Source organism: Peromyscus leucopus, chromosome 3 (genome assembly GCF_004664715.2).
Source record: "Peromyscus leucopus breed LL Stock chromosome 3, UCI_PerLeu_2.1, whole genome shotgun sequence".
In the NCBI taxonomy this organism is placed as follows: domain Eukaryota; kingdom Metazoa; phylum Chordata; class Mammalia; order Rodentia; family Cricetidae; genus Peromyscus; species Peromyscus leucopus.
This window is the reverse complement of record NC_051065.1, coordinates 99,862,566-100,006,744: the sequence shown is the minus strand read 5'-3', so window position 1 is coordinate 100,006,744 and position 144,179 is coordinate 99,862,566. Positions and strand designations below refer to the sequence as shown.

The 144,179-nt window shown below is 39.2% G+C and overlaps 1 protein-coding gene and 1 pseudogene across 1 annotated transcript; one reads left to right on the top strand and one right to left on the bottom strand.

Annotated features, from left to right (window-relative positions):
• Window positions 1–24,123: 24,123 nt before the first annotated feature.
• Znf638 (zinc finger protein 638) lies at window positions 24,124–140,880 on the bottom strand. Its single transcript, XM_028860329.2, has 24 exons — window positions 140,781–140,880; window positions 92,422–93,934; window positions 87,223–87,284; window positions 78,707–78,745; window positions 76,695–76,996; window positions 74,878–75,152; window positions 73,347–73,499; window positions 71,598–71,720; window positions 67,761–67,819; window positions 67,508–67,560; window positions 66,114–66,211; window positions 52,923–53,063; window positions 49,471–49,599; window positions 48,382–48,423; window positions 47,661–47,795; window positions 46,576–46,698; window positions 44,649–44,686; window positions 33,584–34,808; window positions 32,919–32,984; window positions 31,104–32,025; window positions 29,336–29,443; window positions 26,919–27,017; window positions 26,185–26,303; window positions 24,124–24,435 (listed from the first exon to the last, which is right to left on the bottom strand). Exons 1-24 carry the CDS (start codon window positions 140,864–140,866, stop codon window positions 24,370–24,372), a joined length of 5,976 nt encoding a protein of 1,991 aa, XP_028716162.1. The 5' UTR covers window positions 140,867–140,880; the 3' UTR covers window positions 24,124–24,369.
• LOC119087627 lies at window positions 82,622–83,486 on the top strand (annotated as a pseudogene).
• Window positions 140,881–144,179: the final 3,299 nt, after the last annotated feature.

Sequence of the window (144,179 nt, the reverse complement as noted above, 5' to 3'; positions counted from 1 at the left end):
GAGAGAGCTAACTGGGAATGGTGTGAGCATTTGAAACAGCAAAGCCTACCCACAATGGCACACCTCCTCCACAAGGCCACCTCTCCTAGTCTTGCCCTAACAGTTCCACCAACTGAGGAAGCAAGCATTCAAATATATGGTCCTATGGGGGCCATTTTCATTCAAACCATCACAGCATGGCTAAAGCAATTTGAAAAGAATTATTAAACATCCTTGACTCCTCTACTTTATTTATACAGCATGCATTATTCAAACTTTCTGCTCAGTCCAACTTTTATTCCTCAGTGTATTGGGCATGCTTAATGTTTTCTCTCTTAAAACCTGCTTTCTCCAAAACCACTCAAGCTGAACAAAGAATACTGTCTGTTTCATGAATACGGAATTGGGACAAGAGATGGGTATATGGCCCATAGGAGTCACCTGTAAAACAAAGTGGACAAAGTTCCTCAGTTATTGAAAAAGTAAGTTAGTAGGCTGTGAGATGAGGGCAATCAGTTGCTGTAAGACCTTTATGGGGTTGGAGTGATAACTCAATATTGCTTTTCAAGCTTGACAGTAAAAATCTTGCATCCCACAGCCCAGAAACAATAAAACAAGACAAACTGTATCATTGACTGTGAGCATCTCCCCTGCCCCCAGGAACCCACATTAAAAAAGCCAGATGTGGTGGCACTACCTTATAATTCCAGTGCTGGGACGGTAGAAATAGTTGGATCCCCAGGCTCGCTGACTAGTCAGCCTAGCCAATTAGGCAAGTTTCCAGGCAATGAGAGACCTGGTCTCAGAAAACAAGGCAGAAACCACCTAAGAAACAACCCAGGTTGTTCTCCGGCCTTTATACTTACACACACTTAAGACTTTTCTAGTCACTACCCCTGGGTTCCCCTTTTTACTCCCCCTTGCCCATGGGGGAAGCGGTGGTCCTTGGGGTAGTTATTTGCCATTTCCAGCTCTCACTTTCACACTGACCTTTATCAACACCCTTTCCAAAATCCTCATGAATGGAAACTTCTGCTTCACGTCTAGAAGCTTCAGATCCAGGCCTTCCCTATCACTGTGTTGGGGTAGCCACGAGCTGCCAACGAGATGTTCTGTCCTAAGATTTGAATTCAATTCCTTGAGGAACTTTAGGAAGTCAGTAGTGGAAGCTACGTGACAGCAAATGGTTAGCCTTTTCCTGATGGGGTTGGAGATCACAGCTGTGATCCTGTTGTCTGAGGCCCATCCATTTCCTAAGTTGAGGCCTTTCAACCTCTTGCTTTCAATTCCCAAGCTTGGTTGCCATAGCTACAACCAGCAATCTCAACAACAGTGTGTTTTTGTGGTGAGTCCTTGCACATTTTGCTTAGTATAAAAACAGGGCTCTAGGGGCTGGAGAGATGGCTCAGCGGGTAAGAGGACTGGCAACTGTTCCAGAATCCTGAGTTCAATTCCCAGCACCCACACAGTAACTCACAGTCATCTATAATAGGCTCTGAAACCCTCTTCCATCATGCAGGCATATATGAAAATAGAGTACTCATATACATAAATAAATCTTAAAAAAACACGGCTCTATTTTTTAATGCCCTTTGGCTATGGAAGTCAATATGTTCTAAGCACATTGGTGTTCAGTATTTCTATTTTCTTTCCTTCAGAGTCATTAGAATAAGGCAAAAGTGGAGGGAGTGGAGAGTATGGAGCTAAGAATGCTGATGGAGCCCACAAAACTCCCCAGAGAAAGAGGTGTGTGTCTGTATGATCAGGCTTTTTGTGGGTTGAGGTTTATTCTTTATCCAGGACATGGAAGACTATCAATCAGGTTTCCACATATGACTACAGAGAGTGCACTGAATAATTTTACCTCCTACCCCATAACCTGGTGTAGAGGCAAGAAGTGGAGGTGGTCTCCTTCTTACCCATCATAAAGGGTCATAGCAGACACCCCGACTCCAAGGGATAGGTTAACAAGAGAAGAGCATAACTAATATATTTGATCATAGCTGGATGACATGGGAGACTTCAGAGTGAAGACCAACATCTAGGAAGTGAACTCAGGTTCGATCCCAGGTTACTTTAATGTTCAATGATGCAATGACTGTGGTGTAGAGATGTGACTAGACAGTGTAGATGTCTCACTGCTCTGATGAAATACCCGATACAAGAAATTTAGGCAAAGGTGGATCAGGCTGGGGAGATGGCTCAGCAGTTAAGAACATTTGTTCTTATAGAGGACCTGGGTTTGATTTCCAGCACTCACAAGGCAGCTCACAACTGTCCAAAACTCCGGTTCCAGGGAATCCAATACTCTCTTAACCTCTGCAGGCATCAAACAGATGTGATACACAGACATGCACGTAATTTTAAAAAATTGTAAGAGTAGATTTATTTTTAACCAAACAAACATCTATTTGTTGTGGGTATTCGGGTATGAATGCCATGGCACTCATGCGGAAGTCAGAGGACAACTCATGAGTCAATTCTTTCAGAAGGGTTTAGCTCACACTTTCAGAGGTTAGTTCATCATGAAGTCCTGAGAGGGTGCACCACAACAGAGCAACTCACATCTGGTCCTCTGTCTGTGAGATGGTGCTGTCCACTTACAGGGCAGGTCTTGGGCTCTTCAGTTAATCTTCCCTGGACTTCAATCACCCACACATATGATTTTTTTTTCTAGGTACATGCCAATCCAATCAAGTTGGCCAGATTAACCACTACAGACAGCAAGAAGATAATCTAGTTCTGAGAGACTGTGTGGCAACACCCTGCAAGGCCTACCCACTCAGATTCCTCTCATCTGTTCTGTACAACATTCAATTCCTTCCTGTAGCCCTTTCTGAAATGAAAGTCTTACAACCTTCTAGAAAAGTAGACCAGAGAATATTGTAAAATTTTATTTAAAATTTAATCTCAGTGTATGTGGGGCGGGGGAGCAGGTAGGTTGCATACCATAGTACACATGTGGGGGGTAGAGACTGGAGGACAAATCTGTGGAGTCGTTTCTCCCCTTTCACCTTTACTTGGGTTCTGGGGATTGAACTCAGGTCACCAGGCTTGTACGATATATGCCTTTACCTGCTCAGCCATCTCTTTAGCCCCAAAGAATTTCTTTATGGTTAGGTCTATGATAGTTTCCTCATTATGTAACAAAATACCCAACAAAAGTAACTGAAGAGTCACGTGTTTGAATGAGAATGCCCAGAATAGCATCATCTATTTGGATGCTTGGTCCCCTGTTGGTGGAACCGTTTGGGAAGGACTAGAAGGTGTGGCCTTATTGGAGGTGTGTCACTGGGGGTAGGCTTTGAAGTTTCAAAAGATTCATAGGATTCCTAGTGCACTCTCTCTGCCTCATGGTTGTGGATCAAGATAAGAGTTCTCAGCTATTCCTTCACTCCATCACCATGAACTCTAGCTTCCTGAAATCATATGCTTTCTTTTATAAGTTGTCTTGTCCATGGTGTTTTATCATAGCAATAGAATAGTCACTAAGACAACTTATTTTGGATGGTAGCGACATGAGACACCTGGACACATTGCACTTGCAGATGGGAATCTGCAGGAGGTGAATACTAGTGCTCACTAGCTTTCTCCCTCTTCAGTCCTGGACACGAGCCCATGGAATGCTTCAGCTGACATTCAGGGTGAGTCTTTCTTCCTCAGTTATACTTCTTTAGAAATGCCTCATAGACAGGTCTAGAGGTGTGCCTCCTAGATGATTTAAAATCCAGATAAGTTGACAATGAAGACTAACCACCACAAGTTCCAAACCAAAAAAGGAGAGGAAGATCAAAGTGATCTTTTGGGGCCTCATGACTGGCTTTGTGGAGGAGGGGCTCTTGTTTCTTTGACCTACACTGGAGAAGAGGAATTCAAGTTTATATGGCTTGCATTAGAGAACAATGAGAGGTGAGATACAGGAAGACAGAAGGTGCACACTTGTGCACCATTAAAATTTCAGAGTCAGCAAGGTGGTGGTTCAACAGGTAAAGTACAAACCTGGTGCTCTAGGTTCAATCCCCAGAATCCATGGTGGAGGTAAAGAATCACTTCCAAAAGCTGTCCTCTGACATCCATACACACACCAAAATGCATGCTCATACATACATAGCACACATACACACACACACACACACACACACACAACACACCACACACACGGGGGGGGGGCAGAGTATACGTGAGTAAGAAGTCTCTATCTTTATTATTTTAATATGATCTAGCAGCCAGGTGGTAATGGCACACACCTTTAATCCCAGCACTTGGGAGGCAAAGGCAGGAAAACCTCTATGAGTTCAAGGCCAGCCTGGACTACAGAGAGTTTTAGAACCACCAGGGCTACACAGAGAAAACCTGTTTTTTGTTTTTTGTTTTTTTTTTTTTAAGATTTATTTATTTATTATGTATACAGCATGTATGACCAGAAGAGGGCACCAGACCTTATTACAGATGGTTGTGAGCCACCATGTGGTTGCTGGGAATTGAACTCAGGACCTCTGGAAGAGCAGTCGGTGCTCTTAACCTCTAAGCCATTTCTCCAGCCCCTGAGAAAACCTGTTTTGGAAAAAAAAATGATCTTTACCTAAAATTTTGCAATATTTACACCAATTTACTTAGATAAACCAGCTAAGTTTGTTCAGTTCTTTCAACTGTGTGATTTTTAAAGTTAGCATGCAAGTACTATTTCCTTATGGCAATATGGTTTCCTTATGGCATTTTCATATCTAAGTCATTCTTATTTGTTCCTCTCCCCTCTGTCCTCTCTTATGCCTATCCTCTTTTATGCCTACTCTGTTTTTTCCCCCTTTGGGAAAGAAAATTAACAGAGCTCCCAAGTTGAGCAATTTAAGAAAAAACCCAATCGTCGAGGCTAATTCATTTTCACTCCTGGAATAAGAATCTTGTAGTCCAGACTTACTGGGGGAAGAGAGAAGGATATTCATCGTCATCACACCAGACCTGTCAACAAGGGATCACTGCTAAGATCTTGTTTCTCTGAGTTTCAATGGAGCCATCTGTAAGGCAATTGCAGCTGTGTGAAGTTAGCGAGAACAGATTGTAAAGAACCGCTCTAGGCTCATCCAAAAGGAGTGATAGTTCTCTTCTCCTGCCTAGACGAGCTTTTTGTTTGTTTCCTTCCAGCTTTGTTTTTGTTTTTGTTTGTCTTGTTTATTGACCACAGCAGGTACAGTGGAAATGAATGCGTTCAGAATTGAGGATGGAGCCTCTCTGTTCTGAAATTTCCTGAAAGGCCTCATGACTCCTTACCAAGTAGAGAGCAGGTTCTCTGTTGAGCTGTGAGAGCATGTGTTAATATTCTGATCCGCCCTTGAAATCCCACCTTCTCGGTGCTGACCTGCGTCCTGATGCAAAAGCCTCATTCTAAGGAAAAACTCCTCCCCTTCTCTCTCTCCTCTTCTGCTTTTTCTCCCACGAGATGCGCACCCTTGACCTCTCTCCTTCTCCTCCTTCTTCTCTCTCTCTTTCCTGTATTTCTCTATTATAATAAACTCTCCACGTGGATGCAGCATCTGGGTTGTGGATTACTGGCCGTCACTGTCACTGCCGCCATGGCGTGCACCTGCCCAGCCCACCGCCGCATCTGCCCAGCTTGTTTCCCTTCACGTGTGGGATACCTTCAGGAGTCCCCACCCCCTTCACAATAATTCATAATATTGGTGCCCAACGTCAATCCCACTGCTTTCTCTTGCCCACCAGCAATCTGAGGAGCTCTGGGATCCTGTACCACCTGCCATTTTTCAGGCTGGGGCACCGCCAGGGACTCTTCATCCTACCAGATGGGTAAGATTCCTCCCTTCCCTTCTGGCCATTTTCCCACAGGTGAGGATTCATCTTGTTTCACTGGCTGGTACCACATGTCTTTAGGGCTCTAAGCGCCTCAGCCCCCATCCCTATGCAACAGCATATGGAGACGGCTTGTGCCCACTCAATTCCACAACCCATAGCCTTTGTTACGATGGTCCATTGGCTATCTTGTGCCATTCATTAGTCCTTGCTGACTCTCTGGGACGCTGGAGGTCAGATGCGTCTCATTTTGCTCACTGGTACCACATGTCTTTTGGGCTCATAGCCCTTCAGCTGCCCCCCTCCTCCCTATGTGATATCCTGGGCCCTCTCGATTCCATGGCCCACAGCCGTTGTGATGACGATCCATGGACTATCTTGCGCCGTTATCGTTGGCCCTCACTGACCCTCTAGGACACTGAAGGTCAGTCCACCTCATTGTGGAAAAATGCACCTATGGCCCCATACCCCACCACTGCAACCGACCCATGGCTTGGGTTCATTCCTTTTCAATTGCCTGTACCATGCTACAGCCTGGGAGGTCCCTCTCTCCTGCCCAGCTGTACTGCTACTCCATTTCCCTGAGCTCCAATTCATTAACCATAAAGCCTTCCAGAAAAACTTTTCTCCATCTTTTTTCCACAAAGTCTATTTCCTATGTGCAAATTGAAATGTATGATTGATATGGCCGTCTATATTTCTTTCTGACTGACTTTAAATGCTTCAATTTATCTGTTCCTTATCTGCTCAGTTTATTTTAGGGGGAAAAAAAAACCACATGAACACATGGTCAGGTGTCATACTTAATAGGGACAATCATGTGGTCAGGCAGTGCCATCTTAAATAAGAGCAATCACATGATCAAGGTGCCATCTTAAATAAGGTCAAAACAGGCAGGTCAGATGACCTTACCACCATCTTTACTCAGGGCAGCATGCTCCTATGCTGGGATAACGTGGCAACAGTAATGCTTAAGACACTTTAAATCTTTTTAAAATGTCATGTACTAGGTCTCTTGATAAATGATTCAGGATATAAATACCAGTTATACATACTTTTTAACACAAATCTGTAATTCTGCTAGAACTCAAGGGTATGGGTCTATTTCTGCTGTTTTGTCTTCTCTTCTATGATATGATTTCAGAACTGATTGATGATACTAATTTATCCAAAACTTTTATTTTTCCTCACTTGCCTATTCCTGAGGATTGGTATTTCTCTCCTTCCTGGTCTTTCTTTTCCAATCACTAAGACCATGGGCCAAAAGGTTCCAAATAAATTCATAAATTTTAACTCTTATCTCTAGTCTATATTTTATCAGACTGGTAGAAACATTGAAGCAACAGTTGTGGACCACAACCTGAAATGCTTTCCCTGCTACAGATGTCAGCAGAGATTCTTTTCTGTGTGATGTGGACCAGTCCAGCCAAACATAATTATTCCCTGTCTCTACAGCCAGGTCAGATGACGATATGCCTGGGTTCCCTCCTCACCTTTGACTAGCCAGAGTTCTGACTACCTGTTGCTTGTTCCAGCTTGAAGCAGCTCTGGAGAACATGTCATCCTGTGCTCCCTGTTCCCAGGACAGGCTAGAGGGCTAGGTTAAGGACGGAAACCCTGACACAGGGGACAAATTGGCTATCTAATGCCCATTGACATACCAGGAAACTAGACCCAATATTGTCAATTGATACTTTTTAATTAAAATGGTTCTGCAATAAGACAAGACACTTGACCTTCTTTATGCAGAACAGAAGAGGTATTATATAATCTTAATAAATTATTTCTACCGGGGGTCCTTTCCTTTTCTCAGAGGGTCCTTTTCTCAGAGTTGGGCTGCACCCTGACTCACAAGCCCCTTTTCTCCTGTTCCCATTCAGCCTTGGGATCTTTCCCCTGTCACTCTTTTTTGCCTTCACAGGAGACAGCTTAAGAAATAATTATTTCTATATAAGTCATTCAGGATTATAATCTGGCTGTATTAAAAGATTAGCCCCTGTCCTTGCTAACTTCATTAAGTAACTAACTGGAAAACCTGCATATTCAGATTTAAGTCATATATACCCTCAAAGTTATAAATACACCTAACAGATTTTGTTCCCCTAGTCCTCAAACACCTGTAGAGATCTGAGAATATGGCATTTAATACAAAAGCTTTTTATGATAAAGAGACATGTCAGCTCCTGGCAGCATCCTGTATCTCCTCCAAGAAGATGGCCGCAGAAGAACTTCCACCCAGAAGCTCATGGCAAGGCTGGCCCTGAGCGAAAAGCTGAGATGCTATCTAGACTGTAAATAAGTGGAACAACAGAGGACTGGTTGCCCCATACTGCAAAGTCAAGGTGGGTCAGTCTCCTCAAATTTCTACTCCACAGAAAAAAATCTGTCAGATCTTCTGGGCCTATCAGCTGAACAAGTGCTTCTGCACACACACCCTCAATGGCCATGGAGAGACTTGGGATTGCTGCCTAGGTAGCTGGAAAGCTTTCTCATTTCTTAAATTTATCCTTCTCAGTTCTGACGATGTTTGATAACTAGGGTATCAGTTTAACATCCCCAGACTTCATGGTATAGGGTAGATTGGTTTCAGATATAACTCCAGACGTTCAAAGTTTTAACAAACAGTTCTTAAGATTTTTTAACCTTTTGCCATGATGTAAATCCATTCCAGTTGTCTTACAGATACCTACAGGCTCCTGGGAAAAGTTCTGCTACTGCATCAAGAAATCTGGTCTGATGAAAACTAACAATTCCAAGCCCATTTCTGACCCCACCTATTTTGCAAGCATATTTTGCAGGTTCACTTTTCCCACCTGACTTCCAGAGAAATAGCAGATGCCATGGCCTCTATACTCCTGATTTGGCATCCCATTTCCCACCAAGTTCCTGGAACACCACTGCTGCAGCCTGCCTCCTCAGCTCCCTCAAGGAACGTTCCTGAGATCTTCTGCCATGCATGACTCCTGGTTCCCCTCTCCTCACTTAATCCTTTGTCAGCTTGAAGCAGTCTCAGGAATTCAGTGCCCTTGTTCCCTCACTTGCTTCCATAACTCACCTTTTTTATAGTAATCAAGATGGAGGAATGTTAATATTCTGACCTTGAAATCCTGCTCCTTGGGGCTGCCCTGCATCCTGACATAAAGGAAAAACCCTTCCCCTTCCTCTTCCCCTTCCCCTTCCCCCCTCTCTCTTGCTCTCTTCCTTCCTGCCATGAGCATGAGGTGCACACACCTCTCTTTCTCTCTCCTTTCTGTCTCTTTATCTTTTATTATAATAAACAATTTCCACACGGATTCAGCGCTCTGAGTTGTGAATATCCACCCATGCCCAGCTGTCATGCCCACATGGCATGGGTCACCCACCAGCGCACACTGCATCTGTCGAGCATGTCAGCATGTTTCCCTGCACATATGGGATACCCTCAGGGTCCCCTATGCATAATTAATAACAGCACAGCTCTGGGACTAAGGCACTAAGTGGGTCAGTATGCATGTACCGATCTCCTTTTGAGCTGATTCCAGAGGATATGTCTCTAGATAGGATGAAGGATCTACACACACACACACACACACACACAATCACCTACATTCATACATACACTGTAATGGTTATATGTATCAATTGCACAGACACATGCACACAAATGGTTACGTGTGTGAGATTAGGCTAAAGGATGCCTAGCTAGCTTGTAAGCATTATTTAGTGTCTATGAGGTTAGTTCTAGGAAAGGTAAGTACTTGGATAAATAGACAAAGATCTACCTTTTTCAGGGTGGGCAGGCCTCATCCTGTTAAGGGCCTACATAGAACAAAAAGGGGAAAGGCCAGTGTACTCTCTTCAGGAGCTTACATACCCACCCTCTCCTTCAGCCTTCAGCAGCCTTTTCTCCAGGCATTTTGATGTTAGCTTTCTTGCTTCTCCAGTTTGGAGGTAGCATATTGTAGGACATCTTGGTTCCATAATAGTGCAAACCAACTTCTATAATAACTCTTCAGTATCTTAGCCTCTCTTCCCATAAGGAATCCCAAGTATTATACAGGGAAGGCTTCTAAGGAAGAGAGGGAGAGCCAAAGTTGACAATGAAGGTACAAACATAAACTTTTCCCCAGAGTAGTATTATCCCACAGGATGGAAGATAGTACAACATCCCCATAATGTACCAATCATAGCAAGTATAAAGCAATCTGTTTCAGATCCCAGTCATAAACAGGTGCTGACCAGTCCCCTGCTAAGATGCAGAATAAGGGCACAGAAAGAAGTGATGTAGTTGAAGGGAGAAGGTTGAGTGTCATGCTGTTCCTCTGGGCACAGAGGGACCAGAGAGCTTCCTAAAATCCATATACCAAAGACTCTGGTTGACTTAGGAAAATACACTACCAGAAGGGCCTAGCAAGCATCTCAAATTAGGAGGGGACAAACTGAGAACACTTTTCCCCCTCTTGGCTAACAGTCAGGAGTTTGGAAAATAAAAGGTACTAAAGACTATAAATAACTGGGCAGTGTGATGTGCACACCCACAGTCACTAAGCCTCAGGAAGTTGAGCTAGTGAACGAGGCAGAAGGATTTAAAGGGAAAAAGGCCGAGTACTTTAAATCAAGACAGCAGGAAAAATGTCAGTGTCGGGAGTCACTGAGCCCCAACTCATTTCAATCTCAAGAATGTAGAAGCTGAAACACAAGTTACTTTACCTTATTAATCTACCCAGGCAATTCAGAGGCCACTGTAGCCACTACCTGAGGAGGCCCAGCTACATTGGTGAGACCTTGGTATTGCTCATGAAGCTGGCTTGACAGGCATGCAGAATGCCAAGAATTTACAGGATCATAAAGGCTTCCACCCAGATTTCAAAGGATAGCCTAACAAAGCAGGCAACAGTTAGCAGAGCTGTTTAATCCCTGTAGAGTTTCCTTAAGCAAGGTGCAAGAAAATGTCACACCTGAGAAACAATGGGGACTGCAGGAAGGTGGAAATGCCGTGCATAAGAGAGCTTCTATGGCCACAGGGAGCAAGCAAGCCACCTCCAGCACACAGGCTATGTGGATTGTGACCAGCAAGGACATGGGGGTGGGACTGGCGAAGTTCTTTGGTACTCACATCATGCCACCATGCTTCCAAATTCCTGACATGTGGCTACAAGAATTAATGTTTGCTTGCTGAGTTTTGGTCTCGTTTGGGACTTAGCCTTCTTTGATACTCATCTACTTGTCTCTCTTGGACTGGGAATGTTTTCCCTGTGCCACTGTGTAAAGAAGAATGTAACTACTTGATTTTCATAGGAGCTCACCAGTAAGCATTTGCCATCTGTCAGAGACAACATTGGACATGAACTTTTAAGTCATATTGGAATAGATGAGATCTTGGAGGACTCTTGAAAGTGGACTAAATGCATATTGAATTAGGATGAACATAATCCTTCAGGTACCAGGAGTGGAGTATTATGCTTGAGTATGAAATGTCCTTGCAGGATCATATTTTGAAAATGTAGTCCCCAGATAGTTAGTTTTTTGGCAGAAACTCCAGGAAGTGAGACCTAGTTGTAGGAAAGCACTGTGGAGAGTATTTGAACTGTGTGTCTTCTCCCTGTCACCTTCCTCCCATCTGCTTCCTGCCACCAGTCGTGAGCAGCTTTCCTTGGGCCCCAGGTACCCCCCTGATGTTCACCCTCATCTCAGATCCAAAGCCCTGGAGTCAACAGATCATGAACTGAAAGTCAATTCTCAGTACTATCCCAGGGGTAATGGTTAACAGAAAACAAATAGCAAAATATGTATAGTCTGTGTCCATCACAATACACCAAAAAAAGTATCTTCTTTTAAAAAAAAAATTAGGTGATAAGTCCATAAATGGTGGTGCTACTGGAAGGACTAAGTTCAGGAAAGGCAAATCTATACCCAAGAAGTGTTAAGTTCCTATTAGCACAGAGCACTGTACCTTCCACGATGTATGACCAAGGCCAAATGGGGTCAACTTGCTAATGAGTGACTGGCAAGTCCCCTAGGAGAATGTATTTTGCCAGGGACTCCTTATCTTTACCTGGCCTGGAACGCTAGATGAGGGACTCTTTCAAGGTTGCCACAGGCCTTCTTGGTTTCAATGCCTGTTTTTAATTGTATGCTCACATTTGTTTCCAATTTTACCTTCAGTCAGCTAAAATAAACAGCTGACTTTAGAGTCTTTGTATACAGTTACTTTTGCTCTAGTGACTTAGACAATCCATATATCCACATACTTGGGTTTCTCCGGCCATATTGTCTACTTGAATTTCACTTGTTGATGAGACTACTGCTATTCTTTTTTTTTTTTTTTTTTTTTTTTTTTTTTTTTTTTTTTTTTTTTTTTTTTTTTTGTTTTGCTTTCCTGACTTGTAGCCAGCTGCTGAATCAAGAGATCTGCTCTGCTCCGATCTGGATAAAGGCTGCCACCCCCCGACTACTGCTATTCTTAATAACTACGATGACAGTACATATGACAGATTACTGTTAGTCACTCCTGGCAGAAGTTACCACTTCTTATAATGTGATCAAATCAACCCTTGAAACTAAGTTTTTAAATTATGAAATGGTTAAAAAATTTAGAGTTTTTAAATTATAAAATCTGGTCTCCACTGTGATAGGAACCTGGCATGATAGAACACACCTGTGACCTCAGCACTTGGGAAGGGGAGGCAGGATTGCAGATTTCAGGCTAGGCTGGGCTATACAGTGAGACCATTTCTAATGAGTAAAAAATTAATATTAGACTACAATGAATTATTTAAGCCATGAACATGCTTTTTCTACCCTTCTCAATGCTAACATCTCAAACTACTATACAGATGTCAAAATCAAGAAAATGTACTGCACGAGCCTTATTAAATTCTATTATACAGGCAGTCATTGTGTATATATAACACTATGCCATTTTGTTGTATGACTGAGCAAACACAGCCATGACTAAAACAACTTCCTATTATCATTCTATAGCTACATCCATTTCCTCTCCCATTTTGTTTGTTGGCAATAATGAACCTGCTCTTGAGCTTCACTTCATGAATGCTACAGAAGTGAAATCCCAAGGTATGCATCCTGCTGAGATTTTTTTTTTCACTTAACACTTTTTTTAAACCTAATTGTTACATATATCAAGTTTCACTTAAAAACTGGACTTGAGACAGAGTCTAGCCAGATGGGGTTCTGAAAGCCCAAACTGGCAGGAAGACAGCCATGGGCATGTGAGCCTTATTATAAGGAAGTATGTGGTGGAGAAATGGGAGAGATAGAGAAGCAGCATGGTTCTTGTGCTATAGAAAGATGCAGAAAGGAAAAAATGAAGACAATGAGGAGTGGGCAGGTGTTGGAGACCTGCTTGACACCTGGGGACACAGTGAAGGTGGTGAGGAGTAGACTGAGTAGGGAGGTCTGTTTGCCACCAGGGCAGGGGGAGGGGCATGGTGATGTCCCAGCTGGGCTGCTGCCGAGGGCCAGGTCTGGGTCCCTGGTTCTACAGTAGCCAGGGTCTGTGTTGATACCTATGACTCTGGTTGCTGAGTGCCATGCTGATTCCAGTGGGCTGGGCTACTTCTTGGGGTTGGGTTGAGGTCCACGAGCCATGCCACCACTGGGGCCATACTGATTTGGGTGACCTTTGCTGCCACCTGGGGCCACAGTGACAACCAGGCCTAGGCTGCTGTTGATGACCACGTCTGGGTCCGTGGTCCTACCACAGCTGCTGAGGTCTATGTTGATGACCATGTCTCATGGTGCCACGAAAAACCATATGAAGCCTGGGGACTGGGCTGCCACCTGTGGCCTTGTTGGTGTCCAGGAGCCATGCTGCTGCCAGAGTCATACTGAATAAATGGCCAGGGCTACCACTTGGAGCTAGGATGTCGACCAGGCCAAGCTGCTGCCTAAGGCCATGTCTGGGCCTGTGGCCCAGCTGCAACTGGGGTCTGTGTTGAAGTCTGTGGCCCAGGTTCCCACTAGGGCCCACACAGAGGCCTGGGATCTGGGTCAGAGCCTGCAGCTTGGTTGGAGTCTGGGGACCATGACTCAGCAAGGACCATAAAAATAAGGGTGGCCTCTGCTGTCACTTAGGAAAATGGTGTCATCCAGGCACAGGCTGCTGCCAAGGGTCATGTCTGAGTCTGTGGCCATACAGTGGCAGGGTCCAGATTGACCTATGTGGCACCTGTTGCCATCAAGCACCATGAGGATGGATGCCAGGGTAAGGTCAGCCACCTGAGTCCAGGTTGGTGTCCGAGGGCCAGGATGCATCCAGATCTGAGTGGCTTGAGCTACTATACAATGTAATGGTGACATCCAGGCCAGAGCTGCAGCTGAGGACCATGTCAGGGTCTGTGGCCCTACTGCAGCCAGGGTCTGTGCTGATGTCTGATGCTTCTTACCATTGAAGGCCCTGCAGACACCCAAGATGAAAGGCCATGTTGTTGCCTCAGGGACATACTGCCACTGGGGCAGTGGTGACATACAGATCCAGCTGCTGCTGAGGACCATGTTGGGGTCCATGGTCCTACTGAGGCTGGGGTCTGTGCTGAAGTCCAGGTCCTGCATTGCCACCAAAGGTCACATAGACACCCAGTCATAGGACTGCCAGAACCATTCCCACCTGAGTGGCCATTCCTTCCACAAGGATTGTCATCTGGGCCCAAGCTGCTGCCAAAGACCATGTCTGGGTCAGTGATCCAGGGGCATCTGGGGTCTGTGTTGATGTCTGTGGCCTGTGTCACCTCAGAGGGCCTTAGAAACTATGTGAGATGAAAACAGAGGGCCATGCTGAACAGACCTTGCCCTTCACTAGCACTGGAAAAGCTGGCCTTGCCTCTCACTGGACACTACAAGAAAGCTGGCCCCTGCACTCAGGAAAGATGGCCTCACCCCTCAGCACAGGTGAGGGTGAACTGACCCTGAGGACATGCATGTAGGAGAGCTGATTCTACTCCCTTGGTGATTGAAAAGCTTGGCTACCACCAAGGCCCACAGCCTGGCCCTGACCCACTCTAGCATCTACCCTATCTAGGACCTGCTAGAGCTCGTGAAGGGACTGGTCCAAAATGGAATGATTCCCACAAGATCTCCAAGACTCAGGGTGGCCACAGGATATCCCAGAGGAGTTCTGATGAGGATCCAGTGAGGATGGTGTATCAGAAACCAGAGGCCTTGAACCAGACTAGTGACTCATTGCAATGAACATTTGCCAGTAAAGCTGATGGGACAAAGGGATATACTGTATGGCACATGGAAGCCTCCAATGCCACCAGGACAAATGAAGAGGTGTTGGAGGGGCAGGAAGAGAGAAGCAAAGAGATTTTTCTGTTGTTTTGTTTTTTTGGGGGTTGTTTTTGCTTACTTTTTTTTTTTTTGTGGGGCATGGCAGCAATGAGGGGAAGATATGAGGGGACTGGAGGTGAGCAGAATTAGGGTGCATGATGTGAAATTCCTGAAGAATCAATAAAGACATTAAATTAAAAAAAAACCATAACAACTGCAGATTTCAGACTACCAATATAGCAGTTTATCTATGGAAGGCTATTTGGATAGTTTCTAATTCGAAACTATTATACAGAGTTGCAAAATACATGAATAAATGCCTGTGTGAAAATTGTCTTCTGTAGCATCCACAGCTGAGTAAATGTACTGAGTGAGATGCTGCTATGGCTCCAATATGCTTTTAAGGCATCCCCAGTTATTCATGTTTGAAATCTGTTCCCCACTGTGATATTGATAGGTAATGTGACTTAAGAATAGTACAAAGAAGCTGGGCGGTTGTGGCGCACGCCTTTAATCCAGACTCGGAGGCAGAGCAGGCGGATCTGTGAGTGAGCACCTGGCACAAGTGAGTCCAGAAAGAAAGCTACAAGAAAACTGAAAAAAAAAAAAAAAAAAAAAAAAAAAAAAAAAGAATAGTACAAAGAGACAAGATCACTGAGGACAATATCCACAAGAGGAATTGATCTACTTGTGGGACCCTAGGCAATGCCTATTAGACAGTTGTCATAAAAAAGCAAACCTTGCTAGAAATGCCAGGGTCTAAGAGCAATCCCTGGGGAGACTGAAGTAGGGCTGAGAGTTTAAGGTTAGTTTAGGTTACATACTAAGACTGTGTCAAAAAACAAAAACCAGGTGTGGTAGCACATGCCTATAATCCCAGACCTTGGAAGGTAGAGGCAGAACTGGGAATTTAAGGTCATCCCTAGCTATATAACAAACCTGGGTTTACATAAGACCCCGTCTTCATCACTCACTGAGATAGGTGCTCATAACTACTGTGTGCTCTTTGGAGAGCTGAGAGGGGTATCTGTGTCTTGACCTTGAACCTCCAGAACTGTGAGCTAATAAACTTATTTTCTTTATAAAGTACCTTAACTCAGGAAACTTTTCATTAATAGAAAATAGGCACATAACAAGTTCTTTGTTGTTGTTTTGGTTTGGTTTTGCTCCATTTCTGCCAATTTCCAGAGTGCTGCTCCATTTTATATGCACATCAGCAATTTAAGAGTGATCTAGGGGCTCAGCAGTTAAAAGCACTGACTGCTCTACCAGAGAATTTGAGTTTGGTTCCCAGAACCCATGTGGTGGCTCATAATTATCCTTAACTCCAGTCCATGGGGATCTGGTGACTCTTCTGACCTTTGTGGGTACCAGACAGTGTAGATATATACATGCAGGCAAGCATTCATATAATAATGACTCAGTTTCTCCTTCATCAGCACTTAGTCTTATCACTACTCTTAGCCATTCTTATAGGTTTGCGAGGATAGGCCACCATCAGTTGTCTTTTTTTTTTTAATTTTTTAGTTCTGTTTTTATGTGTATGTCTGATGCCCAAGAAGGCCAGAAGAGGGTATTAGATTTCCTGCAACTGAAGTTGAAGACAAGTTGTGAGTCACTATGTGGGTGGGTGGTAGAAACTAAACCCAGGTCCTCTACAAGAGCAGCAAGTACTCTTAGCCACAGAGCCACCTCTCCAGCTCACTGTTGTAGTTTTGATTTATTTGCATTTCAGTGGCTATTGACACTGTTTAGTGTTGATCCATATATCCACTTTAGCAAACTATGTCTTTTGAAGACTGCTAAGTATACCACTTAAAAATACTGTTTTGAGAATATGTACCCTTTTTTTGGATAGGGTCTCACCATGTGACTTTGCTGACTTGGAACTCACTGTGTAGACCAGGCTGGCCTCAAACCCACTAAGATCTGCCTACTGAGCCTCTCCAGTGCTGGGACTATTGGGGTCACCTTGTAGGGGAGATCATATACTCTAGCCTTTGTTGGGCTGTGAGTTCAAGTATTTCCTGTCAATCTACAATCGGCTTTCTCATCCTTTTAACTAGGTTTTATACAAGTTTATTTTTTTCAAAGTTAAAGGGTATTAGATTGGCTTACACAATATAATCTGGGTAGTCCAATAATGGCTTTCTCACATTGGAGAGGTCAAGAACTAGGTCAGTTCATAACTGTGTGCCTCAGCAATCCTAATTTAGTGCTGAAGGCCTGAAACAAGTTTTGGGTTTTTTTGCTTTGGTTTTTGAGACAGTTTCTCCCTATAACAGCTCTGGATATCCTGGACCTCCTTTGTAGATCAGGTTGGCCTCAAACTCAGAGAGGTCTGCCTGCCTTTGCCTCAGTGCTGGGATTAAGACGGGAGCCACCACTGCCCAGCCAGTTTTGTTTTTGTGACAGGGCCTCCGTCTGTAGCCCAGTGCCAGGCTTGCTTCAAACTCAGTGATTCTCCTGCCTGAGCCTCCCTCCCAAGTTCTGAAATTATAGGTAAGAACACTACACAGCTCACTCTAACTTTTAATTTTAATGAGATCCAATTTAGCCAGTTTTCTTTTTGTTAAACCTAAGAATTCTTTGTCCTAGATCCTGAACATTTCCTTACCTTTTTTTTTCCTAGACAGAAAATTCAGACAAGGTCTTGTAGTTTTCTTGGATGGCCTTCTGGACTCCTTGTTGCCACAGCATCCTCAAAAGCAGGTATTATAGGCACATGCCAACCTTGCCAGACTTTTCTATAACTGTTATAGTTCTAGCTTTATATGAATGCCCGCCCTGACCCCCACCCCCTAACTACAAAGTATGAGATTTAGGTTGAGGCCCTGTAGTAAAAGAAAATAATAGCATCATTTATTGTAAAGGCTACTCTTATGGCCAATGTTGTCAAAGTGATAGATCCAAAATCATCTGGGGAGATGAGCCTCTGAGTATGTGTATAGATTATTATTATTATTATTATTATTATTATTATTATTATTATATGCAAGTACATATACCTACCTTGCCTGGCTGGGATCCTAAACTGTAACAGCATACATTCATGCTCTGCTTCCAGCTGCTTCAAGTTTCTAATACCTTGACTTCTCCATCATGGTGGATTTTATCTTGAACTGTGAGCAAAAATAAGCCTTCTTCCTTAAGTTGCTTTTGTCTTAGTATTTTTTCACAGCAACAGATAAAACTAGGACATCTGATCCTACTGAACTGCTATTGTTTCTCTATAAATCAAATATATCTGTATAGCTCTATCTGGATTTTCTATTTTCTTGCATCAATCTTTCTCCTCTGGCATTAACACACTCTTGACTATGACAGTTGTAGTCAGGGTTATTCTTGTGATGAAACACCATGACCAAGTCACCTTGGGGAGGAAATGATTTATTTGGCTTATACTTCCATATTACTATTCATTACTGAAGGAACTCAGGACAGGAACTCAAGCTAGTCAGGAAGCCAGATGCAGGAGCTGTTGCAGAGGCCATGGAGGGATGTTGCTTACTGGCTTGCACAGCCTGCTTTCTTATAGAACCTGGACCACCAGCCCAGGGATAGCACCACTCATAATGGACTGGGGCCTCCCACATCAATCACTAAATAAGAAAATATCCTACAGCCTTGCCACAGCCTGATTTTGTGGAGGCATTTTTCTCAATTGAAGTTCCCATCTCTCAAATGACTCTAGCCTGTGTCAAACTGACATAAAACTAACCAGCACAAACACCTCCATAGTATCAACCCCAGGTCTTCTACAAGGCAAGAACTTTACCAACTAAATCATCTCCCAAAAGTCTCATGTAGCCTAATGCTGGCCCTAACTCCTGAACCTCCTGTATCAGCTTCTGATCTGCTGGGATTACAGGTGTGTGCCACCATAGCTGGATGAAATTTACACCTCACAGATTGTACATATTCAGGCACACTTATACCTAAGTCTTATGCTGTTGTTAACAATCATAAAAATATTATATTTTTGTTAATCTTGTAATAATGCAACTTTATTAAATTAATTTATTATGAATCTTACTGCCTTGAAGTTTTATGGGTAGGGAATTATGTCACCCACCTGTACATAACTACTTAATTTATAATCTGCCTGATGCATGGGGGAGAAGTAGAGTAAGAAGTAAGTATATTTTCTTGCTTACAGCTTATAGTACTGTTGCCTAGCAGAGAGGAGTGCTTATTTTTCTCCATCTGAGATACCAGACTTTAACATTAAGTATGATGCTAGGTACTATGGCTTCAGTGCCTCTTAAAGACCCATAGTTAAAGACTTGTTTTGTAGGAGGGTGAAAGTGGTAAGAGGTGGAAACTTCTGGAGGTCTTTAGTCAGTGGCTTACCTTGAAAGGGTCTGTGGAAACCAGCCTTTCCTCTGGTCTGGTTTGCAACCTGACCATTTTGCTCCTACCTGTTCCTCACCACATTGCTGTCCTTTCCCAGATGAACAGAAAGCAAAGAAACTCCTGTTTTTGGTATACTGGGTTTAAACATGAACGGGTATTAAATTCTGTCAATTGCCTTTTCTGAGTGTAATTTTCTTCTTTAGTCTGTTGATAAGAGTGAATGACACTTGTTTCTTGAAATTGAACCAGTCTTACATAGATGAAATAGCTCATAAACTGGGAATTGTAAAACTTTTGAATACTTAAAAATTTTCCAGTGAAACCAAGGCTTAAAGGAACCATTCTCAAACACGACTTCTAAGCTACTGAATTTAAATCAAGTTGTTGGCAGTGTTTTGTTACTTTAGTAGCTACAGAGCTAGTGACTTGTCTGAGGTTCACCAATTTTTATCACATCTAAAGAGCAGTTTGTTTCATTAACTTTTCTACTGTTTTTCTATTTTCACTGGTTATTGTTTCTTTGCTTGCTTTGGGTTTAGTCTGTTCTACTTTTCTAGCCATCTCCCTTTGTACTGGAACCTTAACGTAGGAACTTACCTGTTGTAGTATAGAATATTTGTTTAACTATGTAAAGATGTGTTGCTTTTGTTTATGCTGCATTTTTTTTTAACTATGTAAAGACATGTTACTGTTTTACCTTGCCTGTCTAAGGCACCTGATTGGTCTAATAAAAAGCTGAATGGCCAATAGCTAGGCAGAGGAAAGATAGGCAGAGCTGGAAGGCAGAGGAAAGGGGGCCAGCCAGCTAGAAAGCCAGACACAGAGGAAGCAGGGAAGCAGGATGGATAGTATGTAGATGAGGTAAAGAAGTCTCAGGGCAGCACACAGATAGAAATGGGTTAATTAAAAGTAAAAAAAAAAAAAAAAAGCTAGCCAGAGACAAGCCTAAGCTAAGGCCAAGCATTCATAATTAACAGTCTCTGTGTCATGACATGACTTGGGGGCTGGCAGTCTAAGAAAGCCTACTACACTTACCTGGTTATTTTGAGATCTCTTTTCTCATTTAAGCATTTCACTATCTGCATGGAGTATTTATGTGTGTTGCTTAATCCTCAAATGTTTAGTGGTTTTCTGGCTTCTATTCTGTTACTGGTTTCTAGTTCAACTCTATTATGGCTAGAGAACATGGTTTATTTTGTTGTGTGTTCCACTTGAATGTACATTTTAAAACTGTTAGGTAGAATGTGCTATAAATAACAATTAGACAATGTTGATTGGTAGAGTCGCTTTCGGTATAAATCTTAGTTATATGCTACTTCACAAACAATGTAAAAAGCTTATAGCAGTACAACTTGACTTTACTTCCTAAGGAGCCTCTCTAACATTTATTTACTTCCCTCCGTGCTTAATTCTTCATGTCTAAGCCACTCAGGGAGCACTTAACACACAAGCTATGGTGTCATGTAGTATTTTATGCTTATGTTCTCATATAAGTTTCTCAGAAGGACAAAGCACATTTTATACACATATGCTCGATCAATACATACACTCGTATATAAACTTCTAAGTTCAACATGTACCTCAGAAACCTAAATACAGGTGTCATACACTGTTTTACTTATTAAGATTTATATGTCAGAGCCAAGTGGTAAGTCACAGTGTATGGAACTAATTTGAATCTGGGTTCAGACACAGCTTTAAAAATAATAATATATGTATTTGTAATTCAGGGAGGGTAGAGAAACACACAGATCCCTGAGGCTTATTGGCTACTCAGTCTAACTGAGGCAGTGAGCTTTAGGTTTAGTGAAATAACCATCTCAAAAATTAAGATGGAAGGGATAGAAAGACTACTTTTCCAGAGGATGCAGGTTCAACTCCCAGGACCCACATGGCAGCTCACAGCTGTCTGTAACTCCAGCTCCAAGGGCTCTAAATACTCTCTTCTGGCCTCTGAGGTCATCAAGGCAAACATGTGGTGCAGACATACATTTAGGCAAAATAACACAAAACTTCTTTTTTAAAAGGAAAAAAAAGGTAGAGAGCAATAAAGGAAAACACTGTTGTTGATTTCTCCACACATGCACATATAGGCAAACATACCCCCTACCCCTGATATACACAAAAGAAAAAGATCTGAACTGGACTTTTTGTTAAATAGGATTTTTTGTTTGTTTTATTTTTTAAGACAGGATTTCACTGTGTAACAGCCCTGGCTGTCCTGGAATTCATTCTGTAGACCAGGCTGACCTCGAACTCAGAGATCCACCTGCCTCTGCCTCCCAAGTGCTGGGAGTAAAAAGGTGTGTGCCACCATCACCTGGCTAGGAATATTTTTAATGACACTGGTTATAACCTAACATTTATGGGTAGAATGACGTAATTTGATTTAAGAAATATTTTATTACATAACATATATAGGTTAGTGCGTGTACACATGAAGGTGCACATGCACAACACGTTAGTGTGCATGTGGAGGTCAGAAGACAACCTGTGGCAGTCAATTTTCTTACCATGAGGGTCCCAGGGGCCAAATTCAGGTCTTCTGATTCAGTGGCAAGCAATTTACTTGTTGGGCCATCTCAATGGCCCAAGATTTACTTTTAGGCAATGTATAAATGACATTGGAAATGATACAAATTTGTGCATAGGAATAATTGGAGTTGAGTTGATAATTGGTTAATTAGCACATGGGCATATGAAACTATGTTAATTAGTAAATCAGCATAAATATCCTGTTATGTCTTTTTATTGTTTGATAGTTTCTGTAATCAAGTAATACCAAACTCTAGTCTTGAACTTGCAATGAGCTGAGACTGATCTTCATCTACTGATCTCCTGCCTATACTTCTTGAGTGCTAAGTTTAAGAGTATTAGCTAACACACTAGGTTTATGAGGTACTTGGGATTTGAACTCAGAGCTTTGTGTATGCTAGGCAAGCACTCTATCAACTCAGCTATATCCTCGGCCCCCATTACATTTTTAAAACATTGACTAACAAAGGTGCAGTTCAGGAAAGCCAAGTTTCTACAACATTCTATAACAGAGAAAGTAGTAAAATTCAAAGATTTTATAGGAAGATGACTGGCTCACTTGGTAAAGGTACCTGCTGTCAAAGCCTGAGGACATGAATTCCATTCCTAGGATCCACACACAAGCCATGGTAAACACACACACACACACACACACACACACACACACACACACACACACACACACACACTTTATAAATCTCCACCAGTAAGTAGAAACTGTTAGGAACATGCACATCAGGATTAAAAGAAGGACAGACAATAGTTCAAGATTTTCTGAAAACATCAAGGACAAACAGAAAATTATATGCATATAGATGTTTTTTTAAATCTTATAAAAAATCTTCTGCACCTGGAGTCCCATACGGGAAATTATTTGTGACACATAATAGTCATTATTGGTTATTAGAATTAAATAACCCCTCCTTACTACTTTCATGCTTCAGCAGTTCCTTTTACTTTCAATTTCAAATCCTGAAGTCTTAGGAAAGTAGTCTTTTCCCAGACAATTAATTAAAAGGAAGTAAGACTTTCCTACTAAGTCCTAAAAATAAAACCCAAAACTGACCCAGACAAGATGAAGTCTAAAGATTCCTTAGTTGCAAATGTTGGCCCTTTATTCTCCTGCAATTTAGTATCTCTTTTTGTTACCTCTTAACTCCAACAGCCTTGACATCCACAAGCCAACATTTCCCCATTCACCTCTCCAGTCTATTTCATATATTTTATAATGTTGCCTGGGCTGTGGTTAACTCTGAACTCAGTGTGCAATTGGATTAGAAGGCAGCGCGCAGGGGAGGGGTGCTGATATAATCTTCACCTTAAAAGCATTTAAAAATTATTATTTTATGGGTATGGGTATTGTCTGTATGAATGTCCGTGTACTACAAGCACGCCTGGTGCCAGGGAGACCAAAAGAGGGCAATGGATCTCCTGGAACTGGAGTTAGATGGTTGTAGACCACCATGTGGGTGCTAGGAATCGAACCTGGGCCTTCTGGAAGAGCAAAACGTGCTCTTAATCTCCGAGCCATCTCTCCAGCCCCAGATCTTCACTTTTTGTTGGCTGTGTAGCATAACCTTTTGTGCTGTGGTAGGAATGAAGTACCTAATGTGAGATTTTCTGAGTTGTTGCTTCCCTCCACTCATCATTTTCCTTATTATTAGTTATACAGAAAAGCTGAGGAATCAGACATGAAACTAACTTCAAGCCAGCAGACAAGTCTGAAGTATAGACTGATTAGGCAGGAAGGTGTCTTAGCATCTATCTAGAAAACATTTGATTATATTTTTAGTGCCTTTACAACTTCATACACATTATTCAGATGGCTTAAAACTTATCTCTGAAAATTCATAAAAAGTAAAAACTGCTTTGTATACCTAAACTAATACTTCCATGATTTGGCAGGTGCTGTTTACAAACAGAAAAAAAAAATCTTCCTAATATATTTAACAATTAAGCAATATTTTACTCAAACTTACCTTGGCTAAACATGGTATCATCTCATTATACAGAAAAACTGAACACAAGAATCTGACCTGTATATATGGATGGCTGAGACAAAGTATCACATCATGCTATTACTTCTAGTAACACATGAAGAACTGCCAAATATCCTAAATCACAGGGTTGTAGAGAAGAGGCAAGCAAGTTTTACAAATCAACACAAACACAACAGTGTTGAAATATACAGTAGGAACATTTATTTTAACACTTCTAAAAGGTATCTTTCCATGCCTGATGATTTGATATAAAAATCAAACCCATCATATTTTTTCCATCAGTTTCTCTACACCAAGGGCAATCAGAAATTTGTACAACATGAATGTTTCTGAAACAGAAATTACAAATTAAATGATAACAGAAATACACAAATCAACTGGACCCTAAATGAATTTCTAGTGAATTTTTTCCTCCTTTTCCCCATCACCTAGAGCTTCTTTCTTCAGTTTCATTCTGCTCCTTTTCCTTTCTTTGCTTGGCCATGAACTTCTGTTAAAAGCAATTTTCAACATGAAACATTTGTTAGATGTTGTTTGCTATGTGTGCAAACCTAAATGTATCTCATTATATTTATAATTTAAAGTAGACTTAATTAACATCGATTCACTAATCATCCTTCTGACATTCGATGATATGCCAGGCATTATGTTTGGGGCTTGGGGATTTAGTAGTGGAAAAGACAAATAAAGGCATTTTTTAAAGTGCTTACACTATAATAAAGGAACTGAAGAAAAGAAAACTGAAATCACTGTAGGTGACAGTAACTAAAATTATAACAAGAAGAAAGAAGTGTGTTCATGTGCCTGTTCTTGGGTTTGATCCTTAGCACCACAAAATTAAAACAGTAACAGAGAAACTATGAAAGGTTCATCTTTTTGTAGATTTAAGATGGAGTTTGCTTTCTTTTCAAGTTGATCTTGTATCCTACCACTTTACTGAAGGAGTTTATCAGCTGCAGGAGTTCCCTGGTACAATTTTTGGGGTCACTTATGTATACTATCATATCAATGCTTTCTTTTCTTTATTTTTGGTTTTGTGAGGAAGTTTCTCTCTATGCAGTCCTGGCTGTCCTGAATTCACTCCATAGACCAGGCTGTCTTCTAACTCACACAGATCTGCCTGCCTCTGCTTCCCAAGTGCTGAAACTGAAGGCGTGTGCTACCACAACTGGTTTTGAAGTTTGCTTTCTTAAGCAAAGGCCTTTCTTAGCAGCTAATATTTGAGCAGAGACCAGAAGATAGGAAAAACTGGCCACATAAAAGGTTTGGGAGGGACACAGGAATAGTAATTAAGGCAATGGCATAATGGCAGGTGAGTTCTCAAGTCCAAGGAAGAAAAGAGTAACAAGACAGATTTCAGAGATACAGAAAAGAAGCAGGTCATGCAGTCTCACAGAGTCACATCAGTGTGGCTATTATTCCAAGTACCATATGAAATAGCTGCAAATTTTAACTTTTTTCTTAAGACAAGGTCTCAATATATAACCTTGACTAGCTTGGAACTCTGTAACTTTGGTCATCCTCAAACTTAAGCGATCGCCTGCCTCTGCCTCCAGAATGATGGGATTAAAGGTGTATGCCACCATATCTGGCCGCAGTTGCAAGATTTTAAATGGGGAAAAAAAAGTAGGCTGTAACACGTTAAAAGCACACAGAGAAGGTAAAATGTGTGAGATTAGACCTAGAATTAAACAAAGCTGGGTGGAAACCCAAGGTTTGCCACTAACTAGCTTGGTTTTTAGAAGTTCAATACACAGAATATATGAAACAACCTTAGACATTCAGGTGTCAGAACTACTGATTCCCATGGCTAACAGTAACTCTCTAGAGCAGCACCTCTTTAAACATATACAACAAAAAAGGGGAAGGTCTGTGATTCAATCAGTTTAAGAAACTGACATTTTTCTTCTGACTAGAAATTCAGAAATTTTAATCTGCTAACATGTACAGGCATTTGCAATGAGACATCAGGATAAGCAGAGTCTTCTACTTGAAAGGAGGTCCACAAGATACTACTGCTTACAAAGTCTATTCTAGAGAATGCAATTGCTCCAGGACAATGAGTAGGGCTAGAGACCATAGCAACATACAGTGACACAGAAAAACAGGAGTTTTGGACTCAGGAGCAATGAACTGGGCTAAATACCCAAATTCTCACAAAGGAAAAGAAATACACACGTTGGGGAGACTCTTACTTTAAATCAAAAGATAGTGACAGCACAAGATTTTTATGCATTACCTCTGTATTTTGCTTATGGCGTGTGCTCTTGCAGTGATTTGCCATTGCTTTTTCATCTGAGTAGAAGAGGGAGCAAATTGGACAGAAAAATCCAGCCTTTGGAACGAGAAAGTCCAAATCTAGAAGACAGGAGGAAAAAGAAAGAGAATGATCCATCAACAATGTGTCAATTACTTTACCCAAATCTGGAGATTGAACCTAGGGCCTCAAACATGTTAGTCAGGTACTCTACCACTTGGCTATATCCCCCAGCAGTACAAAACATGTATCTGTATTTAGCAATATGTAATATATATTCCAAAGCCTCCAGAAGCCAGAATGCTACTGCACTGCAAGCTGAAGAATCTGAGAGAGGAGAAAACAAACATCTTAGAAATACCCTGTTGAAGCAGAAGATGAAAACAGCAGAATGATGGGCTGCTAAGCATCTAAAAGCCTCTCAACTCAACACAGTGGTCAGGAGCAAAGTCTGCTAGGGAAGCTTTTCAGCTTGTTTGGCCTAATTGAAATTCCTGCTTGGGGAAATACAACTCAGTTTTTAACCACAGCAGCAAACAAAAGTACAAGAAAGAAAAAGGCAGGCATATTCCAGCCTTCAAGAATGAAATAAAAATATCTATGCAAAGTTAAAAAAAAATACCTAGATAACCTGTATTCAGAAACACCAAGCAAGGTTAACTTGCTCACTTTTTATTTCATAGGAATAAGGAAGAAAAATGTCATTTTTACTTTACCTCCTGGCACATCAGGTGTCACTGATTTGCCTACAGAAGAGTCTTCAGTCTTCTTGCGTTTTTCATCAGGTTCTGATTCTTTTAATTCAGTTTCTTCAACTAAAGTCATTAAAAAGTTCAAGGAAAAACATGAAGTTATTTAAAATAGATTTATAGACTTTGTGAAGGTAATGTTGGATACTTTCTGATTTTCAAAACTAACTTAAAACTCATGGAACTACACCTTAGTTAATAATGATTCCTTGATCTTAGAAGTAAATGGGTAAATGTTTAGATGTAGTCAATGGATTTAGGAGAAATAGGGCTAAAGCCAATGTAAAATTTTATAGGTATATTGCTTCAGAAAGAACTAAGGGTGACAAAAGACTGTTACTATTTTTAGTTCATTTAGAAAACAGCAAGTTCCATGATAACATCTTTGTAACCTACAGATCATTGAACTTCAATTGTATTTGCCCCCTTCTTCTCACCCAATAGTTCTGCTTTCATGCTATATATATTTAAATCTAAATTCAGCATGAAGAAAACATGATCCTTTCCCAACTCCTCATTTTCTCTTGTTCCCTGTTTCCTCCCTTCCTTTAGCCCCTTACAATACTACTTTTAAGGAGCCAAGTTTTGTAGGTTACTGGCAAGAGTTAACTTCTATACTCTAGGTGTTGGTTTGAGGAAAGTATGAATTTAGTGGAAATGGGCACCAGCAAAGAGGAACTATGTCCCTAAAGCCTTCCCACCCAGAAACTTTTGTTTAGGATCCCAATTCTTAAAAGTCTATTGAGGGTGTATACATCCTTTTTCTTGACTTGATGGTCAAAACGGCCCATTCTCTCTGCCTCTGGTCTCTTCCTATTTTCTTTACTTTATATACTTTACTTTTTATAAACTTTTTAAATCTATCTCCTCCTACCACTCTAAAGGCACATGTGCCTTAATAATGAATTACATTACATTATATTATATGAAAACTATAAAATAATTAAGAATAGATTAAAAGAAATCATTTAAATTTATAACTGAATGGCAAATGACTTTCTGAAGTTATCTGGTCTTTTGAGAAAACATATTATCCACTAATGGAAATACAGTTATTAAATGAGCCATAGATAAATTATCCCTTCTATATTATTCAGTTGAGAAGAGGCCATTCTAAGCAAGCTGGTGTCAAAGTTGATTGACCTAACATGCCAAAAAAATTTTAACAAAAACAAAGGAACTTATGTTAGGAGCCACTGGTGTGATATAACTATAGCTTAAAGTAAAAATTTGCTATAGAAAAGAATAAGGGCTACCAATTTGGTCATGGAACAAAATAAACAGTAACAAATAATGTAGAAAACTCAAGATGAAATTAAGATGTCTGACAACAACCAGAAGGGAGTTCATCAGAACTTCAGACAGGTAATAAAAATGAAATTTCCATTTCAATGGAAACCAGATTTTAAAACATGTGGTTCTAGATCAATCATTGGTTCTCAACCTTCCGAATGCTGTGACCCTTTGATACAGTTCCTCATGTGGTGGACCCACATAAAATTATTTAGTTGCTACTTCATAACTGTAGTTTTGCTACAAACTGTTGAGAACTGCTCTTCTAGATGCTCTCTCTACTTTGTTGCTAGGGGTATTCCAAAGCTAACAACATTGAATTTCAACCCCTAGTGATAGAAATTGAGTTGTATTTTATGTGTAAGGAGTAAACAAGGTAAAACTCAAGTTGGCCATCATCATAGAAGATTCATTTTCTTTGGTAAATAGAAAAGAAAGCATAACTAGAAAAATAATAGGCTAAGTGATAGAAAAGAAAACACTATCACCATTGGTTACTAAACAAAATAAAAAGCTTCTAATAGACTGTAGACCAAACAAGGAAGATACAGGAATCAGATTCAAAGAACTTTCCCTTAGAACAGAGAGTAAAGAGTGCTATAAAGAAGATAGCCAAGGGGATCTTCATACTAGAAGATGATTTCTTTTACCTTTCCTAATCAATAAGCCCTTGAAATCAGGAAATATGTTAGTATTCTATGGCCAACAGGGAGGATATTGGATACAATGACAAGTTATCTCTTGTGTGACAATGTTCATGTTCCTTATTTGTATCAACTTAAATATTACTAATGCTGTTCAGACATTCTGTTTAATTTATTGATTGGATGCCTGGAAGCAAACATAAAAAATAGTTAATAAATTATTGTTCCCTGATGCTGCAACATAGTCAAAATAGCCTCTTATAATTTCCATAGATATTTTTTGTCCTGTGTCATTGTTCCAAAATCTCTCTAAATTATGAAGAAAAAAATCTACAAGGATCTTACATGCCTGCCTGCTGCCTTTCTAGTTTCTTGGTTGGTTATTTGTGAAACCTCCACATGATCTCATGTTATTTGGTTTTCTCCCCACCCAAACAGCCCCTTTACCTCCTTCGCTCATTTGGAAGGCTTCTTCGCCTTTTGCTGGTTCTGCCATTACAGCTTTTTGTGAGGGTGATGCTTTTCCAATTCTAACTCTCTTCATTGGTGTTTTAGCTTTAAAAAGAAAGCCTAATTTATTGCTCCATTAACTACTTAAATTGCTTTAAATTTAACATATTAAACTATCTAGTAATCCTAACATTAGTTCTAAAAACTGCTGAAATTTGGGGAGAATGCCTTTTTGTTCTATTTCTGAGACAGGGACTTGCTTATGTAGCTGAAGCTGAGTTCTGTATTACAGGCATGTGCCAGCATACCTGGTAAAGAAACCTATTCCTAAATAGAAATCTATTTTATGTGCACTGGTGTTTTGCCTGCATGTATATGTCTGTGTGAAGGTTTCAGGTCCCCTGGAACTGGAGTTATAGACAGCTGTGAGCTGCCATGTGGGTGCTAGGAATTGAACCTAGGTCCTCTGGAAGAGCAACCAGTGCTCCCAACTGTTGAACATCTCTTTAGCTGCTTAGAAATCTATTTTAAAAAGCAGTTTTCTGTTCTGAACAACCATTCCTTCCTGTTTTTTTCACAGGGTGGCTATAAACTTTTCCCTGAATTGTTGTCAACCCAGTGAGATGTTCCTAGTATTCCATTCTTAGTTTGGTTAAAATTTTCAAATTTCAATTTTTTTTTTTTTCTTTTTTTTTCTCAAGACAGGGGTTCTCTGTGTAAGAGCCCTGGCTGTCCTGAAATTAACTTTATAGACCAGGCTGGCCTCAAACTCACTGAGATTCGCCTGCCTCTGCTTCCCGAGTGCTGGGATTAAATGCGTGCAACACCACACCCAACTTTCTTTTTTAAAACCTTTACAAAGTAGACATTCACTAGTACATTGAATAATTTATAACATCTAAGGAAATAAAATAAACTACTGTTTGAATTCCTTCTCACCAAGGTGACTTTATTGTATAACATAGTATGTCAGCTGGGTTCACAGCTTAATGGAAATTACATTTGTCTCTCTCATGTCCTGCAAGCAAGTAAGCTGCTCTATTATACCATACCATCAAAATATTACACTATGCTAGATGTGGTGACTCTCACCTGTAATCCTGGCACTTGGGAGGCAAGAATATCCCAAGGTCAAGGCTGTATTTTGAGTTCTAGGCCAACACAGGGCTACAGAGTCAGACCTCACCTCAAAAGACCAACATCTGCCAGGTGTGGTTGTTCACACCGTTAATTCCAGAACCCAGGAAGCAGAGATAAGCTGATCCCTGTGAGCTCAAAGCTGCCTGGTCTACATATGGAATTCCAGGCCAGAAAGGGTCACACAGTGAGACCCTGACTTAAAAAAAGAAAAAAAAAAATTAAAGTTGAACAGTACCTCGACGATTTGTTCTCCTGCTTGTTTTGTTCTAAACCCAAGATTAAGCCAGAAGTAGGAGGCAGTGTGATGTGGACACTGTTCTGCTCTTTAAAGGCTTGTTTCCCCATACATACACACTGTTTTCACTGTAGCTCTGTATTGGCTGCTTCAGTTTGTTTCCTGGTTTTGTCATCCTTTCTTGAGGTATAACAACTTGGGACAACCTGTACTCTGAACTAAGAGAAATGTGTGCAACCTGTACTTGTTTCTGAGGAAAACTTGAGTGGTTTTAACTGATGGCTTATGGAAAATCAAGAAGATGATATTACTCCTACTGCATCACTGCGTTCAAACCAGTTTTAAATGTAATTTCATGAAACAGAAAAATGAACACTTTCAAGTATCTACCTGCCGCAGGTCTTTCAATCATGGTTTTCAGATCTTGTGTAACAGTCTCACTTCCTGGACCTACTTGGGAGAAAGATTCAAGTTTTGTCTTCTTTGGGTCCACAGCTCTCCTCTTTCTATTTCCTTTTTTATCTGTACGGTGGTCAATTTTGCCTTGTGCTAACTCAACTTTTGAATCGTCTCCATCCTCTTCATCTCCAACTTCATCCACAGTAACAAAATTAAGCTCTTCTTTAAGATTTTTAAAATCAGCCAGAGAATCTTCATCCTCTTCAGTTACTTCATCCAAAGTCACTAAATGAAAATCACTTCTGTCATCCTGTATTTCATCTACAGTAACTAAAGCAGAAGGGTCTTCAGGCATCTGGGAAGAAATGAACCCAATAGTATCCCTTACAGTAGTTCCTTCATCTCTTTTTGAATTCAAAGTAGCAAAAGTTATATCTGCTGACTCTTCTACTTCTCCAATTTCATCCACAGTTACCAAGCGTTCCTGTTGAAGATCTTGCTCTTCGGCCATGGACAGAACAGTAACATCTTTAGGTTCACTGTGGGAAATGCAATCATCTTGGTCAATTAGTTCATCTAAGGTAAGGAGGGAGTTAGAATTTTTTACCATTTCTTCCATATTGAGCTCTTCTTCATCAATGACTTCATCAACAGTAACTAGAGCTTGTGCAGCTGCATCTTCTTCTTCTCCAATTTCATCTAGTGTTACAAAGGACAATTCTCCCTCAACACTGTGAGGGACAGAAGTTTCTCCCTTTTTCTTTTTTAAGTTAAGTTCGGGGGAAGGAGGAATTTTGAGAGCTTCTTTTCTTTTTCCTTTCAATGGAGTCTGCTTGGCTTGAGAAGGATTTACTTCTTCTATGACTTCATCCACAGTAACAAATTCATCCAAATTAAATGTAAATAATGGTTCCTGTTGGAAAGTTAAGAATCAGTACTATGAACAATGACTGACCACTATGAACTATGACTGACTAGTTTTTACTACTAGTCACAGTAAACTAATATGCAGATCATTTATGAGAACTTTACTGTAAAACCATTTCCTAAGACTAAAATAAAATTAATGTTATATTTTAAAGGGTTCCAAAGTCATGAGGCTAGCAAGATAGCTCAGTCAGTAAAGGTGCCTGCCACCAAGCCCAACAATCTAAGTTTGATACCCAGAACTAATGGTATAAAGCAAATTGTCCTCTAATTTCCATGTATGTAAGAGCACATACATGTGAGAATATGCATACACTGCATACAAATTTTAAAAAATAATTTACACTTTAAAATTACATTTAAAGCACTTGTCAAAACAATTCAAAGAATCTACTATTCCATATGTTAAATATCTAGCAAGTGTTCACTTACTAGACTTCTAGAAGCACCTCAAACAAAAATAAAAGGTAAAATAGTTAACTATATCAATCAATTTATATTTAATATGTACTTTAATTTATACAGTGCTATGAAAGTTTAAAGTTTATATTGATAAAATTATCTGAAAAGATTACTAAGATTTCATAGCTAATGCAATTGTATTTGAAAACATTATTTTAAAACTGATACCATAGCAAGTAAAATTTCCAGTAGGCTTCTGATGTAGTAAGCTGCCAATGACCCACTGCTAGTACATATAACAATAAAACTATTTAGTCTACCTCAGTGACAACAGCAAAGAACTTAGTGGCAGGATACACACGAAGCATTTCACTCCTATGCCCTGTATCTTTCACTCTCTCAACTTCTAAGTGTATAAGATAGGTGGGTACTGCTTTGGAAGGATGGATATAGAGAATGTGGATGTTCTCATTTTACCTCTTTTGATTTGGAACTTCTACCAGTAGTACTTTTAGAATTCTTAATGTTCTGCAAAGCCAACGCCTAAAATATTAAGAAATACAGAAAAACAGAGTTTATACCCAGGTTATTAATGTTCTTTAAAAAAAGAGAAAACACAATCAGCAAATATCCAAATATGGTCAGTTATGCAAATGCTTAACAAGTATACAAAATTAAGTCAACAATCATTTAATGGTATATGCACAGTCTCTAAAAGTTATAGTTAAATTCAGTTTCCAAGGTCTTTCTTCCTCTTTGCCCACAATGTCTAAGTTAGGCAATCAGTGAACTGATAAAGGAAGTTTCAATTTCAGAGGAATGAGAATGCCAAATCATCATCCTAGGAGCCACTACAGACTCTTCTTTAAATCACAGTTATACTTCTGACCAAATTTTAATTCAGCTACATTGTGAACAAGTAATACTTTCCAAGTATGTGAGTAAATGGGAACTTTGAGCTCAGTACTCCAAACGTCTACTGGCTTAAATCAATGAAATTGTTTCAGAAAGGGAAAACAGGAGCATGGGGCTGGAGTGAAGAGACGAAAGTATGAGCCAAAACTATACTTCCTACTTCACAGCTATAGCAGCAGAGCTACGCACTTCAAAGATACACCGAGTCATTCTTCTACTCTCCTCACCTTATTGTTGCTGTCATCCCGTTTCATGATGGGAGGTTTAGTCTCTGTTTCCTGAGACTGTTTTGTTATATCCTTGTAATCCAGTTTAGAATCCTTGAACTGAAGGGCTGAGGTCCTTCCACTGCATCCTCTGTTAACACCACTCTGAGTGGATTTGGATTTACTGCTGCTTTCTGCCAAGTCTGATCTGGTATTTTTAAGCAGACCAAATTCCTTGGCTGAAACTTTCTTTTCAGCATTTATTTGATCTCTAAGCACAGGTTTTGGAAAATGTTTCTGACTTTCAGTTTTTGAAGTTGTACTTTTTGCTTTAGGGGAAGACACCACAGCAGCCTTGATGCTTGTTTTACTACTACATACATTCGATACAGTCAGCACACTAGTTTTACCAGTTTCATCAGGCTTACTGCTCTGACCCACTCCTGTATCTGGGTCTGCCTTTATTACAGCATTTTCTATTGGCTTTTCTCTTATTGCTGCTATAATCTTCTCCAATTTTTCTACAAACGTGTCAGCTTCATTCTTCTCAACCTTCTCTGTATTTACTTGTAAATCCATTCTGGTTTCCTCAGTATTAAATTCATTTTCCTCCTTGTCATCCACGCTACCTTTTTCAGAAGTATCCTTTTTGCTCACAACATTCTCATCATCAATGTAACTTCCTGGCACTTGGGTCACAACACAAGCAGATGGCAGTACTTCTGAAACAGTTTCATGTTTGTCCACTTCAGCTATGGTTTCTACCATGGGCTGTGCAATTCCAGAAAATAAGTCTGCTTCGGATGGAGAATCTTCTAGAATTCCCTTGATGTTCCTTTCTTCTATGAAGACACTGTCAGATACTGATAATTCTGTTTCAGGGTTTGTAACTTCTGTCTCTTCCTTCACAAAGTCACTGGTGTACATCTGCTGATTTAAAGCAGATTCCTCTATATTTTCGCTGAATAACTCAATATTGGCTGGAGTGGATGCTACAAGAGGAATTTCTATGCTGACCTCTGCTCCTTGAGCTTCCAGTTCTAGTGTTTCAATTGCAAAGTCAGACTCATATAAAGCTTGTTTGGGTTCTTCCTTACCAAGTGTTTCCTGCTGCACTGAAGTTTCTGTTTCAATATTGCAAGTAGTTTCTTCTTCAACCTCACTAGGTTTAACAGAGGGACTATCGGCTGCTGTTTGTACCTCACTTTCATCAACAGGACTGTTTTTCAAGTCAGGGCTAAAAGTACTTAAAAACAAACAAAAAGAACACAAAAACAAACAAAAATCAAACTATGATGAGAATTCAATCATTGTAAATAATCCTGTTGATGCCAACTGTAAAGGTTTCCTGATGTACAAATACTAAGCACTGGGAAATCCAGCCAATCAGCATTAAAGTGGCCAAGATGTTATGACAGAAATCAGAAGGTGAAAGATCCAAGAGATCCTCCATCTTTTTAATTCAAAGGAAATAACAGCAAAACTAGGATTGTTGGTATCTTCTTTTTACTTGTGTAAATTAACTATTTTTTTTCACTCCAGTTTCAAGTTTGGATTTGAAGAGGCCAAACAAAAATCTGAGATATCTCAAATTATTACTAGGCCCTCTACTCATGACATAGGTAACTAAACAAAATGTGCGGTTCTACAATAAAGCTAGTGATCCATACATGGAAATTTAATATGTGTAAGTGGACTTTCATAAAAAGAAAATTGGAGGATAATGCCACTTAACCATTTTACCTCCTTTTTGGATGCAAAAGACCTATTTTTAAGTTTCTAAAAAATGTACTTATGGATGATAATACATAAAAGAAACTTTTCTCTAGAACGACCTATGTAGCTTTTGGAGACTTAAAACTGTAAGTAAAACTTTTAGAACCACCTTAACACGAACATAAAATCTTAGTACACACAAACCACTCACTCAATTATCATATAATATTTCAATTATTCAGAAGAAATGGAGAAAATGCATAGGTATGTAATTATTTTATGTTGTCATGGTCTTCCCAAACCCACAATAAGCAAACAGAAGTGTATGATTTTCCAATTCTACAACTGTCACGGAAGCAGAACCAAAATAAACTATTTTGAATTAACATTCCACATTAGAAGTTGTCTTGGAAGAAGAGTTGTTCTGAAGACCATGTCTAACACACTCTAAAAATACATTCCCACACTTTTGTTAGAAGCAGTGGGTTAGAGAAAGAAACTAGAAAGTGATCCCAACACATTAACACCTCAGTAGAGTCTTAATTCATTTTCTTGTTTCCAAGGAAGGAGAGGATAAGCTGTCATCTTGACATGCTTCTCAGAGGATGGCCACACATGCTCTAGCTCACAATATTTGATGGTATCTATCTCTGTCCTGTTCAGAGATTTGGAGAAGGTGCTAACTGCCACCCATGGGGGTCTAGTCATTTCATTAAATAAACTGGTTCTCCCAGAAGAATAACTGTAATAGTTGAGAAGTTTATTAACAGTGAGCAATCATAGATCCTAATAACAATACACTCTAATTTCTGTGTAAGCCACTCAGTATATTAAGTTTCTATTTGAAATTATTAACATCTTTAACATTGAAGATACCAAGGGCTCATATTAGGTGTTCCAAACTCATGGAACTAAAGTAAAATCTGTGGCTAAGCACAAATATGACAAAGAAACAACCGTGACATTCAGTTACATGGATATTTCTCAAAATACAAACTTTTGAAATTACAAGATTCATATCAATAATAAATTCAAACTCCTGCTTTGTTACTGGGCTATTTGCTAATCCTAAAGATTTAAACTGAACTATATAGAAACATTTATGAGGCTGAACGAACATGAAGATTTTTTAAATCTTGGCTGAAAGATGTAACAAGACTTTCTCATTTATCACATTTAAAGTTTATGAACAGTTATTCTCATTTACACAAAGAGTAACTACTGCAGTTCTGCATTTAAACAGATCACAGGCCTGTTTGTAAAGATGGCTTAATTCCATATTTTGCTTCTGTGCCAGTCATTTTAAAATTTATTATTAACTTATGTATGTGTATGTGAGCCTGCTTGAGTTTATGTGCATTGTGTGAGTGCAGAGCTCTCAGAGGCCAGAGCATGGCCCTAGGCCCCTGAAGCTGGAACTGTAGGCATTTGTGAGCCTCCATGTGAGTGCATGGAATCAAACTTGGGTTCTTCTCTGCAAGAACAGAAAGTACTCTTAATTGCTGAGCCATCTATCCTGTCTCACTGTGTACCAGTCTTTAAAAATTATAGTGTTTTCTTCATAGAAATTGTTTTAACAAAAATGAGTATCTGTTTATTGGCTAGAATAAAGGAAAGTTTCAATGTTGATTGATTTAGTTTGGAATGCCAGTGAGATGTCAAATAATATTAATACCAGAATTAAAATGGCAGTTTTTAGTTGCTTGTTTTTAAGAGATCAAAGGAAAACAGTTGCAAAAACAATTCCAGAAAGGCATTTAGTACACAGGTGTCTAATATCCAACCCCATCAATTCAGAATTTCACAAAAGGCATACAATAAAGGTTAGGTATAGGCATAAAGGATGACACCATAACACACACTAAGGATGAGATTTAACTATTGTTAAAATTGTTAAAACCAGAAATTAATGTTTACTTGAGTTCTATCATGTATTTACCAATATTAATGAACAAGGGAAATTCCATCTAGTATCCTTATTTAAAGTCTTAATCAAATGACACATAAATAGGATATGTATGATGAGAATGAAGGGTAATGTAAGTTATTATTAAACTATGAATGTGAAATTTCCTCTGAAAAATCTATGATTAGAATCTACATTAATTAGAAACAAAAGAATAACACTTCAAGATGAACGGGCAAACACTTTTAAAAAGCAACAATCTGTGGACGCTAGGTGGTGGTGGCTCATGCTTTTAATCCCAGCACTCGGGAGGCAGAGCCAGGTGGATCTCTGCGAGTTCGAGGCCAGCCTGGTCTACATAGAGATCCAGGACAGGCACCAAAACTATACAGAGAAATGCTGTCTCGAAAAACAACAACAACAAAAAAAAGCAACATTTTTTTTGTTTTGTTTTTAAAGCAAAATATCACCAGCATTTACTTGGTTTAAGTTTACTCCAAAAATAATGTTAACTATTCTGGCTATGTCCCACATTATTTTATCATTATTATTTTCTCTCTGTAATACAAGTCAGAAAAAATGACAACAAAATTGGGAAAAGTTTTAAAAAAATCAATTTAGCAAGACTAGAAAGTATTCATTAACATGTCAATATTCTGAGTTTTCAAAAGAAGAAAAACCAACAAAAATAGATTAACAACCTATTGTTTCTGATTAAAAAAACAAACTTTTGTGCATGTTTTTTTTTTAAAAAAAATATTACAAAACAGAATATTCAAAAACAAATTTTGGGGGAAATTATTTCTTGCCATCAACAGAGAAAACTGTAGGTTTGTACATATGACCTACATTGTGGCACTGTTATTTATTAAGCTCTCTGTGGATTGCATGTAAATTATTATTAGTTTAAAGATAAACAATTTTAAAACTATGTGCTGATACACAGCAACCCAGAAATATTGCTTATGAGTTACTAATGTATTTCAATATGCTCACAATCATTTTAACAATCTAGAATAGTCTGATTTTACAAAAATCTAGTTAATAAGAAAATCTGTAAGACATCATTTGCAAAACCTCAAATAAATACTTTTGTATTTAAACATTTTCAAATTGCTATTGGAAACTTACATGATCTTAAAACATAGATTAACAAATAGCAGTAATCAACAGTAAACACCATGACTAAAACAAATTGGTGAGTCAGTAGTTTGAAGAAGACTCTGAAAATTAAGTTTTGATTAGTGGATACAAAATAGTACTTTGTTTTGACAAATATTCCCATTCCATATTTTAAATGTTCTAAAACTCTACCAACTTTTTAAAAAAAAATACACTGAAAATTGTACTTTTAAGTTAATGAAAATTTAAGATTAAATATACTGTATTTATCTTTTTTGGTACACAACAATCTAAGTGAAGAGCATGTGCTCCAGTGTGGGGTTCCCCTGACCCCACCAAAGAATTAGGCCCATTGCCCGCAGCAGACCTTGACTGAGGATGGGTAGTGCTCCACTGGCCTGTCACCCAGCCTCTCGGTACCCGGAGACAATCAGACAAATAGATGCAGTGGGGAGTCATGTCAAGCAGGAACTCATTTATTAAGCATCACCACACCCTTTATAAAGTACCAAACCATAAGTCAGCTTTCCTTCTACCAATCACAACAAAGGTCATGTATCCACGAGCCTCTCAGGTATAGCTCAGTAGGATGATCACGAGGAGGCCATGCACCAACATCTTCTCTCTTGATTCCAAGAGCCAATCATAATTTTTGGTAAACAAGTTAGGTTCCCACCCAGCTCACTTCCTCTCAGCGCCATCTTTGGCTTTTGCAGCGACATGTGCTCGGCATACCCACAACTCTCACTTTTCTGTTTTTGAGCAAGCCCACCTTGGGTTAGGTATGGACAGGGCACCTTCTACGAAGATTTGCACAGTGCTCTGGTACCTCAGATTAGGTTCACCCCCTATGTCAGGGAAGTGTCATTAGTTATCGAGCCTGTCATAGTAATGGCAAAGTCATGAGCTGTGTTTTTTTTTTTTGGACCCTGAAGAATTTGATTAGTTTTCTCCATAACCAAGGCCCAAAAGTACAGGCCAGAAATAAAAGAGCCACCGGCCCGTAGAGTATGGAAATGTGGAAATGAGTGTGGTCAGCCAAGGAGCCATTTAAACCATTGTTGATACCAAGGCATATTTTAATTTTTTTCTTGTGTATCTCATCTAGATTATGTAAAATAACTCCAGAATGGTCTACATAAAAGCAGCATTCTGCCAGTGCTGTGCATGGACCTTCTTGCTTTAAGAAAAGGTCTAAGCCTCTCCTGTTTTGAAAAGTCATTTGAGCAGGAGTATCAAGAGACTTTTCTAAGTATCTTTCCTCATGGATTGGGGTCCAGTCACCCACAGCTCAGGATCCCCTGGCCAGATCGCAGAGGTCTGGCCACCAGGAGCCAGAACTGCCTCCTTCTCAGATGCATTCTTGCCAGTACCAGCACTGATCACCTCCCATAAGTTGAGGGTAATGCTGGTTCCTCTGGAGGGTAGCAGAGTCACCCACAGGAGGGCCTCCATCTGAAACAGTCAAGGAACATAAGCGCTCCTCAAGGGACCAAGTCCCTTGGATCTGTTTATTGTTACTATTTCTTTTGTTTTTTTTTTTTCCCCTCGAAAACAAGCTGCGACCATCAAAGGACCTTCCTTTCCTTATTGGTCAAATGGGTCCTGGGTGTCTTTGGCATCCTCCTGTAAGGATAGGGAGGGAAGGAATTTGAGGTTTCTGGCCGGTAGCCAGATTGGGGCATTCTCCCCAATGGGGAAGACACATCCATATCCTTTTTCCATTGTAGGTAGGGGATCTGGTCCCCTCCATTTGAATGTCAGTGGGTCTTTCCATCTGACTTGTATCTGTGGTTTGGGGTTTCATTGACCCCAATGCTTTTGAAATCTGGATTCCAACATCCTTTTGGGCAAATTTAAAATATTATGGGTCAGGAGGGCTAGCTGCAGGCATATATGGGGGCTAATTCCCTCTTTTTGTTTTTGTAGCTGTTCTTTGAGGCACTGATGACTTCTTTCAACAATTGCTTGCCCTTGAGGACTATAAGGGATCCCCGTGACATGGGAGATATTCCATTGTGTAAAAAAGTCCTGCAAAACTTTTCCAACAAAACAGGGGCTATTATCTATTTTTACTTGATTAGGAAGGCCTAGCCTAATGTGGCAAAACATTGTAAGAAGTGGGAATGTGCATGTTTGGGCCTCTCTCCTGTATGAGCCGTGGCCCAGCAGGCACCAGAATATGTATCTATTGATACAAATATGTGCTTTAGCTTTCCAAAGGGTACGTAATGAGTCACATCCGTTTGCCATATCATATTTGCCCTTAGGCCTCTAGGGTTTACCCCTGGGCCTTTGCAGTGTGGGTACTCGTAGGTAAGGTTGGCAGAACTTAATGTATGAACTACTTTTTTGAGATCTTTAATGGGGATCTGAGGATATCAGTGTTGTAGCCCCCTCCAGTTGATATGGGTTAGGTCATGTAGTTGAGTTGCCTCCTGAAGCATCATGGTGTGGAAGCCAGAGGCCAGCTTATCAGCCTGTGCATTGCCTTGGGATAGGAATCCCGAAGTGAAGAGTGTCCCCTCATATGCTATAACAGATGGGATGGATCAGAGCCTTAACAGCCCTTGTAGAGCAACCATAAGCGCGGGAAATGGGGTGGGCATCCAAACAGATGTGTGCCCCAGGTGAGTGAGGCATCAGATTGGCCATATATAGGCTGTCTGTGTACAAGTTGAGAGGTCCTGGTATGTCTTGCATGACCAGGACGACGGCCAGCATTTCCTTGTATTGGGCGGACCCCTGCTGCACAGGGGTGTCTGACCCACCTTTAAACACTGCATTAGCCGAGCCTGCGTGGCTATCATCAGTGAAAACATGCAGGGCATTCAGAATAGGTTCAGAAGGAAACATATTAGGAAGCTTTAGGGAAAGCCTCCAAAGCATGGTGGTCCAAGGAGAAAGCACATAATGGCAATAATTTGCCCCATAAATCCCTCCAGGGTTAGGGAAAGACAAGTGTTGGCACATATGAGTCAATCTATGTCTGCCACTCTAAAGGGGAAGATGACTCATAGTGTCACAGAGCTTGTGTTCTCCCTCTTATTATAGCGTCTGCCATCTGATCAGCTTGAGGGGTGTTTCCAACTGAGGAATAGACCCATTCTATGGGTTCACCCTCCTGGGTTAGGACTGCGGAAAACAAGGAAGCTCTGGTAAAAAGCCAAAGGGCCAAGGGTTTTTCTGTTGAGAAGCATTTTAGGGAGACATTATCAAGGGCCCTCTGAACATGGGAGAAGGCGGTCCACTGTTCAGGTGTGAGGGTAACCTTATCTGAGGGTCCCATGCCCTTCAGTAGGTCATAAAGGGGGAGAAGGGCATCCTTGGAAATGGACATCCAGAGTAGCAGCCAATTTATCTCCACCATAATACTCTGGAGCTGAGTTAAGAGTCACCTGAGAGGGAATATCCAATCTAGGTTTAAGGGGGCAGGCCCTTGTTAAGGTAAGCTCGGCTCCAAGAAGTCTAAAGAGTGCCATCTGTTGAATCTTATTAGGTACCACCCTAAGTCCATTCTTACATAGGAGGTGAAGGACCCATCTTAGGAGAATCTGTTTTTGCCTGGGGTCTCGATGATCCACAATAAGAATCTATGTAGATGTACATCAGGGATCCTGGTCCCTCCCAAACAGGCCTCAGCAAAGAGGTCAAATAATTTTGGCAGAAGGCAGGGCTATTGGCCATGCCCTGGGGTAACACCACTCATTCATACCTCATATCTGGGCATGAAAATTTTAAGGAAGGGTCGGAAAATGCAAATTTAGAGCAATCTTTCAGATGAAGGGGAACAGAAAAGAAACAATCCTTAACATCCAGAACAGTGATGGTGTACTCTGTTGGGACTGCGGGAATCCAAGGAAGGCCTCTCAAAGGGGGTTCCTACTATCTCCATTTTTTCATTAACTTTTCTAAGATCCTGCAGCATACGCCAGGTCGCTTTAGCCTTTTTTATTACAAATACTGGTGTATTCCATGGACTCATCGAGGGGCATATATGCCCCAGGTTTAGTTGTTCTTTAACTAAGGAGCAGAGTGCCTGTAATTTGGGTTTGATGAGCAGTCACTGCTCCACCCACACAGGGCCCCCGGGCTTCCATCTAATCTCAGGGACCAGGGAGGCAGTGACCCTTAGAATTGGGGGTTCCACCTGTCAGCTTGGTTGCAGTCCTCCCACAGCCTAGTGAAGACCTCTATTCCCTTATATCCCTGTACCCTTGCCTCCTCTTCCATAATATTAAAAGGTCTGATAGTCCGTAAGTCCTCCATTTGGGACAACAGGTCCTGGCCCAACAAATTAGCTGAGAGAGTCTCCCCAACTAGGGGGCAGATCTTCCCCTAGTCCCCATCAGGCTAACCCACCTCATCAAAGAGACTGTTTCTTGTGACTGGGTCTCCCCCCCCCCCCCCAATATTCGAGGTCCCGATGTCAACTCCCACTCGGAGGGAACCTCCTCCATTCTAATAACCATCCTATCAGCACCTTTGTCTACCAGGAAGGTGAATTTCCTTCCTCCAATAACCAGGTTCATTTTTGGACAGTGCCCCTCTATCAGGGAAACTGTCCAGTTAGCCTGAGCTCCCTTATGGGCTCGCAGCCTCGGCCTTTTCCTCAAGATCCCTCCTTGTTCTGATAGTTCTCATTTAGTTTAAAGGATCCCCCTCAAAGTCAAATTTGCATTTGCAGTCGCTTCTCCAATGATAGCCCTTCTTGCACCTAGGGTAAGGGGTAGTGGGGGGAGCTGTTGAGGACATTCTCTCTTAAAGTGACCTTCCTTTCCTCCTGGCCTTGGTCCACCCTGGTCTTCTGTCTGCAACTGCAGAGCCATGGCCAGAGTCTGTGTCTGCTCATGAGCCATGCCTATGTCTTGGAAGCATCCTTAAGTCCTGCACAGGCTGTGTAGTGGGCAGAAGAATTCATCCCACACCACACTGTGATCCTGAAAAATTGCTCTCTCAGCGGCTGGCAGGCAACTTGCAATTAATGCTTCATTGAGCCCTATCTGTGAACTCTGCCAGAGACTCGTTGGGCTTTTGCCTCACCCCAGTTATTGGGGATTCAATGGGTCCCTCATGTAGTTTGTACCAAGCAACAAGCCCTGCGTTTCTCACCTGATCCCTGTAGGGACAGGCCACTGCTGCTTGCTGAATGCCAGTGGAAAACCCATCATCCAAGCCTGCCAGCATGCCATATGTGATGGGAATCAGAGGATGGGCCTCCCTATTACCTGGGTGCAGGACTCCTCCTTATAGTAAGCACACCATTTGATGTACTGGGTGTTGGTGAGCACTGCCTTTGCTAGGTCTATCCAGTTCTTAGGTATACATGGATTATATGTAATATCCTGTATCGAGGTTTGGGCCCAAGGGGAGTTCAGTCCATCCTCCATCACCACCTTGCGAAGGTCCTTGATGTCTTTTGCTTCCCAGGGGTACCATTCTAAAGGTCTACCTAGGTCTGGGGCCAAATTAACGGGACAGCTTGGAGGTCCCGCACCCCGTTTTCCCTCTGCCTCCTCTTCTGGCCCATAGCTTTAGCCATAGTAGATAGGCTCCTAGGAAGCTCCTCCATTGGCAAAGAGCTGACCATAAGGGTCAAGGTCCCGTAAGTAACTCCTGAGGGCTGTATAGGGCTCTACAGCCTCCCTTGCCTCACTTCTTATTGCCTTCTTCTCCAGTCTAGGGGCAATACGGGAGAGGAGGGGACAGGACTCCTCGGTGCCATTCTCCTCAGGGCCAGAGATTTTTACTTTGATTTTCCTTTCTCCCAGTCTCTTCTCTCTCCCTCAGTCAAATCCTCCTCCCACTCTGGGTGGAATGCCGCCTTGAGAGGGGAGATGGTGGAAGTTGCATTACCCATGCTAATTGTTTCACTTACCCCAACCAACCTCTTGGCCTTAGTCGAATGTTCTGTCGTTCCCTGTTCACGAGCCAGCTGTGGGGTTTCCCTGACCCCACCAAAGAATTAGGCCCACTACCCCTCCTCAGTCAAGGTCTGCTGCGGGTGGTTGGCCTAATTCTTCAGTGGGGTCAGGGGAACCAAACACTCCAGGGTGTTTACCAAGCATAAAGAAGCAATATTTCTATATGTAATTCAAACTGTTTATACATATAGTTTCTCTAAAGAGTCAATAAATACCTGAATGATATTAAATATAGCCACCAACCAAAAAAAAACCCCAAGGCCAAACAGAACCCAAAAGTAAATAGACATCAAGCTTACACATAAACAAAAGAAACAAGTAGGGTGGTAACTTTCTGTACCTGAGAACAGTTACCTCAAGATTCAAAAATACCTAAACAATACACAAAAACAAAAGGAAAGAGATTAAAGCAACATACCTTTCTTTTCCTAGTTCTGGATCATTCTCTGTTTGAGCCTACAATATAATTCACATTTATTAGAGGTTATTCTAGTGGATTTGCACCACTGAATTCACTAACTCAATATTTTCAAGTAAAATTTAGGTAACAAAAATAAAAAAAGGGGGGGAAGGGGGCAGGCTGCTTCTTAAAAATAAAAAGAGTTAGTGTTAGTTTTCTGGACATAACTATTATGTTCCAGGAAAAATTTTCTCATTAAAAACTGTTACATAGAGTAAGTCAAATGACCAAGTAATGATATATTGATAGAAACGAGAAAATTTGTGAATTTTAAAAGTCTGAAAATAACATCTTTTGCATAGAATAAAAACAATAAACATGACATAAACATCTTCCTTGTAGATTTGCTTTTAAAAACTAGTATTTATAAGGAAAAGTTTTTATAAAGCATCCCACTAAGTTGGGCATGGTGTAGCCGCTCATAATCCTAGCTACTTGGAAGGCTAGAGCAGTAGACCCCATGAATTCAGGAACTCAATCAAGACCAGCCTGGGTAACTTAAGACTAAACAATACAAACATCTCCTACTTAAACATGCAGAAGTGGGGCTGAGAAGATGGCTAAGTCGGTACATGCTCATGGTGCAAGCACAAAGATGTAAGTTCAGACTCCCGGGATCCATTAAAAAAAACTGGGAGCAGTAGCATGCTCATAATATTAGTGCTGGGGGGTATAGACAGTAGGACTTCATGGGTCTTGCTGGACAGTTTGACTCAATCAGTGAGCTCTAGCTCAGTGAAACAAACTGTGTCAAAACAGAAGGCAGAGAAGCAATTGAGGAAGACATTCAATATCTACCTCTGGCCTTTACATAGACATAGACACACACACACACATCTTTCCTCAGTTAATTCAAGAATTTGGAAAGATTAGCAAAAAATATAGGTACTAAATGTAAGGTTCAACTGTTTACCCCTGCTATTGAAACATAATGGAACTATTAGAAAAACACAAATATGAATTTAATTTCTTTCAAAAATTAATAATACTATTGTTTTTCTACATGTATTCTACTGTACACCTATGTAAACCAAGAACATGTATATTTTGCTTTCTTATGCAATACACTAATATATATATATATATAGAATAAAAAAAAAATGAACAAACAAAAATGTTTCCTTCCAGGAAGCAACAATGGATCAAAAACAGTACCTGTTTCCCAGAGATGATCACAGAAGACATACCAAGTCTCTCTCTTTGTTTTGTTTTTTAAAAGACAGGGTTTCTCTGTGTAGCCCTGGCTGTCCTGGAACACACTCTGCACACCAGGCAGGCCTCAAAAATTCAAGAGATCCACCTGCCTTTGCCTCCCAAGTACTGGGATTAAAGGCATGTGCCTCCACTGCCCGGTTTATACCAAATCTCTTCACATGTTAGTACCCGAAAATAGTTATATGTTTCAAAATTACCAATTTATCTCATGTACTCTGCTTCCATAATCATCAAAACTGTAAGAGGGTCAAACAATTTTTAAAATCATCAATATAAAAAAATCTAAATTCAGAAGAAGTTTGACTACTATCTAAGCTTACCCTTAAATTGCATTCATAATGTATCTTGAGTTTTCAGAAAATGACCTTTATGCTGATTTTCTTAAAATTTTTTTATAGATTTATTTATTTTATGCATGAGTACTTCGCCTGAATGTATGTGTTTGTACCATGTGTCTGCCTAGTCCCCAAGGATGTCAAAAGGTGGCACTAGATCCCTGTAACTTGACTTACAAATGGCTGTAAGCCACTACATGGGTGCTAGAACCAAACCTGGGTCCTCTTCAAGAACAGCCAATGCTCTTAACTGCTAAACCATCTCTCTAGCCCCACCCTTTTGATCTTCTAAAATAACAAACAAACTAGTTAACAAACAAACAAAAACCACTTACCTCTGAGTCCATCTTTGGAGATAAAGTACAGGTCAACACATAATCACCTATGCTTTGTGGATTTTGTTTCAGAAAACTGTACATTGACAGAGCAGATTCAGGACTTTCTAACTGAAGAATCACCTTTAAAAATATTTTTTTAAAGCATGAATTTAAAAATTATAAGTAGAATTAGGATGTTACCTAGCAATTCCACTTTTTACTGTATACCCAGAAGAACTGAAATCGGGGACTCAAACATTTATTTATTCACTAACATTTCAAGAAATATTAGGCACATCCATTAAAAAAAGAGACCTAACTGTCTACCAACTGATGAATGAATTTTAAAAACATAGTCTAAGCACACAATAGAATGCTGTTTAGCTGTTAAAAAGACATTCTGATATATGTTGCATCAATAAACCTAGAACATATGCCATGTGAAATAAGTCAATTGCAAAACAGCAAATACAATTCAAATATGCTTAATGCCACTAAACTGACACCTAAAGTTAAAATGGTAAATTTATAATTTAATACCTTACAAAGGCTAGGCAAAACAAAAGGTTATTTTAAAACCCTTTCTTTCTTTAAAACAGAGAATTATAGTGTAGGGGCTGTAGAGATGGCTCAAGAGTTGCTGCACTCCTGGAAAACTTGAGTTCAGTTCCCAGTACCCACATCAGGTGGCTGATAACTTACTGTAATTTTAAGTACAGAAGGCAAATCATGAAATAAAGTTGATAAACAGATCTAAATCTGTGTTTTAGTTAGAAGGCGACTTTAAATATATATTAAAAAAAACCATACCTTTCATTTTATAGGGGTAAAACAGCTTTGCTATGGTCATAGAATATATGTATGTCTTCCTGGTAAGACAATGCTCTTCGCACTGTATTACCTTGTTCTGTGAATCTTATTTCTTCTTAAACTAAAGAGAGAGGCCATCTCTTTTTTTCACCTGTTTTTAAATCACAGTCCAAAAGAAACTGTCCTAGTCTGTTATACTTATGCTTAGTGGCTGAATAATGTTTAAAGAGGCTTCAACACAAAAGCCAAGTTAGAAGCTACAGACTATATATAAGTATACAGGGTTCAATTACCTTGTTTTTGTTACTTATGAACACATAGCGATCCACTTTTCCAAACTGATGTCCAACACAAAGCACACACTGAAGTCCGTCTTCAGGTAAATTGTCAAGATGTACAAATCGGTTGTAAATTTTATCAGTATTTGCCTGTATTTTGTTGGTTTTTTTTTTTTTTTTTTAGACAAAGTAGGGGGAAAAAGATAAACATCAAATCATACATCACTGATCAGAGGTAATTTAATATTACAGAAGCTAGGTGATGCTTCTTCCAAGAATAAGAAAATGACTATATGGAAGAAAACAGTGGTATTCCTACCCCTAGGACTAGGGTAGAGTGGGGAGGGGTGTGGAAGAATTGAAACCAGAGTCTCATGTGGGCCAGGGAAGCCCTTTATCATTGAGCTAACCTTCCAGACCAATAGTAAGGTCTTTATTTTACATCTGAGCAATGAATAAAATATAATAAAATTGGACATGTATTTCTATGTTTATTAAAAAAATTCTCAAATGGAACATCACCTATGTGGCTACAAATATGCACTTCAATGTATAAAAAATTAGTTCATATCAAGGACTATGAGACCCTTTTCATTTTTACCAAGAAGAGCCATCTGATAATCTTAGTCAACTCAGTATTAAAATTACTACTAGAATTTTCTTTAATTCTCAAAAGAAAAATAAAACAAATTTTCAATTAAATCAGCAAACAAAAGCATTTAAATGTGAAACTCACCTCTGGGTCACTTTCTTTAATCAAGGTTATAAAGAGAGCTTCCTAAAAAGTCAAACATTCAAAAGTAAAAGGTGAAGGCTCTGTCTCATTCATATACTAACACTTAACTTGGTAATGATTTGTTATGCAATGAACTACACAGATATGCATTATTAAGTATTTCATAAATCAGGTAGCTAAAGTTTTACTCCTTTAAAAATTTTCTCCCTCTCTCTGAAGATGTTATTTAAGTCTCACCCTATCTATCTAACTTAATTCTTCTTATTCCCCTAGGTTCACTGCAGGCAAATAAAAACCAGTGTAGTAATTAATTTGTTACTATCATAAAAAGGCCAAAAGCAGCACAAGAAAAGAATGGCGAAATTGGCAAAAGATAGTTTAAAAGAACGCTCTGTATAAAGAAAAGTAATTTGGCCTTTGTCTAATGAAACTATGGTTCTTAAACTTTTTCTTTAATAGTATTGACATGTATAATAATCCCTACTAATACTAGCATGTTAGGATGATTATCAGGAAAAGGCTTTCCTAAATTTGCATTTCCCCTAGCTTCTATGAGATTCTACTGTCTCCTTTTAGGTCCTACAGACTCTGAAATGTTTTTGCATTAGTTGAAGCTGAATCTTAACAGATTTGAATTTCATGTTAGTCTCGTGGCTTTGTGGTTAAAGTACTTGAAGGAAGCAAACCTGACAATAGCATTAAAGAGCTACTCTATATTACTTTGGCTGAGATTAAACAATGAGGAACAGGGATGAAGCTTGATATATTTAAAATAGAAAAGCTTTACTGAGTGAACAAGTGTGACAAATGAGGAGGAAAAATTAAAGACAACTGCCAGTATTCTGTTTGGATTGTTGGTCAGAGAGCAGCAGTCAAGAAAATTTTTTGTTTTCCCCCAAAAAGGATTTCCTCTCAAACAGTGGACTGAGTGGTCACTAAAAGGAGAGGACACTTTTATGGCCTAAAAATACTATGTGACCCTAGAAAGAAAACTAGTTAAGAACAACAACAACAAAAACAACACAGTAAATTTGATCTTAAAAATTTAGTAAGATCTAGGAAAAATGATGGTGTAAGCTGATTATTTACCTCATCTTTTATGTCCACATCCTCAGGAGCCATACTTATGGAGAGCTGATTTCCATCCATGGATATTGGGAAGCAGGTGTAAAATTTTACCATAGAATCTGCAGATTTTTTGTTTATTTCTATATATGCCTTTAAAAATAAAAATGAAAAAAAAATCTACCTGAAAAGACTTGACTCTTCAGCGTCAAATGACTTAATAAGAAAAGTCGTAGAAACAGCAAAATCCATAGGCTAAGACTAAATGTAACAGCAAGAAATAAGTGAAAAGATAGGCAATATTATAATGAGAACCAAAACACATTCTTTGTTAATTTATTTTTGAAATAGGGTCTTATTCTGGACCCTAGATGGTCTTGTCTCGATCTTGAGGCACCAGAATTGCAATCAGGCACTAAATTCAATGCAGAAAGTCTTATTTATCGTATCCACAACAGTACTTAGCATTAGCAGACATTTTGTTTTATTATTATTTTTTTAAGATTTAATAAGACATTTAAATAAATAATTCCTTAGATTTAAATCACTTATCATTCTTAGTGGTATAATGGTATTTCCAATTACTCTGCCTGGGACATCCATGAGTCCTTTACTTGTGAGTCTAGTCGGTCAATGACAATTTGTTATCAACTGGTCAAATGCAGCACCTGTGTCAGGTACCTTTATTTTATATTATGGTCATGAAGTACAATAACAGTGATACTAGCAATCATAAATGCCAAGGAAAAGTCCTTACATATGCTTCCTGTAAATGAAAAGGCAAAAGTGATCAGCATAACACGCAGAGGGCCTGTATGAGTACTCAGTGGGTAAAGGCCCTTGTGGCCAAGCCTAACCACTAGAGTTCAATCTCTGGGACCCACATGGTGTCCAAGCTGTCAACTGACTTGCATTCGAACACTGTACCATGTGCATATTCACATATATACACACAAATACATAAACGCAACTTAAAAAAAGGAAAAATAATCATATGCTGAGTTTGGTAAAAGAATTATGGTAAGAAAGAATCTCAAATCCTTGAGATTGTAAAGTTAAGAAAACAAATTTGTGCCAGCTTTGCCAAAGTTACAAAATATGTCATAAAAATGCTTCATTATCAAGGAAGAGACATGAAATCTGTATATGCATGAAATGTGAAGAATACAGAATAGCTAAGGTTCAATACCATCTAATTTCAAACATCCACTGGGTCTTGAAAAGGCAATTCTCATGGGTAAGGGAAGACTACTATTAGCAGAGTCTGGTATTTTCCAATATAATTTTAGAGAAGTATTGTATATCCAAGTATTTAATAATTCTACTCAATAATGAACAAATCTGGGCAGATAATCTTGGTTTCCTGCCTTAGACTTTGTACATATTACATCTGTATTTATTACATGTTTTGGCATTACAATATAAACTCATCAATTTGAATTGTTTTTAAAAGCTCAAAATTTCCAATTTCACTCTATTATCATATGAAAATTTTTAACATTAAAGAATGCATTGTTTTCAGGGCGATGGTGGCACATACCTTTAATCCCAGTCCTCAAGAGGCAGAGGCAGCCAGATGTCTGTGAGTTCGAGGCCAGCCTGGTCTACAGAAAGAAACCTTGTCTTCAGAAAAGAAAAAAAAAAAAGAATGCATTGTTTTCTATTTTTAATCTTCCTTTAAATTACAAATATTCCCCATTTAAAAATCAGTGTTATGGTTAGTGCTTAGGAGTACAGGCTGCTCTTACAGAAGACCCAGATTTGACTCCCAGCACCCATGCAGTGGCTCACAGCCTCTTGTAACTCTGTTCCAGATATCTGATGCATTTTTCTGACCTCCATAGGGACCAGGCACACATGTGGCAAACAGATATATGTGATGGCAAAACATCATACAATAAAAATAAAGATATAAAATTATATAAAACGAAAAAAGAAAAGAAAAGCTGTACTCCCATACACTGTCCTCTTGTGTAACTTTGCGCCTTTCCTGGATTTCACTCTGCAGACCAGGCTGGCCTCGAACTCACAGAGATCCGCCTGCCTCTGCCTCCCAAGTGCTGGGATTAAAGGCGTGCGCCACCACCGCCCGGCCTTCCTTGGCATCTTTTACAAGTGTGTATAATTCAGTCTCTATTCTACTTAATTTGAAACTGCACATAACTCAACCTTTACTCTCCCCTTTGCTCAGTAAGCACACTGGCTGATGATCCTGCTCCATTTTCCCCACGATTCTTAAAAATTGAGTGACTGTAAAAATTGACTGTGTCATAAGACACAGAGTAATACTGTCCAAAGAGTAATATTTTTTAGATTAAATATTTTTTCCAGAAAACTCCCCTTCTTTAAAGTTATTACAATACCTCACACAAGTTGTTTATTAACAAGAAATTTTGCTGAGCTATTTTAAAAACAATACTTAAAAAAAAGATTTTATTTATCTATATGTATATATGTGTACTTGCGTAAGTTTATGTGCACCATGTACATGCAGGAATCCATGTCGGCTAGCAAAGGATAGTGGATCTTTTGGGAATGGACAGGTGGTTGTGAACTGCCCAGTGAGTGCTGGGAACTGAACCTAGATCCTTCCTCTGGATCTAGGATCTTAACCACTGAACCATCTCTCCAGATCTTTATTAAGATTTATTAATCTTTTTGTCGTTCTAGCAGTGATATTTAATGAGAACTAACCATTTTCTAGACTCAAACTAATGTCAACCACGCACACATAAAAATAAATATATCTTTTAAAAATTTAAATTATTATTTGTGTGCATGAGTATTCTGTCTGCATGTATATCTGTGTGACATGTGCTTTCAGTGTCCTTGGAGATCAGAAGAGGGTATCAGATTCCCTAGGACTGTAGCTATAGATGGTTGTAAGCTGTCTTACGGGTGCTGGGTATCAAATCCAGGTCCTCTGAAAGAACAACCAATACTCTTAATTGCTAGGTCATCACCCCAGCCTCCCAAATAAATAAATCTAAACACACACACACACACACACACACACACACACACACACACACACAAAATTAGGAAAAATACTGAAGTAGATGATATCTGTGCCTTTTCATTTTAAAAATCCTTTAGTTGGGCTAGGGATATAGCTTAGCAGTAAAGTGTGTATGCCTAGCCCTAAGTTCAATTCTGCCCCCACACCCCCCACAGACAGATATGTGAGGGGGGAGGGGGAGGAGAGAGAGAGAGAGAGAGAGAGAGAGACTGGCTGATTGATTGATTATAAAGCCAGGCTAGGACAGAGGGATCATGAGTTTGAGTTTGTAGTTTGTAGTTAGCCTAAGAAAGACCCTGTTTCAAAAACGCAAAACAAAAATAGCATATTATAAAGATTTTAAAAATCTGTTAGCTTAAACGAGTTTAGAGATAGTCCCTTAAATTTTTACTATATTTAAAAATTCAATGTTTTTGTCAAAATGTGCTTATAAATAAGTAGTCATCATAATTCTTACCTTTTTATGAGATGATAAAATCAAAATATCCTTCAAACCGCCAAATGGTTTTGCTAAGTTGTAAATTTCTTCTGTAGAATATCCTTTATTAGGCAAATTAGAAATAAAAACCACACTCATTTCCTCCATTTCCTTCAAAACAAATTAAGACAGTAATTAGTATTTAATTTGCATTTACTACTTGAGGAAAGCCAGATAAATCAGGAGACTAGTAGAACCTCAAATTAAATGCCCTTTCTGGTGGATTGAATGAGAAAGGCCCTACAGGCCTATATGTTTGAGTGTTTGATTCCCCAGTTAGTAGAACTGTTTGAGAAGGATTAAGAGGTTTAGCCTTTGTTGGAGGAGGTGTGATCTTGTTGGAACGGTTCACTCCAGCTCCAGTCTCACTTTCTCTGCCTATGGCCAGGGCCATCTTCCCCATCATGATAGTCATAGACTAATCCTCTGAAATTGTAAGTCATGTGCTGCCACATAGGAATACATTTCTTTATGATGAATTGCTGCTCTCTTGGATGCAGTAATGTTTTCATATTCCAATCTTTACACATGCCAGAGTAAGCTCTAGTAGCATCTTTTATACTATATACAAAAATTATCTAAATACCCCCTCCTGTGCTAGTAGTCCAGGGTCTACCTCAGTTGCTCTTTTATTTTCTGTGTGTTTTGTATACTAGACTCATTCTATTCATATCTCTGGACAATAGTCTCTTCTTGCTCTTTTCTGCCTCTTAACGCGTAAAAATTTTATTGTGAGCTCTATTATTGCCTGTAGCCTTGTGACTCAATTGTATGTGTAGCATGTACATCAATTTAATTATTTAAGAAAAGATAGTGATGTGTGCTCATCTTCCCCATTTATCCCACTCTACTACCTCACTCTTAAGTTAGTCAATATTTTTGTTAGCATAGTTTATCTAGCTATCATCTCTTGAAGACCATATACTTTCATGTTAATTCCCCTCCACCAATATGTACTTCTCTGTTTTAGTGTTTTTGCTCTCCTCGAATATAGTAGCTAATATACCTCATCAATAAAATCTTTATTCTTTGAGTTATCAGACTTTGCTTTTATCCTAAGTTTTATAGATATTAGTAAAATTTAGAAAAGGAACTCTAGGTTTTATAACACTGACACCTATTTTTGATTGTTTTAGGGTGAGACAAAAGAGTATAAAGAATACATTCGCCAAAAAGTGTAGCAGTTCCGCTGAAAGAATGCAAAAGTGTAGAGTGAAACAATTATACAAACAGTCTTCTCATGGGTGACCCATTAGTTGGGATTGTCTAAAATAATGATTTAATTCTCTTATATTTACAGCGTTTATTGGAATGCCTTAAATAATTTTTTCTGTACCTACTTCTGACACTATCCTGCTGATGTTATAATTACTCTCTCAGTGCACTTATATAATGACTTTATCCTATATAATATATAAGAATAACTCTTCATGATTAGGTCATTAATGAGTGATTATTAGTTAATCGGCAAAATATAGTAGAATTACGAGCTCTTCGCTATCTAACTTTCCCCGCATCCAGTCTAATCCTTCTATCTCTCGTAATTCCTGGGTGTTTTTTTTGGTTTTTATGTATGGGACTATTTGGTGCTGGCTTATTGCATGTTGTTGGCTGCTCAAATGTGCAAGCAATGTTCTACACCGGCCTCAACCTAATAATATTTATAAAATGTAATGAGATTATTTTTGGCTATTTAAAAATATTACTCTTAAATACATTTATAGAGATAACTCATAGGCATGCAATCATTGTTATATAGCTCCTCTATACCATCAGAGCGTCTACTTGTTTCTCCAACAACAAATGCCCAGCAAATTAAAGAAAATATGTCCATTAGGTTTATTCTAAAATAATATCTACTTTTGTTTCTCTGCATGTTTTAAAGTATATAAAAACTAGAAAATTACCCAAACAGTGATGAGTTATGGAAATATGTAGATGTAGCTCAGCATGGTGGACCTGGCAAAACAGTACAAAACCCTGAGGTTTTATCCCCAAACAATGAATCATTAAGAATCATTGAGTGTGATAGGATGGACTAACCCTCTAGTAATCCACAGCACTATGCAAGTGTGGCTACCCCAAGCAGTGGATGAAATCCAAATTCAATGCTTAACTACTCCATTAGCCTCATACTTTCGCCCCATTAAGTGTGCGAGGTGCGAAAAGGCCCATAAAGCTTAAAAGAACTAGGATAATTCTCCTCAGTTTTATTGAATAGAAAATAAATTCCCAATGTGCAGCATAAGTTCAGTAGGCATTCCTTGGCAGTTTCCACAAGCTGTTTATCTTGACTCCTTAAATCCATTTTGCCTTAACTTGAACTCAGAGGACACCATCTTCCATAAACAACACATTTATTCAAGTCTTTTAACCAACATAGTCGTGTGATAAGACACTATACTGTCTGGATGACATAGCTACTTGTATACTTACAGTGAATACTTTGTCTTGTATGACCAGACATGCAAAATAAGGTGCAATACCGTTCCCTCACCGGAGATGTTTATGTGTAAAAGAAAATACAAAACTGAGACCTTAGAGATGAATTGCTCACTGGGTTCATTTTCTGTGACCTCCAAAGGACCTTAATTGGCAAAAATTAATTGAAACACAATTTTTTAAAAGTTCATGTGATCCTCAAAGATTCTATCTTTATTTCCACAATAAATGAGTTAATTTTTAACATGTTCTATGACTGACAAATAGCTGACAAACAGTACAGAAGGTGGTACAACTTTTTGGTACTGTGGTGTGCCCAGTAGTTTATACCTGAAAATAGACATCTTTGTGCTCATGTAAATATATCACTGACTCTACAGTGTATACGCATCCCAGTCTAACTCACGTACTTCCTGACTACGCCATCCCCTCGTCCAGAGTCTCCATTCTGTCTACGTCATTATATGGAGAATAAAGCAGCGCTGTCTAAGAGAAAGATACAAACTTCTACACAAGATATAACATTGTATAAAGCGCGAATAGAAACAGTCACACTCTGTTAGAAGTTTGGCCGGAGCAAGCAATCACAGAAGGAACTATAGCACTTCGTCAAACACTAGGTGGTGCAACAAGTACTAGAATGTTCTACTCATTCACGATGAGCAGTTTATTTAAATAGATAATGAACAAAAACTTCACCAATGAGAGGCCACAGATGCCTCACTGTATATACTAGAGCAATGCGTATCTAATTAGTATCTCTCTGTTCTATTGGAAGCCCTGTGGCTTCGCCTCATTCATGTCTCTTTTTGTACCAGTCCTCTTCCTCAGTATTTGTCAGATGCTCTTGCGTGTCATGTTTGTATTAGATGACGCTGCTTTGCTGTTTTCCTCAAAATATTTAGCATGTTGTGTTTAATAGATCTCATTTGTGCAGTTATTCTCCGCGTCGAATGATACTACGCCCACTCTAGTGTGTATCTGTATAATATATTGACTCTTCCTAGTATATTAGGAGAATCAACACATAGTATAACAGATTGAAATAACCACATTCTCACAATACCCTTTTCTTCGTTAAATAAAAGTTTTTTTCTGTTTTATATTATATTAATGATGATTCAGTTCATCAAGAATGAAAAAGATGTTCTATTGTGTCATTCTTCCTCGCTGACTCATAATGGTAGTTTCTCTACAGGTCACTATTCTTTGTTCTCAGTTGCCTTGTCTTCGCTCCGTCTAGTCTGAATTGTCAAGATGTATGTGTTGCCATGGCAAAACAGACTTACTTTAATTTTCTTAAGAAAACACTATTATCAATGCTCACACACCTAAGATCTAACATAGATTTCAGACATAGCAAATAATAAACCATACACTATATTAAGTTAGTTCTATATACATGCAATTGATACTAATGTGTGTTTAAATAACATATCTATTTGGAAGACAAAATTATATATTCGTTCGAGAGTAGTTCGTGTACACATTCTTGCTTTGATTTGTATGCATGTGCTAGAACCGAGTAGTGGTTGATGATGCTTATTGTTAATTATGAAGTCCTAGAGAAATTCAATCCATGGTCGTGTTTAGGTTTGTCTATATCTCGTCCATTTGCTTTCTAAAACATGTGTGCTCAATTATTCTATAGAGGATATGAATGTTTCAGGATCTCACTACACTAGAGCATCCATTCGTGGATGTGTTGTAGTACTTAATCATATAGGTCTCGCCCTCATGCAATGGTCTCCTCTCTCGTTGTCCCATCTGAAGTCCCTCGCTACTGCCTACAAAAATACTCAGCACTCGATGACAAGTGTGAAGTGTGATACTTATTTTAATGCTCAACCAAATTTCAAACTTATTTACTGACTAGCTCTTATAATTTATTAAACCTTGTGGTGTCTGATGTCTTATGTGTTTGCCCTGCAGCTTTTGTTGGTCGTGGGTACCTGGTTGTGTGCACTGCGAGTGCTCTCTAAATATCATACTCTCACTGGTGTCTGTTCTCTTCAGGTTCGTATGCTATCATTCTTCGCTTTCTTCTCCAATTTCTACATTCGCTCTGAGTCTATTCTGGTCTCATGTATCTTCTCCTTTTTGTGCTCTGTAGCCATTTTAATACAGTGTATTAGTACTGTACTCTAAAACACTATATATGTTCAAGACAATACACTATATTCACTCAGTGTGAAGAAATACACGAAATAACACTCAACTCACATGAATTATTCACCCTTTTTTAATATTGATATCTAATCCCACAATAAAGAAAATATATTTAATCTATAACTCACACTCCAGTATAATAAATAATTACCAAATATAACACCCTAGCAGTTATCAGAATGGACTGAGTTACATATTGTTACCTGGTACAATCTAAACTCTCGTAGTGTCTTTTTGTGTAGTTAGGTCATATTAGTATGAATAATAACCAGATCTTTTTCTCGTAGCTTCTCTTCGCAGACTTCATTTTCTGCAGATCTATAATTTGTCTACTTTTAAAGTAGTAATATTTAATATACAATTTTAATTCCATAACATAAAGTTAAAAAGGATTCACTAACTACTTTTGTACTATTATTCTATATATCTAAATATATCTATACGAAAAAGATCATGAACTCAGGACTTCCTAATTTGATTACCTAGTAATAGCAAGGAAGTTGCTATTATAAGCAACTCCAAAATCATTACATGTTAGTTAATTGTATCAAGTTCGCTTCATATTCTCTGATTCTCAGCTACTCTCAATGATATTACTAATGAACAATTAGATTTAATCGTTCAAGATTGTGTTTTCTTAAAGTTCTCTGCAGTTCTTTTTTCCTCGAATTTTTCTCCTCGAGTAGTGTTTAAATTCCGTCGATGATTCCTCTGTTCCAGAGACTAACCTGATAGGACTCACTTCTCTGACACTCTCTCAATACCACAAGATGTTTACTCTCCCTTTTGGAAAGTGTAGTACCTATTTTCTCAAAAGTATGTATACAACTTATGTCAATATACACTACGCTTAAAAGAGGCAAAAGTTTGGCCCATAATATTTGCTCTCTGTCAAAGCAAATAGTCTAAGTAACTGAGTTTGTTATGTAAATAGCATTCATTTCTTTTCAGGGAAATTTAATCTGTTGTTGGAAGTCAACAGAATATCAGTACGACTGTTTTATAGCTGTGAAAGGAGTTAAAATGACAGTGTAACGAGAAGAAGATGTAATATGCATCTCTAATGATCCATCTATCTTCTATATTTTATATGTTCTTTTTTATTTGTATTTTATGTTTTATGTTTGATATTGATGATATATGATTTTTATTATATACTGTTACATTACCTATTCACGTATTGTCTCTCTCTCAGCACAGTTGGTATTCATCCGCTTATTTACCCTCCCGTCTGCTCACGCTATACGCTGTGTGTACGTCGCTCAGTGCTAGCTCGCTTCTATTCCACGTCTTTGCTCTCCTCAGTGTCTAGAAGTCTCGCTCCCCGAGAACTGATAGTTAAATCTCTTTGTATAATTGCTCCGAGATCCACGGAGAAGATTCACAATGTCTCTGATATTACCATCCATGACTATCCTTAAGTCGCCATAGCTATTTATGTTGCTTTTTAAGACACGAAACCATTCATGCATTGAGCACAGGACTTGGTCCCACTGCACTGATAGAAGGCACATATACTAACACTGATCTCTCTAGTACAAATATTATACTATAGATACTCGATAAGTATAAGTGCTAGGCCTAAATTGTTTTCAGCTGAGGGATTACGCTCTATCAGCTTTGTTTCATGATACTAGAAATTATTTTAATATCATGGTTTTTCATTATAATATATGTGCTTTACTTATATTATTATGCTAGATAATCGCATGTGTAATATATCTCGTCTGATATTAATAATATTTAATATATGAATGCCGCTCTCTTCTCTCCCATCTGCATACTCCTCTCAGTAGCTTGTTGTATGGTCTCTTGGGTTACTTGGGATATCTAAAGCTTGTTCTCCTCTTTTTTTTGCAGCTATACTCTAGAATAACCTCCACCAAGATTTATTGATCGGAACTACATAGCTCGATTTTAATCTCCTTCATATATTTCTAGCGATTATGAAGCTATTATATGCTCATACAGACTGTATTTATATTTCTTTAGTCCTATCACTCCTACTCTCATGCCTGCAAATTTATCCTGTTATATATTTATATTATTTACTCTTGAATACAAGAACTCATAGACATTTCTTCAGCATACTCACCTTGTGTATATGTACCCCATTTTTTCATCTGTTCTTACTCTGCGTTTAGCAATATGGCAATCTTTATTTGTTTTGGCCAGATTCGTCGCGTTATGTCAATTGATAAATTGTCTGCTTGTGGACAGTGAGCGGAAGGTACTGAGATCGTTGTAACTTTAGAAAGTTATGGTAGTGTTAAGTATGTTATAATAGTTTCTCTCTCTGTTGTGGTTGTAATAATAGATCAAGCTAGAATGGCTCTAGATAGTCATATGACAGGTCTTCGCCCTATGCGTCTACTCGTTTCACTTCTTACTCTTCTCAAAAAGCACCGCTACTAGTAGAGTCTCTACTTCAACTCTATTAGTCGTCACATTGTTTGACATATTCACACTGACTGCCAAACAGTAGTTCGTGAGTATGATAGATATCAATCTGTAGCTCAATCCTCAGTACAAAGTACTAGTTTCTGTCATCGTATGGTGTTTGATCTCCTTGAGATGATATACCATAGATTTTAAAAAAATGATAATCTAAAGCGGTCGGTATCTCAAGCGTCGTTTTGATGTGTGCATTCTCTTATTGTATGAGTTATAGAGGTGTTCGAGCTGTTTTGTCATTAACAAATATCTTTCGCTGTCCATTTATGATCTTATTCGTTTTGTCTCTCTGTTTGTTCTCTGTTCTTGTAGGTCTGTTTTTTAAATTGACCTCCAACTTCGTCGTTGATATTGAGTAGTAGAGTCGTTGTAGATATCTATTGACTATATCTAAGTTGCTCAATATTCATGTGTGACATATCAGAAATATCAGATGGACTGTACTAGAGTGCTGGTGGTATAGGATGACTGATCGTAGCTGTGATATAGTCCCTCACATCTGTGAGGCTTATGCGTGGTCTCTCCTCTTGTGTGTGTGGGGTGGTCTCTCTACGTAATTTTCCCTAGCTCAAAAGTTCATGAGTAATGTTGAGGTCATTTATTTATATGGTTCTCCGTCCGTGCGTTGCATAGGATTGATGGTACCGCGTAATCAACAGTGGTGTTTTAACTTATAGGTTTAGGCTACCCCTACCTCTAAATATGATAATCTATGGCTATAGCCTAAGGATTTCTATTTTCTATATCTTCATTAGGTGTGTCTAAGAGATAGTGTGGGTTCTATGATTTAATTTATCTGATATGAGTGCTATCTCCGAACTTCGTTGTGTTTCGTGACTCTGTGGTGACAGATGAATCGTGCTCTCCTATTTATGTGAGTGATATTCACCACCTTTTCAGTCTGTTGCACCAGGGCAAAAATCATGGCTACGCAATTGTGTTTTGTGAAAGGGTGTCTCTCCTCTTTTAACAGTTAATAGTATTTAATATTATGCTCCTTGTGTGGTCTCTAGACTCAGGATCTATTAGTAGTGTGACTCTCCCCAAACATTAACTTTCAGGGTCTTCAATTCGATTCTTGGTCCGTATATGTCGTTTTCTCAAGTTACCAATAGCTAGTTTTTATTACTAATTGACGTCACAAATATCTAGTCTGACTTCGAGACCTTCATCGGTCAGAGAGCTATTAGGATTGACGTTTTCTGCCGAGATTGCTTGATTGGCGTAGTATAATAATGGGTTCATATGAGATATCTCCTGTGGCGGTCTTTTGTTTTTCCATTATTACTAGGTGATATTTCTATCACGATATATATCAAAAGATGTGAAATTTTGAGACTCTCTGCTCGATCTAAATGTCAATCATAAAAATTTTGAAATCTGAGAGTAGAAGATATGTGTGTCTAAAGAGGATATAGGTGATATAACGCAAGCTCTCCAGAAGACAGGTATGGATGTGCTGTGTTCGATAAAACTATATCACATGCTATGGGAGATTTATGCGCCATTTTATGTTGATACTAGTGCTACTCGTATCACACAATTCTATCTAGCTCTTAGAGCATATGATTAGATTTGCTCTCTACTTCGCACTGCAGTCCTATCTCCACTTTTGTTTGGCGCTTCAGTCAGATCTACTCCAGGGTTCGATTTTAATTCATGTAGTATTGGTGGAGTTCGGATAATTGTAAAGGCGTGCTGTTTTCTCTCGATTCTGTCTTGTATCAGGCCCTCATTGGTTATTTCAGTTTGTGGTATTGCGAATGCATCCTCTGAATGTGGGCTTTGCAAGAGGTATAATCTCAGCGGGGATCAATATAACTCTAAGACCTCTAATGAGAACACGTGAGTGTTATTCAAGTATAAGTTACTCCTGAGGTTAGAGTTTTTGTGGGGTAGTTGGACTCACTGTCTCGCTTTTATCTCCTCCTATAGTCACTCTAGACGCAAAGAAGTCAGGTGTGATATCTATCTGTGGCGCTCCGTATGCACAAGTCTTGCTGATCTATCACCGAGCGATTGATCTGCTCTTTCTGATATGGTGTACTCTATCTAGCTCATATATAGCTATGTGTCTATGATAGTTAAACTACAACATGTCTGTGGGGAATCTAGGGCACAACATTGATCGATCATGGTATACTCGTAGTTTAAGTAGAGAATATCACACTCACGTTGAGCTCAGTGCTCTCCAAGATTTGAATTGTGTGGGTTATGCTAGATGCTTGCTATAGAGTCTACTTTTATTATGTTTAGAAGAGATGATATACTGTTGAAATTTCATTTTATTAATTTTCGTATATATATATATATACTATAGTCTTATAATAGAAGACTCAGTTGTGTTAGTACAAATAGGTCTATTTAGGTGTCTCAGCTAGGAAGTATGAGTGCAATAATAGTGTATATCTGTATAAATTCAAGTGTCCCTCTCAGATATTAGTGTGTGTTAGAGGATTCTCAGTTAGATTCTGAATTCCAAGTGAGAAGCTATTTGGGAACCATCCTTGGCATCTTCACCTGGTGTGAATTGTATCTGTTACACTTCCGTCGATTAGCAACTTCCTGTGATTCGTTCTTGATGATATTGCTGGGATTTTCGGTGCCAAGTGTCGTTGTGTGTAGACTCATATATTCTGTCTATCGATTGTTCTGAAGTGAGATTTAGGTCTGCTAAGTTTCTATCTATATTGATGTGCATTATTTGTGCTGAGTTCTGGTGATTCTTTTATGAAAGAGAATTGTGACTCCTCAATAATACATGAGTAGAATTGAGTGCGTTCCCTATCATTCTCTACTATATAAAGTGATAGAAACTTTTGAAAGGGCTTATCTGGTATATAGTTATACTTTTGACAGTTTTACTCTCTATTGCACTGGAAACATCTTGGTCATGGGCTTTTTTTAGTTGGAGATTTTGATGGCTGTTCTATTTCTTTAGGGGTTATTGGTCTATTTAAATGGTTTATCTGGTTACTAGCATCATAAACAGTAATACTATATAAGTAATCTCTCTATGAGTATCATATATCGTAGACTTGTCACTCTTCTCTCTTCTGCTCTTTTCCATTGCTATGTTGTGTTAATTAGCAGGGTTTTGTATGATCAAAAGTATCTTGTGATTCTCTGGTATTTCCTCATATTGTATCTTGTCTGCATATGAACCGTATGTCTCATATTCAGTTAATTGATTTGTGCAGATAAATTATAGAGATTAAAGTGAGATCTTCTATATAGACCGTAATTTGCGAGTATAATGTCATTGCTGTGTGGATATATAGTGTTTTATATTTGGTGTATTGTTTTGTATACAAAAGAGATCTGGCAAAGCTACATATATATGTGCGATTGAATTTATCTCTTGTCATTGTTCTCTTCCGTTGGACTATTTCGCTGTCATATGCTTCAGACAGTCACGCTATCGCTCGACTTTGCATGCGTATTAATTTCTCCCCTGTAGTTACTTCATATTACGTATTAGCGCGTCTCTGTTGTGAGTCTATCTTCTTTTTTATACGAGTCTCACTCCAGGTGATTGTCCTGCATTGTTATATCTCATAATTTCCTATTGGTTGAAGTAATTCTCGCGTTATAAATATGTGTGCCTCTTTACTCTTCTAATCTCTTATCCTATTAGACATGACTTCAGTAGTTTTGATCCATAAGTTTGAGAGAGATCTCCAAATGTAGCTCTATATGACCTATTGCAGTTACTCTAGTGTTCGTGTGATATTTCTGTCTTTCATATTCATCCCTCTTATTGAATCCCCTATATGTGTTTCGGTCTCGGAGCAGACATGTATCAGAGTGGTCCACGCTACTCGTATTTTGTAGAATTTCTCTTAATGTTTTAGTGTCCTGTGTGATATGCTTCTTGAAGGCCAGTGTTGCTCGATATGGCTAACGACTAGAACGAGAGGTAGTAATATCCTATTTTTGTCTCTGTGATCTGTGAGAACTAAATAATATTCGCTCGCTCAATAAGATGACAGATCAAACATATTTATTGAGAAGATTCATATAGGGTGAACTGAGATAACGAAGGTAGATATTGTGATTTGAGTGACTACCTTGTTACGGATTGGTAAAATATTCTGCTTAGATTAACTCGCTTATTGGCGTGATACTTTTGTAAGATTTAATAAATTCATTGCTCTTACAGGCCAGGTCTTTATTTCTTTGTTAAGTTTCAGGTTCTGGTTAGATTGTTCGTTGTGTGTAGCAGCTAGTGGTGATGTGTCTACTCTCAAATCTAAGCGCCACTCTCAAATGAGAGTAGTGGGGTTTTGATGTTGACTTTATAACTTCTTAGTGTTCTCTTGTGATTTTATGATATGTGGGGTGAGCTCTCTCTAAGTGGTGTGTGTTACTATCGTGTTTATAAGAGTCTCAGAACTCTCACTACTCTCTGGTGAGATATTATCTCTCCACGTAGGAACCTTGTCTCTTACTCGTACAATTCTGGTGAGATTGTTTAGTATATGTCTATATATTGTGAATATTATAGCTATTGTTAGTTTGAAGTCTTATATTTAGTTAAAGTTTATTATGATATAGCTATACTATTATACTACGGATGTATACATTTCATGTAAGTCATTTGTTCGGAAACCTTTATCCACTAGCCCTTTACTCGGATTATATGGTAGAGTCTTTAATGTATCCACGTTTGGATTGTTAAGGATTGTTTCTTATTAGCAGCATGGATGGATTGCTCCTGAGTGTTATTTTCTATTCTCGCAATATCTTCTAGACCCACTGTGTTCAGGCTTTATAGTGATAGTGTTCTTGACATTGATATTGAATGGAAGGATAATATAATGAATAGTGACCATGGTTTGATAATTTTCCTGCTATGTTCTCGCTTGGATATTATAGTGTGCTTGTCACTCATCTCTGGCTCACCAATCTCGTCATCTTGTATTTGAGATTCTGGAGCTCTATCTATTGTGCGTATATCTTATACATAATTGGATGTTGTTTGCTTCTTTGGAGTTGAATTTATCTGCCATCTATAGTGTTTGCTACTCTCTGGAATAGAGACTGGCTGAGTTTCTCCAGTCTAGTATATGGAATATCTAATCTAGGTCTCTTATCCTGGATAATTTTGTAACTCGCCTATGGTTTGATTCGGAGTTTTGGGCTGAAGTAACTCTGCTTAGTTATCATATAAAGCAGTTTTCATATTACAACTTATATAAGGATGCTAGAAATTTAAGGGAAGAATTCCTACAGCAGTTAAGGTATGGCTAGCTGCTTTAGTTCCCAGCACAGCAATCTCCATTTGTGACTCCCATAAACTTTAATCAAACTATTTGTTAAATAAATGAAATTTCAGTTTCCTACAGATGTATGACCATCTTAGAAGACAGCCTCAGAATACTACATGAAAATTCCAAATCTATCAATTACAATGGTATTTTCCTTTTTACCATAGAGAAGATAATTTAATATACTACTCTCTACCCTGAAGATCTCTTGTCATAACCTATATTTAGCAGAAACAGGAGGGAAAGGAGAAAAGGGGAATATACCAGGGTAAAGTGAAAAAAATCTTAATCATTATTTAAAAAACCACTACAGTGAGTCAGGCATGGTGGTGCATACCTGTAATTCTAGCACTCAGAAGGCTGAGTCAGGAGTATCAGGATTCATGGCCAGTCTTGACCACATGGCAAGTTCAGCACCCATTTGGGATACATGGGATGCTGTTTTGAACAACAAAACAAACAAACAAAAAAACCAACTATAGCTTATAAAAACTACATGTGCAATTATATGGACTACTATGTAAAAGACAGTAAGTCTTCAATGAAAGAGGAGGGAAATAGCTATGATATTCATTCTCAGAAATACTCCTTCAGTTAAATTATTATTCTTTGATATTTTAGAGCACTGGGTATTAGATCTCATTCTGAAAACTACTAAATGACTATAATCTCAAAGATTAACACAAATATTTAATACACACTTTATCACATGAAATACAAGCCAATTAATTTTCAGCAATTTAATAACTAGAATCCTAATAAAATACATTACTGAACAGGCAGTGCACTTCAATAGTAGAGCACTTGCCAAAGAACTCACAAGGTTGTGCATTCAATCCTCAGCACTACAAGAAACAAATGGGCAATATAAAAATAGCATACCTGTAAATCTGTTCACTTTGAATGTAGATGGCTTTATTCGTCCAGTTTTGGCTAAAATAATGAGAAAAAGGTATTTCAATAACACATTACAAACAATTTTCAAATTTAGGTAAGAGCTAACTAACCTTGGAATAATTTTCAAAGTGCATTGCAACCTCCAATCCTTTCTGTCCTAGGAGTTATTACTTAGAAAAATCCTTAGATAAGTCAAAATGCACACTTGTAGTGTGTGTGTGTGTGTGTGGGGATTCAGTTGATAATGTACTTGCTTTGTAAACAATGAGGACCTTAGATTCCCAAAAATCATATAAAATTCTGAGTATTGATCCCAGCCCTGGGAAGGCAGAAACAGAAGAATCACTGGGAATTAGGTTAACTGGTGAGCTCAGAGTAAATAAGTGACACTGCCTAAAAGGAAGAGGACAGCATTCCTGGGGATGAGACCTGAGGTTTGCAGAAGAGCCATAAGAATATGTGTATGTATTCACATATGCATAATAAAGCAAACAACTCAATTTTTCTCCCTTCTTTCATTCAATAAAATTTAATAATATTAAACTTTCCTTCAAAGGCTGTACAAATTAATATTGATTGAGAGTTGGGTGGGCTCTATTTCCACACTAACAAAGTCACCAGCCTATCCTGGAACAAGAGAAACCATCTTTCAGCATGAGAATGAGTCTGATTCATTTTTTCTTTAATTATGGACAGATACATAAATTTTCACATTTAAAAGTCTCCTGTAAGTCAGGTGTGGTGGCACATACCTCTAATCACAGCACTAGGAAGTCAGAGGAAGGAAGACCTCTGTAAGTTTGAGGTCAGCCTAGGCTATGTAGAGAGATCCTGTCTCATTAAAACAAAACAAACCAAAAGGAACAGTATTTGGGTCCCTCTATTAAAGGCTCAAAAAATAATGTTTTCCTATCACCATTTTACAAGAAGTTTCAAGTAAATTGACAAAATACATTCCTTTGAATGAGTTTGAAAAGTTAACTTGGTCTGGGGAGCGCTTAGTGGATAAGTGTTTGCCTTACAAACACGAGGACCCGAGTTCAGATACCAGGGCCTATGTAAAGTTGGATGCAATAAACATTCATGTGTAATCCAAGGATGCCTCAGGCAAGCTGGAAGCAGACAGGAGAATCCTTAGAAGCTCAAGGGTCAGCTAAACTGGAATACACAAATAGCAAGAAACAAGAGATTCTGCCTCAAAACGTGAAAAGCAGGGACTATGAGGGTCTCTCTCTCTCTCTCTCTCTCTCTCTCTCTCTCTCTCTCTCTCTCTCTCTCACACACACACACACACACACACACACACAAACACACACACAGTTTGCAACTTACCAAAAGAGGATGAAGTAACAGTTTTAATGGTTTTTGAAGCATCTGTCTCTTTTCTATTTTAAAGAAAAAAAAAATCAGAACCACTGAAAAATAGTTCTACGTTCTATACATTTCTAAAACTGAAGTGTTTGAGAAAATTTAAATTCATGTATAATTTTATAATCACGGTGGTTAAAAATGTAGTCTTAAAAATTAAAATTTCTTAGCACAAATACACATTAATTTTTTTATATGAAAATACAGATTCACTTACTTTAAAGCAGATGCAAACGACTTCTTGGAATCTGAAGGTTTCTTCTTCATTTCTTTATTCTAAGAAGGAAATATTATTCAGAACAAAAAATTAGCTTTCCCCCAACTAAAAAAGGCAGTTTACACAATACAGAAAATGTATAGAGTTCAACAATGAAAACATTCAAAAATCTCCGTACTCTGGCGTATAAATAAATGCTCATTACTGCTTTGGATATCACTCTATGTAAATAAAACATGATCAATGACAGCAGAGGTAGGTACAAGAGAGAAGAATTAACAAGCTAGAAATGCAGCCACCCAGAAAAGCATGTAGAGACGTGTAACACAGCCACGTGCAAGTATAGATTATAGAAATTAATTTAAAAAAAAAACATAGCAAAAGCTGCACGCCATACAGTTTATAATGATATAGCGTCTGAGTGATTATTATAAGTATGTATGCCTGACCTAAGAAGCTCAAACACATTACCCTTTTCTACTTAAATTTCCTTTAATTTTGTGATCATGTTTTGGTAATTACAACAGCTTCAGAAGGGTCTCTGAGTCTGTCCTCCCTTTCTATACCCATATTCTTTCAACAACATAAAATGAGACTGAACTTACTGTTCCTACTCTTATAAATGTTCAAACTCAAGGAAAAAAAATCAGTCCTATAGTCTTGCCTTTTCATGTGCAATGCACTCCCAGAACTCTAGTAGATGAAACTATGCACAGTATGAAACCATATGCAATTTTTCACTATATATGCATATATTAAGTAGAATAAGAGATTAATGGTGGTAATAGAACATAATACACTGCAATTAAAGTTATATGATGTGGTCTCTCAAAATATCATACTGTCTTTTTCACTTCCAGGAAGTATTTCACGGCTTCTTTGGCATATACAGACTGCCAACATATACACTAAGGCCATACCTGAATAAAGTAAGAATTACTTGAATAAAAGTACCATGAACATTTGGGAGGGAAGTGTATGCCTTTAATCCCAGCACTGAGAAGGCTGAGGTGTGGAGTCACAGAGGGGCAGAGGCAAGCCAATCTCAGTGAGTTGGAGGCTAGCTTGGTCTACAAGGGCACTCACCAGAGCTACATAATGAAATTCTATCTCAAAAAGTACCAGATGGTGCCATACAAGCTTCCAAAGGAGGGAAGCAACCAGTCCTACCCACCCAGCTATGATGCTTATGAATTACAACAATGAACAGCCTGGTACAATAACCCTAAGGGTGCAATGGTGGCATGCAGACCTTGGCAGCAACCATCTGCTCTCTAACTGGACTTAAGATCCACTCAACAAGGTGGAAACCATGCCTAGTACTGGAAACCTAGCCAACTACTGTTAGTGAAGACTACTTTTCTACACCCACATATCCCTAACAACAATCTAAACATTTGTCCTTATACCCACAGATAAGTATAGCCATCACTCCTCATGAAGGAAACTTTTGCAACAGACAAGACCATTACAGAAAACCAGAACCAATCAAAATGCAGAGTTATGGAGCCCAGTCTCAATGGATACATCTACAAAACATTCCCTCACCTAAGGCTCAGAGAACATTTCAGAAGAGGAAATATAAGGAAAAATTGTTAAGAGTCAGAAGAACAGGGAATTTGCTGTGAGATTATGTCTCAAGTAATGTCAGAAGCTATATCCAGAGTCTCACAAAAGTGACTACCTAAATATAGGTGACACCAATAGATATGCTCGAGTAGACAGGAGAAAGCTCATGAGGCCTTAACCACAAAGAACTACAGGCAACCAAGGAATGCTGAGAGTGGATGAAGCAGACTTCTCTGGAAAGACTATACCAACTGGTTATCCAATATCAAATGGTCAGCCCTGAAACATGAGAAACAGTATATACACAGACTGAGCATATTATATTTAGGAATATATGTGTGTATCACACGTATATGTATGTGTATATATATATGTATATGTGATTATGTATGTGTGTGTGTGTATGTACGTATGTATGTATGTAACTGCAATGAATGAAAAAAGTGTCTATGAATTTGAAAGAGCAAGGTGTGGTATATGGGAGGGTTTGGAGGAAGGAAAGGGAAGGGAGAAATTATGTAAATGTATTATATTATAATCTAAAAAAACAAAAGCACCATGAGTTCTCAACAGTCAATATAAAAACAGAGACCACTACTGAGTAATTGAAGGGCCAACAGTATATACATCATGCATATGCTTGACAGAAGGGTTCTTCACATCTTACCAGGATAAAGTCAGACAGTTGTGGACTTTCCAATACTGAACTTAAAACATATGGAATATCTATTTCAGAATTTCCCACTTACTACTTTTATACTACAGTTGATCCTGGGTAACTGAAACTACAGAAAATGAAATCCAAAATAAAGGGCCACAGATAATGGACTCTTAAGGAGTTTAAATTACATATCCTAACTACTTTGGGTCAACAAGATTGTTTATTGGGACAAAGCTTGTTGAACAAACCTGACAACTTGAGTTTGATCCCCAGATTCCAGAGTGAAAAGACCATATGTGTACCATCTATAGGAACATCAGCCACACAAAACAATAAATAAAATTTAAATTTACAGTATAAAACTTGGGGCTGGACAGATGGCTTAATGGTTAAGAGTCCTGGCTGCTTTTTAGAGGACCTAGGTTCAATGACCAGCACCCATACAGCAGCTCACCATAGAAAGCTGCATGTGGTGGCTCCTGCTTGTAACTGCACCAGGGAAGCTGAAGCACAGGGATAGGAATTTGAAGTCAACCTGGGCTCTATATTTTGACAATCTCTTCTCCAGAAAATCAACACAAATATGAATAGAAAAATCGAAAAAAAATACAAGAAATTCAATAGAGAAGTTAACTTAGATAGCTAATATTTGTAAAAATAATACAGCATGTATTACCTACTAGATTTTTTTTAACTGAAGAGATTAAGATGGTGCTACAAGTATACCAGTTCTCATAAATCACAAGGGTGTAAATAACTGCAGCTACTCTACAGGTGATGCATTAATACCTACATCCTTCACCCAAACAAATGTTTTGGCATGTACAAATCATAAATACAAAAGGATGGCCTATAAAAGTCATAAGGAATTAACCAACGTCTTGCTTTTGGAAATGGAAAAAAAAAAAAGGAATAATTAAGTATCAATCTAAAAGGACCTGGCAAGATAATCATTATAATCACACAACACAACACAGAAGTCATCAAAGAATGAGGAAAGCCTCAATTACTTTTAAGATTAAATTACTACTAACTGAGAAGTATGTGCTAATGAATCTCTAAAGAAGGCATTCCATAGCAAATAAAAAGCTAAATTACAAAAACATATATAACCAAAGCAATACCTCCTGGAAATTTCTAAGTAATTCTATAGATATTAATTATGAACATTTAAAGCACAGAAAATAGTCTAGGAAAATTGAACTCTAACACTAATATTTCTAAAGAAACAAAGGGCACCAGAGAACAGAAAAACAGATTTTGCTGATGTAAAGTTCAAAACTTGTAAGCATAATTATGGTTTCAGAAACCAAGGATTACCTCTAGGCAGAAGAGAAGGTTTAAGAATTGAAACAAACCAGTCATGGGGACTTCTACAATGCTGTCAATATGATTTCTACTTTGCAACCCAGCAGTTTAAGGTTTGTTAATCTGGTACTATCTTGCCTTAGTCTGTTGCTCATCACTTAATATTATACTAGTTGTGGCGGTACATATGCATACAGATAAAAAGTTTTTAATCTTTTGGACTAAGATTTATGTATATTCTATACATGTGCCACATATTTAAAAAGTTAAGTAACAAAAATCATTTATGTTTAATTTACCTGTATTTTTTTCTTTCCTGGAACACATACTTTCACAGTTTTTCCTTTTATTTCAATAGGCGTTGTTTCAATGTGCTTCATGATTGTAGTAACTGCTTTTTTAAGTTCCATCTCCAAGTAAGCCTAAAATAAAATTTCTTGTGTATGAAACAAAATCTATGTTTAAAAGATCCATTTTATTTATATTCAAAAATGTTTAAGATAGGGTCTCATCCAGGCTAGTCTTGAACTGCTATGTAGCTGAGACTGCCTTCAAATTTTGCCCCTCCTGTCTCCACCTCCCATACGCCACCTCACCTGGCTTATGGCTCTGCATTTTAAAATGGACTTAATGCTTCTCTGTAGAACATAAAACTATGAGGTTATCTCTATCGCAAGAACTGTTTTTTTTTTGTTTTGTTTTGTTAACCTATAATTTGATATTAAGGATGTTTCACATACAATACACATTTAACTTTATATAACTTCTACACTATTACCAAGATAAGGGATGCAGGCTCCTAGAATAGGAAGAAATGGGAAGACATGGCTAACTGAACAACAGGAGGGTGGCCAAGATCTTTAAGTTTGCTTTAAGTTTGATTTTTTGTTTTTTAACAAGTTTTTAAAATTACACATTCCCCCCCACACACACACTGGGGTTGGGAACTACCAAAGAAACGTTAAGTTATTTTTACTTAAGATTCATCCATAGTGAGCAAATAATCCTAAGTGATAAGAAATGAGGAATGGGGCTGGAGAGATGGCTCAGCAGTTAAGAGCACTGGATGCTCTTCAGAGGATCTGGGCTCAAATTCCAGCACCTGCTGCAGGTCGCATGCACACATGTGGTGTACAGACTACATGTAGACAAAACACCCATATGCATAAAGATCTATTTTTAAAAACTTAAAGAAATGTGGAATAAATTACAGGCTTTTAGTTTCTATAGAAATCTCTAAGAAATATTGTCAGTTGGTGAAAGTTTTATCTAGTGAAATGAGACTTGGTTTTGATCTCTAGGTATCACATCTGAAATGATCACCAGGATCGTTTCTTATGCCCTCCCTTCACCAAATCCCTTCTTCTCCCTAACAAGTCTTCTTCACTTCTTTGTTTGTGGCCCATGGCATTTAATTAGAATTGCATGAGCAAAGTTTAGACATTTTGAGCTGAGGACCAAACCCAGAGCCTAGCAAGCACTCTATCACTGAGCTAAATCCCCAACCCCAAGCCCCAAAATTTTAAAGGCTTTTGCTTAAAAGCAATTACCATATCTTCCCTTTTCCTTAACTCACAATAGTCTGACTAACTCTGAGTTAGTCTAGAGTTGGTCCACAATTCACAAACTTTATTAGGAGTATAGCATACATGTAAATAATACTAACTGTACAAAGGAAATAATTTATTTCATATAACTTGTGTGTCCAAATTCCTGTTTATTTTTACAATTTTTAGAGTGTTTTCTCATTTACATATCCATACCTACCTATCTTCTCTAACACAATGGCAAAATACCTGGGACCCTATGACCAGCCTACAAAACCTTAAATAATTATTATCTGGCCCTTTATTGTATAAAAATGTCTATTCCCTGGAACCTTGTTCATTCCTGGAAGCTTTCCATTCTGTCAATGCAAATACTGTGGAACATTTATGTTAACTGTCAGTGAACAAGGACATACACAGGACAACCAGCTAAGATAACAACATCACCACCACAAGAGCAACAAGTCAGCCTGAACTTTCACAAATGACTATATGACTCACCTCATTTCTACAAGGAACAAGAAGGACATCACTAATGTTCCCAAATGGCTGAAATGCTTTTTTAATCTCTTCTTCAGTAAAGCCATCCTCTGGAAGTTCAGACACAAGAAGAATTGAATTGGAAGTCAAAGACTGATCTTTCCGAGACCGAATCTGGAATGAAAGAAAACATGTAAGACACAAGGTACAGTGATTATAACTCCACATATAATCTCTACTACTCATCTTATTATCTTTATGGATCTCTTACAGATATTACAGCTTTGTTTATTCTACATTCCAGTAATTCAAGGGCTGGGAATAGTACTTTTAAGGTCCCATATATGCCAGGTGTGGTGCTGCACACTTCTAATGCTAACACTTGGGAGGATAAGGTAAAAGGATTATCAAAGTTTAAGATCAACATGGGCATTATAGCAAGATACTGTCTTTTAAAAGAAAAAAGCTTCTTGCCTGCACTGCCAAGATTGGGGCAGCGTCGCAGAGCAGATGACTATGAGCTAGAGGACAAGGAACTCAAGGAACTTTCTGAGGAAGATCAAAGCCCAGAAAGGTAAATAAGTCATCATCTGTTAACTCACAATAAAAGTGTTTATTGTTCAATGTTTCTTTTTAAAAATGAAATAAGAAACAAGGCAGAGTGGAACATGTTTTTAATCTCAGCACTCAGGAGGCAGAGGCAGGCAGATCTCTGTGAGTTCCAGAACAGCCTGGTCTATATGGTGAGTTCCAAAACAGTCAGAGCTACATAATGAGACTCTGTCTCAAAACAAACAAACAAACAAAAAAAAAAACCCATAAAATAAAGGAAATATATATAAGGAAATAAATTTATATATATATTTATATATATATATATAAATATATATATATAATCAAAAGTACATATCACAATACCATACAAATATTAGGCCTATTAGAATTATTCTAATAATAGTTTAGGAGATGTTAATTAACAATAACTCAACAAAATATACAATAAAACAGCATCTCAGTATAGTAACAAGTAGGTTATAGTCAAAATAATTCAGGACTAAAAAACAAATTACACTGCTATACAGAAAGTATAGACAGAAAACTATCAATTCTCACATTTCTAGCTGATAAAATTAAGACTTATTAGTGCTGGTTACATTCATTTCACCAGCCATGCAGCTTCCAAAGCTAACGAAAACCTTCACCATCACAGCATATGCTTTGTTCTGAGACAGCATATGTAAGAAGCCTACTGCCTAAGCCTGCTTCTCTACACTAAAGGAGCAGGTCACTACCCTGACTACAACTTTTTTGGGTATATCAAACACTAAACACCTGGCATTCCTAAATTAAAAGACTGAATTATTAGGCTTTTTTTTATTATTATTATTCATAAGAAAAAAACTGATCTAACATCAAAGTAATTAACAAATATCGATTTCAAATTTATTGGAAATTTATTGGAAATGTGACTCCAATGATCCAATTTTATTTTCTGCTTGGCATAGTAACAAACGCAGAAACACTTGCACTAATCCACAAAAGAATTACTGACCTTCCGCTGGACAAAAGCACCTTTACCAGACACCTGTTTACCTTCTGGTAAGGTGTCATCTTCAAGATTCTTAGACTTGTGAGCAGCATTTTCTCCTAAATTTGAGTCACTCTTTACAGAGCTTACAGATTTCACTGATGGCTTTGATCCACTGGAAAGTTTAGGCTTTTGGGCTGGTAAGAGTCCTTTATCAACTGCTTCAGTGCTTTTCTGTTTATTAACTTCTGTCCCATGTACAGAACGTTGTCCTCCATCTTCTAATGCCTTTTTTCTATCTAGTTAAAAAAAAATACACATATACATATGTACAAATTAAAAAGAACTAAAAAGCATGTAGCATTCTTACAACAACCCAATCCTGCTTTCTCATTTCTTTGGATTTTATTTCTAAGTGTATACTACTTATTCAAGCATTTATTAAGCAAATATTTATTTAATGACAGATTATGCTACAAGACAATGTTCATAAAACCTTATAATCTAGTAAATGTCTTTTTTTTTTTTAAAGGAAGTTAAGAACCATTTCAAGACATTAAGTAACATAAGTAAGATTTCAGAGCCATTCTCAAGCTTAATAGGGAGCACACATACTATATACATACTTTGCACACAGGTACACACACACATGCACACATGTGGACACACACACAGTCTTCAACTGCTCATTCTTCAAGCTCTATACACAGCAGTGTCTTTGTTTAGTGACTTTTCCTTGGGTCAATAGTCCTCAAAGTTTTGGTTGTAAAGTCCCTTGACAAACTCAGGAAGCCAGAGTTTATTTTTTGTTATATTCTTTTTATTTAACACATCAGAAGTTAAAATAGAATTTTAAAACTACTAAATCATTTAATAATAAACTTGTATATTAACATATTTTTATGAAATTTAATTACTTATCAAAAGATAAGTAGTATCGTTCCACATTTTTCCAAATATGTTAACACTGAACTTTTTTATAAATGTATAAATGCCTACTTTTTTATAAATCCCTGCTTCTGTACCCATTATGTATGGTGGATGAACAATGGTTCAAAGTACAAGGAAAATCGACCAGAACACAGATATGTTCTTGGTAAAGGAAAAGACCTCACACAACACTGAAAAGACCTTGTGGAACCCCATGGGAGACTTAGGGTTTTGAATTATACTGAGATTAGCCAGCTTAGACTTTTTACTTATTTCCATTCAATTTCTTAAAATATATTGAATATAACTGAAGACATGTTCAAGGTACTACCTTAACATGAACAATGATTTCCTTCATTATGGGTTGTGTATACATGTGTGTGTGTGTGTATGTGTGTGTATTTTAATAAATGAGCTTTTAGAAAGCTCATTAAACCATTATTAAATAATTAAGAGGTAATTATTCAAAATATGAGATTGGCCTCAAACTTACTGTATGTAGCTGAGAATAACTTTGAAATCTCAATCCTCCATCTTAGCTCCCAGTTTGCTAGAATTACAGGAGTCTATCACCTGGCTTATCTTAGTTCCTTGGTTTTTATTATTTATTTATTTTTGGTTTTGAGTTTCTCTGTGTAGTCCTAGCTGTTCTGGAACTTGCTCTGTAGACCAGGCTGGCCTTGAATTCACAGAGATCCACCTGCTTTTGTCTCCCAAGTACTGGGATTAAAGGCCACCACTCTACTTGGTCCTTGATTTTTAAAATGGATGCAGATGAACTAAACTTCCATACTCTTGTCAACTCTCAAGTGTGAGTTCAATTTCATACGGCAACTTTAAAATTTAATAAAATACAACAGTTCATTTCCAAAACTGCAAACAAAGTGATGGCATCAGGATCATTAGTGTACCTGATCTCACTGATCTTCTTGATGTCCTTTCAGAGCTAACTGATCGGTAGGACTTTGGGCTTCTTCTAGTGAGATTTCGACTTCTATATGGAGAACGGGATCTGGATCTGGACCTGTATTTAGAAATGACACGATGGCAAATTCTCGGACTTCGACTCCTTGGTCTATAGGAATAACGAGCTGGACTTCGAGATCGACGATATCTGTGACTTGAGCTTGATCTCCTAGAATGCCTCGGACTGGGGGAATGAGAATGAGAACGTCTTCTTGGGGTTTCATTTTCTTTCCTATTGCTCTCATTTCTGCAGAGTAGAAAACAGAAACAAGATTCAGCAATTCAATTAAATTTAAGCTATATTAAATAACAGAAGTAGCCTTTTAAACACACATTTATTTTTTTTTCCTCTTTTTTTTTTTTTTCTGAGACAGGGTTTCTCTGCATAGCTTTGCGCCAATCCTGGAGCTTACTTGGTAGCCCAGGCTGGCCTCGAACTCACAGAGATCCGCCTGGCTCTGCCTCCCGAGTGCTGGGATTAAAGGCGTGCGCCACCACCGCCGCCGGGCTTATTTTTATTACTTATTATTTGTGAGTGTGCACAAGTGTGCATCTGTGTCCAGGTGCCCAAGGAGATATCAGATCCTTTAGAGCTGGAATTATACATTGTAAACCACCTCTCATGAGTGCTAGGAACTGAACTATGGTCCTTGACAAGAACAGTAAGTGTTCATAACCACTGAGCAATCTCCCCAGACCTTTCATTATATTTTTTTACTTTTATTTATTTATTTTTTTTTTGTCTGCTTTTGTTTTAGAGACAGGCTCTGAGTATGCAGCCCAAGATAACTCTGAACTTGTGGCAATTCTCAATCACAGTCTCCTACTAAATGTTGGGATTATAGGTGTGAACGACCATGCCTGCCTGGCTCAGTAGTAGTTTATTTAAAACAAGCTACTGGGTAGGAAAACAGCTCAGTGGGTAGAGGTATTTGCAAGCAGACAGCCTGAGTTTGATCCCCAGAACCTACAAGGTTACAGAAAACAAACTCTGGAAAGTTGTTCTCTGACATCCACAAACACCATGGCACATATGCATATGAATGAATATATACACACACACAATAAATAAATGAAAAAGTGTATCTACTTTTATGAGTACAGAAAAAGTAATCTGAACAGATGATTAACCTTCAATTTGCTTTAAACTCTCTTCTTTCTAGTTTACCTTAGAGTATTTTTATCCACTTCCTAGATTTTTCTCTGTATCAGTTACTTTGCAAATATTTTAAGTTATATAAAGAAACTTTGTTTGTTTGTTTTTCAAGGCAGAATTTCTTCATATAACCCTGGCTGTCCTGGAACTAGCTCTGTAGACTCATAGAGATCTGTTGCCTCTGCCTCCCAAGTGCTGGGATTAAAGGCGTGTGTTACCAATACCCAGCTGGAAATTATTTATATAAACTGTTTTACAATGAATTTTCCCTGAAAGATTATGCAATCCAAACTTATTTCACTGACTTCTGTACATCTGTGTGCAGATCCTAAAGGAACTCAGAACTAAATAAGACAATTCTCAGCATTCAAGTTATTTATATATTTATAATTAGGCGCTTACAAACACAAAATGACAATAGGATCAGAACAAAATATTAAGACTAAAGAAAGTGAAGGTCCATAGAAGAAAGCACATTTAAGCTGAAATAAAAAAGATCCATCAATTTTTGCATTTTCCAACTGTTTAAAAATAAACGCAATAGCAGGGTGTGGTGGTGCGTATGTCTTTAACCCTAGCATTTGAGAGGCAGAGGTAGGTGAATCTCCCTGAGTTCAAGACCAGCCTGGTCTATGTATACAGAGTTCCAAGCAAGCTAGGATTCTGTCTACAATGAAACCCAAAATCAAACATGATAAAAACAAGACAATTCCAAAAAAAAAAAAACTTTAAAAAAAATTTACTGTTTACTTTTTAAAAGAAATAAAGTTGTAATAATTAATACTATTAAAAAAATATTACCTTCTGGATGGGAGAATCTCAGGGTTCCAATCAGGGTATCTATTTGAAAAATAAACACTATTATTAATGACAGTTCAAGTAATAATAATCTTTTACATCATTTAATAAAATTAATCATTTAATTAATAATCAATTAATCTTTACCTGAAATGTGTCAGAACTGCTCAAACTTAAGTTTATATAATTTAAAAAGTTGAAATATGACCAGGTGGTGGCAGGAAACATCTTTAATCCCAGTACTCGGGAGGCAGAGGCAGGCTGATCTCTGTTAAGCTCGAGGCTAGCCCTGTCTACAGAGTTAGTTCCAGGACAGCCAGGGCTACACAGAAAATCCCTGGCTCCCCCCAAAATTTTTTAAGTTGAAATATGAAAATTTTTTTTGAGATAACATTTTTATGCCTAATTCACTATCTGATCAAGGTATCACACTAGTAAATAAATCAGAAAAACATTAACTAAGACCTCATTTTTTTTAAAAGTCAAATAGTAAACACAAAAGATTTTAGGGTATAAAATATTAGTCTAGGTAGAGTAGAGAAGACAGATGCTAGGCATGGTATTTCATGCCTGGTTTCCCAGCACTTAGGAAGTGGAAAAAGAATAGAGTTCAAGATCATCTTCATCTATATTGGCATTTCTCTTTCCTCCTCCTTCTTTTTTTTTTTTTTTTTTTTTTGGATAGGATTTCTCTGAAGCCTTGGCTGTCCTGGAACTTGCTCTACAGACCAGGTTGGCCTCGAACTCAGAGATTTGTCTCTGCCTCCAGAGTGCTGGGATTAAAGGTACCCATATATTACCATTTCTCAACCTGTGGGATGAGACCCCTTTGAGTTTGAATGACCCTTACACAGGGGTCACCTATCAGATATTTACATTACAATTCATAACAGTAGTAAAATTATAGTTATGAAGCAACAAAATAATTTTGTGGTTGGGGATCACCACAACACGAGGAACTGTATTAAAGGGTCCACAACATTAGGAAGTTGAGAATCACAGGTCTACATGAAACAGTGGCTCAGAAGCTAGCTTAGTCTGTAAAGAACTTGCTGCACAAGATGGAGGACCAGAGTTCAAACTCTAAACTCCTGTAAAAAGCTGGGCATTACAAGCTGTGTGCTTGTAATCTCAATGCTGAGGATGTAGAGATATGCAGATACCTTGTGCTCACAAGTCAACCAACCAGCCCAACCTAATTATGAGCCCCATGTCTCAGTGAGAGATCCTGTCTCAAAAAAGAATGTGGAAGGCTCCTAAGGATCAACATCCAATTTTGACCTGTGGCCAATACAAGCCTATATGCACACATGCACTCCCTCATTGTACCCCCACCCCATAGTGGGGAAGACAAAGAAAGAACTATCTTAACCATTTTACAAAATTCTAGAGGAAGGCTGAAAAGAAGTCTTGTTAAAGTTAAGGCAGCATCCTGCTCTTGAAGAGAAGCATCAACATCAGGTGGCTCACAGCCACCTCCAAGTCTTTCAGGAGGATCTGATGTTTCTGGCCTTGTAGGCACCTACACTCATATGCATGTAGCCATACACAGATGCATATGCATATACATAATTTAAAAACAAACCTCCAGGGAATGTATCATTTTCACACTTCCTGTTGGGACACACAGAACACAACATTGTATCATACTCTTTTAAGTTATATCCAGCAGCACTTCGAAAAATATATGTAAGAAAGAGGAACTGAAAGAAAAGATTGCTTTTTAGGTAGTCTTTTAAAAATGTATTGATGATCTTGGCACTGGAGAGGCAGAAGCAAATATTATCTCTGTGGGTTCAAGACAATCTTGGTTTATATAAACCAAGTTCCAGGCTGGCCAGGGCTACTTGGTGAGAACCTATCTCAAAAAGAAAAAGAAAATCTGTTAACAGGCCTGGACTTGATTACAGCTAGCATGGTGGAACAAAGAACCTGGAGGTAAACCCCAAGTGGTCCTACTCCAGACACTGGTTGCTGCAGCACAGAAGTAATGGTGGGCATAATAAAAAGGAAACAATCTAGAATGGTTCCTTTAAAACAGTGGTTCTCAACCTTCCTATTGTTAAGATCCTGTGAAAGAGATATCTTTACAAAGTGTACCATTAAGAGGATGGGAAGAAATCTGCAGATAGGGAAAACCTCAGGAACTCACAAGATTGTCCCCAGCTAAGACTCATAGCAATGGTGGAGAGGGTACTTGAACTAACCTTCCCCTGTGCTCAAATTGGTGTCTACCCTGATTGTCATCACAGAACCTATATCCAATGACTGATGGAAGCAGATGCAGAGACCCACAGCCAAGCACCTGCCAAGATCCTGGAGTTCAGTTGAAGAGAGAGAGGAAGGATTATAAGAGCAAGGGGTGTGTGTGTGTGTGTGTGTGTGTGCGTGCGCGCCGCGCGGCAGTGTCAGGTGGGGGGGGGCAGTGTCAGAATCATGATGGGAAAAAACACAGAAATAGCTGACCCAAGCTAGTGGGAGCTCATAGACTCTTGGACTGACAGCTGGGGAGCCTGCATGGGACCAAACTAGGCCCTCTGAATGTAGGTGAAAGTTGTATGGCTTGATGTGTTTGTGGGTCCCCTGGCAATGAGACCAGGTACACAAACTGGTTGTTTAGAGTCCATTCCCTATGGTGCGATGCCTTACTCAGCCTTGATTCAAGGAGGAGGAGCTAGGTTCAGCCCCAATGTAGTATGCCAGCCTGTGTTGACTACCCAAGGGAGGCCTTACCCTTGATGAGGAGGGGGTAGAGGTGGGATGGGGGTAAGTGTGGGGAAAGCAGGAGAAGGGGAGGGAGGTGGAACAGGGGTTTGTATGTAAAAGGAAAGAAAAAATTGTAAATAAAAAAAGGCCCTTTAATACAGTTCCTTGTGTTGTAATGACCCCCAACCATAAAATTCATTGCCATTTTCATAATTATAATTTTGCTACTTGTAAATATCTGTGTTTTCCAATGATCTTAGGTGACTCCTGTGAAAGGGTCATTCGAGCTCCAAAGGAATTGTGGCCCACAGACTGGGAACCGCTATATTAGAGAAAGAAACAAACTAGGGAGGGCCCTGAAATCAAGTTATAAGCTTGCATGAAAAATAAGCAATGGGAGTTCATGAGCATTTATTTCTTCAATTAGAAAATTAATTATTATTGTATGTGTGCAGCTGTGTATGCTATGGCACACATATGGAGGTCAGAGAACAATTTGTGATTTGTGAAGTCAGTTCTGTTTGTTCCTTTTCACCTTTACTTGGTCTCCAGGGATTGAGTTCAGGTAATCAGGCTTGCATGGCAAGCACTACTGCCAAAAAAACCATCTTGCTGGCCCCCTCATGAACATTTCTAAAGCAAGGATAATAAGGGAATGTTCCAAGAACATTTATACATGAATATCTGGAATTATGGGGAAAGATAAAGACTGAGGTATTAGAAAGTAAACATAAAAAAGACACAGCTATACCCTTATGAATGAAAGTAACACAGGGTAGATGTATAAACATGGGGTCTGAGAATAGAATCTTATGCTTGCTAACACTTAAACAGAAAAAGAAAAAACAATGTAAGAATAAAGAATCAAGAGAGAAAAAGAGGTAGTGGGAACAGGAGTATCAAAGACTAAAAAATACTGCATCTTCATCCTCGAACTTACCAATCTATAACCTATTAGTAATTGGACATATTGATTATATTAAATTACTAACATTCAAATTTCAATCTCAGCAGCAAGATAAAAGGTACAAAATGGACTCTTTGCTCCTCTCCCCATTCCAGAGACAGTTGAATCTTCTCATGCAGGGACAGCCTCGTCCCTAAGACACAATGGCAGAGGTCAGAGGGAACATTTAGCTGTACTGGATGACTGGTCACCAGGGCTACCTTCAAATTTGACAAAGTTGATATTGTTGCCATCAATGACCCTTCAATGACCTCAACTACATGCTCTACACATTCCAGGATGACTCTACCCACTGCAAGTTTCATAGCACAGTCAAGGCTGAGACTGGGAAACTTGTCATCAATGAGAAGGCCACCTCCACTTTCTAGAAGTGAGATCCCACCAACATCAAAAGGGGTGATGCTAGTGCCAAGTATGTTATAGAGTACTGGTGTCTTTACCACTGTGGAGAAGGTCCACTTGCAGATGGTCAAAAGGGTGACCATCTTTGCCCCTTTAGTTGATGCCATGTTTGTGATGGACATGAACTACTTGTATGACTTGTATGACAACTCACCCAAGACGTCAGCAATGCCTCCTACCCCACCAACTGCTAAGCCCCTGGCCAAGGTTATCTAAGATCGTGTTGGCATTGTTGAGGGACTTGTAACCACAGTTTATGCCATCGCTGTCACCCAGAAGACTGTGGACAGTCCCTCTGGGAAGCTGTGGCATGATGGCCAGAACATCATTCCTACATCCACCAGCATTGCCAAGGTTGTGGCAAGGTCTTCCCAGAGCTGAACGAAAGTTCACTGGCATAGCCTTTCAAGTTCTTATCCCCGATGTGTTCCTGATGGATCTGACATGTCACCTGGAGAAAGCTGTCAGTATGATAACATAAAGATGGTAAAGCAGGCACTGAAGGGCCCACTAAAGGGCATCATGGGCTATACTGAGGACCAGGTTGTCTACTACAAATTCAGCAGCAATACCCACTCTTCCACTTTTGATGTTGGAGCTGGCATTGCTCTTAACAACTGTGCCAAGCTAATTTCCTGGCATGACAACAAATGTGGCTATGGCAACTGGGTGGTAAACTTCATGGCCTACACGGCTTCCAAGGAGTAAGAAGCCCTGTGTGGTGGTTTGAGTGAGAATGGACCACATCAGCACATGTGTTTGAATGTTTGGTCCCCAGTTAGTAGAACTGTTTGGGAAAGATCGGGAAATGTGAGTGTTGGAAAACAAGTGGCCTTGTTGGAGGAGGTGTGACACTGGGAGTGGGCTTGTATAAAAGAAGGTATTATGGACTTACTGTCAATCATTTAAACGTGGTGTGTTGTGGCTATGGAAAATCTTCCTCATTCTTAGAAAACAAATGTTAAGCCGGGCGGTGGTGGTGCACGTCTTTAATCCCAGCACTTGGGAGGCAGAGGCAGGCGGATCTCTGTGAGTTCAAGGCCAGCCTGGACTACCAAGTGAGTCCCAGGAAAGGCACAAAGCTACACAGAGAAACCCTATCTCGAAAAACCAAAAAAAAAAAGAAAACAAATGTTAAATAAATGGACTAAATGTTAACAACTGGTGAATATAAAAAAAAATAATATAATATCTCCCATCAACTTTTCTGTGGCTAGAAATTCTTTCATATTAAAATACTAAGAACAAGAGCAAAGGGCCACGAGCAAGATGAACTAATTGTATTAATTATTCTTTGTATAATAGTAGGGAAATTGTATCCCTGTATCTCCATTTCCTCATGGATGAAATCAGAAATAATCATGTTTATGTACCCCAGATGATTTTAAGATTAAGTCAAGCATATATTTTAAAGCATTCAGTATGTCCAGTATATAATACATTATAGCTGTGTTTAATACTAAAATCCTAGTACAATATATCTTTTTTCCTCAGGTTGACCAGCTACTCCTGTGCTATATAATCCAGAGAAAACTAAAGAAGACAAAGAGGAAGAAAACATAAGCCTTAAAGACTAAGGACACTAAATATTTATCAATACAAACTACAAACAGCATATACACATAATAGAACACAATGCAGCTTAGGAAAACAAAGAATGAAGATGTCAATTTATTTAACTTGGTAACTTTTTGTGGTGGAGAAGAAATCATGGAAAATATTACTGAATTACCTTACCTGAATAAGGTAAAGAGTGGGATAAAGCAATAAAAGAGGGCTGGGCATGGTGGCCTTTAATCCCAGCACTCAGGAGGCAGAGGCACTTAGATCTCTGTGAGTTCAAGGCCAGCGTGGTCTAGTATATATAATGAGTCCCAGGACAACAGCTAGGGCTACACAGAGAAACCCTGTCTTAAAAAAAAAAACAAGAAACAAACAAACAAACAAAGGTTCTTTTATGGGAGCTGGAGAGATGGCTCCGAGGTTAAGAACACTGACTGCTCTTCCAGAGGTCTTAATCTTCCAAAGGTCCTGAGTTCAATTCCCAGCAACCACATGGTGGCTCACAACCATCTATAATGAGATCTAATGCCCTCTTCTTGCATGTAGGCAAACATGCAGATAGAGTATAATAAGTAAAATAAATACATAATAAATAAAATAAATGTTTTTGAAAAAGCATTAAAAGAAGAAAGCTTGAAAAGCAGTTTAAAATCAAGGTCCTCTTTGCACAAGAGGAAAGCTATCACACAGAACACTTTAAAAGGCATATACACAGGGAAGAGGCATGGGAAAACAAACAAAATAAAATGCACACATGCTATTTGTTCTAGTAAATTTCATGTAGCTAGATCACCATGAATACTATTACTGCAAATAAATCACTCATTAGGAGGGATATTCTGTTTATAGTGGTAGGAAGGCATATTCAATTCTAGCAATAAATTACCTTCCTATATTTATCTCCTATGGAGGTGACCAATCCCAGCCTCTACTCTTATGTCTATATGATTCATGTATCCATTCTCTTACCCTCAAAAGAAGGAGTAGTGGGCACATGCCACTAAAGTAGTGTATCTTACTATCACAAGTTTAGACCAGTTTAGACAAAGATAATGAGTCTTTGAACAAGTTATTGGGGAAAGGGGGCTGGGGAATGTAATCCTAGAACTTTTTTTTTTTCTTTTCGAGACAGCGTTTCTCTGAGTAATTTTGGTGCCTGTCCTGGATCTCACTCTGTAGATCAGGCTGGCCTCGAACTCACAGGGATCCACCTGGCTCTCCCTCCTGAGTGCTGGGATTAAAGGCATGTGCCACCACTGCCCGGCAATAATCCCAGAACTTTTAAGAGGCTGAGGCAGGAAGATCAGGATGAGTTCAAGACCATCCTGGGCAACATCAGACCCCAACCAAAAACAAAAACAAACCTCAAACAAAACAAAACAGAACAGTTCCTGAAAATACTAGTTCTATAAATCACTGAAGTCCGTAACTATTAGAACTGTCTGCTATGTAGCTGAGTTTTCTTAAGGTCAGAGCAAAGCCAAAAAATGAAAATATTCTTGGCACTCAGTTTTATTTGATGTAAAATTCAGCTGTTCTTGAAATTAGAGCCACTCTCTATAATTTCCCAGTCATATGAACTAATTCTCTTTCTCTAAAAATAACTGTGGAGGCTGGAGAGATGGCTCAGTAGTAAAGGCAATTGTTGCTCTTATAGACAACATGGGTTCAGTTGCCAGCACCCACACAGTGGCTCACAACCATCCATAATTCCAGTTCCAGGGGATTTAATACTCTTCTGTCCTCTTAAGTAACCAGGCATTCTCATGGTGCATAAGCATACATGCAGACAAAACATTCATACACATAAAATAAGTAAACAATCTAAAAATTCTTCAAAAGAGTTAAACATATTTTGAGTTAGGATTATAACTTTATACTGGAAGAGTCCTGAATCAGGCTGGTGAATAGTACTATTTAACAATGTTAGGGAAACAATTTAACTTTGTTATTCTAAGGGCAGGGTAAGATGGTTAGAATTATAAATTCCATTTCTATGACTATCACAAAAACCCTTCCAGATACCTCAAAGAAGGAAAAAGAAGCTGGCAGTGGTGACACCTGCCTTTAACCCCAGCACTCAGGAAGCAGAGGCAGGTGGATCTCTGTGAATTTGAGGCCAGCCTGGTCTACAAAGTGAGTTCCAGGACAGCCAGGGCTGTTACACAGAGAAATTCTGTCTCAAAATAATGGAGGGTGGGGGGTGGGGTGGGAGGGGACGATAACTATCAACTTCTCCCCTTAAGTTTTATTCTGAGAATAGGTTCTAAGGCAGAAAAAGATTTCTACTGGAAATTAAATACTGGCATATGGTCTGTGCTAGTTTTTAATTATTTAACCTTTGAAAAATGGGCGAGATAATGGAAAAGAATAATATCTGTTCTCAACCAATCTGGGAAAGGCAAATAAGCAAGGAAAATCAATCAAAAAATTTTTGTAATTACCTACTGGGGATTAAGTAGGAAGGAGACAGAGAAGGATCACACAGCGCTCTCCTTTTGGAAAACCAAACATACACCTCTCTAGGATTATTATTTTAAATAAGCAATAGTTTTAAAAAGTATTTTTAACAAATTATCACACTGGGGGCTAGAGAGATGGCTCAGAGGTTAAGAGCACTGACTGCTCTTCCAGAGGTTCTGAGTTCAATTCCCAGCAACCACATGGTGGCTCACAACCATCTGTAATGAGATCTGGTGCCCTCTTCTGGCCTGCAGTCATACATGCTGTATACATAATAAATAAATCTTAAAAAAAAAAAAAAAAAAAAAAAAAAAAACCACAACAAATTATCACACTGAAAATACTTAATAGTTATATGTGATCATTAGCTATTTTCTAACTCTGCTGCCTATAAAAAAAGGGAAGAAAATGTTCTTACTGTTGACGTAATTGCCGACAGCTCTCAATATGGGTGGAAGTATTTTGATGCTGAATCCAGTCCTATTGTAAAAAAAGAGAAGGCTGAAATTAAAACAATCCTCATGTTGACTAATGAATTAGGTTTTTTTTTTAAATGACAAAGGGGTATTTGAAAATTTAACAAATCTAACTATAATATTTAGATACAACATAATTTTCACAAATAAAAATTAAAGTCCTCCGAGCAAATGCATTTAACCCCACATCATGTTAATCCCATTGAAATGATATTGAAGTACAAAATTTTTTAATTATAGCCATGAACATTCATTTTGAAATGCATACATATATTTAGACTTGAAGAAAAGCATAAATTTGAAAATAACATCTCAAATATAAAAGCAACATTTCAAAGAACACCAAATATTCTATCAAGTAGTATCTCTGAGATGGTGCCATCAAAAGACAGCATCTTGATGACTTACTCCTCTGAAGGTCAAGCAAATGACAATGACCACCAAAACATATGACCTCAAAAGCTAGTGGCATTCCAAACAAGACACTCACTATATTGGGAAAAAGATTAGTAAAATAGTAAAAACTGTCACTGATCAAATCTAATTTATTTTCAAGATTTAAAGGAAAGCAACACAATTTCAAAGACATAGTATCCCTTACACATACAGCTTTACAATCAACAAAATGCTTTCCTATACACTTTGTTTACAAATGTCCTAAAATTACAATCTATAACAATAAATATACCTCCTAGAAGATATATTTGATTAGAAGAGGGGAAGGAAGAACAGATAATACAGTTTTAACATAATAGTCTTCAAGGCGAAACATGTCTATAACTCAGTGTTTTATTGCTCCTCTAGCAATTGGAGAGGAAAAAAGTAGAAAGGGAAAAAAAAAAAACCAACCTTACTAAATAGCTCTGTGTTTTAAAACTTCTGAGAAAAACTTTTGTTTCTACTTTTAAAACATTTTAATTTAAATCACCCCTAAAAACAAAGCTTCCACAATTAAACTACAGTTGACATTAATTCTGAATTCTACCTTGGCAAGACCTGAAGCCAAGCTACTTCCAATACTGTGCATGTAAGTTTTGACAGACTAAAGGTATTCATTAAACTGTAAAAACATAATGTCTGCATAGCCTTAGTACTACAAATAAAAAGCTAAAAGAAATCAGCAATCAAGAGTCTGTAGTAGTGCTCAACCCATGTCTTTGATATAAATTAGGTATTGTTTTTACCAAACAGACACACTGGCAGGCAGGAAATTAGGCATGATTTATTTGCACCATAAAATGTTTTATTTGAGTAAGTTGCCAACATTTATATTTATAAATCCAGATTGCACCCCCAAATCTGATTTTCAGCTTTTCTTGAAACACGTACAAAGAAATGATAGTAATGGATATGCTTCTTTGTAATACCTATATAAGCTGAAGGTGGTCAATGCCCTGCTTACTTAAGGCACTTTTTCTAATATAATTCACACATGCACACTGTCTTCCAATAGGCATTCTTCTTGATACACTAGCTCAGTAAATGTACCTATGCAACCCCAATTTCTAGACTTTATAGTACCTAGATAGCTGCTCAAAAGCAGCACTGCCTCTATAGGAAAAATAATTACCTAAGAAGCAAAGATGCTCCAAGAACTAGATCTGGGCTGGCTCTGAATCAAGCTATGAAACACCAACTCCTATCAAAGCTTGCTCTTTATTTTCTGACTGGCTTAAAAAAAAAAAAAATGTTTGTTGCCCAATGACCAGAGTTCAATCCATACCTGGACCCACATGATGGAAGGAAAAAGCCTGATTCTCACAATATTCTGACCTAGACAAACTCACTGTGGACACATGTGTACCCATACTCACAAACACACAAAATATATAAAGGAGTAGATAAGTTGGGGGATTTACTTGAATCAAGTTATTTCAATCAGAAGGACACAGAAAATTAAGTCAAATCTCTTTAAAATCTGAACCCCAATTTGTGAGGAAGCACACCTTACATTCATTACTGCATTCTCAAAGTACACCTCAGGCTATAGTTTTAAAGACTCAAATGTAGAAAGCAAAGATGTTGTAGGAGTTACTTAGTAGGAAAAAGCCTGAAATTAGAAATCACAAGTACTGGCTACATATTTCTAATATCACAAATATATACATCTACACAAGGCAATAAAATATATCACTGAAACAAGAGGCAATTTGTACATCTAAATCCACATTCACATGCCATCATTGTCCATCGAGCAGTGATGAATTCTTTAATTAGCTGAGCCCCAATCTGTTACCCTGACTGTTAAGACTGGAAGCAGGGAAATATATATAGATACATGTATGTATGTGTATATATATATATATATACACACATATATATACATGTATATATATATATATATATATTCGCAAAGCACGTGCATATATGCACATTAAATGTTAACTCAGTGGCCATAACAAACTTGTGGATGTTAAGAGGACAACCTTGGAGGTCAGTCATCACCTTCTATTTTGAGACAGGTTCTCTGTTATTTTCTCACTGTATATACAGGCTAGCTGGCCTGTAAGCTTCTAGAGATTTTCTGGTTTCTATCTACCCATCTCCCAATAGGACTGCTAGGATTGCTGCAGTTGCTCATGCCATTTGACCAGGCTTTGACAAGCTTTGATCCTGAGGATTTGAACTCTGGTCCTCACACTTATGTGGCAAGTGCTTTTATTTACTGGGCCATCTCCACAGTCCAAAAAAAGAGTGCTGTTTTGATGAATGACTAAATGATTTTTCTTTGCTCTCAAAATCTTATTTTACCTTAACCCAGGTTTCTCCACGTTACACTTGAATGACTATGGAAGCTTCCAGTTAAGTGACCTAACCAATCTCCCTTTCTCCTATTTATCTATGTTTAAATCTTCCTAAAACACTTTCAATGTGTCGCTTCACATACCAAAAAATTTAATTAGCTCCTCAATGTTTTCCACCTCAAATCTAAATTGAGAATAGCTTTTCAATGCCTTGCATATTTGTTTATTTCTAGTATGTTCTTCACTGCCTCCTACCATAAGGCTTCTCTAAGAACCTTTGCCTCTCTCCATGTTGCTGTTCCCATCTGGAATGCTAATTTTCTTCTTTAGAAAGGCATATTAAACCTTTCTCATCATTCAAAAATGTCTTCAAACTACTCCACAAAGACTTCTTTTCCAAAACACTCTTTCCCAAACAAACAGAGCATCTGATAACTGTCACTCCATCGGCCTTATGTAACTAGACTGTAAAAGTGTTCTCAAACCAACTGCTAGACAATCTACAGGCATTGTAATGCTGGCCTGACTACTACAAATCTGAAATCAACATAGAAATAATAAATATCTTTCCCCAATGTTATGAACAAATGGTTAAATATCATTTTGAGACAGAGTTTCTCAATATAGCCATAGCTATCCTGGAACTCACCCTGTAGACTAGGCTGGCCTCAAACTCAGAGATCCACCTACCTCTGCCTCCCTAGTGCTGAGTGTGTGCCACCACCATATGCTTGTTTCTAACTTTTAAAACATCCTCCTATAAAAAATGAGACTGTATAAGCTGCTTTACAAAACAAATTTTATATAGTTCTTTATTTCTGCCCCAGCATCTACTATAGAATCACATACAAAACTAAATCAGTAAATACATAATGGATAGATACCTTTTCTACAATACAAAATAAAAACATCATAAGTTAAGATATATTTTCTTCAACTCATTATGACTGATTAAAAGTTCAAAATAAGCTGGGTGGTGGTTGTGCACACCTTTAATCCCATCACTCGGGAGGCAGAGGCAGGCGGATCTCTGTGAGTTCCAGGACAGGCTCCAAAGCTACACAAAGAAACCCTGTCTCAAAAAACCAAAGAAAAAAGTTCAAAATAAATGGAAATGTTAGTATTATGCCCCGTTACAATAACAAAGAACACCCAACAGTCTAGGGCTATTTACAGATTACAAAGTGCTATGAATGAATTAACTCAGAGATTTTTCTGAGTGACAAACAACTCTATCCCCTTTAGTGGAATAAGGCAACTACTGCTGTATTAAAATCCAGCATATTTGTCTATGGATAGATTGCTGCTTTCTTATTGAAACCAGGGCCTGGTATGCGCTAAACATGTGCTTTACCACTGAATTACACTTTCTAGCCCAAAATGATGTTTTCTTTTGCTAGAATTAACTTGAAGACAAGAGCATTCAATTCAGGTTTTAGATTATTGACTGAACCCTGATAAATGAATACAGAAACAATAAAATGGCAATATTTGCAGGAGAAAAAAAATAGCAAGAGAATGAAAACCTACACATAAGTAAGCAAGCCTCTTCAAGCCCCCCAGCCAATTCAAGGCTAAAGCTTTAAATTAAAGCTTTTTAAAGTGCATTCCCTTCTCACTACCATCTATATGTATAAACTGCATTAGTAAACAGAAGAACCAGTGGTTCCTATACATGTATGTAAAAAAAAAGGGGGGAGTGATTCAGATTTGCCAGTGGTTACTATCAAACAGCATATACTACATAATACTATTCCTCAGGACCTATGCAAAATTTTCCTTCTGTCTATACTAACCACAAAGGTACCTTAAGCATATATTTTGGACTTTCTTCTCTGAATTTCCAGCTTTTTACTCTTATTTTCTGAGCTCATGGCTGGTTCCATAATCATCACTACATCCTGAATCATTCTGCTATGAAATAATTTGAAAGTGCCTTCTCAAGGAAAATTACTGGTCCATACAAAAATCAGAAACACTTAAAGCAACATTAAGATCTTTAGCTTAGAACAGATATACACAAGGCTAAAATATACTGTCCTTTGAAAGTGTATATTACAAATGAGTTTTATATTTTTATTCTAATAAATCTTAAACATACTTTTTCATGTAGCAATGTTATAAGTGTACAATTTATTATATAAATTTGATACCATGTAAGTCGGATAACTAAAAGTTCAAAATAATGGCACACTATATAGTATGTCAAGTAACACAAATGCAGAAAGCCATTCATTTCAGTACTTAGGTTACTTACGATTACAAGTAGGTGCCAAGGTTGCAATCAAAATTAATTGGTCACTGACTTAATGCTTTGTTAACAGCAGCATACATAACAGAATTTAGAGAAAACGTGGGCGCTGAGCATCATTGTACAGCAATCTTAAAAACACTCACCTTCAAATGACTACATTCTACGTTACACAGAGAACACAAATGTGGAAATATTCTTGGAGACGCTGCATAATAATCATTCATCATAGAAGGGGTAGGCAGTCTCTTCATTTTCTGGGTACCAGCTTGTGTAAACTTTGGTAGCCATGAAGCTTTCACAATCCCAAAGGGAGACCGAATAGGCAAGTCAGTTTCTGATTGGTAACTCTTTTTATTTCCTCTAGGTCCAACATGTGCATCAGCTGAACTGATCACAGGCTTATGTGGGATCCGCTCTTGCTGGCTTAAAGCTGAAATTAATTCAGATGAAAAGGATGGCTGGGTCACAGATGGAGGAATAAGAGACTGGCTCATTGTCTGGCTAACTGTTTGGCTAGTAGACTGACTGACAGATTTTACAGGTTCAAGGACTGACTGTCCTGAAATGTGTATGCCTGACAGCTTGGTTCCACTCTCAACTGGGAAAAAAGACTGACTGGAGGACTCACCAGGAAAGTCCATCTGACGAAACACATCTTCAACAGGAAACACAGAATTACACATCACATTTGAAGAGGGAACAGTTGCAGAAATGTTCTGCTGCGACCGAAATTCATTCTTGACCTCATCAGTTGGGATTTCAGGATCATAAATACGTACTTCAAGGGGATCTTCTGTATAGCCATATTTGCTTGCATGCCCATAATCAATCACATTACTTGAAACTGCTTCTTTACCAAGTGTTTCCTTATTTCTGCTGTGAGAAGGTAAATTAGGTAATCGGCGCCCCATTTTTCGCATTCTTATATCCCTCAATATCAATGGCATATTTTCAGGAGTTAGCTGTTCATCGGGATAGCGACTAAGTTCTTCTAGGTCTTCATTTGATAATCCAAAACTTGCTAAGATACTTGAGGCACTCTCCTTTGTATAACGGCTCTGTACTTTAGGACTCTGCTCTGTAACCTGGGTTACAGAACTCTGTTTCACTTCAACTGGTGGAGTTATATGAGGCTCATCATCCCACCGACTACCATGAGGTTTCCCCTTCTTTTGTTGTCCTTCAGGAAAATCCATTTTTTCTTTGGTTAATCTTGGATCAGTTCGATGTTGAGTTACCTGAACATTCATTCTCTGTGGTCCCACGTTCTGATAAGTTTCATGGCCAGGAAATCTGTGTGGAATTCCACGGGCTCTCCCTGCTGGGTAAAATCTTGGAAGACCCATAGATCCAGGCCTTATAAATGGTCCTGGAGGCCTCATCCCAGGAGGATTAGGTGCTCTCGGCCTTTGAAGTGGAAAGGTCCCTCGAGGATTAAACCTGGGTCTCGACATGGCTACTTTCAAGAATGCCTGATTTAATAAAGTGTAAGGTGGTGTTGAACCATGTGAGGCAACGGCATTCAGCTGCTGAAGCGCCAACTGAGTCTTAATCTGAGCAAAGTGCAAAGGAGATGGGCCCAACAGAAGTGGGTTTGCAATGCCCAGGCTCAAGGAATTCACAAGTGGTGCGAAATTTTCCAAGAATAACACAAAGCTGAAAGTTAAAACACAAATATTAGATCATTTTAACTCAAACTACTTCATGAAGTGGGTTCTACAGCCAGAGTAAAACATTTTGAAATAAAGTCATGATACCACTTTGCATTGCATATACTTTAAGAATAAGGGCTTACAAAGTTTAAAATGTCCCCTAAAACTTTCTCTTCTTTTCCGAATCCAGAACACAAACCCCAAACCTCAAGCCAGAGGTATATTGCTGTGCATGGTGGGCAGTACTGGGTGCTGTCCTAGGTGCTGAGATGCAACTCACAAGTCCTTTTACATAATCTTGAAAAAGACTGAGGATTTATTTTGTGGTTTTATACTGAAAAAAAAAGATGAAGGCATTAAAATTCTTAGAAATGCACACATACTCAATATGTGTGTGATTAGATATAAGAACAATGAAAGAACTGTTAACTTTAAAGTTTTATTTAGACCCATTTTTGTAAGACACATTCTTCCTTGGAATCAGCCTTCACATCTACTAAATTCCACATGGCAATTAAACCATACTTATATTCCTGTTATTAAACAGTTGTTTCTGGTAAAGTAAAATTGTGTCACCAAGAATCTAATTATAGTCTAACAAAGGAGGTGCAATGGCATGGAACTCTTTATAACATACAATATGTAACAAAACCAGTTGCTCTGATCTTTCCATTGTTGAGAATACAGAAAAATACATAGGTAACAATAATTAACTTTATAGACAATGTCCATGTGTTAGTTACTGTTCTAAGCACTTTACATGGATTTACTCATTTAGTTCTCACAACTCCCAGAGATATGCATAGTTTTACACTGAGAGATTAAGTAACACAGATTATATGATGCTGGATTTACATTCAAATCAAATTCAGATTTAATTTAGCCCCACAATCCATGCTCACAACTACTAAGAGATGTGAATAACACTATCCTGCAGGTCTCAGACATTAAATTTGCTAAAAGTGGTTACTGACTAAGTCCTCACATTGATTGCTACACTACCCAGTCTAACCAACTTCAGGGAGAAGCCCTACACTTTATTTAGCTATCACTCAGAACCACGGTCAGCAACCACAGTGGGTGACTTCTCTCCCCCATATAGTTATCCCATATAGTTAGATTTACTTTCATTTATTTTTAAATATATTCATGTGTTTAATTACATATATATAAGTATGAGTGCCTGATACTAGAGGCATCTGATCCCCCTGAACTAATTATAGGTGTTTGTGAGCTGTGTCACATGAGTGCTGGGAAAGCCTCAATCACCTCTCCAGGCCCGATAGTTTTATTAGGTTCTGGGAATTAAACAAGTCTTCATGCTTTATTTATGCTTGTTAGTAAGATGAAAATATATTTGGGTAAAACTCTTATTATTTATTTGGTTAACATTCTCTCTCTTCAAATCCAACCATTTTGCAAATTGTCAACATTTTTTTCCAGAGCTGAGACCTAATTAGCGCTCCACCACTGAGCTAAATCACCCTCACACTCCATTTCTTTAACTTTTGTAAAAGAACATTTTTACATTATTCCTGTTCAAACACCTAGAAGGATCCCATCCATTTTAATTTTTGTATGTATAATGTCCAACAATCTAGTCAATCTCTATCTTTATAATTTACCAGGCATTTATTCCTTTCTCTTCCCATTAAAGCAACCTACTCGTCCCAGATGGTGAACTTATTTGATTTTATACATATTCTGCATGATCAGCTTCCATCAAATTTTCCTTGACCACTAAGATCAAGTGAGTCTCAACATCCTTTCTTATTCCTTATTCTTGAACCACTTTTGGTATCTCTAGTTTGTGTTTTGTGCTAATAAAATGCATGCTCTTCCCAAAAATGCAGCATCAAGTGAAGCTCTGTGTTCACTGAAAGACTTTTCTCCCAAGTATATAAAACCCTATTCAGAAGAACCTCAAATGTTTGTTCAAGTATTTAAAAGATCACATTCAAAGTCATCATTAATGTAATTTAATTAATGTAATTTTAAAAATTAGTTTTTTTAAAGCTCTGTATGCACCAATCTATGCATGTGTTTGTGTGGATGTGTGTTGGGATGTGCCCGCCACATCACATATGTGGAAGTCAGAGGACAATCTTAGTTGTTGGTGCCTTCTATCTTGTTTGAGACAGGGTCTCTTGCTGTTAACTGTTGCATATGTCAGGCTGGCTGGCCCAAGACCTTCTGGGGATAACTCTGTCTCTCCTTCCCACCTCCCTATAAGAATTCTGAGATTACAGAAGCTGGATACCACACCCAGCTTTCCATGAGTTCTGGAGATCTGAACTGAGATCTTCATGCTTGTGTAGGAAGTGCTTTACCTATTGAGATTATCTCCCCAGCCCTCAGATTTCAAGTTAGAATGAAACACAAACATAAAAATTGCTGAGGCAATTCACCAACAGCAAATCTAAATTCACTATTTTTAAAATGCTATTTGTAACAAACTCCAGAAACCTCAAATCATTAAACTAGCTTACCTTTGTCATAGTAGACTCACTTCTAAGAACAACTTTGTTTGTGCTCCTTAAAAAATAAGCACCGCTCGGGTAAGCAGTTTTCAATTTTTTTGAGGGTGGCGTGTGTGTATGTTCATGTGTGTATGGAGGTTGTCCTCAATCATTCTCCATCTAACTCAATCTTCTTTGAGGCAGGGACTCACTGTGTAGCTCTGGCTGGCCTCAAACTTAAGAGACCCGTGTTCAGTCTCACGAGTGCTGGATGACAGACCCTGCAACCTTATTTTTCATGAAAGGTCTCTCACTGAACCTGGAACTCACCATTGTGGCTTTGCCAGTGAGCCACAGGAATCCTCCTGTTCTGCCTCCCCAGCTCTGGATTTTATTAATGTATACTGCTGTACCTGGGTGCTGTGGATTAAGCACAGGTCCTCATGCTTCCTCTACAAGCACTTTGCTGGCTGAGTCATCTCTCCAGCCTCTATTCTAACTCTTCCTACATCATTTTCTCCAGTTGATGAAGACTGCTCTTAGATGAGAAACACTAATTCTTTCAAATACTGTTTCTTCCCCCAAGTAAAACACAAATGGTACAGATTTATCAACCATCTAATTACTGTACGGAACTATGAACAATTTTAAGTTGAAGAGAACTACACTTGAGTTCTCTAAGAGGAAAACCCTATGTATTCTCTAAAGTACCTAGCACCCTGGCCTTAAGGTGATATGATACAGTTATAAAACACAGATACCAGCCGTTTTATAAACTGTATTTTTCAAGACCTCTCAAGAGCAACAAGTGCCCTTAACCACTAAGCCATCTCTCCAGCCAACAAAGTATAATTCTGAAGTTATTCTAGGGACAAACATCCAGAGTATCAAGCATGCTAGTTAAGAGCTGCCACAACCAGCTACTGAGTATTCTCAATCTATTTGATGCTTTCAATTGACATTTTAATCTCTATTTAATACTTTTCATAACAGAATATTACATGGCAAATCATTTGAATTGTTTTATTTTAATGAAAAGCAATCTTAAATTCTTTTCATTGTCCTTTAAAAACAGAAACATTTAAAAGTGAAACAAAACTTCAGTATAATCAATCATAAAACAAAATTCTTTTAGAAACTACTAACAATGTCAGTGAGAAAGCTCAGTGATTAAGGCACTTGCTGCCAAGCCTCACAACTTGTTTAATCCTTGGAACCTACAGGGTGGAAGGAGAGCGCAACTCTTGAATGTTATCCTCTGACCTCCACACAGACCTTGTGGAACACCCGCCCACAAACATATACACAAAAGAAGACAAAGAATAAAGGAAGAAGGAAGAAGAGGAGGAGGAGGAGGAAGGAAGGAGGAAGAAGAGGAGAGACAGGAGGAGGTGGAGAAGAAGAAACCAATAGCAGAAACTGGTTTCTTGGCACAAGTATGAATAGCTTGACAGATTAAAAAGATACTGTCATTAGATCCCATGAAGTATTTCCAAAATGTCCACTTCCATGGAAAATCAAGAACTGCCTATTATTTTAATGATATCTTTCAGAAAGAAGGGGACCTTATTTTCTTTTAAGTATCAATAAATCTAAAATTTCTTAGAAACTAGACCAATCACCAAAAGTTAGCCAGCCAGATCATGATGTCTCCACTGAATTGATTATGAAAGAATTTATATCAAACCCCAGTGAGATGGCTCAGTGGGTAAAGGTGTTTGTCACACAAACCTGGTTACCTGAGTTTGATCCTCAGAATCCACATAACAGTGGAAGTAGAGAAAACTAATTCTACAAAGCTGGCTTCTAGCCTCCACCTGTATGATGTGACACGTGTGTCCACATATATACATAGACATACATATTAATACATTAATTTTTTAAAACCTTACACTTGAGACTTTATAGAATATCATGTTCTACAATGTTGCTTAATACTCATCTTACCTGAGATAAACAAAAATCACTGAAAGCAAAGGACATCAGTTTACAGATTAAGCCTCAGAATACGGCTAGGAAGTAACCATATCAACAGAACCTACATTACCCCCGCTTCACTGTTTTTTTCATGCTGTATCTCAAATACATGAATTTATTTTATAGCTGTAGCATGAATCTTAAAAGGTCTTATTAATAAAAACAAACCCAGAGCTAGGTACTGGGATGAACACTAAATGATCAGAGAAACAGAACAAGCCACAGCCACGTCACCTTGCCAATTCCTCAGCTGGTCTCGTTTCCTCAAACTGGAAGTCTGTGTCCTCATCTGAATGGATCTCAACTGAACTGCTGCTCAAAGCCTAAAAGCTTAACCTGCCTAGTTCCTGGTCCTCACACCTTATGTAACTTTCTGCTTCCTGCCATCACTTCCTGGATTAAAGGCGTGTGCCACCATGCCTGGCTGTTTCCAGTGTTGCTTTGAACTCACAGAGATCCAGACCGATCTCTGCCTCTGGAATGCTAGAATTAAAGGCGTGTGCTACCACTACCTAACCGCTATGTTTAATATAGTGGCTGTTCTGGTCTCTGATCCCTAGATAAGTTTATTGGGGTGCACAATATATCAACCACATATAGCTTTTTTCTAATTATTAAAAAAAATGTTCTTTATCTTTCACTAAAAGCAAGAAAAAAGAAAAAAATACCCTAAACAACACCCAAAGAAAAGTTTGCTATGAACTCACCACAAAAGGAAAATACTATTTTAACATTCTTTTTCTAGGTCTATTCCCCCATCTTACTTTATGCTGTTCTGTTAGAACACAATTACAAAATAAATTGATTCACTTTGGCACCTGGGAACACAGCTATGACAATAGTCAGTTAAAACAACAGTCCAATTGTTTAATCACAAAAATAACATGCATTCTGTGCTTTCTTCAGCCTGTTGATCTCTTCTACCATCCAGACAGATCCAGTGAGCCAACTCATTACTGTCATTAGTTCTGTTCTGTTGTGTCTCACAAAAGAGGCACAGTCACAATTTAAGTGTCACAAGTAGGTAAATATCATGTTAGATGCCAAACTGCCAAAATGTGTCACTTTTAAGGAAATGGTCAAGCAAACACAATCAGAAGCACTACTTGACATCATTAAAAGTAGCATTGACTTTCCTGCTACTTGAAAAGACAGATGGATATCATGGCTTCAGATAAAAACAAAATGCATGCTGGAAGAGATGGCTCAGCCGTTAAGAGCACTTGCTGCTCTTCTTAAGGACCCAGGTTTGGGTCCCAGCACCCATGTGAGGCAGCTCACAAACAACTATAACTCCACCTTCAGAGGATCTGATTGCCTTTTCTGTGTGCGTGTGTGCACATATGCACACACACACACACACACAAACACACCGATCCTTAAAAAATTTTAAACCAAAGGTCAATTGCTATCATGGAATGTAGGGACAAATCACTGTACAATCACATATTTAAAACCCCAAATAGCAGTAATCTAATAGTTTATTCCCAGGAAAATAGTTTTTTGAAAAAAATAAGTAAAATAATCAGATAACTTTATTTTCAGGAATATGTATTATAAATAAATGCATCTCCACAGCAAAGCACTGATGTGACTATAAAAGATACTCTCCTGAACACAGGCAGATAGTCTCATCTACCTTGCCATCTTTAATAAACATAGTATATTAGGACTGAGAAGATGATGGATCAGTAAGTACAAGGACCTGGACTTGGTTCTCAAAACTAGGTGTAGTCATGCACTGGGGAGACAAACAAGCAAATCTTTGGGGACTCATTGGCCAATCAGTAAGACAAGGTCTCCAAAAAATAAAAATACTGGGCTGGGGAGATGACTCAACCATGTTAAGAGGGATTATTACACTGAACAAACACCTGAGTTCAAATCCCCCACACTTACACAAAAGTGGGGCATCTCAGTACTGCAAGGGGATAGAGACAAGAGCATCAATGGAATTCTAGGTTCAGCAAGACCCACTTTACAGGAATAAAGTGATAAAACAGGATACACAAAGGCAGCAACTGAAGAACATCCAAGGCTGTTCTCTGATCTACACACACACACACACACACACACACACACACACACACACACACACACGAGTGGATTAGCTCAAAAAAACTACCTGATCTGATCCAAGCTGGAATAAAGAAATCATCTTTGGGATTACTTGGTCATAATTACAAAAGAAAAAAGAGGTGAATGTTTATAAAACTCAAATGCTGATGAGAACTGTATTTATCACCTGAGAAAGCACAAGCACTAAAATACAAAGCCTCCACAATACAGGGAAGTAGTAGCAAAGGGTAAACAACACTTAAGGTTTAGATGCCCAGCTCCAGTTGCTTCTGAGATGCAACTAAACCCTTGTCCAACCTTGTGGTTATATGCTTCTCTCATGTAGGATATGGGCCAAAATTGTTTCCATCTCCCTAAAGTAGATTACAATATGTTAAAGCAAGAATATGTAACTAATGCTTTTAGGATCCCAAAGGGAGACCTTACCCCATCTGAATGGAGAGGAAGGAGGAATGGACTGGGGGAGGCGGGTATAAGAGGTGGTGGGAGGGAATGGGAGGAGTAGAGGGAGGAGGAAACTCTGGTTTGTGTCTTCACTATGTTTAATCAAGAACACCAGACCAACCCAAAATGAGAAATGGTCTATGAAAACATTCCAGATTAAGCAAGTGTAAAGGAGACATGACAATTACACACAGTATCTAGTCCTAGACCAATTGTATCTTTAGGGAGGAAAAAAATCTGCAAAGAATACTAATGGGTGAAGCAACAAAACATATTACAGACTAAAGAATGTTATCAGTTAAATTTACGGACATTGGAACTGTACTATAAAACATCTTATCCCTATGATACACAGCTAAGTATTTAGAGATAAAGGAGCACAATGTACAAAATTGTCAAATAGTGAGAGAGAGAAGCAATTCATTTTCATGTCACTCAGAGCTTAAATTCACTCAAAATTAATGATCCAACATCTTACGTCCACCATTGAACTATATAACTTCTTAATTGTATCCTAGGTGAAAAAGATTACAAACAAAATAAGAGGCAGGAAAATATAATAAAGAGTATTAGCTACAAATTTTTATTTGGCCCTTCTTTTTCTACATCATGTACTCTCCCTAACTGCTGACTGTTAGCCAATTACAAAATCCATAATAATCTAATCTTTGGGGAAATGTCCACTGATTGAAACATACCCACCCAGGCTAGGAGGAATGCCAATGACTGATTTCATACAAAACTGGTTCACTCCCATAAGTAAAACTTAATACTATCAACTAACTTTAGAGAGGCAGCTCAGAAAAAATGTCTAAAAACTTAGACTCTATCAAAACAAACAAAAGAACTTTGACCATAAATTCAGTGTTTTCATTCTGATTCTGCTGTTACTAACAACATGACACTAAGAAAGCAGAGTATAATTTGAAATGTAAATTAAAAAAAAAAAAGGATGGCTCAGCAAGTAGGAGCCCTTGCTGTTCTTGTAGAAGACCCAGGTGTGGTTCCCAGCACCTACATGGTGGCTCACAACTGTCAGTACCTCCAATTCCAGGGGATCCAATGCTTTCTTCTGGGCCCTATAAACTCAGGGACTGCAAACACATGGTGCACAAACATACATTCAGGCAAAACATTCATATACAGAAATAAAATTTAAAAACCCTCAAGAATATGATGTGAAGATCAATTACTACTGTAACTCCTGGCATGCAACAGGTACTCAGCACTAGGTTAGTAAACAACATGCTTTTAATCAGACAGGTGTTCTTTTATTAAGTTTTACTAAGATACAGGCAACTCCTGAAAACACTGTATTACAAACACTAGTTGTACACTTCTATCTTTCTCTCAATAATTCCTAAATTAAGATCTAGCAGTTCCTGAGTAATTTTAAAACACATTTTATTCATTTGGAGATGTGCGTATGTGGGTGTCATGCTGAGTGGAGATCTGAGGACAACTTGGAGAAGTGAGTTATCTCTAACATGTGAGTTCTGGGGGCCAAATAGGTTGCCAGGCTTGGCAGCAAACAATTTACCCACTAAGTATGTATTTGAAGTTACATCAAAATGCATAGATTCAAATGCTGATGAGGCAAGGTATTACTTATCTATTATTTAATGGATAAGAAACAGTGTTCCTAGTGGGGCGGTGGTGGCACACAGCTTTAATCCCAGTACTCGGGAGACAGAGCCAGGCAGATCTGAGTTCGAGGCCAGCCTGGTCTACAGAGCGAGATCCAGGACAGGCACCAAAACTACACAGAAAAACCCTGTCTGGGGGAGTGGAGGAGGGGGAGGGACAGTAACAGTATTCCTTAGATAAATAAAAAGTAGCTGAGGAACTTATAAATAGACTTAAGAGACATATCAAAAGCCAGACGGTGGTGTCGCACGCCTTTAATCCCAGCACTCAAGAGGCAGAGGCAGGAGGATCTCTGTGAGTTCCAGGCCAGCCTAGTCTACAAAGTGAGTTCCAGGAAAGGCGCAAAACTACACTGAGAAACCCTGTCTCGAAAAACCAAAAAAAAAAAAAAAAAAAAAAGAGAGAGAGAGAGAGAGAGAGAGAGAGAGAGAGAGAGAGAGAGACTTATCAAGCAATTACAAACTGCTCCAGTTACAAATCTTATTTGGATCTTGACTTCAAACAACTGATTAGCTACATATGTGGTAGAGGGAAAATTCCAATACTGTCTGAATGGCTATTAAGAAATTATTATTAACAAGCAAACATTTATTAGGAATAGTTACTAACAATTTTATATAAGCAATTTTCCACCTAAATATTTTAGAAAAAAATTTGAAGTGAGTTGCTAGAACTGATATTAGACTTACTTGACCCAGATGTGGTTGCTCACGCCTTTAATCCCAGCATAGGGAGGCAGAGGCAAGTGGACCTCTGTGAGTTCAAGGCCAGCTTAGTCTATAGAGTTACAGGCCAGCCAGGGTTATAAAGAGAGACTGTCTCAAAAAACAAAAGAACAGAGCACTTGCCTAGCAATTGCAAGGCCCTGGGTTGGGTCCTCAGCTGGGGGGGGGGGGGGGCAGGATACGGATGGGACAAAATAAACAAAAAAAAGCTGGGCTGTGATGGCCCACGCCTTTAATCACAGCATTTGGGAGGCAGAGGCAGGAAGATCTCTGTGAGTTCAAGGCCAGCCTGGTCTGCAGAGAGAGATCCAGGACAGGTTCCAAACTACACAAAGAAACCTTGTCTCAAAAAACCAAAAACAAACAAAGGAACAAATAAGACTTGCTTAAAATAGGGTAGAGAGTAGAAATTTGACAAGACTGACCATTTGCTAACAATTACTGAAGCTGGATGATAGTTACATGAATAAGTCATAAAATTCCTTTTACTTGTGATGCTTAATTTTTATGTAATTAAACCAATTAATCTGGTGGCAGGCATTTGTAAACAAACATTTGAGAGGCTGAAGCAGGAGGACCTAGAATTTGAAGCCAGTCTGAGCTACACAGCAGGATCCCGTTTTAAAATACAAAAGTAAAATTCAAACAAACAAACAAAAAAAAAGGGCAATTTTCATTAAGCAGAGACAATTTAAAAGTTTAGTAAAAGGAAAACTGTAAAAATTTAAATATAAAGAATTAATGCTGGACTGAAACAAGAAGCAGAGTTTGGTTTCTAAGGTGTGAAAAATAATCAAAATATATATGTCCCAGGATAATCACTAAGATCACATATGTACCTTGGAGCTATCCTATGCTCCTCATACTTGTCAATCCCAACTTATTCTTGATTCTCATGGAACCCATATAACTATGGTTTTAATTCTACACCTCACCTTCTCTCATTATTCTTTCCACAATTCTCTTCTGATTTTTCTATATATTTTCCTTCCATTTTCACTTTCAACTACAAATTTCAAATGGAAGAAAGTTAGAACAATAAAAACAATTTTAAAAAGTTGAATATAAATGAGGGCTTATTAACTTTAGTCACAGCAACTTTTTTTCTTTTGCTGATCTCTAAACTATCACATTTCAATATTCATTAGCTCCTGTTTCCTTGAAAAACAACCAAAACTGTGTTACTGGGTACCTATATATTAGAAGTACTGTATCTTATATATATAGCTTTCAATAAGAAACTGGACAGACTTAGTCAAACTTTAATCAATGGGAAGGCACAGTGAATTAGGCATGAGAGCCCACCCAGGCTCTGACACCCATAAGCTGAGTTCATGTATTCAATACTGGCGTATCCAAAACATACCCGCTACTTAGACACAAAGAGTAACACAATTGTTTAATTATTACAAAGCAGGCTCATGCCAGTAATCCCAGCACTTGGAGTTATCATCTTGACTCTGCCTCCAAGTCCAAGGCCACCCTGATCTGATCTACATAGTGAGTTCTAGGCTAGTCTGCGCTACCTCACAAACTATTACAGTAGGTTCTGGTAAGTGAAATAAAAGGAATGTATAAACTTTATAGATTCAAAACATTTTCAAGTTTGATAATTTTCAATTCTATTAATTTAATCTAAATTCCTAGTATCTACTATCAGAAGCTGTTCGTCATGCTAAATTTTAAAGTACAAGTGAAATTCATTAAGAAACATCTATGGATAGGAGAATTCCATACAACATCTCAGTGATCATACATATAAAAAGAAATCCCAAGCAGCAAGTAGTGTTACTTTACAAATAAGAGAGCAAAAGTTCAGAAAGACTAAAACAACTAAAGTCTCACACATAATAGTAAGAGAAAAATGGATTCGAATTCATAACTTCTGATTCCAAAACCTACTGTCCACTAAACTCGTCATTTTTGTCTATTACATAAAAATTAAATTTCGAAGAGATCCTTAAAAAACAACTCTTAAGACATCCAGAAAGTGGTGACCCTGGAGAACCTTTTTTAGAACTAGAATGTATAGTATAAGCACACTCCATAACAAATGCAAAAACTAAAATATAATTAATATACAATGTAATACATGTGTGTCAAATGAATACATTTTAAAGACCAGTTAATCAAAATAAATGAAAGAGTTTTTTTGTGATTTCTTTCAACTGTTTTATCTTTACTCATCGGTTTCAACACAAATGACAAGGTGGGGAATGGCGTAGTATATTTTAGTGTATTACATTTTGGATTCCACATATCTGAAAGTACACATTACAGAATATGGAAATATAAAAGTTAAATTTTATAAAGCAGAATGCAATATAAGCCCATTAAATCTGAAGTGTATAATCATTAACAACATTTTGAAGAAACATAATAAACAAGTTTATTTCTCTGTATTAATGTCCTTAATTTTTCTTTAAATTATTTTCCAGTTTGTCATTTTAAACTTCTAAACTGAAGTAGTAAACACCACTTCCTTGAAAAACGAGTTAACCCTTCATACAAAATGACGAGGTGATGGAGATTTTTTGTGTGCCTGCACAATTTCAAACCTGATTAGAAAAGATGAATCCGCGTGGTCGGGTGGGTTCTGGTGACAAGCTTTTTTATTCACAACTTTTCACACTGAGTATTCCTTCCAAAATCCCCAAACCGCCAAAGGGTAATTTTAATACTAAATAGCTCGAGGCTACAATCATTGTCTAGCTCCAAGATTTTGTAACACTGAGACTCCCTCATAGGCAATTACTTCCAACAACAAAGGACGTCTGAAACATCCTCGGGGATGAGGCAGTGGCATAGACATCTTCTCTGGAACAAAACAGGCCCAAGCTAGGAACCACACCAACACAGGCAGCTATCCCTGACGTGCGGGGTTCACGACTCCTCTAAGGATGTGCAATTGTCACCGCCATTTACGACATCCCAGGGCCGACATTCTCGGCTTCGGTGCTCACTGGGGCGCTTGGCCCGCAACAGCCCGCACGCCCCCACCCCAGCTCCCTGCAAGACGCTCTTCCAGCGGGGCAAAGGGCGCACGCGGCCCACGGGGGGATCCGAAAGGCGCTCTGGCGCGCGGCGGCCTCCCCAGCCCGGCTCGCTGTCAGGCCTGAGGAGCGGCAGAACCGCGGCGCAGAGAGAAGGGGCGGCCAGACCTCCCCGAGGGCGCCGCCCGCTCCTCCGCAGGGCGGCGGCGTCAGGCGGCTGCGCCCAGCGGCACTGCGGCGCGACGGCGCGGTCGGCGAGGGGCGAGGGGAACAGGCCACGGCCCAGGCCCACCCGAGGGTCCCTCAGCTCCTCCCGCCCCCGCCGCCGCCATTTTGTGCGCAGCCGCTGCGACACATACAATAGTCGACAGGGACCGCACAGGAATGGCTCGGGCCTGCGCGCAGGGCCTCTGCCTTCCAGCCCACGGCTCCCCGCAAGGCAGAGGTCCTACCTATGCCTACCGACTAACAGCTGGATCCCATCCGTTCCCCACAGTTTAGCACTCGGCCTCCAGTCACGACGACGAAGCAGCTACCGCCTCCATAGGGCTCCACGCATGCGCACCTTCGCCTAGCGCCCTTGTCCACTCACCGCGCCTGCGTGCCACGGGCTCCGCGTTCGTCGGAGACGCTGTCAGCGGCAGGGCCGCCCTCTGCCACAAGGGGGCGATCGCCTGCCCTGCAGCTATAGCGGTCTGGGTACTATCACTCAGGTCTTAGCCCTGGCAAACCACGTTGGTCTCTATCCCAGGAAGTCTTCCCTGACCACCATTCCCTCAGTATCACAAAGTAACATTGACGTCGCACTTATTAGCATAATGATTGAAATATGGTAAGCATTCCCAGCCTTTATCTCTTACCATTTTTTGAGATTTAGGTCTCACTTTGCAACCCTAGCTGGTCTCGAACTCCCTATATAGACTAGAATGGTTTCAAACTCAACATAGATTTCACTGGGATTGTGTTGGGATTAAAGGAATGAGCCCCAACACCCGAACTTATCTCCCATTTTTTAAAATGGAAAATTAGAATGGAATGAAAGCTTACTAAACTAAAAGCCTAACACTGGAAATCCTTTTATGACATTTCACAATTCAAACAAAAACAACAACAACAAAACTACCTGGGTGGTAAATATCTATAATCTTGATTTTGCCCATGAAAAATATTGGGTAAAGAAAAATTTCTTAATCTGTTTCTTCAATGCCCGGTCTTCTCAAGTTGACTCAATAATGCCATGGCAAACAGTCAGTCATTGCAAGAAAAAAAAAAAAAAAGGTAAAATTCAACCCTTGCCAACTAGGCAATACACAGTGATACTACCTACTTTGAGGCTCTCATATCTGTTTTACAGACCACAAATTCATACTAAAACAAGCATAGGAATCGGGCATGATGGTGAACACCTTTAATTCCAGATCAGAGGCCAGAAGAGGGTCAGATCCACTGAAACTGTAGTTACAGATGGTTGTAACCCACCATGTGGATGCTGGCAACCTAATCAGGGTCCACTACAAGAGCAGCCAGGGCTCTTAACAGCCCCCTATCATTATTTTTTTTTTAATTTCTTATTTATAGATCTTTCTCCAGTAGAATGCAAGCCCCATGAAGTCTGGGGTATTTGTGCTTTTCCTCACTTTATTCCAAGACAATAGAAAAATCAGTAAATGTATGTGGAAAGAACAAAAGACTGAGAGGTAAAAATATATATGTGATGCACAAGTGTGTACGTGTCTGTGTGTAATTATAGAGCATCATTTCGTATCTACTAGTCATGGTCATTTCCTCATTTAAAAACTTCTATTTTCAGCCAGGTGTGGTGGTACACACCAGAACTCCAACTCAGAAGGAGGCTGAGGTAGTAGGATCTAGAGTCAAAGGCCAGTCTGGGGTACACAATGAGTTTGTGGCCAGTCTGAGTGATAGGGTAAATAAGACACTGCCTCAAACAAATAAACAATTAAGAACTTCTTAAATACCCTTTTCTCATATCTAGTGACTTAACTGTCTCTTAGCAGAAGATAATTCTTTTTAAAAAAGAAAACTGACGGGCGGTGGTGGCGCACGCCTTTAATCCCAGTACTCAGGAGGCAGAGCCAGGTGGATCTCTGTAAATTCAAGGCCAGCCTGGTCTACAGAGTGAGATCCAGGAAAGGTGCACAGCTACACAGAGAAACCCTGTCTCAAAAAGAACAAAAAAAAGAAAGAAAGGAAGAAAGAAGAAAGAAGAAGGAAGAAAGAAGAAGAAGAAAGAAAGAAAGAAAGAAAGAAAGAAAGAAAGAAAGAAAGAAAGAAAGAAAGAAAGAAAGAAAGAAAGAAAACTTAATTTTTGTTAGGCATGGTGCTGCACACCTTTAATCCCAGAACTCAGGAGGCAGAAGAAGGCGTACTCTGTGAGTTCCAGGCTAGCCTGGTCTACAAAGAGAGTTCCAGGACAGTCAGAGCTGTTACATAGAGAAATCCTGTCTTGAAAAAAAAAATAATTTTTATTATTAATTTTGTATGTGTGTGTGGATCTGGGGTGGGAGGTATTGTACACATGCGTGCAGATGCCTGAGGAGGCTAGAGGCATCAAATCTTTCAGGAGCTCTCATTATAGGTAGTTGTTAGACATCTGATATGGGCACTGGGAACTGAACTTGAGTCTTCTGGAAGAGCAGCAGAATACACTCTTAACCACTGAGCTGTCTTTCTAGGCCAGAAAGTAATATATACAAAGAATATTTACCTTCCAAGGTGTGTTGAAGGTATAGAGGTATGTATAGCTACTTTCCAAAGAATATTTGTCTTTTGTTAAATGTTGCATTTAGTTTAGCTTCTTTAATGTTCTCTCTCTCTGCCATTATAAACTTTAAATTTTCATGCCATCAAATCTCTCATTTTTCCTTCATGACTTCTGAGTTTTCTTTGTAGTCTAAGAAGCCTCACTCTATTCTTTATGTGGTGGTTTGAATAAGAATAGCTCCAAAGGCTCATATATTTAAATGCTTAGTCATCAGGGAGTGGCACTATTTGAGAAGGATTAAGAGGTGTGAAGCCCACACCACAGGAGCATGTCTTGCTCTCCCTCTCTCTGCCTATGGATCAGGATGTGTCTCTCTGCTACTGTTCCAGTCACTGCCTGTATGCCTCCATGCTCCCTTCCATGATATAATGGACTAAACCTCTGAAACTGTAAGCAAGTCCCCCAGTTAAATGCCTTGCATGGTGTCTTTTCACAGCAATAGCACAGTGATTAAAACTGAAGTTGGTACTAGGGACTGGAGGATTGCTTAGACAAGTTTGACCATGCTTTTTGTTGGGTGAATATGGAAGAGTTTGGGATTTTGAAGAAGAAAAGTGGTTAGACACTTTAAGCAGAGCTTAATGGGCTATACTAGTAGCATCATGGGAAACAGTGCAGAGGGCAATTTGAACTGTGTGAGACCAGCTCAAGAAGTTTCAGAGGGGAAGAATATTAGTAAGTGGCCTAGAGACAATTCTTGTAATATTTTGCTAAATAATGTGGCTTTTCACCAGTGTCCTAAAAATCTGCCTGAGGCTAAACTGAAGAGTTTTGAATTAATGATATTGGCAGGGGAAATCTCAAAACAGCCTAGTCTTGACTGTGTCATGTGGTTATTAGGAATCATTCTTATTCAGATCCATAATGAAAAGAAGCAAGCATGACAAAGAGAAATACAAATGTACAATTTGAGGTAAAAAGAAGTACCAGGAAGTATAACGGAGCTAAGTCCAGTGCTCAAGGAGATAAAAAGTTTAAAGAAAAGCCTAATGCTAAATGGAATAAAGGGAGTGGTAACCTCAGGACAAGACCCTGCTCAGCTAAACTTCCAGCTTGTGAAAAGGAATTAAAAGAAATCTTAAGCTGGTAAGGAAACCATCAACAACAGAAAACTGAGGCAAATGTAATTGAAAGAGGGAGCCAAGTTCTAGCCCCAGTATAGCAGCAGAACATGGCAGTATCAGCCACAACCACATGGTTCTGGTTTTAGATCCAAGGATACAAGAAAGGGGTTATGCCCAGAAAGACAGTCATGGTATGTACTCACTCATAAGTGGATTCTAGATATAAAATAAAGAACAATCAGACCACAACCCATAGACCCATAGAGGCTATATATATAGCATGGAGGTCCCTAGGACGACTGTGACTTATAATAAATTTCAGTTTTACTCAATTATTGAAAAAAATAGCCAAATGAATGGAAACACATGAACTATGAACCAAAGGCTGAGGGGCCCCCAGCTGGATCAGGCCCTCTGAATAGGTGAGACAGTTGATTGGCTTGATCAGTTTGGGAGGCAACTAGGCAGTGGGACCAAGTTCTGTGCTCATTGCATGAGTTGGCTGTTTGAAATCTGGAGCTTATGCAGGGACACTTGGCTCCTTGGCTCAGTCTGGGAGGAAGGGACTGGACCTGCCTGGACTGAGTCTACCAGGTTGATTGCAGTCCTCGGGGGAGGACTTGTCCTGGAGGAGGTGGGAATGGGGGGTAGGCTGGGGGTAAGGGAAGGGTGTGGGAGGGGGGAGAATAGGGGAACCCGTAGCTGATATGTAGAACTGAATGGTATTGTAAAATAATATATGTGTGTGTATATATATATATATATACACACACAAAAGAAAAAAAGATAGATAAAGAAAAACAGGTTAATTTAAGTTAAAAGAACTAGCCAGAAACATGCCTGAGCTAGGCTGAGCATTCAAAACTACTAATAAGTCTCTGTGTCATGATTTGGGAACTGGTTGGTGTCCCAAAAGAAAAAGCTTGGTACAAAGTGTCTTTATTATAATTGATGTAGGAGGAAGGGCCGTGCCCACTATGGACAGTATCATCCCTGGGCAGGTGGTCCTGGACAATAAAAGAAAGCTAACTAAGCCATGAGCAAGCTAGAGAGCAAGCCAGCAAGCACTGTTATTCCATGGTTCCTTTCTCCAAGTTCATGCCTCCAAGTTCCTGCTTTGACATCTCTCAGTGATGAATTGTAACCTGGAAGGGTAAACTTAATAAATGCTTTCTAACCCAAGTTTCTTTTGGTCATGATGTTTGACCACAGCAACAGACTGCAAAGTAGAACACCATCAAAATTTTCCTGTCTATATGTAAATATTTAATCAATGTAACATTTTTGAGATAAGATCTGGCTTCATTTTCTTACAAATGACTAAGTCAATCACAAGAATTTCAAGTGTTAAGAGCAAACCATCCTTTCCCCATAATTGACTCATATCTTCCCTTTAAAATAAATAGCCCTCCCCTGGGCTCAATATTCCATCCCACACCTTAGGCAGAAGACTTCTGCTTTACTAGAGGTCACACTGGTACTAAGAACATCAGAGACCAAGTTGGTACTCAGAACCACAGAGGTCCCACAGGTACTTGGAACCCTAGAGACAATGTTGGCACCTGAAACATCAGAGGTCCCACAGGAGGCAAAAAACTCAGTGGAGACACACTACTGTACCTGAAGACTCCTTGGTCTAGAACCCCAGTCCCCCCAATCCAGAAGACCAGAGGGGAAACAGAAGCCAAGGGAAAAACATCCATCTAACAAAATAAACTTATCCTCATACCTTAAATACCTTTCTGCTTTCTGCTATCACTTCCTGGGATTAAAGGTTGTATCACTATGCCTGGCTGTTTCCAGTGTGGCCTTGAACTCACAGAGATCCAGACGATTTCTGCCTCTGGAATGTTAGGATTAAAGGTGTGAGTGCCACCATTTTCTGGCCTCTATGTCTGTCTAGTGGCTGTTCTGTTCTCTAACCCCAGATAAGTTTATTAGGATACACAATATATTGGGAAACACAATACCACCCCACAATATCTATCCACAAATACAGCCTTACAAAAGAAACTAGAAGGAAAACTCCAAGCCAAAGAGGTTAACTAAACTCAAGAAAATATAGAAAATAAATAATTTCTTATCAGCAAAACCAAAACAAGGGAACCACATGTGAGGCGCGCGCGCGCCCATACACACACACACACACACACACACACACACACACACACACTACCACTACGACTACCACTAGCACAAACAATATCAAAATAACAGGAATAAACAATCATTGATCACTAACATCTCTCAATATCAATATTCTCAATAAGAAGACAATTAAATTCCCAATAGAAACTCACAGGCTAAAAGAATGGATGCAATAATATGATCCATCCTTCCACTGCATATAAGAAACACATCTCAACATCAAGGATAGACATGACCTCAGAGTAAGGGTTGGAAAAAGATTTTCCAAGCAAATGGACCCAAGAAAGAAGCTATTCAAATCCAATATTTAACTAAGTATAGCCATTCCAATATTTAATAAAATAGAATTCCAACAAAAATTAATCAAAATAGATGAGAAAGTAAACTTCATACTCATCAAAGAAAAGAATACTTCATACTCATCAAAGGAAAAATCCACCAAGATGAAGTCTCAGTTCTGAACATCTATGCCCCCAATGCAAGCACACCCACATTTCTAAAAAAAAAAAAAATTACTAAAGCTTAAATCACACATCAAACTCCGCACATTAATAGTGGGAGACTTCAATACCCACTCTCACCAATGGACAAATTATCCAGACAGAAACTAAACAGAGAAATAATGGAACTAACAGACATTCTGACTCAAATGAACCTAACAGATATCTACAGAACATTTCACCCAAACACAAAAGAATATACCTTTTTCTCAGCACTTCATGAAACCTTCTCCAAAATTGACATTTACTCAGTCACAAAGAAAGTCTCAACAGATACAAGAAAATAGGCATAACCCCCCTGAATCCTATCCAACCACCATGGATTAAAGCTGGATTTCAACAACAGAAACATCAAATAAGCCTACAAATGATGAAAATTAAACAACTCTTTACTGAATTTCTACTAGACCAAGGAAGAAGTAAAGAAACTAAAGACTTCCTAGAATTCAATGAAAATGAATATACAACATACCCAAACTTATGAGACACAATGAAAGCAGCGCTAAGAGGAAAAGTCATAGCACTAAGTACCTTTTTTTTTTTTTTTTTTTTTTTTTTGGTTTTTTGGTTTTTTGAGACAGGGTTTCTCTGTGTAGCTTTGAAGCCTGTCCTGGAACTCACTCTGTAGCCCAGGCTGGCCTGGAACTCACAGAGATCCACCTGCCTCTGCCTCCCGAGTGCTGGGATTAAAGGCATGTGCCACCACAGCCCGAACACTAAGTGCCTTTTATAAAGAAATTAGAGAGATCTCATACTAGCAATTTAATAGCACACCTGAAAGCTCTAGAACAAAAAGAAGCAAACAAGCCTAAAGGGAGTAGATGGCAGGAAATAATCAAACTCAGGGCTTAAATGAATAAAATAGAAGCAAAGAGAACAATTCAAAGAATCAATGAATCAAAGAGTTAATTCTTTGAGAAAAATCAATAAGATAGACAAACCTTTACCCAAACTAACTAAAGGGCAGAGAGAAAATATCCAAATTAATAAATCACAAAGGAAAAGGGGGCCATAATAACAGATGGCAAGGAAGTCCAAAGAATCATAAAGTCATACTTTAAAAACCAGTACTCCAAAAAATTGGAAAATCTAAAAGAAATGGACAAATTTCTTGATATACCACTTACCTAAGCTAAATCAAGATCAGATAAAAATTTAAATAGACCTATAATCCCCAGTGAAATAGAAGCAGTCATTAAAAGTCTCCCAACCAAAAATAGCCCAGAGCCATATGGTTTTAGTGAAGAATTTCACCAGACTTTCAAAGAAGAGCTAATACTCTTCAAATTATTCCACAAAATAGAAACAGAACGAACATTGCCAAATTCATTTTATGAGGCCACAATCAGCCTGATACCCAAATCACATAAAAACTCAGCAAAGAAAGAATTACAGATCAATTTCCCTCATGAATATTGATGCAAAAATACTCAACAAAATACTCAAAAACAGAATCCATGAACATATAACAAAGATCATCCACCATGATCAAGTATGCTTCATCCCAGATTTGCAGGGGATGGTTCAACATATGAAAATCTGTCAATGATATCTACCATATAAACAAACTGAAAGAAACACACACACACACACACACACACACACACACACACACACACACACCATCATCTCATTAAATGCTGAAAAAGCCTTTCACAAAATCCAATACCCCTTCATGATAAAAAGTCTTGGAGAGATCAGGGATACAAGGAACATACCTAAACATAATACAGGCAATATACAGCAAACAACAACCAACATCAAATTAAATGAAGAGAAAATTAAAGCAATTCCACTAAAATCAGGGATAAGACAAGGCTGTCCACTCTCTCCATATCTATTCAATACAGTACTTGAAGTTTTAGCTAGAGCAATAAGACAAACAAAGGAGACCAAGGGGATACAAATTGAAAAGGAAGAAGTCAAAGAAGCATTATTTGCAGATGATATGATAGTATACATAAGTGACCCCAAAACTTCTACCAGGGAACTCCTACAGGTGATAAACACCTGTAGTGGTGAAGTGAAGTGGCTGGATATAAGATTAACTAAAACAAAAACAAAAACAAAAACAAAACAATAGTCCTCCTATATACAGAAAATCAGGGAAACAACTCCCTTCACAATAACCACAAACAATAGAAAATATCTTGGGGTAACTCTAACCAAGCAAGTGAAAAATCTGTATGACAAAAACTTCAAGTCTTTGAAGAAAGAAATTGGAGAAGATATCAGAAGATAGATCGCTTCCCCATGCTCATGGATCAGTAGGATTAACATAGTAAAAATGGCCATCTTACCAAAAGCAATCTACAGATTCAACCCAATCCCCACCAAAATTCCAACACAATTCTTTACAGACCTTGAAAGAACATACTCAACTTCATATGGAAAAACAAAAAACCCAGCATAGCTAAAACAATCCTATACAATAAAAGAACTTCCAGAGGTATTACCATCCCTGATTTCAAGCTCTACTACAGAGCTACAGTAATAAAAACAAAATGCTATTAGTATAAAAAAAAAAAAGACACATTGATCACTGGAATCAAATCAAAGACCCAGATGTAAATTCACACATCTATGGACACTTGATTTTTTACCAAGAAGTTAAAACTATACAATGGAGAAAAGAAAGCATCTTCAACAAATGGTGCTGGTGTAACTGGATGTCAGCATATAAAAGATTACAAATAGATCCATATCTATCGCCATGCACAAAACTCAAGTCCAAGTGCATCAAAGAGACCTCAACATAAAATCAGAAACACTGAACCTGATAGAAGAGAAAATGGGGCCTAGCCTTGAACACATTGGCACAGGAGACAACTTCCTGACTAGAACACCAGTAGCACAGTCACTAAGATCAACAATTAATAAATGGGACCTCATGAAACTGAAAAGCTTCTGTAAGGCAAAGGACATGGTCAATAAGACAAAACAGAAGCCTACAGAATGGGAAAAGATCTTCACCAACATCACATCCAACAGAGGGCTAATCTCCAAAATATAGAAAGAACTCAAGAAACTAAACATAAACTAAATAATCCAACTAAAAAATAGGGTACAAACCTAAACAGAATTCTTAACAGAAGAATCTCAAAAGGCAGAGAGACACTTAAAGAAATGTTCAACATCCTTAGCTATCAGGGAAATGTAAATTAAAACAACTCTGAGATTCCATTTTACACCTGTCAGAATGACTAAGATCAAAAACACTAAGCTTATACTGGAGAGGATGTGGAGCAAGGGGAAAAATTGCTGGTATGAGTGTAAACTTGTACAGAGCCACTTTGGAAATCAAAATGGCAATTTCTCAGAAAACTGGGAATCGATCTACCTCAAGACCCAGCTATACCACTCTTGGGCATATACCCCAAAGGATGCTCCACCAAACTACAAGGACACTCATTTAACTATGTTCATAGCAGCTTTATTTGTAATAGCCAGAACCTGGAAACCACCTAGATGCCCCTCAACCAAAATATAAATAAAGAAAATGTGATACATTTACATAATGGAGTATTACTCAGCTGTTAAAAACAATGACATCATGAATTTTTCTGGCAAACGGATGGAACTAAAAAATATCATCCTGAATGAGGTAACCCAGACCCAGAAAGACAAACATGGTATGTACTCACTTACAAGTGGATATTAGCTGTAAAGTAAAGGATAACCATGCTACAATCCACAGCCATCATAGAGGCTAAGTAACAAGAAGGGCCCAAGGCTGGACACATGGATCTCCCTGGGTGGATGGAGGGGGAGAGTGCTGAGAGAGGATTGGAAAGGAGCCCTTTCAGGGTCAGCTAGAAGCCTGATGCAAGGGAAACTCCCAGGAATCTACAAGAATCTCCCCAGCTAAGACTCTCAAAGTAGTGGATGCATAGCCTGAACTGGTCATCCCCTGTGATCAGATTGTTGATTACCCCGGTTGTCATCGGAGAGCCTTGATCCAGTGACTGATTGAGATGAATTCAGATACCTAAGGCCAAAAATTGGCCAGAGCTTGGGGAGTCCTGCTGAAGAGAGGAAGGAGGGATTGTAGGAGCCAGGGGTTCAGGGACATCACAGGAAAACCCACAGAAATGGCTAGCCTGGCTAATGGGAATTTACAGAATCTGAACTAACAACCAGGAGGTCTGCATGGGACCGACCTAGGCCCTCTGCATATATGTGACAGTGTGTTGCTTGGTCTATATGTGAGACTCTTGGCAATGGGAGCAGGGCTGTCCTGAGTGCTTTGATTGGCTCTTGGGAACCTATTCCTCATGCTGGATTGCCTTGCCCGGCCTGAATACAGAGGAGGTGCTTGGTCTTATGGCAGCTTGATATGCCATGCTTTGCTGAAGCCCATGGGAGGCCTGCCCCTTTCTGAGTGGATGAGGAGGAGGGATGGATTGAGGTTGGGGGGAGGGTCATGGGCAAGGTGTGGGGAGGGAGTGGAAGGAGAGGAGGGAGGGGAGGCTGCAGTCTGGAGGTAAAATAGATAAAATTTTAAACAAGAAAAGAATATGCCTTCCAGGCTTGCTTCCAGGTCCATCTTATGGAGGCATTTCCTTAACTGAGGTTCCTTCTTCTCAGATGACTTTAGCTTGTGTCAAGTTGACGTAAAACTATCAGGCACACCAGGTGTGGCGGCACACAGAGGCAAGCAGATCTTTGTGAGTTCCAGGCCACCCAGGATTACACTGTGAGACCCTGACTCAAAACAAACAAGCAAACAACCAACAACAAAAATCCCCCAAAGCCATGAAAGTGGGAGGGAGTGGTAGGGGTTGATGGGAGGGGGAATAGAAGGGAGAATTAAAAACGGGTGTGCCAGACAGTGATGGCACACACTCAGGAGGCAGAGGCAGGTGGATTTCTTAGTTCAAGGCCGAATAGTTTCAGGACAGCCAGGGCTACACAGATAAACCCTTTCTAAAAAAAAGAAGGGGGTGGGGGGGAGTTGAGTGTGGTCAAATGCATCATATACATGTATAAAACTATCAAAGAGGAAAGTTTATTTTCAAAAAAGACCCAAAAAGTGTTCTTAGCAACACTGGTTTTAACGGCAAAGTTAAAGGCTTTCTTGATTTAATACCATTTTTCTAGGACAGAGTTACGGCAACATAGATGATACATTCACATACTACCAGGGTGCAGTCTAACGGAATGAGTTCTAGTTAGAATCTCTAAGTGCATGGACATCAGGAATAACACAATGCTAACTTTTAAACAATCACAGTGAGGGGCAAGAGAAGTGGTTCAGCGGCTAAGAGCACTCGCTGCTTGTGCAGAGGGGGATCCAGGTTCTGTTCCCAGAAACCACACGGCTGTTCACAGTCATTTGTAACTCCAGTTCCATGGCATCAAACACCCTCTTCTGGCTTCCATGGGCACAAGCTATGTATGGTACATAGGCAAACACTCATACACATAAAATAAAATTTAAAAAAAATTAAAATTGCCAGGCAGTGGTGGCGCACGCCTTTAATCCCGGCACGCAGGAGGCAGAGGCAGGAGGATCTCTGAGTCTGAGGCCAGCCTGGGCTACAGAGTGAGTTCCAGGAAAGGTGCCAAAGCTACACAGAGAAACCTGTCTCGAAAAACAAAACAAAAACAAAAAAATTACAACCATTCCTGTCTCAGCCTCTGGAGAAGTTAGAAACAGGCATGTGTCACCACACCCAGCTCGCTCGGACTTATGTGTGTCTGTGGTATGTGTGCACTGGCCAGAGGTCAGTCTTAGGCATGTCGTCCTCAAGGGTACTCCACCCTGTCTTTGGAGACAGAGTCTTCCATTGGCCTGGAGCTCACCAATTATGCTATGACAGCTATCAAGGCCCAAGGATCTGCCTGTCTCTTTCTCCTAGTGTTGGGCTTGTAAATGTACACCCACCACACCCAGCCTTTTTAGATGGACCTAGGATCAAACTCATATCCTCATATTTGCAGAGCAAGCACTTTACTAAGCTATTCCCTCAATCCCCTAAATTTAATTTTTTTTTTCATCTAAAGGAAAGGTGTCATAGTGTTAGAGGGCGATTTGAGGGAGTGCATTCGGAGGGACTGAACTCAGGTTATTGTCAGGCTTGGCAGCAAGTGCCTTACTCAACTCACTGAGCCATCTCACTAGCCCTAGGCTTTTTTTTTTTTTCTTTCGACAGGATCTCACCATGTAGACCTGGCCTAGAACTTGCTATAGAGACCAAGCTAGCCTCAAATTCAACAGAGATCTGCCTGCCTCTGTCTCCCACACGCTGGAATTAAAGGCATGCACCATTACACCCAGCTCTAGACTGCTGTGGGACGGTCTGTATGTCAAATTGCTCTGATTGTCATAAATAAACACTGGTTGCCGTGCCAGGCAGGAAGTAGGTGGACAAGGAGAGAGGAGAATTCTGGAAGTGGAAGGCTGACGCGAAGAGAGACTGCAGCAACCGCCAGGAGAAGAGCATGTAGAGACGCCGGTAAGCCACCAGCCACGTGGCAAGCTATAGATTTAAAAAATGGTTAATTAAGATAAAAGAACAGTTAGCAAGAAGCCTGCACGGCATACAGTTTATAAGTGATATAAGCTCTGAGTGATTATTTTATAAGTGGATGTGGGACTGCGGGGCTTGGGGAACCTGGAGAGAAGCCCTCCAGCAACACTAGACTTCTGTTTTGTTTTGTTTTTCCAAGACAAGGTTTCTCTATATAACAGTCCTGGATATCCTGGAACTCACTCTGTAGACCAGGGTGGCCTCAAACTCACAGAGATACACCTTCCTCTGCCTCCCAAGTGCTGGGATTAATCTTGAGAATAATTCAGTATAAGGGGCACTATTATTTCCACTTTACAGAGAGAAGAACTAGACACCAAAGGGAGTGATTTGCTGAATACCACACAGTAGCTTATAGGCTATATTTCAATACGAACAAGGAGCCTCTGGAGTCCACTCCCTTACCCACTGCATTATACTGCCTTCCTTGGTTTATGAAGGTTTTTTTTTTAAGATTAAATCTAAAAAATTATTTATTGATTGAGATTATAATTATATCATTTCCCTTCCTTTTCTTTCCTCCAAACCCTCTCATATGTCCTTCCTTACATGTCTGCATGAGTTTATGTACACCACATGCATGCAGAAACCCAAGGAGTCCAGAAGATGGGGTTGGATTCTCTGGAGCTGCAAAGAGCAAATAAGCATTCTTAACTGCTGATCCATTCTCCAGCCCTATGATCTGAAGTTTTGTTGGCAGGGATCAGGAACTAGAGGTCATAAAAGAGATGTAGAGAAAGCAAAGAGCTAAGGAGGCAATACTGATACCTGCTAGAACCCAAGAGACAGACATCAAATTCACTCAGAAACACTGCTCTTTAGCAGTGTTATTTATTGAAACAAAGCCTTGCAAAAACTAGCCAGAGCAAGCATTGGAACCAATCCATAAATTCTGCAAGGGACATTCTTAAACTTTTACTTTCCTCAGATCTTTTCCAAAGCTAGTTTTTAAAAATATTTTAGGGTTCTATCGCCATCTTGTGGACCTTTGAAGTATTGTACTGAAAACTTCATCTCAGGTAGGCTCCAGGAAAAAAAAAAAAATCAAAGCCAATTGTTAAGACTGGTGTTTTATCTGTTTTTCAGATAAATTGTGGTCTATTGGTATTCTACTGGTATGTGAATGTATCTACATCGTTTTAAAAGCAAAGTGACAAAAACTGGACACATCCCAGTCTATTATTGAAATACCAGGCCAGGACTGGCTATTCCAGGTTCCTTCCTAGAGGAAGTCTGTGTGACTTTTCTGTTACTATCTGAAGACAGTCTTGTTTTTTAAGATTAGAGGTGTGTGTGTGTGTGTGTGTGTGTGTGTGTGTGTGTGGTGTGTGTGTGTGTGTGTGTGTGTGTGTGTGTGTGTGTGCGCGCGCGCGCGTAAGTGCGTGTAAGTGTGTGTGTGCATTTGTGCAGGTGCCCATAGAGGACGGAGAGGGCAATACACCTACAGGAACTGAGGTTACATGCAGTTGTGAGCCACTTGCTCGGAAATGAACTTGGATCCTCTACTAGAGCAGATCACACTCTACTCTTGAAGAAAAATCCACCTTACCTGAATATGTTTTTTATATGGAATTTATCCTGAGTAGTCCTGCCCTAATCCAGCAGTGTGTTACATTAGAACATTTTTCTTTTTTAGAAAAAAAGATTATTTTTTATAATGTCTTATTATGTAGCTCTGGCTAGCCTGGAACTTGCTGTATAGACCAGGTTGGCCTTGAAGTGATAACAGCCTTCTGAGTGCTGAGATTACAGGTATATGCCACAACATACACATTTTTCTTGTTTTTGAGGGTTTTTTTGTTTGTTTGTTTTTGTTTTTCGAGACAGGGTTTCACTGTGTAGTCCTGGCTGTACTAGAATTTGCCCTGTAGACCAGGCTGGCCTCAAACTCAGAGACATGCCTGCCTCTGCCTCTCTAAAGGCATGAGCCACCACCACCAAGCTTGAGACTATATTTTAATTACAACATTTATCCCTTCCCTTTCCTCTCATGTACACACTTTGTTCTGTTTTGTGTTGTGTTGTGTTTTTTTTTTTTAAGACAGGGTTTCTCTGTGTAGCCCCAGCTGTCCTGGGACTCACTCTGTAGACCAGGCTGGCCTCGAACTCACAAAGGTCCGCCTGCCTCTGCCTCCCGAGTGCCACCACCGCCCGGCTATTGTAGATTCTTGACATTTCCTACTAAAGCAATTGTGTTGTCTTATTACCTGGACAATATTTTCTTTTCTGATTTACTTTTGTCTTTCATTCTCTTTTGCATAGGTCTTATTGCATAGGTAAGAACTTTCTATAGAGACTGGAGGAAGCCCTGAGTGAATTAAGTCCTCAGTGAATGTTTTCTGTTGGCATGCCATATCAAGTACCCCATTGCCAAGGGCTCAGAGGGATGGCAAGCCTTCCTCAGGGGACCATGGACTAGTTGATCAGTTGACAGTGTGTGCAGAAAATGTCCACTATAGCTTCTCCCACCCTAGGATATTTACAGCCTGAAGATTGCTCTCCTACCTAGATTAGCTAAACCTGTCTCCTTGATACAGCTATATACCATAAACCCTGCCTCCTTGTTTATCAGTATGTAACAGCCTCATCTCCTTGTCCAATTGTGTTCAATAACCTCATGTTTCTGTTAAACTCTATATAATAAACATGCTGAGCTTCCAAGGTACTGTACTTTCTCCATCAGAGCCCATCACTCAATCCCAGATATTCAGTGTACACACGTGCCCATCTGTCTGTCTTTTCTTCATTCCCTCACCACACCAGTCAGGTATATCCCTGGAGTCATGCAGAGAACATGGTAACCTTCTACACTATTCTTGGTTGTGATCTCATAGGAAAAGCATCCAGGCTGGAGAGACAGTCTAGTTAGTAAAGCACTTTCTTGCAAGCATGAGGACCATTGTTCAATCCCCAGAACCTACCCTAAATAGCCATGTGTGGTTGTATGCTTACAATTCCAGCAATGGGGAAGCCAAAAGGATCACTGGAGCTCATGGCCAGCCAGTATAGCCTAATTGGTGAGCCTTCTCTCAGTGACAGATACTGTTTCTAGGGGTAGCCTGTGTTCTGAAAATGATACCCAAGGCTGTTCTCTAGCCTTCTCATATACCTGCGTGAGCACTCATGCACACACGCACATGTACACACACACACACACACCCACACACACACACACACACAAAACAAGCATCCAGTATTTTACCATTCAGTATGACGTTAGCTGTAGAATTTTTTTGTGGATTCATCTTAACAAGTTGGGAAAATTCTCTCTTCCCATTGTTTCATTCAGGCCTGAATTTAAATTTTGTGTATTCTTTTTCTAGCTTTTCTAATCATAGAAGTGCTAACTTTATAACTTCAAACGGAAAACATCTTATTATCTCAATGCAAAAAAAACATACTTGATTAAAATTTTCATCTTTTCAAGATAAAAAATGCTCAACAAAGCTAGGAATAAAAGCAAAATGCCTCAACATAATGAAGGCCATAGTTGAAAAGCTCATAGCTAATATGTCACCCAAAGATGTAAGATAGGAACAAGAAAAGTATGCTCACCTCTACCACTTCTATTTGACATAGTAGATGAAGTTCTAGCCAGAGTAATACACAAGAAAAATAATTAAAAAGCATCCAAATTATAAATAAAAAGTAAAAGTATTTCTATTCATAAATGATAGGATACATATAGAAAAATCCTAACGACCACGCCCCTTCAACCCTCTACACCCTCCCCCACTGCCAGCACACATACTCACTCACCTATGGAACTAATAAGTTCACTAATCTTGAAGATTTAAAAACATCAACACACAAAATCATCTGTATTACTATACACTAAGAATAAGGAATTTGAAAAGAATTAAGAAAACAATGACTTCGAAGCTCTGCTTGGTGGCTCATGAACTCAGTAGGTCGGAGGCAAGTGGATCTCTGAGTTTGAGGCCAGCTGGGTCTACAGAGCGAATTCCAAGATAGTCAGGGCTATACAGGGAAACCCTGTCTCAAAAAACAAAGAAAGCCAAAAGGAAAGAAAACAAGACTTTATAGCAGCATCAGAAAGAATACTTGTAGGCATAAACTTCAGCAATGAAGACAAAGAGTTGTACACTGAAAAAATCACAAAACTCTATTGAAAGAAATCAAAGACACAAATAAAAGGAAAGAAATGCCAAGTTTGTAGATTAGAAGATTTAATATTGTAATAGTAATACTACTGTAGCAGGGTCTTATAAAATAAAAACAAGCTCGGAGCAAGGTATTGGGGTGAATGCTGAATGATCAGAGAAACAGAACAAGCCACAGACACCTCTCACCTCACCAGTTTCTCAGCTGATCCTGTTTCCTCAGACTGGAAGCCTCTGAGTCCTTATCTAAATAGATCTCAGCTGAACTGCTTCTCAAAAGCCTAAAAGCTTAACCAGGCTAGTTCCTGGTCCTCACACCTTATATACCTTTTTGCTCCCTGCCATCACTTCCTGGGATTAAAAGATCACTTCCTGGGATTGAAGGCATGAGTCACCATGCCTGGCTGTTTCCAGTGTGGCTTTAAACTCACAGAAATCCAGATGGATCGATGCCTCCCAAGTGAAAGGATTTAAGGCATGTATGCCACCATTTTCTGGCATCTGTATCTAGTGGCTGTTCTGTTCTCTGACCCCAGATAAGTTTATTAGGGTACACAATATTTTGGGGAACACAATACCACCACACACTACTCCAAGTAGGCTACAAATTTAATGCAATCCTTATCAAAACCTATTTGCTTCAACATTTTACATATTTATTTGCCTGTTAGCATATACCATGAAAACTGCTTTCTCATTTTTCTTATCTCCTGAAGAATCTTCAATGAAACATTTTTTTTTTTTTGTTAGAGCTTCAGAGTACATTTTGGTAGGGTGTGTTTGGACATGAAGAGATCAGCCAAGGCTGATGTATTTTTTTTTTTTTTAATAACATTCATTTTGGTGCTGCAGCACTGACATTCTGGCTCAGAGACAGATGTCTGCAGCCTGTGAGAAGCTGCCTTGTCTCCCTCCCCCTGGCAGTGCTACCCTCCCCCTGGCTCGGATGCAACAACAGTTCTGCCTTCTCAATTGCTCACTGTGTGTTGTCTTGACATAAAAACGTAAACTGAAAAAGTGTCTGGTAAACTGTTGACCACAGATAAAAAAAAAAAAAAAAAAAACTCCCTCCCTGTAAAGATCTCAAACTATTCCAAGAAAATGAAGAGGAGCAAATTGGAAAATTTTTTTCTAAATCTTAATTTGTAGATAGTGAATTACCACAGTTGATATATTCGGCCTTTCCCTTGCTCCTGTTTGATCTTTCTCTGGGATCAGGTAAGTATGGTGCAATTTACATTCCTCCTCTTTTTCTGTTTGCTGGAGACAGGGTCTCATTAGAAGAGAAACTGCTAGATCATGTGGTGATCCTATGCTTAGTTTTTTAGTAACCATCATATTTTCTTTTTTAAAAAATCCATTTCAGCCGGGCAGCAGTGGCGCATGCCTTTAATCCCAGCACTTGAAAGGCAGAGCCAGGTGGATCTCTGTGAGTTCAAGGCCAGGCTGGTCTAGAGAGTGAGATCCAGGACAGGTACAAAAACTACACAGAGAAATCCTGTCTTAAAAAAAAAAAAAAATCCATTTCACAGCTAGGCAGTGGTGAAGCACACCTTTAATCCCAGCACTCTGGAGGCAGAGGCAGGTGGATTTCTGTGAGTTCAAGGCCAGCCTGGGCTACAGATAGAGATCCAGGACAGGCTCCAAAGCTACACAGTGAAACTCTGTCTCAAAAAAAAAAAAATCCATTTCACTTGATTCTATTTCGTTTTAGAGACAGTCTTGGTTTTTGGTCTAGACTGGTTTTGAATTTGCTATCCTCCTGCCTCCACCTGCTGAGTTTTTGACATTACAGGTGTGTGTTTCCACACCCAGCTTACCTTGTTTTAGGAAGTTAGTTGTTTACATTTCCACCAGCAATTCACAATAGTTTCATTTATGACTATTTTTATCCTAATTTCACAGTTTTAATTACTATAATTTTATAATAAGTTTTGAAATCAGCAAAGTGTGAATCCTTTAGCTTTGTTCTTTAAAATTCTTTTAACTGTGCAGGATTCTTTATGATTCCATATGAATTTTAGATGGATTTTTTATTCCTATTTCTACAGAACTATCATTGGATTCTTTTGTTTGTTATTGTTTTTGAGACAGGGTCTCACCCTGTAGTCAAGGATGACCTGGATGACACTATGTAGACGTGGCTTACCCAAACTCATAGGGATCTACCTGCCTCTGTCTCCCAAGTACTGGGATTAAAGTTGTGTGCCACCTACCCTGCCATCACTGAATTTTGATAGAGATTGCATGAAGTAGTATCCCATGGTATATGATACCAGACCAATAAATATGTAAAATTTTGAAACAAATGCACATTTTCAAGTCTATTTACTAAAACCACCACGATGAAATAATTTACCACAAGAAAATAGGTTTACTGCCCAAATTTAGAAAAAAAGGCAGAAATGTAATAGTACTTAAAATTATGTGATCACGACATTGTCATAGGCATCTGCATTGGTTAGTTTTATGTCAATTTGGCACAACCTAGAGTAATCTGAGAAGAGGAAACCTCAATTGAGAAATATCTCCATCAGATTGGCCTGCAGGCAAACTTGTGGGGCATTTTCTTGATTGATGACTGATGTGGAAGGGCCCAGCCCACTGTAGGCAGTGCCAACCCTGGGCAGGTGGTCCTGGGGTGTGTAAGAATGCAGGCTGAGCAAGCCATGCAGAGAAAGCCAACAAGCAGTTTCCTTCGTGGTGCTTCAGTTTCTGCCTCCAGGTTCCTGCCTGAGTTCCTGCCTTGACTTCTCCTGATGATGGACTGTAACCTGTAAGCCAAATAAATCCTCTTCTCCCCAGGTTGCTTTTGGTCATGAAGTTTTAGCAATAGAAAGCAAACTAAGACATCTTATCCAAGAATATAGCTAAGATTCTGTTATGCCTTCCATCAATGATGAGAGTCATAACATAAAAACATCCACAGGAGCCACAGCAGTAAACCATATGACTGAAGTGACCAAGATAAAAGAAAACCCGATGCCTAAAATCATGACAGATGGTTCCGACAAGTCAGAGAACCAAGCGTTTATTATCAGTCCTAAAATCTAAAATTGAAAAAAGTTAAAATTAATACCCAGACTGGGTGTGGTGGCTCAATTCTATAATCCCAGCACTGAGGAGTCTGGGGTAAGAGGGTCACCTGTTGTACAAGGCCAACCTGAGCTGTGAATTCCAGGCCAGCCAGGAATACAATGTGAGATTCTGTCTCAAAAAAGCAAAATAGAAACCAGGAATAGCTCCTGATATCCTTGATCTAAAACAAAAAAAAAAAAAAAAACCTGACATAATTTCCCTTGTATCAAGGTGTCAATGTGAACTTACGTAGAGTTACACTGTAGCAGGAATCTTAAAAGTTCTTATTAATAAAATCAAACTTGAGGCCAGTTATTGGAGTGAACACTGGAAGATCAGAGAGACAGAACAAGCCACAGCTACCTCACCTGGCCAACTTCTCAGCTGGTCTTGTTTCCTCAGACTGGAAGCCTCTGAGTCCTCATATCCGAATGGTTCTCAGCTGAACTGTGCTGCTTCAAAGCCTGAAAGCCTGAACAGCCAAATGCTTAACCAGGCAAAATGCTTCTAGTTTCTGGTCCTCATGCCTTATATACCTTTCTGCTTTCTACCACCACTCCCTGGGATTAAAGGTGTGAGTCACCATGCTTGGCTGTATCCTTGAACACATGGATTTCTGCCTCTGGAATGCTAGGGTTAAAGGCGTGTGCTACCACTGCATATCTTCATATTTAATATTGTGGCTGTTCTGTCCCTGACCCCAGATAAGTTTATTAGCGTGCACAATATTTTGGGGAACCCAATACCACCACATTACACTGTTTACAATTGTACATCATACAATGTATAACAGAGAATGCAGCACTGGGGTAATGAATTAAGAGTGACATTTTTAAAATGGCGTTTCAGCCAGGTAGATGGTTCAATGGGTGAAAGCTCTTGCTATGTAAGCCTAACTGCCTGAATTTGATCCCAGTGTGCCACATGCAATGCATTGATAATTCCAGCATTTTTACAATAAAGTAGGAGTCAGAGACAGGAAAAGCTAGATCCTGAAGTCCAACTAGCTTAGAAAAAGCAATACAACAGTAGAAGAGAGATTGTGTCTCAAACTAAGGGGGGGGAGGAAAGAACTGAGCAGAAACCTTACTGTGATACACACACACACACACACACACACACACACACACACACACACACACGTTTGTTTGTTTCTTTACCCAAGTTTTATTTGAGAAAAGAACTGCTAACACAGATACTTTTTCAAACAAAGATGAAAGTTTAGCCAAGTAGAATTCTGATGCTCTGTTGGGGATTTGAATGAGGAATATCACATATAGGTTCCTATGTTTGAGTACCAGTTGTTGGTGCTGTTTGGGAAGATTACAGAACCTTTGGGAGGTAGGGGCTTGCTGGAGGAGGTACATTACAGGGGCGGGGAGCTTGAGATTTTATAACCCGGTCCAATTTTCTGCTGTTTTTCTGCTTCCCGAGTGTGGATACAATAGCTGGCTTTCTGTTCCTGCCACGGTGGCCCCACCTTTGCCTTCCTGCCATGGTAGGCTACATCCCCTCTAGAAGTATAAGCCCAAAACTCTTTCAATCCTAAACTGCTTTTGTCAGGTTATTTTGTCACAGTAACAGAAAAGTAACTAAGACGTGCTTCCGTGATAAAGTATTTACTTTTTTGGTGCCTTTATTGTAAAGTTACATGCAATGTATAGATTGCACTCACATATTATTATTGAGAATGCTGGTTCATTTTCATGAGATGTACAATCAGAGAGCCTGCTTTGGAATTCATTCTTAAATCCTACCATTTTGAGAATAAAGTTAAGGCCATGATTTTTACTTCTGGGAACCATTTGCAATGTACATAAAAATGATTTATATTATTTCTTATTGAAATGTTTGCTCAAACATTTCTTTACTAGAAGTGAGAAAAATGGTTCATATAGATATGTCACTCATTATGAATGTTCCTTCTTAGAAATAGCATCAGTATTTAGATGGGCTGTAATGTAAATGAAACACCATTGAGCTTCAAGCCATTCATCAAAGGTAAACTGAGGCAAAGAATGTTCAAATATGTGTGGAACACTGCACATGGTCCCTCACATGGCAGGCTTAACACTTCAACCTTTAGAAAGGATGCTTGAGCTGGGCTATGGTGATACACGCCTTTAATCCCAACATTCAAGAGCCAGAGCCAGATGGATCTCTGAGTTCAAGGCCAGCCTGGTCTACAAAATGAGTTCCAGAACAGCAGGACTATTTACACAGAGAACCCCTGTCTCAAGAAAAAAAAAATGCTTGAAGGTCAGCTGTTGGCTGATATCTTGAAACTCGGATTTCTGGAAGGTTTCCATTCCCAAAGAGAGGTTGGCTCACTGTACCTAAACAGTATAAATAATATGGTTTGTGTGAAATACCTGCTTTCTGGGAGTCCAGAATCCAGATACATACTACAGGTACCTACACCACACTGCAGCCCCCAATATAAACTTTAGGCAGACTGCTTGTCACACCTATAGTCATATCCCATGGAACTGCATTGAAGGACTTTTGAAAACGTGTGCCTTGTTTTTTAAGGCTTCACTCCATGGATCTTTTCCTTTTGCCACATTTTCTCCACATTCTTTTACTGTTAAACATATTAGCTGGGAAAGAGTTTAGAGTCCCACAAGTCCTCTTATGAATCTGAACACCAGGATGGTCATGGGGACTCTTAGCATATTCCCTTCAGTGGACCTGCTTCCAATATTGTATCTTGCACTCAGAGAACTGGAAGCTTCTCCCCCACAAAAACACCCTGAAAATTCTAAGAGTAAAATGGACTTCAAATGACAGAAAGAAATAAAAGAAAAATTAAAAACAAAAAATAAAAGAAATAAAGAAAAATTAAAAACAAAAAAAAATATAGTACTTTTTTACCAGACAGGGTTTCTCTGTGTATCCATGGCTGTCCTGGAACTAGCTTTGTAGGCCAGGTTGGCCTCGAACTCAGAGATCCACCTGCCTCTGCATCTACCTCCCCAAGTGCTAGGATTAAAGGCATAAGCTACCATTGCCCAGCAAAATATAGTATCTTTAAGGGCACAGAAAATATTCTACCCCTAAAATAAACACAAGATGCTATAAAAAAAAAAAAAAGCAACCACAAAATATAAAAGAGTTCTACAAATTAAGACTACAATGATAAAAATGAAAATATTTTTTTTTGTTTTGTTTTTGTTTTGTTTTATCGAGACAGGGTTTCTCTGTGTAGCTTTGCGCCTTTCCTGGAACTCACTTGGTAGCCCAGGCTGGCCTCGAACTCACAGAGATCCGCCTGGCTCTGCCTCCCGAGTGCTGGGATTAAAGGCGTGCGCCGCCGCCACCACCACCCGGCCAAAATGAAAATATTACAAGGACAATGATAGCATTTTTAAAAATAGCCTGGAGAATCTGGAAAACAATAAATATTAAGAGATAAAAAACTGGAAGAATAAAAAATTTTAAATATTGATCCAATAGGTCAAAAATTCAACTTAAAAATAACAGGCCAGAATAAATGGAAAGGCAGATATTATATGGATGTCAATTTTAGCAAAGTACAGGAAAAAACAATGTTCTAGTTTGCTATCCAGTCTATGATAAAACACAGAGCAAAACCAACATGGTGAGGAAAGGGCTTATTTCTTCCCAGTGCATCAAGTTGACAATCAAACTAACTAGGAAAAAGGGGATCTCAGAGTTGAAAGGATACCATCAAGCACAGAGCACAGTGAATAAAACAAAACAAAACATATCGTGACTTCATACTTAGCCGGGCGGTGGTGGCGCACGCCTTTAATCCCAGCACTCGGGAGGCAGAGCCAGGCGGATCTCTGTGAGTTCGAGGCCAGCCTGGGCTACCAAGTGAGCTCCAGGAAAGGCGCAAAGCTACACAGAGAAACCCTGTCTCGAAAACCCCCCCCCCAAAAAAAAAAAAAAATTCTAGTTCGTGACTTCATACTTACACAATTTTATAAACCCAAAAAGAAGATACTAAATACTTGTTGAAAAGGAAATACAACCCATTGATAAAGGAACAAAACCCACAAATATCAGATTTTTAAACAGCAATATCAACAGCAGACACAGTGGAATTAAATCTTAAACATTCTGAAGAAAATCTAGACTTGGGTTCAACCAAACCATAATTCAAGTATAAAGATAGAATAAAAAACATTTTTAAAAGTTGTGGAGATAGGAAAAGGGAACCTCAGTTGAAGAATTGCCTCTATCAGATGGTCTGTGGGGTATTTTTTTATTGCTGATTTATGTAGGAGAGCTGAGTCAACTACCAATGGTTCCATCTCTAGCCAGGTGGGTCTGGGCTGTATAAGAAAGTATCTACAGGCGGCGGCGGCGGCGGCGGCGGCGGCGCACGCCTTTAATTCCAGTACTTGGGAGGCAGAGCCAGGTAGATCTTTGTGAGTTCGAGGCCAGCCTGGTCTACAGAGCGAGATACAGGAAAGGCGCAAAGCTACACAGAGAAACCCTGTCTCGAAAAACCAAAGGGGGAAAAAAAAAAGAAAGAATCAAAGAGAGAGAGGAAGGAAGGAAGGAAGGAAAGGAAGGAAGGAAGGAAGGAAGGAAGGAAGGAAGGAAGGAAGGAAGGAAAGGAAAGAAAGAAAGAAAGAAAGAAAGAATCAAAGAGAGAGAGGAAGGAAGGAAAGGAAGGAAGAAAGAAAGAAAGAAAGAAAGAAAGGAAAGAAAGAAAAAGAAAGAAAGAAAGAAAAAAAAAAAAAAAAAAAAAAAAAAAAAAAAAAAAAAAAAAAAAAAAGAAAGAAAGAAAGAAAGAAAGAAAGAAAGAAAGAAAGAAAGAAAGAAAGGAAGAAAGGAAGAAAGAAAGAAAGAAAGAAAAAAAGAAAGAAAGAAAGAGACAGAGAAAGTATCTGAAGATGGGACTGGAAGTACGCCAGTAAGTTGCATTCCTCTTGTCTCTGCTTCATCTCCTGCCTTGAGATCCTACCTTGGCCTTCTTTAAAGATGGACTGTAACTTGTAAACTGAAAATGACTTGCTATGCGTCTTAGTTAGGTTTCTATTGCTGTGAAGAGACACCATGACCACGGCAACTCTTACAAAGAAAACATTTAATTGTGGTGGCTTGCTTACAGTTTCAGAGGTTCAGTTCATTATTACTATGGCAGGGAGTATGGTGACATGGTGCTGGAGAGGTAGCTGAGAGTCCTACATCTTGCAGGCAACAGAAACTGGTCTAAGTGTCACACTAAGAGAAGCTTGAGCAAAAGAGACCTCAAAGCTCACCCCCAAGCAGTGACACACTTTCTCCAACAAGGCCATACCTACTCCAACAAAGCCATACCTCCTAATAGTGCTACTCCCTATGAGATTATGGGGCTCAATTAAATTCAAACTAGTACACTAAGCAAACATGAGGAACTGAATTTTATTCTCCAGAATCCTGTTGGGGAATATTATTTTAAGTTGTGTTACTTTTGTTTATGTTGCATTTGTTAAACTCTGAAGCTGTGATACTTTGCCTGGCTAAAACACCTGATGGTCTAATAAAGAACTGAATGACCAATAGCAAGGCAGGAGAAAGGATAGGTAGGGCTGGCAGGCAGGGAGAATATATAGGAGAAATCTGGGAGGAGAGAAGAAGTAGCCAGAGAAAAAGAAAGACTCTAGGGGCTAGCCACCCAGCTACACAACAAATCATGAAGTAAGAGTAAGATTTACAGAAGTGAGAAACCCTGTCTTAAAAAACCATAAAAAAAAAAAAAAAAAAGATTTACAGAAGTAAGAGAACAGAAAAAGTCCAGAGGCAAAAGGTAGGTGAGATAATTTAAGGAAAGCTGGCAAGAAACAAGCTAAGGCCGGGCATTTATAAGTAAGAATAAGCCTCCATGTATGATTTATTTGGGAGCTGAGTGGTGGGCCCACTAAAAGAACAAAAACAAACAACATCATTTTGGCATCCAATGTGAAGCTAGAGTAAAAGAAAACTCAATAACATTTTGGTATACCATTGTGTTGTTTGAATATCCCTAGGGCCTGAGAAAGCTGAAAAGAAAAAGGACATAGCTCCTTTAAGAGTCATTGCTGTTTAGCCAGCAGGGGGGCATGGCTAAATAGAAATGGCAAGCTAAGTTAAGACCTATGGGGCAGCAAATACAGGCTTCCACAGCTAGGAAGGTTGAATATAGTCAACTACTTGGTCACCTACATCTGACCTGGCCAAGAGTTTTAGGCTTGACTTTCACAACCTGAGAAGCTGGCTGAACCATCTGAGGAGCTGCATTTGTGGAGGATTCAAGTGTAGCTTAACAGTTTAAAGGTTTGGTCACATGATCAAAAAAGGCTGAAGATGCCAGGCAATGGTGGTACATGTCTTTAATCCCAGCACTTGGGAGGCAGAGCTAGGCAGATCTCTGTGAGTTCGAGGCCAGCCTGGTCTACAGAGCGAGATCCAGGACAGGCACCAAGCTACACAGAGAAACTCTGTCTCGGAAAAAAAACAAAACAAACAAACAAACAAAAGGCTGAAGATATGCAATAAAAGAGGTGGTCCAGATGGAAAAACCTCTAAACAGGTTACAATATGTTTAACAATGTGTGTAGGCTTAAGAAAGAAAGAAAAGGGCATACACAATCATAGAAAGAAATAGTTTAAAAATAATAAAGTCTTTAAAGATAGAAGTAAAATAATAAAGAATAAGTCACATAGAGATGGAAAATACACAGGGTGTCTGGATCCTGTATGTTATTATGTTGATTTTGAATTTTTTGATTGTTGAGAAGCAAAAGGCAGCTGCTAGGAGACACGGGATTGTGAGCAGGACTGCAGGATTGAGACAACCTAGATTCTTTATTGCTATCATAACTTTAAAATGGAAGTCAAAAAATGTATTTGTCAAATGGAAATTAAAAAATGCTTTGGAGTTTTGTTCCCACAGGAGACAAGACGTTGTGGATTCATTCATTGTTAATATGGATCAGGTTTGATCAGGTGAGCCTCCTGGATTTTGACAGGTGATATCTATCAACAAAAATTATAGCTGGTTTTCCAAGAACTTGACCATATCTTAAATTTTCTCAGGGATCCTAAAGATACTTCGTCCACAGACAGCAGGAAGCAGTTTGGAGAACACTATGTCCACATTTCTAAGAGGGGTGTGGGAAGCTTTGATTATTTCGTGGGTTATGGATGTTTGTTGTCATTTAGTAGAATATAGCATACGGATACAAATTTAAAGTTATTTTTGGCTAGGCAGTGGTGGCACACGCCTTTAATCCCAGCACTCAGGAGACAGAGCCAGGTGGATCTCTGTGAGTTCGAGGCCACTTGGTCTACAGCACGAGATACAGGACAGGCACCAAAACTACACAGAGAAACCCTGACTCAGAAAAAAAAAAAGTTATTTTTGTTACACTGTATATATGTTTCTACTCTTGTTTGTACTTATGCAGTTCATTTAAAAATGTAAGGTAAAGTTCTAGTTTTTGAAAACTATTATTCTAAACGATATAGGGCAATCAAGAAACATAGGTCAGTAGTTAGTCATTTATAACAAATTTGTAGGTATGTTAGGTATGTTTTCTAGGTTAAACAGATATATTTTAGATGGATGGTCTTCAAATACTTCAAAGACTTATAGAATATGGCATTTAAAATGTTTTATTAACTTAAAGTTTTTCATGACAATGAGACATATCTGCTCCTGGCAGCACCAATTTACTTCAAAGATGATGGGCAATGAAGAAATTCCTTATGGAGTTTGCTTTCATTGTGGCAAGGTTAGCCACCAGGTAAAGAAACTGTTCTTGCCTTTGACTGCTGACAATGTACTGTGCAGACTGGACATGCAGAACACACAGGAAAAGGACTTCTGAACTTTGCCAAAACAGGGCAGGACAGACTTTCAAAATTCCTGCTTCACAGAAGAGTCAGTCAGATATTCTGCAGGACACACAGGAAAGTGACTACTTTGCCAAAACAAGGTAGGAGTGTCCTTCAAATTTCCTGCTTCACTGAAAAGTTTGCCAGATATTTTGGGCCTGTAGGCTAAAAATGGATGCCCCAATGTGGCAGAGGAACTTTGAGTGACTGACCAGGCAGTCAGATGTCTCTGTCATTTCTAGAGTTTTTGGAAGTTGTTTACAATGCAATTTTTGTTTGTTTGTTTTTCTGAGACAGGGTTTCTCCTCAAGTTTTGGTGCCTGTCCAGGATCTTGCCCTGTAGACCAGGCTGGCCTTGAACTCACAGAGATCCACCTGGCTCTGCCTCCTGAGTGCTGGGATTCAAGGCGTGCACCACCGCCACCTGGCTATAATGCAATTTTTGTTTACTTTAATATTATATCCTTCTGGGACCTTTGATGGAGCTGAAGACTAGATAATTATAGTTGCAGTTTTCCATAGACATGATAGAAAGTAAATTAGGTATAAGATTTTGGATTTACAAAGATAGGATAGATTATGGAATATTTTCTTTAAATTTACCACACACAGATGAATTGGAATTCAGTACATTGTGAATGTAATCCTTATTTGATAATTGTTCTTATTGTATACAGTCTCACTATGTTAAAATTAAAACCTTTCATTTTTGTTTAGAAAAAAATGAGGAAATGTTGGGAAATATTTTTTTAAAGTATGTCACTTTTGTTTATGTGGCATTTGTTTAACTCTGAAGCTGTGATACTTTGCCAGTCTAAAATGCCTGATGGTCTAATAAAGAACTAAATGGCCAATAGCAAGGCAGGAGAAAGGATAGGCAGGGCTGACAGGCAGGGAGAATATATAGAAGGAGAAATCTTGGAGGAAGAAGATAAAAGAAGTGGCCAGAGAAGGAGGAAGACTCCAGGAACTAGCCATCCAGCTACACAACAAGCCATGGAGTAAGAGTAAGATTTAAAGAAGTAAGAGAACAAATAAAGCCCAGAGGCAAAGGTAGATGAGATAATTTAAGTTAAGGAAAGCTGGCAAGAAACAAGCCAAGCTAAGGTCTGGCATTTATAAATAAGAATAAGCCTCCATGTGTGATTTATTTGGGAGCTGGGTGGTGGACCCACTAAAAGAGCAAAGACAACCAACAACATAACCCTTTAAAAAGTAGGTACTATAAGACCTCTGGGGAGACAAGAATAGGCAAATCCCTGGTATATATTGGCAAGCTTATCTAATCAATGAGCCCCAAGTTCTAATGGGAGACCCTGTCTCAGAAAGCAAGGTGAACAGTTCCTGAGAAACAACACAGAAGTCAACTTATGGCCTCTACAAACACATTCACCTGCATACACATGTGCATCCGCACACACCTGCACACATACAAACATTTTTAAGACATACAAGGACTAAGAAAAACCTATCTTTTCTTAGAAAGTAACTGGACTAAATGCTTCACCAAAATTAGTGAACTAGGAATAGTGAGACAGCTCAGTATTTGTCACACAACCCTGACAGTCTGAGATCAGAAGAGAATTGACTCCAAAAGTTATTCTCTGACCTTCATATATGTGTGCACAAATACACACAAAATAATAAATAAATAAACAACAACAAAAACAAACAAATGAGTAAACTAGCCAAACATGATGATACATGCCTTTAATGCCAGCACTCAGGAGGCAGTATCAAGTGGATCTCTGTGAGTTTGAGGCCAGTCTGGACTACAGAGTGAATTCCAGGTCAGCCAGGAAGTCACAGTGAAACCCTGTTTAAAACAAAACAAACAACAACAACAAAACCCCAGAATCTAACAACAAAGGAATCATACCAGGAACAATGACAAGAACAACCCAGGACTCGGGCAATAGAGATAGTTCAGAAGTTAAAAATACTCACTGTCCTTACAGAAAACCAAGCCCAGTTCTCAGCACCAACTCACAGCTCACAATGGTCTGTAACTCCATTCCAGGAGATCTGATGCCCTCTTCTGGCTTCTGCAAACACTGCATGTATGTGGTACATTTATAGGAATGCAGATAAAACACTCATACACATTAAAAAAAAAAAAAAGAAGAAGATGTTTAAGAAGAAAGACACAGCCAGGTGGTGGTGGCGCTCGCCTTTAATCCCAGCACTCGGGAGGCAGAGCCAGGAGGATCTCTATGAGTTCGAGGCCAGCCCAGTCTACAGAGTGAGATCCTGGACAAGCACCAAAACTACACAGAGAAACCCTGTTTCAAAAAACTCCCCCACCTAAATAAATAAATAAATAACACACAGAACTATGGCTATGCTTCAAACCTAGACAACATTATTTTCTAGTCTTTTCATTCAGAATTCTGTTTTGATTTCCTAGAACTCTTGCTCTGATGGTTTCTTTACATACTTCTCTACTGTGCAAATCTATTTTCTTATCTCTTTAAATATATTTGTCTTGAAAGAGCAGACAAGAGTGTAAAGATGGGAGACTCTTTTAAAAAATGAAAACTGACAGTCCTGCATTTTCTGGCCTATTTGATGGCATTAAAACATCTGAAGGGGAAATTCAAAGAATGATGGAAAGTTAAATGAACAAAAGAAGCAGTCACAGTTTATCATTTGACTCTAATGCTAATCATAGTTACCTAGTCATAATAATAGAAAATCTGAATAAGCTTCTCATTTAACCAAACACCGAGTCTCTAGTGGTACTAACATTTCAATGGAGAAAAATTGAAATCTTAATACAACCTATCAGGCTTTCCACCCACTCACCCCTAAAATTGCATATTCCATACGATTAGCATTCCACAATTGAAAGCTGAGCATGTAGCTGTGGGTGAAAGCAAGCTGAAGGCAACTGTAAAAATAATAATGATCCTTCAAAATTGAGTACTGAAAGCATTAGTGTCCTAGTTAGCTTTGGTTGTCAGAGTGACACAGCTTACAGTCATCGGACCGGAGTGCCTCAGCTGAGGAACTGCCTAGATCAGATTGGTCAGTGGGCATGTCTGTGAAGGAATGTCTGGATTATTAATTGATGTAGGAGGGTCCAGCCCACTAAGGGTGGAATCATCCCTAGGCAGGTGGATTATATGAGAAGGCTAACTACTCATGAGCCTTTGAGCAAGATAGAAAGCAAGACAGCCATCATGGTTCCTCCATAGTTCCTGCCCTGAACTCCTGCTCTGACTTTCTTCAATGACCTGGGGTTGTAAGCCAAATGAACACTTTCCTCCCCAAGTTATTTTTGGTCAGAGTGTTTATCATAGGAAGAGTAAGAACTAGAGCAACCAGGTATTTTTAGTTTTTTGTATTTTTGAAATATCTCTTTAATGAAAAATAATACATTACCAAAAATATGAGAGCTCAAACTTACTATTTGGTAAACGAAAGTGTAAATGTTGCATTCCAGTGATTATCCTGACATTTAAAATTATTTTGGATGAGATACAGCATACTCTGTCATTCTACAAATCATAGTACATGTTTTTAAAACATCCAACTTAATATATTCTTTTTTACAAATTTGATTTGTAAAAATTTTATATACATTGGTGTGAGAGTGTTGGATCCCCTGGAGCTGGAGTTACAGACAGTTGTGAACTGCTATGTAGATGCTAGAAACTGAACCCAGGTCTTCTGGAAGAGCCGCCAGTGCTCTTAACCACCGAACCATCTCTTCAGTATTGAAAAAGAGTATCAATATGTAATTCTGGCTGTCCTGGAACTCACTATGTAGACTAGGTTGGCCTTGAACTCACAGAGATCCTCCTGCCTCTGCCTCACAAGTGCTAGAATTAAAGGCATGAGCTGCCACTGCCCAGTGACCTTTTGCATTTTTTTTTTTTTTTTGAGATAGGGTTTCTCTGTGTAGCCCTGGCTGTCCTGAAACTCACTCTGTAGACCAGGCTGGCCTCAAACTCAGAGATCCACCTGCCTCTGCCTCTTGAGTACTGGGATTAAAGGCATGTGCCACCACACCCAGCTAAAAGTTTTAAAAATATATTTAGATTTACTTATTTTATATGTGTCTTTTGTATGAGTGTATGTATTTGTACCATGTGCCTGCCTAGTAACTGCAGAAGCCAGAAAAGAGCATCAGCTCCCCTGGAACTGGAGTTATGGATGGTTTTAAGCTACCATGTGGATGCTGGGAACCAAAATCAAGTCTTCCCCAAGAGCAACAAGTGCCCTGAACTTCTAAGCCATCTCTTCAGTCCTATATTCTTTAAGTCATTCTATTCTCGTAAAACATTACTAAGCTTTCCTGATCACTATAAACCATTCTCAGAAGCAAAGGAAAGAACATACTACATTTTATAACCTCCCTTCCTAAAATATGCTTAATTTAAATAGTAAGACACTAAAAATCTTGACAAGTAGGGACAGCAAAACACGATCTTTAAGCCTATAAGAAAGCTAGTTGAACAGAAAGAAAATATAAATCAAGAGGGGTCTTAGTTATTGTTCTGTTGCTGTGAAGAGACACCATTACCAAAACAACTTTAAAAAGAAAGCATTTAATTGTGGGCTTGCTTATAGTTACAAAGTTAGTCCATTATCATCATGGTGGGCAACAAACAGGCATGGTGCTAGGGCAGCAGATGAAAGCTTTATATCCTGGTCAGCAGGCAGCAGGCACAGATAAAGAGACTGGGCCTTGTGTGGGCTTTTGAAAACTCACAGCCCATTCCCAGTGGCAATACACCTCCAATAAAGCCACATCCTTCTAATCCTTCCTAAACAATCCACCAACTGGAGACTAAGCATGCAAATATGTGAGGCTATGGGGCCATTCCCATTCGAACCACCCGGAGGGAGCACGTCAATTTTGCAAGTAAATTCTGCTACAGCAAGATTGGTTTTGAAAGGGTGCATTCAAAGTACTTAAGTTTTTTCCTACTTACTGAATAAAACTAGTGTTTGTACATTCCAGCTCCCCCCATAAGAACAATAACTGTAGTATTCTACAATCTCCAGTACACACTCATTTTAAAAGCCCATACTACTCTCATCCTTTGAAGACTTCAGATTAAGTTACAGCACAAACAAACAAACAAAAAACCACCTAATGCCAGCAGTGGGCTTCTCTGGTCCTTACTGAATAAGAATAGTCTCTCCTTTTCTTCACTCAAACCAACCCAGGGGCCTGAGAAACGGCAAAACAGACTGAAACAACGTCACCAGAACGTGACTCAAAAAACTGGTGCCAAGGATGACACAACACGAAAGCATCCCTTTCTCCACAATGCCTGTCATTCTCTCCATTTCCAAGAACTCACACAAAACCCTCAAAGTCTGGGAGAGCGCAAGAGGGTACTACAAGTCAGTTGGATTAAGTATGAGCAACGCAGTTCATCACTCCAAGCGTTCATTCAGCCGGCTCCATCCAGAAAATCAAAGGCGATTCCAGCCAGAAGGGCAAACCACAGGAGCCGACGCTTCCCTTTAGTGCCCCCAACGCCCGCATGCAAGAGTGTCCCTTGTGACTCAAGGAACACGCCAGTCGCTGCCCTGATTAGCAGAGCCTCTGCCATGCTGAGCTGAGGGTCAGCTACTCCAGCTACCAGGTGCCTCCCACTTTCCCTCTTAAACACTCTTAGAATTCAACCCTGGGTGAGTGGCAGTGGGGGAAATAACACAAGTGGAAAGACAAAAACCGCCTTTCATGAACTCCCCAAATATTGTGCATGGCTCCTTTGATTTTTCCCATTCAATATATATGTGTGTGTGTGTGTGTGTGTGTGTGTGTGTGTGTGTGTGTGTGTGTGTGTTAAAGTGCTGAGGATGAAATTCAAGGAGCTTTGCGGACTAGGCAAGCGCTCCACCACCGAGATTCCACAGCAAGCCCCCAGAACTTTCTTTGATGACAGAAGCCTGTTACTAACCAAATAAGAAAGCTCGAAAGTTTCTCTTCTCGAGGGGGGAATGTGTCGGTCTTGCATTCGAACGTCTACAGTCTTGACATCAAAAACTATTTTGGGATGAGCCACGGCAAGTTATGCAAGTGTCTTTTCTTTTTTTTTTTTTTAAGAGCAAGCTTTTCAAAGCCGAGCTCATCCCAGCCATCTCGCTGCACCGACGCTGCACGGCCACCCCTCCACCCGTGCTCTCGACCCCACCTCCCTTCCTCTGTCATGTGCGCGACTTCTTCACAGAACCAAGGGCTTCGCGCTAAGCCGGTCCGGACTGGCCAGGGAGTGTGGCCGCGCCGGGGGCCAAGGGCCGGTGCAGCACAGCGGGTGGCGTCGCCAAGGGCGCAGGCCTTGACGTCCCGAGCTTTTAACTGACGGACAGCCACCTCCCACACACCCAGCGCTCGGCGCTGCAGCCAAGGAGTGACTGACAGTTACAGGGGACCCGGCGGCCCGTCCCCTGAAGCCCTAGCGCAGGCGACTAGGGGCACCGGGGACAAGGGGAGCGCTCACCGCCTCAGGGAGTCCGACACCTGCAGCGCCCCGGCGGCCCCGGACGAGGGGCTCGGCGTCGCTGCTGGAACGCCGGCCCCGGGCATCTCAGTCAGCGCAGTTCCCAGCGCCTCCCTCACCTCCCTCGCCTCGGCCGCGTCCTCGGGCGTTGAGCTCCGGGCAGGGGTCCGCCTACCAACAAGGCAGCCAATGGGCACCGAGCGCGGGAAGCCTGGGGCGGGGCCTGGCCGGCGGGTCTCCCAAGTCGCCCAGGGCTCAGGAGCGCCGCACGGAATTTCAGGCTGGAGCTGACTAGCAGAGAAAGAAGATCTGTATTAAGAGACAGCCTCCCTGACCTGGAGGGCGCTTTCCTTTTTCGACAAATAGGTCTTGACTGCGTGATGGTTCACACTGGGCAGGATCTAGAATCACCCAGGAGACCAACCTCTGGGCACATCTGGGAGGGAGTTTCTAGACTAGGTAAGTGGAGGGGATGCGACCCATCCTGACTGTGGGCAGCAGTGTCCCAAGGGCCCGGGGTCCTGGACTGAAAAAGGAGAAATGGAACCCAACACTAGCTTTCATGGCTCTGCTTCCCGAGAGAGGGTGAAATGTGACCTCATGCTCTGGATGCCTTGACCTCCACCATGACCTTCAAACTGTGAATCAAAATAAGTTCCTCCATAACTTGGTTTTGTCGGGCATTTATTATTTTTAAAAGATGTATTTGTTTTTCTATGTGTGAGTGTTTGCTTGCATGTACGTGCCCGCAATCATGTCTTTATGTAGTATGCCAACTTTCTGTCTGCTCATTGCTTTGGTTTATTTTTCTTTTTTAGTTCGGTATGGCTGAAGATTGTAAATGTCCCCTGGCTTCCAGCAGGTGACATTAGGAACTTTCCATCACAGTGCCCTCTCGTGACAACCCCACCCTCCAAAGGTATACTGGCACTGCTTCGGCCATGACTGCCTTTCTCACCACAGAGCCTAAGGCCACCAGAGCAAGTGAACATGAATTGAAGTTCTGTCATGAACCAAATAAACCTTCCCCTCTTTGTCTCCGGAAAAAGAGATCTAACACAAACATACACAAATCAATATATGAGGGTGTCTGATTCATCACATCTTTTAATCTTTTAATGAAATTTATCTACTTGTGTGTGTTTCCACACACACATGCACATGTGCACAGGTACCACAGCATTTGTGTAGAGATCAACTTGCTGGGGTCAGTTTTTACCTTCCACCATGCTGAACTCAGGTTGTGAGGCTTGGTAGCAGGTGCCTTTTCCCACCTAGGCATCTCACCGGTCCACATATCTTTGGGTGTTTATTATTTAGTTTTATTTTTGTGGGAGGGTACACACGTGTGTGGATTCTTGTGTATGTGCATGCAGATGTGTGGAGGCTCGATGTCAACCTTGGGTATCATCCCTCTGAAACCGACCACCTAATTTTTGAACCAAGTTCTCTCACCAGACCTGGAGCTTGCTGATTCAGCTAGCCTGGCTGCCCAGCAAGCTCCAGAGATCCTCCTGTCTCTGCCCGCCCCCCAGCACTAGGATTACAAGTCTGAGCCACCATGTCATCCATGGGTGCTCTGGATCAAATTCGGGTCTTTTTGATCCAGGTCCTCCTGTTCACATGGCAAGCATTTTACCGTGAGCTGTCCCAGCCCACAATGGATCTCTTTATGTAGTATAATATCTGTATAATAAACTTGTCTGTCTGCTCATGCTTATTACTTTGCTTATTTTTCTTTTTAGTTGGCCTTTTAAAAATTGTAGATTTATATACATACATATATATGTAAAAATTAGGTCATTGCGAATAAATTACCTATCTTTTACCCATCTTATTTTTTGGCTTAATTTACTATATTTTGGCAAATGACTGTTTTCATTTTCACCTACTCATACTAATTGATTTTATAATGTTTTTAGAGTTTTTTTGTTTTTAACTTTTCTTAGAAAGTCTGTCATGCTTATTTAAAAAAAAATAGGACACAAAGATCTGGGAGGAGTTAGGAGAAGTTTGAAGTGAATATGATCAAAATACATTCGATGCATGTATGAAATTCTCAATGAATTAATTATAATATTATTTTTTTAAAGTCTAGCACTACTCTCAAGATTCAGAAAAAGTATCCTGTGGTTAATGCCCCAATAATCAATAGTACATATTACCTGTAATAGAAATAATAAGTGACAGGGCAAAGAAATAAACAGAGCAAAGGATATGAACGGATAATCCTCTAGAGAAGATATACAAATGCCAATAAGCACATAAAATATGCTTAACATTAGTAGCTGCTAATGGTTTGGGTATGATATGTGCCCTATAGGTCCTCAAGTATTTCAGAGATGGGGAGATTGGAGAAGTGTTTGACCCGTGAGGGCCTGCCTTCATCAATAGACATAAAGCACTGCCAGATTCACAGGCTGACCAATCAGGAAGTGGTAGAACGGTGTAAGTGGGTACCTAGTTAGAAGCACTGGGTTCCTGAGGATGTTCTAGAAAGCTGTCTTTCCCTAAGCCCTTCCTACCTCTTTTCTGCCTCCCAGCCACATGAGGTGAAGAATCCCCTGCTGCTGTGGTGTGCTGCCCCAGCACATGAAGTCCAGGAACCATGGACTGAAGCTCCTGAAACACTGACCCTGAACAAACCTTTCCTCTTCTGAATTGTTAGTCAGGTTCTTTCCCACAGTAACAAAGAAAAATCAAAACAGTAGCCATCAAGAAATGCAAATCAAAACTCTATCGCCCACAGTGTGAAGTATATCATTTTAAATATATATAATATATAATAAAAAGATAACAATGTCATAATGTATTTAATTTAGAAAATATTGTAACAAGTGTCAAGCATTATGGACTGAATTGTATCCTCTAACATTAGATATTGAAGCTTTAACCCCCGTCATATGACTGCATTTGAGAAAAGGTATTAAGAGAGGTAATTAAGGTAAATGACATCATAAAGGCAGACTCCCAACCCAATACAACAGCTGTCCTTATGAGAGGAGGAAGAGCTAGGCATATGTGCACACAAAGAGAAGGCCATGTGATGTGAGGGGTGTGGTGCACACCTGTAAACCCATCTCTAGAGAGGCTGACACAGAAAGATTGCTATGAGTGTGAGATATATAGGGAGACCATCATCCAAACAAACAAACAAACAAACAAATGAAACCATATCATCTGCTGACAACCATCTTGAATTTCTACCCTCTAGACCTGTGAGAAAATAAAGTTCTTGTGTTTAAGCCACTCAGTCTGTGGTATTTTGTTTTGATAGTTCTAGCCAGTTAATACAGCATATATGTGAATAAATTGGAACTGATACAAACTGGTATATACTGATGGTAAAAATGTAAAATGGGATAGCTATTTTGCAAGACACTGTAGTCATTACTAGTA

Excerpts from the sequence above, each read along its gene's own strand:
- Znf638 (XM_028860329.2), bottom strand. The coding sequence starts at position 140,866 with ATGCCCGGGGCCGGCGTTCCAGCAGCGACGCCGAGCCCCTCGTCCGGG. Across the intron at positions 73,500-74,877 it reads GTGCTTTTGTCCAGCGGAAG|ATTCGGTCTCGGAAAGATCA; the intron begins GTCAGTAATTCT and ends CTTTCATTCCAG. Across the intron at positions 34,809-44,648 it reads CCAGAACTAGGAAAAGAAAG|TACTTTTAGCCCTGACTTGA; the intron begins GTATGTTGCTTT and ends TTTGTTTTTAAG.